Here is a 121,896-nt window from a genome sequence, read left to right as displayed (position 1 = left end):
ATGCCTCTTGTGCTGATGTATCCACAATTCTCTATGCTGGGCACTTGTCATGATGAGGCAATCAGAGATGGGGCAGTCATTTGTTTGGTTTATATTTCAATGTGGCCTTATAATCTGAACCAGTAATGAATTGAAACACAGCTCTTCTTTGAAATTCACCTCTTTGAATTTTGCAGTGCAGTCCCCCAACCAAAGTGTGCATATTAGGGTTGTTGTTTTTTAAAAAAGAAAAAAATGCATAGAGATTTATTTTCACTAATAAACCTATCTTCACTAAATTAAGCATTTTCACTATTATACTTATTTGCACTAATATGCATACAGAAGTGCATTCTAGGGGGGGGGGGATTGCCTGTGCATATACTCAGCAAAACTGTATAAAGAAATGTGCATTTTAGGAGAAATGCCTACAAAAAATTAAGTGCAATTTCCTGAGCAGGCTTTCCGAAAGAAAAAGGTTGGACCAAACTGGAAACTATGAGAAACTAAAATTGACAGATTAGCCCATCCTTAAGAGGAGATGGGGACTGGTGTCCTTTTTCGACAATGCACTTAAACATTCACTTAAAGTTAGTTACTGAATTGAAGCAGCCCACTGAGTGTTTTAAAACATCATTCACTGTTAACAGTTATTGGAGCAACAGAGTTGGGGCAAAGCAATGCTGTTCATCATTTATTCTTTCCATGAAGGCCAGATCCTTTTGAGCGATGACTGAAAGATTGTTACCTGTGAGAACTGTGCTACCCAGGGCCGAAGAAATGTCCATAGTCCTGTTGCTTCAGAACGCTGAAGTCTCCAGGAAACAGGCCAGCTTTGGACCCAGCAGTTCCAGCACTGGTCCTGCCCATGTAATGTCCCAGTTTGAAGCCATACTATGGTTACTGCTGATGAAAACACCATCAGTGGCTGTATCTGCTCCATACTTTCAACAGTCACAGTGGGGTCCTGAGTATCAGCAGAGTCATTCTCCCCCTCTTTTAGTTGAGTCTGGTGGAAGGACTGCTCCACAGGATCCTAACCCCCCACCAACTGGAGATTAGGATGGCTCTGTGTGTGCTGTGTTTTAAAGTAGATGTCAGCTTTCGGTAATTGATATTGTAAAAGGAAAGGAGATTCATATTTAGGAGATGTGTCACCATGGTTGATTTCTAATGGTGGCTGCGTCCATTACTTGCCATTGTTATTTATCCCAAAATATAGGAACGTGTTTATACTAATTTGATCCATTGTTCTCCCTTCAGATATTTTGGAATGAAGATTTAATGGCATTCTATATGTGAATCTTGTGTGTCTGTGTAGCAGCTAAAAAGCAGTCTTATTTGTCCATTTGCAGGAAAGTCTCTAGAGTAGTACCCAGTCCGTTGCAAAGTTTGTATTCCAAACTATATATGGACGCAAATTGGTTGCAAAGTTTGCATTCCAAACTATAAAGGTTTGCAGACAACTACCAAATTGTTAAGGGATGCTGCTTGTTTAATTTTTGTTCTATCTCTATTTTCTTTTTAAATAACGAATATGCATTGTTTGTGAAATTTCTTGATTTTGGAGTTCTCTGCTTCATTGTGTGGAATCAAATATATGTGTGAGGAATCTGAAGGTCTTTGGACAATTAATAAATCTGAAGCAAAGAAACTGCCTTGCTATTGTCCCAGAACACTTGTCCTTTGCTTCCTACTCCTGCCAATAGAGAAAAAAAATAATTTATTAAATTTAAAGGGAATGACCATTTCTTCATTGGCAAAGATTCTCTCTATCAACTTATTTCAACACACTCCTATATGAGGATATTGCCAAGAGGTTTTCAAGGGCATTTTTGGTGATGTCTACCATTTCCTTTTATTCCTACTGCCAACTCCAAATTTTAATTTTATTATTATTATTATTATTAATAATAATAATAATAATTTATTTGTATGCTGCCCATCTGACTGGGTTGCCACAGCCACTCTGGGCAGCTCCCAACAAAAAACAGTAAAAACACAACACAACATTGCACAGTGAAAACTTCCCTGAACAAGGCTGCCTTCAAATGTCTTTAAAAAATCACCTAGCTGAATATAATTATATAAATATGGTTATAAAATGATAATCGCATATGGAAAGACATATTGACACAGTTTGTGCATTCAAATACATGTTTGTGCGTTCAAGTATACATGCTTGCTTGCATGTATGTGCAAAAACAGCACTAAAATTTGCACATGCATTTCATCATAGCTTCTGCAGTGTGGGGGAAGCCAGAAGTAGAATGTGGAAATGCAAGGGGGAGAGAGAAGGTCTGAGACTAAACCTGCTTTGTCACCTGAGACTCATATCAGCCACTTTCACACCTTACCCCAAGCTACACATACATTACTTATTTCTTCAATACAACTATTTTGTATTACAATCGGAAAACTGCTTAGATGCAACAATAAAAGAGGATTCTTTCCCCCAACCCAGCAATGATAGTATTTCCAGGTTATCAGGACAAATTAATAAGGAAGACTTTCATAAGTAGTTTTTTGTCCACTTTCCAATCAGGTAGGGGAAGACCTGGAGGTACTTTTAGCATTTGTGGAACATCATATTGGTGGACTAAGATCATGGTCCTGAAATAACGTCAACACTGAAAGTATGCACTGTTTGGCATGAAGGTCAAAGAAGTCCCACTCCTAGTATAAAATCAATATTTTAACCATAACATTTAGAAATAAGAATCAGCCATGAAATTCAACCATGACATTATGGTGCAGGAAGAGCAACACCTGCATATATTATCTCCACTGTGATGGAACAAGCCTTGCAATTCTGCTGATGAGGCATTTAAAGAAAGTCCAGCTCTAAGGTAACTCTTCTAATTAGCTTCCCGCAGGCAGAGTGTTACAAGGCAATGCAGAATACTTTTAACTATTTCTCAGAAGTGCATGTGTGTGACCCATACCTTGTGGCAGATGAGGTACTTTAAGCATTGCTTTTTGATCTGTATGTCACTCTTCCCTACATAATTGTGTCTCTAGAGGAACTTTGGGGGGGGGGGGTGGAATGAAGATGCAGTGAAATATAATGATGATATCAGATAAAGAGAATACAGTTGCTTCAACCTTTCTATGCATGACAGATTTGTCTTGGTTCGTATAAAGCTTCTCAACTTTCCTCTAACCCTGTAGGTTAAACTTTTTCCCCCCTTCCAGAGGGTTCTGACAACTTCCTGTGAATTTTCTTCAGTACTCTGTGTGAGGATGTGATTTAGCCAAAGTTAAGCACTTGCAAGCCTGGCTGATTTAAGCAGGGGAAATCAGCATATTCTGATGACACTCAGGTCTCCTTCTCCTTTAGGTGAGGCAGTAGAAAAGCTGGATTGGCGTCTTGCCTTGATAATGGACTGGAGGAGAGCCAACAAACTGAAACGCAATCCACATTAGATTGAGGCATTGTTGGTGGGTGGTTCCCTAGACCAGATAGCTGGGAGGTTGCCTGCTCTTGGTGGGGTTCCACTTCTTCTGACGGAGCAGGTTCGTAGCTTGGGGATACTCCTGGATCCTTTGCTGTCACTGGAGTGCCTTCCATCAGCTTCAGCTGCTGGCCCAGCTGTGCCCTTATCTGGACAGGCATAGCCCAACTTCTGTCATCTATGCTTTGGTAACCTCAAGTTTAGATTACTGCGATGGGTTGCTTAGGATACAAGCTGCCTCTGAAGACAGTTCAGAAATTTCAGCTAGTGCAAAATTCAGTGGCCAGGTTGCTCACCAGGGCAAGACGGTTTGAGCATGTTACACCGATCCTAGTCTGACTGTACTGGCTACCAAGTAGTTTCCAGGCCCAATTCAAAGTGCTGGTTTTGACCGCTCAGGACTGCAATACCCGAAGGACCGCCACTCATATTGGGGAGCAAAGAAAGTGATCAGCAAGTAAGAAAATGCTCAGAAATGAGAGCAGCTGGGGGAAAGTGAAAGAGGAGAGTGGCTGATGGGGATGGATGGGTGTGTACACGAAAAAATGTGCTGAGCGTGAATGGGATGGTTGAATGGATCGGTGTGAATGGCCTTGCCCATCACTGTCTTTGGTCCTGACCTCTCCTGGCATGAAGCACTGAAATTATGACCCAAATTAGAATGTGGGCCTCTGACTGGAAAAAGTTCCCCACTTTGAACTAACCTTTGAAAGTTATTTAAAACCAGAACTTTGAGTTGAGTCCAGTAGCAATTCTGCTTGTTTCATTTTTCATGTTCTTAAAAAATAAAAAATAAAATCAAACACACTTCACTTAAATTGAGACAGGAACATTTTTTTGCAGGACAAAGCAGAAACCTCAGCAACGGGAAATATTTTTTCTTAGAACGGGTATTCAGCCACCAGCCAACCTCAAAAGGCAAGGTAAAAGGAGACTGAGTAGCTTAGGTTAAAGCACTTCCCTTTGACTATTTCAGTGCACACCAAGTCTCGCAACAGAAGCTAACAGACAGGAGAAAGCCCCCTGAGGCACTTAAACAGCATCCGAATCAGTGTCCAGAATGAAGATAAATACCACACAATTTAACATTAGCTTCTCTCCCCCCCAGCACCCCGGTCTCCTGCATCAAAACATTGCAGTACACAGTGCAATATAAGCGCTTAGCGTATCCCAGGGCATTTTCTTGCAATAAAATCATTATGGAAAGATCGACCTTAAAAGGACAATTGAAAGTCAGCAATAGGGTAAATTAAAAGGGTAAAAAATTAGCCTTGCACATAAATATACCAAGGGGGAGCCGGAGCGCCTCAGGCAGAGTGAACAAAATAGCATAGAATTAAAATAAGAAGGCCTTGCAGTCTTGGAATTTGAATAGATATATGAAACCAGCAGAGAATACTAGTACCTCGGCAAGCTTTTACAAATCCCGAAAAGTAGCTTTAAACAAATAAAAAGATCTTCAAGCAAACTTTTGTTAAAAGTAGCAATTTTATATATGTATCTATCTGAGATTTACAGCCCATGAAAAGGCTAATAGGAATAAGCTAATAGGACTTATTTATCTCATCTAAAACAGTCAATAGTCTTCTCTTCCTTGTTCCTGAAAAAGAAAATTTGGGGATGAAATGGCTGTAAATGAGTTCAACTGAGATGTTACAAATTTGTGTCCGGTTTTCTAAGAAGAGCTGCAACCAAAATGTTCAGCCATTGAAGAGAATGTAGGATTTCCTGCACAGATAGAGATGGAAGCTTCTTTCAATATTAGTTCTCTCTGTTTCTCATTTTTCTGTTCTTAATATAATATATACTATATAATAAGAGAATGCATTTTTGTATTCTCTTTTCACCAGTACCTTCATTTCATGCATACTTTCCCCTAAAATGTGCATTTTTGTAAATATTATTAGGTTGGAAAATTTCACTGCCAGAATTGGATGTGTGAGTTTCAAAGGTTAGCTCACGTGTGTTCGGGGCCGTTTGCCCCTAGCAAGCTTCCCACTTATGCATACTTGTGGAAATGGCATTGGGCCGGATCAACATAGCAAAGGAGGCCCCCATGGGAAGCCTGGCAGGGAGAGAGATTGGCCATGGCATGCCCTAAATGTGGATTAAGACTTCTGCATGGTTGATATCCTTCACCACAGACACCCAATGGCACCCTGTGTGCCTAGCTTGAACCACACCAGAGCTCAAGACAGGGTAATCCCCATGGGGTTGGGGCATTTTCCAACCCTCACAAGAAGAGCATACCATAAGCAAGGACTGTTGGAATTTGCAATGGAACCTTTGTCCTACTGCTATGCCAACCCTGCTTTCTATTGATTTCAAAAAGATTTGGCTTGATTTTTACCCAACGCTGCATCTTCTCTGATCATTTCACCACTGCCTCAAGACCCCAAATTGTCCCTGCCTGTGAGACGGCAGAGGAACCAACCCCCACGGCAGGTTGCCAGGAACCGATAAGACAAGGAAAAGTCCTTACCGTCTGCTTTTTATTCAACATTCACAGAGAGAGGCTTGGGAATGCAGACTTTAAACAATAGACCAGAATAATGGCGTTGTCCCGAGTGAGTTTCCACCCTCTCCATCTCTCCCACTTTTTCATGCATCATTGCTACAGGTGCTGAAAAGTGCCCTCTGCCTTTGAGCTCTTTGCTCTGCTACTTTCAAGGCTCGTCGGGTTCCGGGAGAGGAGGAGTCTGGAATGCTTTCTAAAGGCACTGTGTCCATTGGCTGTCTCTCCCCTGATGCTTCTTTTTCTTCCTCCTCTCCCATTATTTTCCTGCTTTCCCCCTCATCTGCCTCTGAGCTGTGATCTCCCTCAAACACCTGTTGTAATTCTGAACTTCTTCTTCTCTGGAAAGGTCAGGCTGGTGAGGTGGTCTCCACCATTCCTCCTCTGCCCAGTCGCTGACACCATCAGGGCAAAGCTTCCTTTAGAATGCTTCACAATCTTTTCCTTCTTTCTTTCTTTGCTTGCTCTTATCACTCTGAATGTAGGGACGTGGGTGGTGCTGTGGTCTAAACCACTGAGCCTCTTGAGCTTGCAGATCAGAAGGTTGGCAGTTCGAATCTCCACAACAGGGTGAGCTTCCGTTGCTCTGTCCCAGCTCCTGCCAACCTAGCACTTCGAAAGCATGCCAAAAAGTGCAAGTTGATAAATAGGTACCACTCCGTCAGGAAGGTAAACGGTGTTTCCGTGCGCTGCTCTGGTTTTCATGTTCCATTGCGCCAGAAGTGGCTTAGTGATGCTGGCCACATGACCTGGAAAAGCTGTCTGTGGACAAAGGCCGGCTCCCTCGGCCTGTAAAGCAAGATGACACCACAACCCCAGAGTCATCTGCGACTGGACTTAACTGTCAGGGGTCCTTTACCTTTTTATCACTCTGAATAATTTGGCATCCACAGCAAACTTGTCCATCTTACTACTCCAGCTCATTTATGAACAAATTAAACACACACAAACACACAAACATTTCCCAACAGGGATCCTGGAGGCAGAAGGTGAGTGGAGTGCAGCTGCTTTGCTAGTGTGCTGGTCCCGGGGGGCTACTGTGCGCCGTGGTCCGAGTCCAGTCCGAGGTCAAGGGTGTGGTATGGAGGCTGTCTGTCAAGGCTGAAGCAGGGTCCAAGGCAAGGAGTCGGCTGTGGTCAGGAACTCTGGAAGAAGAGCAAGACAGGGTGACGGCAGGAACAGGTTACCAACAATGTTGCTCCAGCAACCTGGGACTGGGCTGGCTGACTTTTATCTGCCCCGAGGCATAGGGTGGTCCCAGTCCACAGGTGACTCGCCTCTCCTGGCCTGGAGGCGAGTACTCCTCCTGCGAGAACTTAGTTCCCTCTGCCTCTTTGCCCTGAGCCTCTGTAGCTCATGACCCAGATGCAACCTCACCTCCTGACAGAGCTGGGAGAGGAGTACTTGCAGGCAATGGGTCCTCAATCACCTCCGGAGCCAGAGCAGATTCAGCTGGTGTCTGCTCCTGAGAATCCAGCACAGGTGAGGACCCTTCAGGCTCATGCCCCAGCCCTGACTCAGCCGGCCCTGGAGGCGGGGACTCCTGTGCAGGCTGGGATTCTTCAGGTTCAGCCTCTGAATCGGATTCCCAGGCCATCACAGCTAGCTTCCCAGTAGCTGAGTCACTGTGGCGTACTGGAAGGGCGGGTGGCAAGGTGTCGGGGAAGTTGGCGCAATGCAGATGCACTGGCAGCAACACAGGGTTGGCTCTGTTGGTTTCACCATGCTGACCTCTCCAATGCCTTGTCCCTCTCCCCTGTCCACCTTGATGTCAAGGCTTCAGGAAATCCTATCCCTCCCACAGTGGGATGCCAAGAAGTAGTTTATTCAATATTCACAGAGAGAGACGAAGGAAGGTGGTCTTTCTTAGATAATGGCATTGCTCCAAGTAAAGTCCTACCCCCTCAATTCCTCCATGTTACCCCTGCGCCGGCTGATCTGTGCTTTCTGCCTCTGAGCTTTCTGTTCTACTACTCTCAAGGCATGCCTGGTTCTGGAAGAGGGGTCAGGAATGCTTTCAAGGGACAATGAGTCTGTTAGCTGTCTCTCCCCTGGTGCTTCTTCTTCCTGCTGCTCTCCCAATATTTTCCAGCTTCTACCCTCTGAACTATGACCTTCTGCAAACCATTGTTCTTACTCTATACTGTCCATTCCTCCTCAGTCCAGCCCCTGACACTTGATAAACAGTAGCAGCCCACTTCCTGAGAAACTAACACAGTGGCTCCACCCCAAATGGTGAGCCACCTCTGCCTCAGGAACCTCACTTCTTGCATGCCTCCATTGTGAAAGCTGTCTATTTATTATTTTCTCTGCTTACTGACTGGGAAAGATTCTGGATAGGCACTTCTGGATAAATAAAATGGCACCGGAACAGATAACCAATGTGCTGAGTATACAAAGCAGCTTCATTTCTTCATGTGGTGGGGAGAATTGCTCTTGACACTTTGCTGCTTGAGAAATGTTTTTGAAATGAGCATAAACAGCAATTAATGCATATGTGGCCGAAAGGGAATCTCACCCCACCCAATCCTCAGGGAATTTAATTTTTTTTTATTTTAAGCTCTGATCTTTTTCATGTGACTAAACAGCAGGAATGCTAACTGCATAATACTTGGGGTCATTTTTGCTTGGAAATTAATTATGGTATATGAGTGTATAAACTCTGCTAAAATGTAGGCAAGTAATTTCTCTCAATTAAATGGAAGATTATTCAGGGACATGTGAAAACTTGGACCAATTTCTACATTCTATATTTTTGCAAGATACTGAGATACATTTAAAGTTTCACTATATTTGTTTCTCTAGCAGCAACAGTAGAGAGCTTTAACTTTGGAAAACTTACAGCGCATTGCAGAAGTCTTATAAAGCTAAACGCAAGCATATGTATTTCAAAGTTCACATAGCTCTAGGGTAATATGTTATGCAGTTCTATTTACTGCCATAAGATAGTAGTTTATTATGGGTGATTGCTTTTTTCATTTCGTTCAGTTGTTATGAAACAGAACGACAGCCATATAAACTTCCCATAAATCCTCACAATCTGTTTCTTAAGGGAATGTCTGAAGGGAGCGTCACTTACCCAGATGTAAGTGAAGGGGGGGCACACAAAAGAAGAGAACGTTTTGTGTGAGTGACTACTTGAGGAATGCTTTCACCACACAATGCAAAACTTGTGAATAGCAAATATAGACTTTAAACAATAGACCAGAAAGATGTGGAAGTAGAACAGTCGCAAAATGTTATTTTGTAAGAAAGGTAAACATTGCCGTCTTTATTTTTTTCTAGGCAGATAACATTTCCTGAATACAAAATCAATTCTGCCGAATTTCTGAGTTTTTGTTTTTTTTATGGGAAGCTAGAAGTCATTAGGATTCCACACTTCAGAATGCTGAATCTTTTGATAATACAATATGTTATATTGTATTGTATTTTGTATTTCAAACATTAGCTATTTTGCTGTAATTAAAGCTGCTCCTCCCACAATGACTTAGGGCATAAATTTGGTAAGGAAAGCACAGGAGATCTGCAGAAATAATGCAAGCTGTGTGGGAACTATCACAAACAGGAGTCACCTAGAACCCACCCCTACTTAATGGGAAGAGCAATCCAATCTCCCAATTCAACATACTGGAGGGGGCTTGGATAAGGCAGATGTGTCCCTCCCCCCAGTTCTGCAGGGGAAGATTCCACTTCTATGGAGGTTCTCACTTCATGCACTGAAAATGTGGACAGGAAGAAGTTGCTACCAGCACTATGTTAACGCTTGGCATCCGGTGTAAAGTGCTGAAACAGGGCATTTTGAAAGTGGAGAGGAGGCAGAACTGGGGTGGCCAAGCATCTGCTAGGTCATGGTAGCTCAGCATATGGCCCAAGAGCTGCATGTGGCTCTCAAGATATTTTTGGTGGCCCTCAACAACATTTGAACATTCCAGAAGGCATGCAAGGGCCCACAGCCCAGCTCACTAGCTGGCCATGTCGGGCTCACTAGTTCTGAGAGGAGGTATATGGTTCCCCAGCTGGAATGGGCTGGGAGCAGGTGTGGGTCACATGCATCATCAATCCCAGGAGGCATAGCATAAGAGGACAGCAGAGCTGAGGTGCTGTGTTTGTTCACTAGCCCATGTCGAAGGACCTTGACGTGGATAGTCAAGGACCTCCATGCGACTGTACTTTGGGCTTAAAGCTGGACTGCATCCTGACTTCAGACTTGGATTGACCCTGAACCTCATTTCCTGACCTTTGGCCTCTGGAGTTTGAATTTTGGACTTTGCTGGTGCTGATTGACCCTTGAATTTTGAACTTGGACTTGGCACAGTGACTGGTTATCAGGTTGGCCAGGATCAGGACATTCAGCAAGAATGGCTACAGTTGAAATAGTAATACATTACATCACATTATTTTGAGGAAGATTGTGATTAGGGGACTTGTGTGGCTGCTCTGCTACTGATGAACAACTTTGTCTCACTTTCTAAGTTTCTTTGTTTAAAACATACAGATGTGGACCAGACAGCCCTTCAGGTAAAGGACTCATTCAAACAGAACTGAAAGGAAACATGGCCACTCTAGTCTCAACCAGTTGTACCTTCTGGTGTTGTAGGAGGCCCCACCTGAGAAACCTTCCCCAAGCCCCAAGGCTTTTGGTATGTGAACCAGACATGCATCAAATCAGCTCCTTCCCCTGCTATCTGGCCCTTCAGCAACTGGATAAACCTACAGTGAAACACAGAATGGGTAGGTGGGTGCCATAACCAGAAGCCAAGATGCTAGCACGTATGCCAAACGTATGGTGGTTCTGACATTCGTATACAACCGACTCTGAACCTGAGCCACATTATCTTCCAACAAGGGCCTAAGGAGGCAGAGAATCCCTGGGATTTCCTTTTCAGATGCTTTCTGAAAACTCAGAAAAGACACTGCAGAAATAGAGTATTATTAAATTAATCAGCTTATACTTAATTTAATCATGCTAGTAAATTTTAACGTGTGTTTTATTGTGGGGAAAATTATTTGACTGCGTTCTTGGCAGCCAATATAATTAAAACTAAAAGTATATCATTGAGAGACAGCTCAGACCAGAGACGAGTGGTTCCTAAAATAAAACCAAGGGCATTTTGTTTCCACGTCTCATTGCAAATGCATTGGCAAATTTATAGTCACAGGCACACAAAAATGTTATACTCAGGACTTTAACTTCCTTTTAAAAAAAAAAAAAGCCCCATTAGTTCTGGTTTTTTAACTCAGAAGCTGGGAGATGGGAAAATAAAATTAGATTCCATCTTCTTCAAATTACCTATTGATTTAATGTGTCACATTATCAAAAGGAACTAAAAATAAAAGTGCATTGCAAAAATTACTGCACTGAGTACATAAGGGGAGGGAAAGCCTAGGCTGTTCCAAAAAGGGGTTCACAGCAACTCCGAACTGAAGTCACTGCTTCCAAATATTCCTTCTGTTCTGAGTTGATAAGGCACATCTACTAATTCATAAAAGTTTCTGTAGTCTTGCCTCCTCCTTCCCCTCTGTTTTTCTCCCCTGCAACTCCTCTTAATAGAATCTTTCATCACACACAGCAGCTGGAGGGACTTCTTCAAAACCCCAACATTTAAAAATTAGATTATATGCCAAAATCTTATTTCAGCATTGTTTTTCTTGCCAGAATTCCTGGGTCTTATACCAGCAGGAACACTTCAAGAAACGAATGGCCGTTGTAACAGGCAAATATGGCAAGAAAAACCCATGCTCATTTTTTTTAAAGCCCCCAAAAGAGATGTATAAAATAATTGCCCCAATCCAGCTAAGGAGATTTACAGGTTAAAAGCAGGCTTTTAGGAGCATATCATTCCTGGATTGAGAAGTATAGATATTCAGCAAATGGGCTTTGAGATACACTGCCAAATGTGCATCCAAGTAGAGATTGATCCTGAGGAAAATTCCAGTGGGCACCTCCTATTCACATTCTTGTACAATGAGTCACACGCCCATGCCATATTTGCAGATGACTAGATTCAGAGCCAACATTTGTGAAATCTATTATGGAATGCAAGAATAGCAGCAGCTGCATGCTTCGGCTGTTCTAAGTTTCACACTTCTGTAGCTTTATACAAAATGGCACCTGCTGAGAAAAAACACACACACATGGAATGCATGATGTATACCTGGACAAAAAAACTCAACAAAGTTTGTGTCCGGATTTTCACTTTTTGAAATGTGGCAACCCTAAGTGAGGGAGAGCTATGAATGTGCCAAATTTCAAACACAGTGGTACCTTGGGTTAAGTACTTAATTCGTTCCGAAGGTCCGTTCTTAACCTGAAGCACCACTTTAGCTAATGGGGCCTCTTGCTGCTGCCGCACTGCCAGAGCACAATTTCTGTTCTCATCCTGAAGCAAAGTAATTAACCCAAGGTACTATTTCTGGGTTAGCGGAGTCTAACCTGAAGCGTATGTAACCCAAGGTACCACTGTATATGCTGTAAAAATTGTCACAATTACAGCAATTAAATGGCCTCAGCCTAGTATACCTGAAGGAGCGTCTCCACCCCCATCATTTAAGGAACCACAGAAAGAGGGGGAAGGAAGACAAGTTTTGAAATGTCAAAATGATTGTAAACTTAGTGAAATGTATAAAATTAGTGAAATGTATAAACTTGAAAAGTAGAAATAAAAAAAAGAGAAACTCAAAAAGAAAGGAAGGGAGGAAGAAATGGGTGTGGATCAAATCACCAGATAATTCCTATAGCAATACTGTAATGCCCACATGCTTCATAAGGCAATACAAGCCCAGGATAATGTGTGGCATATTTGTTGGTCCCAAGCCCTCCATCCTCCCCATGTGGATTTGGGCTTCAAATATGAAAGGTTTACAACTTAGCTTACATTCACCCACACTTTCCCTCCATCTTTCAGACCCACTTCCTCTGCCTGGGACCAGCACATATGTCCCATGTTTCCTGGGCTTCTTGCATTGCCTTATGAAATGTTGACAGACACAATTTGTGACATCAACATTGCACATTATCAGCACTGATCACAAAGCATGTCTATTAAGACATCAGTCTGATCTTCCAGTTTCCTGGCTTTGTGGATTGTGATACAATACTGGAAAGCCTAACTCTGATCTTAAATTGGCTTTTTCTTCTTCTTCTTCTTCTTCTTCTTCTTCTTCTTCTTCTTCTTCTTCTTCTCCTCCTCCTCCTCCTCCTCCTCCTCCTCCTCCTCCTCCTCCTCCATTGAATTTAGTGGCCAACCCTATGCATACTCGGTTGGAAACAAGAGTCATTGAACACAGGCCCAGAAAACCTTAAAGGACTATTTTGAAGTAAACTTGAACACTACTGTGGAAAAAAGAGTAATCTGGGACGCAAGTAAAGCTGTTATGAGGGGGTTTCTGATACAACAGAATACTATTAAGAAAAGAGCACAGAACGAGAAAAAGGATAAGATCTTGGAGAAAATTAAGGATTGTGAGAAAAAGTTAAGATCGAAACCGAAGTCACAGGAAATTCTGAGAGAAATTAAGCTTTTTCAAGCACAATACTCCAAATTGTTAAATCAGGAAGTGGAGTGGAAAATCAAGTTAATGAAACAAAGATCATTTGAATCGGCAAATAAATGTGGGAAACTGCTAGCATGGCAGTTGAAAAAGAGACAAAAACTAAACACAGTGACTAATCTAGAGATGGAAGGGAGAAATATCCAGAATCCTGTGGAGATCAGAAAGTGTTTCCAGAGATACTTTAAGCAACTTTACACGCAAGGGCCACAAGATGAGACAGAGATAGACCAATTTTTGGGAAGGAATGGACTACCAAAATTGTCTCAAGAGAACAGGACAATCTTGAACCACAAAATAACACAACAAGAGATTGAAGGTGCCATTCAGAATATGCAATTGGGCAAATCTCCAGGGCCAGATGGGCTTACCTCCAAATATTATAAGATACTGAAAGATTATTTGATGCAGCCGTTAATGGAGGTTTGCAATGAGATTATGGAGGGGAAGAGGGCACCGGAATCGTGGAAAGAAGCTTTCATCACATTGATACCTAAATCAGAAACTGAAAAGACACAACTTAAGAACTACCGTCCCATCTCTCTCCTGAATGTGGATTACAAAATTTTTGCTGATATTTTGGCAGGTAGATTTAAAAAAGTTTTGAAGGAAGTAATTCACAAGGACCAGGCTGGTTTTCTCCCAGGTAGACATTTGTTTGATAACACTAGGAATATTATTGATATTTTGGAACTTTTACAAACAAATGTTAATACAAAAGCTGTGTTGATCTTTATAGATGCGGAGAAGGCCTTTGATAATATTTCTTGGAAGTTTATGAAGAAAAATCTTGAAGGGATGGGAGTGGGACGGGGGTTTGAAAATGGTATAGAGGCAATATATTCAGAGCAAAAAGCTAAATTGATAGTTAACAATGTGGTGACAGAAGAGTTCAAGATAGAGAAAGGAACACGACAAGGTTGCCCCATATCCCCTTTGTTATTTATTTCGGTCCTGGAGGTGCTCCTAAACATGATCAGAGGGGACCGGTTGGTTGAAGGGATTCAGGTCGGAGATAAACAGTACAAATTGAAAGCTTTTGCAGATGACTTGGTTTTGACATTGCAGAAGCCAGAATCTAGTACGAAAAGAGCTTTAGAATTGATTCATGAGTTTGGTCGGATGGCAGGATTTAAATTAAACAAGCAAAAGACAAAGGTTTTGGAAAAAAATTTGACAACTGAGGAAGTAGAAAGATTTCAGAAAGAGACAGATTTAACAGTTGTTAAGAAGGTAAAATACCTAGGGGTTAATATGACTGCTAAAAATTTGAATTTATTTAAGGACAACTATGAAAAGTGTTGGACAGAAATTAAAAAGGACTTAGAAAGTTGGTCAAGATTAAAACTTTCCTTGTTGGGTCGAATTGCTGTGATAAAGATGAATGTATTGCCAAGAATGTTGTTTTTGTTTCAGACCCTACAGATTGTGGACAGAGTGGAATGTTTTACAAAGTGGCAGAGAGATATTTCTAAATTTGTCTGGCAGGGCAAAAAGCCCCGAATAAAATTTAAAATTTTAACGGATGCAAAGGAAAGAGGGGGGTTTGCCCTGCCGGACTTAAGGTTATACTACGAAGCTGCGGCTTTCTGCTGGATGAAAGATTGGTTACTTTTAGAGAACACTGACGTCCTGGATCTGGAAGGGTTTAATAATGCTTTTGGATGGCATGCATACTTGTGGTACGACAAGGTAAAAATTCATAAGGCTTTCAAGAGCCATATTGTCAGGAAGGCCGTGTTTAAGGTCTGGGTAAAATACAAAGATTTATTAGAAAATAAGACCCCAAGGTGGTTGTCACCTATGGAAGCCAAGGCCCCGAAAAGACTCAATATGGAGGCCAATTGGCCGAAATATTGGGAAATACTAGAGAAGGAAGGAGTCACTTGGAGATTGCAGAGTTTTGAGAAATTAAAGGAGAAAGTGCAAAATTGGTTACACTATGCTCAGATTAGAGAGGTCTTTAAGCTAGACAAGAAAATAGGTTTCCAGGTGGAAAAATCGAAATTAGAAACTGAACTGTTAGAACCAAAAACTAAGGTACTCTCAAAAATGTATAACTTGTTGTTGAAATGGAATACGCAGGATGAAACTGTCAAATCAGCTATGATAAAATGGGCACAGGATATTGGGTACAACATTATGTTTGCTGACTGGGAAAAGTTATGGACCACCGGTGTGAGGTTCACGGCATGTAATGCCTTGAAAGAAAATATTATGAAAATGATATACAGGTGGTACATGACCCCAGTCAAGCTGGCAAAAATATATCACTTGCCTGATAATAAATGTTGGAAATGTAAGGAAACTGAAGGAACATTCTTTCACCTCTGGTGGACGTGCCCAAGGATCAAGGCCTTCTGGGAAGTGATTTACAATGAGTTAAAAAAGGTATTTAAGTATACCTTCCTTAAGAAACCAGAGGCCTTCCTTCTGGGCATTGTGGGCCAAGGGGTGTTAAAGAAAGACCAAATTTTTTTTATGTATGCAACAACAGCAGCAAGAATACTCATCGCAAAGTATTGGAAGACCCAAGATTTACCCACACTGGAAGAATGGCAGATGCAACTGATAGAATACATGGAGCTGGCTGAAATGACCGGCAGGATTCGAGACCTCGGAGAAGAGATGGTGGAAGAGGACTGGAAAAAATTTAAGGACTATCTACAAAAACATTATAAGTTGTATGAATGTTAGGAGAATGCACGATTGAATGAAACATGGCTGCAGTAATCTTATTGTAAGACATACGAAAATAAATGAAAAGGACGTAATTTGGAGTAACACTATTGGAAATTTATATAATAAGAATGGAAATAAGGCAACAAATTGCTGCATGTAACGATAAGATTGAGAACGCAGGGAAGGGAGATGTGAGGAAGTCTGAAGATTATGAAACTATGATTTGTGAACAATATTTATTTTAATCTGTACCTTTTGATCTTTTCTATTTTTTCTTTTCTTTATTCTAACTTTATTTTATATTCTTGTATGTTATATGGTGATGGTAATTTGTATGTTTGGTGTTTCTTAAAAAAAAAAAATTCCAATAAATATCTTATAAAAAAAAAAAGAGTCATTGAACACAATGGGCCGACTAAATGGAGGGACGGGTGGACAGAGGGAGCATTTTTTTCTTTTAGTTTCATGAAATGCAATCGGAGAAGGACAGATAATTGGAAACTTGACAATGCTAACCATCTATTTAGCAAAAGACATGGAGCAAGAGGCAGTATCCTTTCCCCAGGGCATTTTTAGAACAGCAGTCCATGCACTAAAGCCTTCTTCTGCACGGGAAATATCCTTACTAGAATACCTGAATTAGCCCAACTGCTTTCCAAGATAACCTCTCTATATGCAAATATTTTGTCATTACTACTTTCCGTGAAAGCGGCGTTCCTTGATATTTCTTCCATCAAAGCACAGAAGAGGAGAGCTGGGCTTCATAATTCTAACCATGTACTCTGAGATACTCACCATTTAATAACCACTGGATTTAAGGGGCTTTTGAGCATGCAGCTATTTGAAATGTTGCCGATGTTTACACGGAGAATAGTTTGTGAAAAGGTGATGTGAAAATTCATTGAGCATTGGAGAGTGGCGCTGAATAGCAATATGTTTGTTAGCACACATACAAAGACGTATGATGGAAACAAACACAAGCTATTAGTATTTGCATTGTATTAATTTTCTCCCCATAATGATATATAGGTATGTAAATCAGGATAGTCTCTCATGCTGATTTTGAGGTAAAAAGTAGTGCTTCTGTGTAAGTGATTTCCCCTTCCCTAAAAAAAATAAAAATGCTTATTTGGCCGAATAGTTATAATTTTATAGCACTACTTCCTTCTATTCCCCCTTTTAATGCATTTGTACTATATTCGTTCTAATTGCTAATTATTTATTTACTTATTTTACAGCTAATTTCACATAGCAAATAAGGTGATGTCACAACACAATGTGGTCAGCCGGTTTTAGCTACATTTTAATATCACTGAGGACAAATTCAAAGGCAGTGCTTACTGACTAGACAATTACTTTAGCAGCAATCTCACAGAACCTGCAAAAAAAGGAGAGTGCTTTTTTGAAGCTGTCAGAAGCGTTCATGAAAAACAATACATACTTTCAATCTTAAGAATAAACATGTCAAAACCTACCTCTTATTACCTAATGACTTTTTCCAATACTTGCAAAATGTGAATAGTGTTCAAAATCTAATTTTGTTAACAAAAACTCAATTTTGTTACTCTGTGTGTGTGTGTGTGTGTGTGTGTGTGCATGTTCAGTCTAAAACCCCTTTCCGAGAAATATAAGGATTGGATCACAATCCCACAAAATGGGCATGATCCAGCCAAAATGAAGAATCCAGTAAAAGTCAAATAAATTTCTCTCAGTTTAACAGACCTGAAATATGCTTACCTTTGGCTGGTTTGTGCTCATGTTGTGTACAGTTAAGGACATTTGAGCGCCAAAGAAGTCATCTTTTCACTGGGAAGAAAGAACATTTGTCCATTTAGAAGGAGAAGTTTCTCTTTCTTTGACGATACCTTTGCCAGCTTAAATGAGTAATCTATTTGTTCTTCCATTGTTGGAAGTAAATTCAATATGCATTTGAATGATTAAATGCTATAATGGGAGTAAACATAATTCATGCTGATCTTATTTACATACAAGTTTCAAACTAGTCTCAGGTCCAGGAGATAAAAGGGTTCCCATTAAAGATTTATTGAAGATTTAAACAAATGTGACTACCTTGAGGCCAGTCAGAAAATCTATTAAAACAATGCAAATTAAAAGATGGAAACACGCAGATTGAAAGGAATAGTTGAGAAGCAATTTAACTGCTAAAGAATATTTGTTGCATATTGGGTGTGGCAACAACTTCCCAAACCAATAGGATCCTAACAACAACAACAACAGCAACAACAATCTTTCCTCAGACACTGGGTTACAATATTTAAGTTCAAAAGGGCATAAGTGTACAGTTGGATTAAAAAAAATCATTAGTAAAGAAGGGGACAGAAAAAGAAAGAGATCCATTAATGCACCTTGGATTTCATCATTAATAATAACAGCTCCTTGTGATGTACAATGCAATTCTATATATGTCTTCTTAGAAGTAAGCCCTATTTTGTTCACTGCCAGGTAGTTGAGTATAGGACTGTAGAGTTAGTGACAGAGGAAGCGGAACAAAAGTAATAAATCATAATGAATTACAGGAAAAACCTGTGTGACCACAGAAATTGTATATGACTCAGTTACCCCCATTTCAATGTACGTATCAGAAGGGCAAAAACAGTGGAGGTGCCTCATTTTTATGCCTTACTGATGAGCTTCCAGTTGATGCCTTTTAGAAACAAAACACTGGATTAGCACCTTTGCTAATTGATTTGATTAGCACCAAAACTATCTTGAAGACCTTGGGTGGTGCGGCAGATATATTTGTCCATCCTACTTATGATAGCGTTGAATGAAATGATATGGAAAACTAATTCTGAGTGAAATGATACGGAAAACTTATTAAAGTGAATCTGTGAATAATAATGCCATTTTCATGTTATATTTCAATATTTAGTCCGATATATTTAGCAATAGATAATGTATGCTTTCATAGCTCAGGATAAAGAGCATGAGACTCTTAATCTCAGGGTTGTGGATTTGAGCTCCACATTGGGCAAAAATATCCCTGCATTGGAGGGAGTTGGACTAGGTGAGTCTCATGGTCCCTTCCAACTCTATGATTCTATGATTTGCATTCTGATACCTTCCTAATGCTGGAACATAGATGCTGAAATGATGTGGACAGCATTTGGGGACAAATTCATTTATGGCACGAGAAGTTCAAGTCTCATATCTGCATCTTTTTCTTCCCATGCACTTATTCATTGGATATACCATTGTATTACAATGGATGGAACTCACTGAAGTGAGTTAGGTTCCGGGGAATCAGTTGTGCAGCTGATCAGGAAGGTTCAGTAGTTCTTCAAAGTCCAATGAAACAGTGGAGACACACACACATATACCTCTGTGGGATATAATCCATTGGTACAGTCAAATGCAACTTTCCTTATTTGCTTAGAGTGGGCACATGCAGGGGGACATCCAGTCAGTGAAACTTCCTGTTCCACTGCTCTGGAGCTTTCTCCCCCTGCGTGTGATCTGGGAGATAGGCATGGCTCTGGCTGACTCCATAAAAGAGCTGATTCATGCAGCCATTTTCTCAGTTCGTTTTGATAATGCTATTGTCTTGTTGCTGTTCTTTTGCAGCCATTTTGTATTCTTAATGTAATTTTGCTGTCTGCTGGATCTCAGCCAGCAGCACATGAGTTCATTCTCCCTATGAGATGAACTTACAGTTTCTTTGTGTAACTACCAAGTAAAGTCTGCCTTTCAGGGATCAAATCGTGAACTGAAACATGAGTTAACTTTTTGTTACTTTACTCAGAAAGACTCTTGTGTCTTTATTCTTTTAGGAGGGATCAAAGGGGACACCAGGAATAAACTCAACTAAGAGAGTCAAACGAATCTGCAAACTAGCTTCCAGCTATATTGAGGGGAATATGCTCTGCTACATCACTTACTAGCGTGAGTGAAGGAAGAATATTCAGTATATCCTTTCCTCTATCCTTAACATTCCCACAACTGCAATGAATCAACAGGTAAGGAGGAAGGTTTAGATAGCAGACTTCAGCAAGGGCATGTAATTTTGCAGAGCCACGAGACAGAAATAGATTTATGTATGCACAAAGGATAGCCAGCTGCAGGGGCAGCACCTTAGAGACAGTGATCTCATCTTATTGTCTAGATACAGCCTGGGCAGGAAACAACTGGGAATTCAGCTCCTTAGCTTGGGATCACTTACTGCAGGAAAGAATTAGAAGTTCACACCTGTTTGGAGCACCATTTTCTACAAAAGGTAACATGGATTGTCTTCCTCCTGCAGCCCCTTCCTCTGGCACTCTTTTTCTTGCCAATAATGGGAGTCTATATCAAGAGAAATGACGCTCTGGGGTTGAAAATGAGTTCTATAGAAGAGCAGATGTCCAGTTCCTATCACCTCCATCTCCATTTGGCTCCTAATATCACAACCTTGCCAATACCTTGCTGTTGGGGCCACAGGGTCTTTCACCATCAGAGACAAACCAACCTGCTCTGGTACCTGGAGCGGAGCTCATCCCAGGGGGCATGGTGTGCCGCCCACAGGGGCCATGGTGCATGTCCTGGGGGCATGGCACCCCCCTTTGGAATGGCACCTGGAGCAGCCCATCCCCCACCCCCCTTGGAATGCCCCTGGTCCCCATCATTAGTAGTTTGAGTCTCATGTGTTACTAGAGTGTTTCAGTTTTGTTTTCTCTCCACTTCTCATTCATCCAGGCTCCAATCCGGTTTGCCACATTTCTGCATTGCTTTGTGAATTGTTTTAAGAAGTCAGCATACATGTTAGCATCTATAGACTTTACACTGTTCACATGAGTTGAGCTGTGCGAGAAGCGATTTGCATATATTGGAACCAATTCGTAGTATATGTATCAGTCTTCCTCCCAGTTACAGACAGAAGGTACCTATGCACAGGAGTTACTGCCTCTGTGGTTTCTCCCATGGTGGTCTAGGTCAGGGGTCTGCAACCCGCGGCTCCGGAGCAGCATGTGGCTCTTTTACACCTTTGCCGCGGCTCCGGGGCGGATACTAGCGAGGGGAGGAGGTGCACTCCCCACTGTGGTGGGCGCTGTACTGGCTGTGACGTCGCATAGGGGCGGTGCGTGCGTTAGTCACGCACCGTCCCAACGTCACCTTCCTGCCCGCCCGCCCGCTACATTGTAAGGGGCATGTACGCTGGTCACTGCATTGAAAGGGGGCATGTACGCTGGTCACTGTTTTGAAGGGGAGTGAAGAACACACACACACACAAAAAGGTAACTTGTTAATTTAACATTTATTTCTATGAGGAGGAGTAATTCTGAGGGGTCAAACAAAGAAATAATAAAAAAGTGACAAAAAAGTTATTTTTATAATGACGAGTTTTGCGGCTCCCAGTTTTTTTTCCTTCAGAACCGGGTCCAAGTGGCTCTTTTTGTCTTAAAGGTTGCAGACCCCTGATCTAGGTGTATATATATTAAAGCTTCCACTTGTGCAGTTCATTCTGATATCATGAAAGCAAGGAATTTTGGAGCTCCACCACTTGTGAGATATGCAAGCAACATGTCAAAATAAGTCACCAGGAAGATTTTGCTTATGAGTTGTATGCAACTTGGTGCTATGCTGGGTGTGTTTTCTTGTACAAATGAATATTCTCCCCTTCTCCTTCCCCAGGCTTAATCTGTGCTGGGGCTTCTCGCACCCTCCAGAATGCTAGTGCTGATCTTTGTGCTAGTGCAATTATTTAGTTGCATTCTGCCCTATATTTGGATTAGCAAATGTACCCATTTCACGTTCACGAGGTCCTCTTTGTGGTACTGGGTCTTCAACACTGAAAGTACAGTTTGGTGGGTGTGAGAGAGAGCCTTTTCAGCTGAGAGGTCCAAATTGTTAAATTGCCCTCAAAGGGAATTTCATCATTTGTCCCCACCTTTCAACTGCTTCTAAATGGGCTCTCAAGCCTGTTTTATTCATGCAGGCATTCACTATTGTTATTTTTGCTTAGAGCCTATAATGTTTTAGCTGCACACTGAGATGCTTTGTGATGTTGATGCTGCTATTATATTTGTGTTTTTCATGGTTATGATTGTATTATAATTTGCATTGTATTGTGCATTCTTTTGCTTTGAAAGCCACTGTTGTGTGCACTTGTCACAGAAAAGCAGGGTGAAAATGCTAGTATAAATAAAGAAAAACAACAGCAGAGACACTTGTGCAACTAAAGGTAGATGAAAAGGATGGTGTAAAATGCTAGAAAAGGTGCTAGTTATATTTTAATCAGCTTCAGCTTTTGGCCATGTTCATATCCTCTAACTCCAAACAATTGTTGTTGTTTAGTCGTTTAGTCGTGTCCGATTCTTTGTGATTCTTCGACCAGAGCATGTCAGGCACTTCTGTGTTCCACTGCCTCCCGCAGTTTGGTCAAACTCATGCTGGTAGCTTCGAGAACACTATCCAACCATCTCATCCTCTGTCGTCCCCTTCTCCTTGTGCCCTCCATCTTTCCCAACATCAGGGTCTTTTCCAGAGAGTTTTCTCTTCTCATGAGGTGGCTAAAGTATTGGAGCCTCAGCTTCAGGATCTGTCCTTCCAGTAAGCGCTGAGGGCTGATTTCCTTAAGAATGGATAGGTTCGATCTTCTTGCAGTCCATGGGACTCTCAAGAGTCTCCTCCAACACCATAATTCAAAAGCATCAATTATTCGGCGTTCAGCCTTCTTTATGGTTCAGCTCTCACTTCCATACATCACTATTGGGAAAACCATAGCTTTAACTATACGGACCTTTGTTGGCAAGGTGATGTCTCTGCTTTTTAAGATGCTGTCTAGGTTTGTCATTGCTTTTCTCCCAAGAAGCAGGCGTCTTTTAATTTCGTGGCTGCTGTCACCATCTGCAGTGATCATGGAGCCCAAGAAAGTAAAATCTCTCACTGCCTCCATTTCTTCCCCTTCTATTTGCTAGGAGGTGATGAGACCAGTGGTCATGATAGAATCATAGAATTGTAGAGTTGGAAAGGATGTTGAGGGTCATCTAGTCCTGCAATGCAGGAATCTCAACTAAAGCATCTATGACAGACGCTTAAAAACATCCAAAGAAGGAGAGTCCACCACCTTCCAAAGGAGTCCATTCCACTGAATTAAATTCTATTACATACTTTTCCTCTTGGTGTGTTAATGAGCAATCTATTTCCCCAAACCAATTTGTGCAACCCGGTGCCCTCTTTTTACAGAATAAAAACAACAAGACAGCACGGGAATATCCCCAGAGGACTAACACATGCATTCCCTTCATTGATTACATTGTACCGTATTGATAATTACATCGTGTTACATCACTTAGCAGAATGATAACATTAACAACAGAATGAGAATACATCATACACTGGATAAAAAGGCACCGAATCCAGTAATTAAGAGCAGGCCACTTTCTCAGAGGAAAAAATGCAATCAAACTTGATTACCTGACCAGCTTAATAATTCCAAAACTATGTACTATCTTTCAACCCAAAGATGTATCAGAAACTATGTTTCTGTTTCTCCCAGCAACATTGACTGTCAAAGTTACATGTTCTTAATGTGAACCCCCCAACGCACTGTATTTGCATATTTAGTGACAAATTAGAAAAGATATTGTGAGATCAAAGCTGTTGTCCATCCGCCCAACACATACATCTGGAGGGGATTAGAGCTGGTGGAATTTGTCTATCCTTTATCCTCTGTACTGTTTTGCTGAAATAGTGTCCCACACCCAAAACAATACAAATGGCAGATTCAATGAGTATTGGGGTTGGGGGAGTGGGTGGTATTGAGGAATGATCCAACGGCCCCATTCCCAGCACCATTCTTCCAACTCCACCCTTCCTGATAGTTGGATTTGCTTTAAATTTATAGATATATATGAAGCAGCTGATCATGTAAAATTAACAGCTGATCACACTGGCTGTTGTACTTTATCATGTCATGTTATATTCCAATAGCATGTGTTCAGCTATTGTAATGGATTCATTTGATGGATGAATCTGCCAGTTTTGGTTTCTCCAGGTTTCTCATTTTTTTTTTTCAGTCTTAAGTTCAGTCTGCTATGATTCCTTGCCAGTTTGTGCATTTTTTAAAGTCCTCACCCAAAACTGCATTTCAGTGGTACCTTGGTTCTCAAACTTAATCTGTTCTGGAAGTCTGTTCCAAAACCAAAGCGTTCCAAAACCAAAGCACACTTTCCCATAGAAAGTAATGCAGAATGGATTAATCTGCTCCAGACTTCTAAAAACAACCCCTAAAACAGCAATTTAACATGAATTTTACTATCTAACAAGACAATTGGTCCATAAAATGAAAGCAATAATCAATGTAGTGTGCTATAAAATAAATAAAACAGTATTGTAGATGATAAAAATTAAAATTATTATCATTTCTTACCTGCACTGATGATAGTCATTGTTTGGATGGAGGGCTTTTATCCATTTCCGCAGTCACACAATCAATCAATCAATCAGTAGTTGAACTAGGATCCACATAATCACAAAAACAAATTAACTGAAAAAGCCTCAAAACAAAAAATGCAAAATAAATAGCATAAACAAAAGCAGCAAATATAAGCTGCAAATATCACCTCAGAACTCTGCAGTCGGAAACGGAAGGCTTGAATTATAATGGGGGGGACGCAAATTAGCAGCGCAACAGAAAACACAGGGGGACTCAAAATGGAGCACGTTCGGCTTCCGAAAAAGTTCAAAAACCAGAACACCTACTTCTGGTTTTGCAGCGTTCGTGTTCAAGTTGTTCGTGAACTAAGCTGTTCGAAAACCAAGGTGCCACTGTATTATTGTACACATATTTTGACTGACGAACTTAACCACAAAATTGGGAGAAGTGTGAATTTTGAAGGATAGTTGTGTTTTGTCTCATGTTATTTTGGGTAGCTTCATATCGAAATGCAAACCAAACCAAACTTCTCTCTGATCCCATCCTCCTGTCCTTGGCTTGCCAATTGCAAAATTCCAAACCATTGCAAATACAAAAAAAAAAAAAAAAAGCCATCTGTGAGAATGTAGGGAAGTACCAGAACAACCCAAAGGTCTGTCTAGCATTTCACCACCATTCAAATAACACCCACCCAGCCAGATTTCTCCAGAAGCTCATCAGTAGTGTGTGATGAACCCCTATCCTTTCTGGTTTGTTACTGTGATGGCCTGGGAATCTGATTCAGAATCTGAACCGGAGGAGTCCCAGCCTGCACAGGAGTCCCCGCCTCCAGGGCCGGCTGAGCCGGGGCAGTGGCTTGAATCTGAAGGGCCTGCACCTGTGCCGGATCCTCAGGAGCAGACACCAGATGTATCCACTCTGGCTCCGGAGGTGATCGAGGACCCATTGCCTGCAGGTGCGCCTCTCCCAGCCCTGTCAGGGGAAGGTAAAGCTGCTCCTGGGTCCAGGAACCCTCCAGCCTCTCCTGAGCTGCAGAGGCTCAGGGCAGAGAGGCGGAGGGAACTGGGTTCTCTCAGGAGGAGTGCTCGCTTTAAGGCCAGAAGAGGCGGGTCACCTGTGGGCCGGGACCACCCCTGGCTTCAGAGGAGATAAAGGCCAGTCAGCCCAATCCCAGGTTGTGGGAGCAACGATGTTGGAAACCTGTTTCTGCCAGCACCCAGACCTGTTTTTCCAGAGTTCCCGACCACGCCCGGCTTCTTGCTTTAGACCCCGCTTCGCCCTTGGTGGACAGTCTCCAGACCCTCGGCCGAGGACCGGACTCTGACCACGCCTCACGGTACCCCCCCCCCCGGGACCAGCACAGTTACAAACATCTCATATACTCCATGCAAACTTGGAGCATCCAAGCAACTACCATGGATTATAGTAACTAGTAAATGGTAGACCAAATTTTCCTGGTTTTATCTAGCAGTTTTTAAAAAGTCACAAAACAGCTTTCGAAAGTGGATTCCATACATTCACTGTTTGTATGTATTTCCTTTGCATCAAATAAATTCAACATTGAGTTATGTCTGGTGGGAGAAATGTTCTCCTTTTCTTCCTCGCATTCAAGAGAAGCCATTGTTTTGTCTGTAGAACAGTAATTACACGAGTAGGTGACATTGTCTGTGCTTCAACCAGAAGAAGATGAAACTTTAAAAATTTCTAATTAAGCCCCAGGCCTACACAGTTTGGTAGAAATTAGAGGAGAGAGCCTTTTAACTAGTTCTGAAAGATGCTCTGAGTTTCTGAAGAGAACTCCGAAAGTAGGATAATGAGCTATCGGAATCTGAATTGGTACTTTTATAAATAAACTTTCCCATTTTGAAGAATACTTCCCAGCCTACTGTAATGTTGGAGAATTATAACACTCTTGTTTAAACTAGAGGAAAACTTATCAAAAGCTTTCTCACACTGAGAGGGAAATGACATTTTTTGTGTTATTAAAATGTAATGTATGCTAATAATTAGGTTTGAATTATTTAAAATCACAAAACAACTCATAGACCAAAGCCACAATGAAAATTCTGTAGGAATCAACATAAACAGCTTTGATTAGTCAAACAATCATGTGTTGTCAATACATTAATTAAATGCAATTTTTATAAGTGGATGCCCAGAAATGTGCCTTCTGTTTAAGCAGTATCAGCACAGTGTGTTAAATTAAGCATTTGCAGTGGGATGGAAAAAAAGGAGACAAAGACAGAGCTGATAGCTATGGCATTAAATGGCATTAAAAAGAAGACCATAGTTTATAAAAAGGACAGGGCATAGTACCCATGGCCATCTTAAGCATATCTGGTGCTGTGGTGCAAAGATCCCTCCGGCACCCCCCCCTTCCCAGAGTTCTCAACCTTTTTTAGGGCTGGAGGAGGCGGTCAGCAGCTGGAGGGCAGCTCCTCTGGCGGGGAAGAGGCGGAGACTGGACGCGGCACCTCCCGGCTTAGCTGGCTGCTTTGTGCTGCAGTGGCCACGGCAGGCAGCACACCGAGCAAGCAGGCTTGCGCCGAGTGAGTGAGGGTGTGTGTGCCGCTCCCGCCAAGTGTCGGCTCAGTTTTATTGCCTTTTAGCCTTCTGGTGCCCCACAGAATTTGGCGCCTGCAGCGTAAAGGGAAAAAACTGAGCCGGTGCTTGGTGGGAGCAGCGCATTCACCCTTGCTCACTCAGCATCCTCTTTCGGTGTTCCCCGGACTCTCGCCTGGTGCCCTCCAGAACTTGGCACCATGGCGCCCTGCACCACTAGTCTCTATGGGTAAGACGGGCCTGATAGTACCATAGATAATAAGATAATAAGACAGGTCTGGAGGGGTTGATCCCATCTTTAACACCTAAGGGAACTAGAAGCCCCCTTGGCATAACTCTATGAACCAAGGAGCTAACTAGGGGGAAGCAACTATTGTGTCATGCCTTTGGTATCATAGATCAGAGGTTTTCAACTAGTGCGCCATGGCACCCTGGGGTGTCTTGAATGATGGTCAAGGGTGCTGCAGGCAACACTGGCCTCTGTCCCTCTTTCATTCTCTCCTTCCTCTGATGCCTTTTCGTTTCTCAGCCTCCCATAGGCTTGCGCGGCTGCTTGTTACAACAGCCTTGGATACAACCTCCACAGGCGAATGGTGCCTCTGGGGCTGCCCAGAAGACTCCCAAGGAGAGGGGAGAGGAGACTAAGGGAACACTTCATAAGGGAAGGTGTTTGAAAAGGAGCAAGGGGCTGTTGGCTCTGCAAGCAAAGGGTGATATAACTCGGAGCACATTTCCCCACAGGGGAACCACAGAAGGCATGTAGTTGGTCAAGGGAGCCATGGACTCAAAAAGGTTGAAAGCCTCTGTCATAGATAGCAGTTCTATTATTGACTGCTTAGACTTCTGAATCCCCTGCCACCAGCCATCTTGGCTGTCAGGACACCTTCACATCAATTCATGAACTCTGAATGAGCACCAGTCACAGGATTAGTCTTGTATCTGTAGCCTTGCTTCTGGATCCAATTTGAATTGTTATTTGGGTCCAAATCAGGTTAAACTCAAAGTAATCAAATAATTAAATTTTGTTTCACACCCCCTAATTTCAGGTATTCTTAACCTGCTAAAATGAGCCAAATATATTTGTAAAATAGAGCATCAGATTACACCCAGTAAAATAGCTCTTACCAAGCAGTGTGACCCTAGCAAATGGTTTCCTCTACTACTGATCTCCAAGTCCCAAGGCATGCTTACTATTTGGCCATTTAAGGAGCTTTCCTGGAGAAAGCTCCATGCTTGACACAGGGAAAACCAGTGGGGACAATAAATTACACATGAGCACCCAATAAGAGTCATCAAGGTGAGGACCCCAATGCAAATTGTACACACAGAATCCCATTTGCAGCCCACACCATTTGATCCCAGCTCTTAGTCTGACACTTCTTCTTCTTCTTCTTCTTCTTCTTCTTCTTCTTCTTCTTCTTCTTCCTCCTCCTCCTCCTCCTCCTCCTCCTCCTCCTCCTCCTCCTCTTCTATCACTCGTAGCCAAGTAAGATTGTCTTCCATGAACATGGTTTTAACAATGAATCTGTAAGTGACTGTGGAGGCCAATTCTGGATCCACACATCCTTCCATAGTGGGGACATAGGTTTCTGGGCGGGAGTTGATCATGCTGAGGGTTTGCCAAATGTGTCTTCCTCTTACTACATTTCTCCCTTTCATCCTGAGTTCGAGTGTCTTCAAAGCCCATGACACCTTTGGTAAAGGCTGTTTTCCAATTGGAGCACTCGCAGGCCAGTGTTTCCCAGTTGTCAGTGTTTATACTACATTTTTTTTTAGATTTGCCTTGAGAGAGTCTTTGAACCTCTTTTGTTGACCACCAGCATTACGCTTTCCATTTTTAAGTTCGGAATAGAATGGTTGCTTTGGAAGACTATAATCAGGCATCCACACAACATGACCAGTCCAATGAAGTTGATGTTGAAGAATCATTGCTTCAACACTGGTGATCTTTGCTTCTTCCAGTACACTGGCATTAGTTCGCCTGTCTTCCCAAGTGATGCGTAAAAAAAATTCGGAGACACCTTTCATCAATTTTTTTGAGGAATTGGAGATGGTGTTTATAAGTGGTCCATGTTTAGTGGTTAGATGTTAAGTGGTTAGAGTCTGATACTCTAACCGCTACCCTACAATGGCCCTCAAACTGGTTTATGAAAATGAGTGAATGAATGGAAGAGATAATGAATGGATGAATGATGACTGAAGATGGGAAAGGAAAAGGGGTATCCCCATTCATTGCTTTTGGCATTGCCCCCACTACCCATTGTCAGCATTTGATCCCCTAACTAAAAGGTAAAGGTTAAGGACCCCTGGATGGTTAAGTCCAGTCGCAGACGACTCTGGGGTTGTGGCACTCATCTCTCTTTACAGGCCGAGGGAAACGGTGTTTGTCTGCAGACAGTTTTTCTGGGTCATGTGGCCAGCATGACTAAGCTGCTTCTGGCGCAACAGAACACTGAAACCAAAGCAGTGCACGGAAACGCTGTTTACCTTCCCGCCAGAGGGGTACCTATTTCTCTACTTGCACTTTTTGGCATGATTTCAAACTGCTAGGTTGGCAGGAGCTGGGACTGAGCGATGGGAGCTTATCCTGTCATGGGGATTCGAACCGCCAACCTTCTAATCGGCAAGCCCAAGAGGCACAGTGGTTTAGATCACAGTGCCACCCGCGTCCAGATCCTCTAACTACTAGCCACCAAAGGAATGTGGCTTTCAGTTTCAAAAAGAAATTGCTCACATCTGCCATAAGGGAAGCCTTCATGTATACAGCTGTATATGTGAAGGACTCCCATTCTGCAAATACCCACATCAATGAGCTATGGAATTTCAGGAAGTTCTAGCTGTTAGGTGCTTGCTAGTGCAGCCTACATGCCAGCTTACTTCTGAGTAGAGATTAAGCCGATGATGAATACTACAGGTTTTTTTATTTAATTTTTTCATATTCTTTTAGGTATTTGATTACCTGACATTCATGAACAGTTGAGCAACATGTTGCTTGTGGCATGGTGACAAATTGGCAAACTCTTGATGAATGCACTTGTTATTGAGAACCTCACTATTTAAAAATTAATCTGTAAAAGGTCCAAGATTAAACATCTGTTCATCCAACTCCTACCTCAGAGAATAAGGTTGAAGAGGGATAAGGAAGCAATCCCTTTCCATCTGTGGGTTTTTGTTTCGTTTTGTTTTGTTTTTGCAACGATAAGCTCCTATAATAGATTTCCTTTCTACAAAAGATTTGCATTTGTCGCTTTGGCGAGGAATAACATTTAATATGCTTGCAACAAATATTGAAGTGATGGAAATGCTCAGTCCAATCCTTCAGAAGCTGAATATGTTGCACGGCTGTTAAAGGAACAATCTAAATAAAGAACCATTAAGATGAAAGATTATCATTCCTGCTGTGGAAGAAGGAAATTCAGGTAGCTCAAGGCATGAAATGGGGAGTGAGGAATCCAGACTGAGATAGCAGAAGGAGTAATTAGCAACAGTTTGTGTAACAGAGGGGATATTATGTTGGTTTTTAATCCTTGCAGTTCCATGATATTCCTAAGAGAAGCTTCCCACATTTTGGTCAATACCTTTGACAATAGCTTTATCCCAACACTTTCAGATTTTAGGGGCACTCCTGCCAGGCATCAAAGGTGTGTGGAATTATCTGTCTTACTAGTACAATTATGGAACACTAATTTAGATTTTATATTATTACAGTGGTACCTCAGGTTACATACGTTTCAGGTTACATACGCTTCAGGTTACAGACTCCGCTAACCCAGAAATAGTGCTTCAGGTTAAGAACTTTGCTTCAGGATGAGAACAGAAATTGTACTCCAGCAGCACGGCAGCAGCAGGAGGCCCCAGTAGCTAAAGTGGTGCTTCAGGTTAAGAACAGTTTCAGGTTAAGTACAGACCTCCGGAACGAATTAAGTACTTAACCCGAGGTACCACTGTAATATGAAAGTTCCCCTCACAGTTGGTTTGGACACTCATACTGCAGACCTTTTCACAAAGGTACAAAAAGTGTACAAAAAGTGCATATTGGTTGATGCACAATCTAGGGAATAATTTCATAGGTGAAGTTGTGCCTCAGTTCCCCATCACTCCCTTTAAACCCAAATTCCGAGAACACAGAAGTGGATTGTTCCTTGAATTTCTTTCAAGGGAAAGAAACAACCAATAATTAAGGACTAATCTGCAACCACTCCAACAATATAAGTGGCCATATTAACTTACAGTTTGGTCCACAGTTGTGACTTGTTTATAAACCTGCTTTGCATAATTATAAGGATTAGTGTGCATAACGAGAGCAATGCAACAAACTGGATTTTGTGTGTACAAATTTTTTGATTACTTGGTTTGCCTAGGGCCGAGGGAGAGCTATGCTGTGTCTGCTGTAGCCCAGAGCAAGATAACCTCAAATAATAATTATTATAAATACATTGCTCACATAGAAGTTAGGAAATAGTGTGGGACTTGATAATCCTGTACATGTGTTATGTGGTGGCTGGAAAGCAAAACTGGAAGTTTAGAACATCATCTCTTTCTCTCCAATGCATTTTATTTCTCTGTAGGATTTTTAAATAGAAGTGGCTAAAAATGTGCCTGTGTGATAATTAGAATTATGCTGATTAGCTCAAAAGGATGAGTAATCTCATTTGCTTCCAGTGAGTGGAAGATAAACCACATAATATTTCTGCTGGCTCGAGTCCTGAACAGGCTTGTATGATTACCCAAAGTGTAGTTACACTAAAAAATAAAAAAGTGAGAGATTGTGAGCTAAACCGATCTCCATAATATGGAAAATGGTACAGCCAGAAACAACAACAACAAAGTTATTTTGCCAACTTGCATATTTGAAATATGAGCTTTGCAAGGAAAAATATTTGGGGCATACTGAACAGGATGTTTGTATTGGTCATTAAAACCATCATTAGAAGACCTGACTCTTCTGAGGTAAGATGTTTGACTACTAGGGATAAGGTCTTCTTGGCAGGGTTGCCTAAGGAACTCCCTTCTCTCTTCTTAGATCAGCTTACATCTGGGATAGGGAACCCGTGGCCCTTGAGATATTTCTGAACATAAACTTGCATCAGCCCCAGCCTGTATGGGCAATGGAGTTGGGAATTGCAGTCAGACAAACCTAGCCAATTTATCACCCATAGTGCTAACTTTAGTGCAACCAATTTATAGACTGTGGCAGCTTCATATGATTTGGGGGAAGTGTTTTATCTTAAATCCTCAAATTGCTGTTCAGCACTTCTGTGTTGTGGAGTTGTGGGCAGTAGTGGACAGTGTAATGGGATGGTATTGCTCACCTGATCTCCCATTGGTCACATTGTTGCTGGTTACCAGGAGGTAGAGAGGGAGGGGCAAGACAGCAGGGAGGTCACCATGGAGCAAATGAACCAATGGTGCATTGACTTTCCCCCTCCCCTGCTCTCCCTCTGAGTATAAGGAACAGGAACATGAGTGACCAGAGGTCAGGTGAACAGCGGGGCTACACCAGGCTGTCTACTACTGGCTATTGGGCCATAGCACTGTGTCCTTACCATGAGATGAAAATGATTTGCTTGGATATTGAAGGACACAGAACAGGAGAAAATACTGAGCCAGTATTCTGAAAAAAGTAGAGATGAGAACAGGCTATAATTTTGCTTGTTGACAAACAAGGAGAGAAATAATTATTAATGAGGGAGAAGATTCAAGCTCCACACACTTTTGGATAATGTAACATATGAGCTGTTGGAGAAGCTGCTGGGTTCTTACTTCCTAGGAATCTTGGAAGTCAAGAATCATCATTGGCTGGATTCAACCTGGGCCATAGCAGACCCAATGGGACTTCAGTTTGATCAGTAGCGACTGGTAGGGTGGAATGTGTGGGGCTCTGCTGCTCTTCTGGCTTCCCAACATCATGGGTTGCTGTCACTTACCAAAAGGGAGAGGAGAGGAGCAAGGCACAGGGAACATAGCATGGTGTGAACTGTGGGGGCAGGAGACCAGGTAGACTTCATCTCACTGCACTGAGCTTCCTGCACATTATGCCCCCTCCCTCTTGATAAGTAGCCTCAATCTTCAGAGCTGGGAAGCTGAGAATGCAAAAGAATCCCACCTGTGCTGCCTCACCAACTGCTACTGAACTAGGTTGTGACTAACAGGCTCCATTGAATTCAATGAGTATACTCTGCTTGAAGAATGTCTTAGTCCAAATGCATCCCAGTGCTTTGACTCAAGTTACAAGACTAAACATCAGGAAGAGCTTTCTGACAGTAAGATAATAATAATAATAATAATAATAATAATAATAATAATAATAATTTATTTATACCCTGCCCATCTGGCTGGGCTTCCCCAGCCACTCTGGGCGGCTTCCAAAAAAATATTAAAATACTGTAATACATCAAACATTAAAAGCTTCCCTAAACAGGGCTGCCTTCAGATGTCTTCTAAAAGTCTGGTAGTTGTTCTATTTGACATCTGGTGGGAGGGCGTTCCACAGGGAGGGCGCCACTACCGAGAAAGCCCTCTGCCTGGTTCCCTGTAACTTGGCTTCTCACAGTGAGTGAACCGCCAGAAGGCCCTCGGTGCTGGACCTCAGTGTCCGGGTAGAACAATGGGGGTGGAGACGCTCCATTAGATATACTGGACCAAGGCCGTTTAGGGCTTTAAAGGTCAGCACCAACACTTTGAATTGTGCTCGGAAACGTACTGGGGGCCAATGTAGGTCTTTCAAGACTGGTGTTATATGGTCTCGGTGGCCGCTCCCAGTCACCAGTCTGGCTGCCGCGTTCTGGATTAGTTGTAGTTTCCAGGTCACCTTCAAAGGTAGCCCCACGTAGAGCGCATTGCAGTAGTCCAAGTGGGAGATAACCAGAGCATGCACCACTCTGGCGAGGCAGTCTGCAGGCAGATAGGGTCTCAGCCTGTATACCAGATGGAGCTGGTAAACAATAAGAGCTGTTTAACAGTGGAATGGTCTCCCTCAGGAGACCGTGGGCTCTCTTTTTTGGGATGTTTTTAAGCAGAGGTTGGACGGCCATCTGTCATGGATGCTTTAGCCGAGATTCCTGCATTGCGGTGGTTTGGACTAGATGAGCCTTGGGGTCCCTTCCAACTCTCCAATTCTGTGATTCTGTACATGAGTCATTGCAACTCACAGCCTTATCTAGAGTTATATGTGGCAGATCAACACACCTCACAGATATCTTACCCAAATATCAGAGCAAAGGTTGTCATTATAAATAGTGAAGGACTGGAGCCATTCAGCCTGTCAAGAGTCAGACTTTGATGTAAAGGCCTACAATTTATACTTCAAAATATGCCTTTTCCAAGTCACTTTAAAATTTATGGGCTTATGTAATAGTGGGCTGGTTTAAAATGAATTTCTATTAATACCTGCCACCTTCATTCAAGGCTTTGTGTTAGGTCCTGAAAGCTGGAGTGCAGAAAGTGAAGTGGGTGTGCATATTGATGCCACCTTTGGTGGGAGGAATGATTTAATATTAAGTTTTCCTAATTATGAAAATACACCCACACACCTGTACAAAATTGCTTGGAACAAATCATTGCCTAAGGCCAAACTAGGAGTCCTACCTGGAGTGTGCAAATTATCTTTCTCCCTCACTCCCTTGGTAAAAGTGCCACAAAAGCCTCTTAAAAACAGACTACAGAAAGCAGATGTTTATCCTGGAGGTAAAAAATCCACATATTCCATAAATTCCGAGTATGAAAAACGTAAGGTAAATATTAATCAAGGCGGAACTCCCCACAGACTCTCACAATACACATGTCAGCTCAGGCTGCTAACACACCATACTTTTGAAGCATGTGACTTCCCCCAGCAAATCCTTGGAACCATATTTCATTAAGGGTGCTGGGAATTACAGCTCTGTGAGGAGTGAACTGCAGTTCGAAGGATTCTTTGGGAAAAGCCATGTGCTTTAAATGTGTGGTTTGTTCGAAGCCTGTGACTCAAGGGACTCCTGAGTGGCAGGCTGAGTCCTGATGTCAGTGCCTGACTCTGAAGCACCTCTGCTATTTTCACTGCTTGTCTTTCTGACGCAGCTGATCCCTTCTCTCCTTGCATCGGAGTCCTGCCTGCAAGTGCCTTTGATTTGATGCTCAAAAATGCATTCTTTGCCTTGAAAATAAGTGCATTGGAAAACAGCCAGTATAGTCTTCAGACCACTTTCCCCACACTTCCTTAAAAGAAAGCCCAACAACCTCAAATTATTTATTTGTAACTAAATTTATAACTTGGGAAGCCATTTTATTTTTATTTCTTTATTTCTTTTTTATTTTTTATTGATACACCAAAAGACAAGAAAAAACAAGAATACAAATGAAAATAGAGATAAACACAATATTAATTACAAGTTTATAAAGCAAAAAATGGTCTTTGGACTATAGACCCAACCTCCCTCCTATTCCCTGTTTCAGTTATATGTTACTTGTTGCCAGTACACACTTTTATCATAGATTGACTAATACTTAGTTTATCTCAGATCTCATATCTTTCTTAAAGCTACTACTGAATTTATTCAAATGCCATTTTTAATCAATCTCATTTATTTTTATTCAACAAGTTTTATATACCATTTAATCAACAAAACAATATGAAACTTTAATTAGAAAATACCTATAAAATTAAACGTTAAAAACAAATTGGTATATGATTGCTCAAAATATAATGAAATCAAGGGTTTTAAATTAAATGTGCATCATTTAGTTTCATGTTCAAAGGACATGTCTGAGTAGGCTTGTTTCAACAAAATGCTTTTAATAGGTAGCAAATAAAATACAGTGAAAATGCCTGCCTAATGTTAATGAGTGGCCACCACATTGAGTGGCTGATTCCTTACAAATACTGTACAAAACTGATATTATGTGGTGCATATAAAAGTCCCAGTTATGTGGTTTGAAGCAGTCAAGCAGGCACATAGGTAGAATAATAGAATTGTAGAGTTGGAAGGGACCCCAAGTTTCACCGAGTCCAAACTCCTGCAATGCAAGAATCTCCACTAGTGCATCCATGACCTCTGCCATCCAACCTCTGCTTAAAAATATGAACTCACCACCTCCCAAGTCCCGAGGGAGTCCATTCCACTGTCTAAACAGCTCTTACTGTCAGATAAGTTCTTCTTGATGTTTAGCCGGAATCTCCTTTCTTGTAACTTGAAGTCATTGGTAGGGTCCTACCCTCCAAGGCAGGAGAAAAGAAGCTTGCTCCATCTTCCATGTGACAGTTCTTTAGATATTTCAAGGTGGCTATCATATCTCCTCTTACTCTCTTCTTTCCCAGGCTAAACATATGAAACTCCTTCAACTGTTGCTCATAAGGCTGGGTTTCCAGACTCTTTATCATATTGGTAACCCTCACTTGTCTTCCCTCTCACTTATATAGATGGTTATATCTACTGTAAGTCACAAAGTTTATGATTCTGTATCTGTTGGTGAATAGGTTTTTGTGTGACAAACTTTCTCGTACGTGTTTGACTTAGAAGGAGCATTTGATGGCAAATAAGGCCACGGTATTCAAGGCGTCAGGAGTGTTCAAAGTGCAAAAGCAAGTGTCGGGAACTTTGGCTTTCCAAATGTTGCTGAACTACAACTCCCATGAGCCCCAGTAAGCATTGCCAGTGGCCAAGGGTTATAGGAGTTGTAGTTCAGCAAGCTCTGGTAGGCTAAAGATTCCCCACTAAAGCAATACGGACATATTATCATCTGCCCCTATCATGTAATTGTCATACATAACCTGTCTTTCAATGAACTCCAGAGATAAGCAATGCTTCCAATAGATTTCTGCTCTATTGAACTAATTTTAATTCATTCTAGGAAGAGCAGGCAAGAAAATAGAAGAGTTGGCTTGCTTCAGACACTCCAGATTCTGGTCTACTTACTATTTCTCCTTCTTTAGCAGGAAAAACACCTTCAACTCAGACACTAAACATTAATCAGCCTGAAGCAGTAGATTCAACCAACAGAGAAGGGATACAATTTTCCTGCCTCAAGCTCAAGTTTTCTGTATCAGTAGACAGGTAGATGGATATGAACACTTGTCCACAAGGGGTAAATATTCTTGACCTTTCACCTTAGGTGTAAACACACACACACACACACACACACACACACACACACACAAACACACCAGTTGGCACAGCTTAACTTTATTAAATACCACACATAATAGTGCAAGAGAAAATAAATACACAAAGTAGCATTCCAGAAAATAAATGCGATGTGTGTGCCTCTATGAAGTAACTAAGGGCAAAGAACTGAATATGGAATGAAGAGCTGAAGACATAAATAAAAGCAAGCTTAGCAATGTGGTCTATTTCAGTATGCACAGCAATCATATATAGGTCATAACAGATTCTGCATATAACCAAAAGATACATTTAAAATGAGGGCAACATTTTCTCTCACAAAAAGTTGCTGTAATTTTATTTTAGAGTTTATAAAATGTGCTGGTGGGGAGCATTTAGTAACAAAAGGTCCTTATAGCAACCTGGGGCAACATGCCATAGTCTCTAACTGGTCCCCAAATGCTGGGACTCTCCCAAAAACCCATATGCCACCACAGTTTCTCACATTGCCACACAGAGTCCAAAATTTACTCTTTAAAACATTGCACCAAAGAGCACCTATACCATTATAAATGGTGGGCAATAGCTCAGTGGGAGGGCACTGGGTTTGCATGCTGAACATCTGAGGTTCAATTTCCAGAATTTCCAAGTAGAAGAGGGGCCAGTCTGAAGACCTGGAAAGCTGTTATTAGTCAGTATAAATACAGACCTAGGTGGATCAAGGCTCTTCCTCTGTATACATCAGCTTCTTGTGTTCCTATGGTCAGCCAGCTCTTCTTGCCCTTCCAGCCCCTGCAGCCCATGCTCATTGTGAGATCCCTCAAAGCATCCTTCCATGGTGGCATTGATGGGGGCAAATGGTCCTTTCTGGAAATGCTGCCACAACCTGGAGCAACAGCAAAACAGTACTTAGTATTTTATTTCTTTTTAGAAGGAAAGGAAGGGAGACAAACATCTGCCACCAGCAGTTTGGAACGTATGTTTCCCAGCCAACCCCAACAATGAAGATGGTTTGTGATGGTGCAGAAACACTTGAGGCTTAGCTTTGTAAAATGGACACTTGTAACAAAAAAGGCTGGCCTTGCCCTTCAGTTTAGAAGTATGCATATCTGCCGAAAGCTTTCCTGGCGTTGCAACAGTATGCTCTTTGCAGAAACAAGGTTGTTCCAAATTCTATCTGGAAGCATTTTAAATTATCCTCATCCACTTGCCTTCTGAGGACTGTGCATAGGGTGGAATACCAAATCACCGGCAAATGAACTGAACTGTTAAACAAGTATTGTGTTTCCCTTGCATTTGTATTCCTCACTGCAAACAGGGGCTAAAATGTATTGCTCCCGTTTAAACGTATAAGCTTGGATCTCCTTGATGTCTTTCATAGCTGCTGCTTCTATACCAGAAGTGGCTTGCTGCGTGGGGTGCAGCAGCTGTACTTGCTTCCCAGAAGGTATGTTGCTGTTGCCTATTGGGATGGGAGCCATGAGGTGGTCAGCTTGGTGAAAGCATGCAAGGAGCTAATCGAGAGTCCCAAGTAGAAGTGGTCTCTTTGAAGGTATTGGCAGAGGCATAGCAACCTGGAGCAGCACCCGTCTCAGGGAGCGTGGCTTATGTCCCAGGGGGCATGGCACACGTCCCGGGGTGCCACCAATCGGGGGTCAGCATTTTGTCACCCCCCTTTGGAATGGTACCCGGGGCGACTGCCCCCCCTCGGAATGCCCCTGGTCAGAGGCAAGGATGAGGAACATGTGGCGCTCCAGATGTTGCTGGATGCAAACTCCCATCAGCTCTACTAGCCGGTATGGCCTGTGGTAAAGGAATTATGGGAGTTGTAGTCCAAAGCCATCTTTGGAAGGTTCTTCAACCCTGGTCTGTGGCAAAACAGCATTTGTAAGAGGCATCCTGAAGTGAAGCAGAGACCCTTGCAAGGTTTTGTGTTGGCCTGGCATTTCAGACATCCAAAAATGCTGCAGACAAGTGTCTTCAAAAGTACAACTAATGTCTCTAAGCATACCAGACTGGGGAAGAGAAGGGACAGCAAATTCCAGGGTGGGGAAAGGAGGGGAAGGAGAGCTCTGTTATGACTGACATGCCAAGCTTGTAATAAGAGGAAATGGTGTTGCTCTCCAATCCCAGTGCTTTGGGAGAAAGATGTTGTAATAAACTGCAGGGCACCTACAATGCAATTGAATGGAGGAGGTGTATTCATGTACATTTGCATTTATGTATGCCCCCTTCACATTAATGTCAAATGCATGGCTACTAGGGAAATGGTCAATAGACACAGTGGGATTCCCTCCCACATGGGTTTGCTAAAGGCATGGAGTTAACAGACCTATACACGAATTAACCTTCTAACACATTGCCCAATCTTTGAGCACTCTCTAGCTCTGATTTCCCCAATTCCAATAAGGGTCTAATTCTTACCATAATGTCAAGTGTCTTTTGAAAATGGGAAAATAATATTGACAAGTCATTGTTTTGACACTGAGAGTAGACTATATTGGAAAGAATAAATATTATTGACTCAACAGTGGCATTTTTATCCTTATATAGGGTGGTATATAAATTCTAATAATAATAATAATAATTTCAAGTAATTGTGTGGACGTTAAACCAGGAGTAGCTGACACAGTGCCTTCCAGATGTTCTTGGTCTACAACTCCTGTCATTCCTGACTATTAATCATGCTGGCTGAGGTTGATGGACATTATGGTCCAAAAACATATGGAGGGCAGCAAATTGGTTATCTCTGCTTTAAACTATCAAGGCTTAAAGAGGTCAGCCATTTTAGTTAGGAAAACTCTTTGCATTTTCTGAATCTAGAACAGAGATGGGATGCAGGCAACTAAACTTTCAAAAGAAGAGTAAGGTTTTGCCAGTTATGGGAAAGTTAAGGGCCTCTCTACTAGGACTGCCAGCTTTAAGATTAATCACAGTGATTAATCAGGAAAAAAATGTAGCAACGTTCTAAAAATTTGTCCTCAGTTAATTAGTGGGGCTGACAATAAGAGAAGATGCCAGGAGGTTGTCTCTTGAATAGTCTGTCACATTGTCAGCTGCAAAGAAACAGCAGTTTCTGGCTGCATTGCTAGGCTGATAGCTCATCAAGCCAAATGTTTAAACTGCCCTATCAGGGGCATGCAAGTGTGAAGGGCTTGGATGGCAGACCACAGCATGGATTTAACACGCCTTTCTTTCTGTTAAGCTTATTGTTTTACATTCTCAGCCATATCCAGGGCTGTTTTTCAACTGGAACTCACTGGAACTCGGTTCCGGCACCTCTCAGGTGGAAACCATTGCCATTCTAGGACAATGAGGGAGCGTTCATGGTGAAATCCGGCACCTCTTTTTTATTATTATTTAATAGAAAAATAGCACTGGTATCCATACTATTAAAAAAAAAGCAATCAAAAACCAACAATGTGGATAGCTATATTTCTGGCATACCCTTCTTTTATCTAGACTTTTTTAAATAAATAAATAAAACCTTCTTAATCAATAATTAAAGATATGTGATGCTCCCTCTAAGCGATGTGCACCACACATCTTTAGCGCTGAGTGCTTTGACACCCAACTGTGTCTCTCTGCGGGAATTGTCCTTTTCTGTCCCCTTTTTTGACTAATGTTATGCTCTGCAGAAATGATGCATGGTGATAATGGTAGCTAAATAATCAGCCGTCATTACTGCATGGAAACTGGGGGGTGGGGTGGAGACAGCAGAAGTATGCTTATCGCTATTGTTGCAAAACAATTAACAGTGCAACATAACCGGAAGAATAAGTCATCTTCTGGTTGTAAGAGAAAGCAGGATGTGTAAGCACGTGTCATGTGTGGTTCTGAGTACAGTGGTACCTCGGGTTACAGACGCTTCAGGTTACAGGCTCTGCTATCCCAGAAATAGTACCTCGGGTTAAGAATATTGTTTCAGGATAAGAACAGAAATCGTGCGGCGGCAGCAGGAGGCCCCATTACCTAAAGTGGTACCTCAGGTTAAGAACAGTTTCAGGTTAAGAACGGACCTCCAGAATGAATTAAGTTCTTAACCAGAGGTACCACTGTATTGTCCAGGAAGGTTTGCCTCTTCTATATAGGAGTTGGGCCACATGGTTCAACCGTAGTTCTTTTTTATAGTGGAAGGAGACAAGAGCTGTCTGGGCAGCTGAAAACTGGAGATTCACATGCATCCATGAACTGATCAGAGAGGTTCTGGGAGCCTGGTGGAGATGGGACAAAAGAGAGAGGACTTAGGCTGGATCCTAAGCTTGTTCACTTTGGTCACATGGCTTGGTATAAAACACAGTTTAAAGGCTTATTTTCTTTCTGCCAGGATTAGGCAGAGCAGCAGCAGCAGCAGCCCCATTGCTGGAATAGGTTTGAATCTGGTATAACCTTACGCTAGCTTGCTTTACTCCAGCTTCCGACACATAGGAGTCAGGTGTCAGGCTTCAGAGGATAGTAGGTTGCCAGGAATGGATAAGACAAGGAAGTTCCTACCAATGCTTTTATTCAATAGTCACAGAGAGAGGCTTAGAAATGCAGCCTCCAAGAGTAATTCTCCCTCTATCTCTCCCACTATATGTCATCCCTACAGTGGCTGATCAGTGCCTTCTGCTCTCCTGCTTTCAATACCCACTGGGTTCTGGGAGGAGGGGGTCTGGAATGCTTTCTAAAGACAGTGAGTCTGTCAGCTGTCTCTCTCCTGGTGCTTCTTCTTCTTCTTCCTCCTCCTCCTCTCCCATTATTCCTCCTCCTCCTCTCCCATTATTTCTCAGATTTCCCCCTCATCTGCTTCTGAGCTGTGATCTCTCTCAAACTCCTGTTGTAATTCTGAACTGTCTCCTTCTTTTATGGAAGGGTCAGGCTGGGGAGGTGGTCTCCACCATTCACCCACTGCCCAGTCCCTGCCATCAAGATTGCTGGCTAAATATTTAGCATGTGCCCCCACTTAAGAGAAATAGCTATGATCCAGGAGATCAGTTCCTAGAGAGCTGACTCAGAGTTGCAGAAGACTGGCTGGAGAAGGTGGTCACTATACTATGCAATCTCCCAGGCATCTTCAAAAATAATGGTGGTTAACTATTAATTTTGCTTCTAGTGAGTTTCTAAATGAGCAACTGAAGGCAACACAAGTAACTCATATAAATGTGTGTAGTATTGCCAGTTCATCTCAAGGTTGCATATGTTTTGTGCAATGTCACAGGCTTGGTGGCACCTCCATGTGGGGCTACCAGCATTTGCACCTTGTGACAAAAAAAAGTGTTGCCATGATTTCAAAGATTGCATCTGATGTGCCCACAGGATGCTTGTGACGTGTGTGGCACTGTGGTCTAAACCACTGAGCCTCTTGAGCTTGCTGATCAGAAGGTTGGTGGTTTGAATCCTTGCGATGGGGTGAGCTCCTGTTGCTTGGTCCCAGCTCCTGCCCACCTAGCAGTTCAAAAGCACACCAGTGCAAGTAGATAAATAGGTACCGCCTCAGTGGGAAGGCAAACAGCGTTTCCGTGCACTCTGGCTTTCATCTCGGTCCTCTGTGCACCAGAAGCGGTTTAGTCATGCTGGCCACATGACCCAGAAAGCTGTCTGTGGATAAACAGCAGCTCTCTCAGCCTGAAAGTGAGATGAGTGCCGCAACCCCATAGTCGCCTTTGACTGGATTTAACTGCCCAGCATTCCTTTACCTTTACCTTTTACCTGTGTATACAACCCCTACACCAGGAGTTGGAAACCTTTTACACTCTGAGCACTGCATTCTCTCTTGGACAACTTTCTGAGGGCCACATGCCAGTGGTGATCAGGGCCAGAGGCAAAGCAAGGGGTGCAACCCTTGCTTTGCACAGTAGGTTACATTCTAGCCATGTGAAGCCAAATGTTTCTACTCACACGCCTACATTCTCCATCCAGGGAAGCAGGAGGCATGATCACAGTGCAAGGACACATTTCATGCAAGGAACAGCACTTCAAGAGGGGGCCGAGTTAGGTTGATGATGAGTGTGTCATATGGGTACTGCCTGAGGAAAGTCCCAAAGGCCAGATAAAGAGGCCTGGTGGCACTTCAGTCATCCCCAGGCTTGAGGTTCTCCACTCCAAACCTAGGTTGCCTGAAATGGCACTATCAGGTGAGTGCTGCCCTCCACAAGGGCATCCCTCTGTGCATTGCCGGCATGCTCATTTGGGTATCACCTTAAGTGTGTGACGCAGCCCATACACTTCATGTAAGAGAAAAGAAGAAAAGAGAAGAGAAGGGGTGCCTGCAGTAAAGCTGCAGTCTCCTTGCATATGCTGCGAAGAGCATTTTGCGTCTCAAATCAGCTAGCTATTTCCTGATTAGGCGTGACAGCTCAGTTGCTGACATTCTTAATTAACTTGTGGGATAAAATATTTCCTCCAGGGGATAAGAAACAATTTAATCTCCCAAGACTGGGATTTATCTGGGACAGAGAAGTTTACTTACTCTCTTACCCTTCGAAAATGGCTGTGTCAAGTTATTTTTGGCTCGCACTCATTTGATTATCCATTACTACTATGAAAGTCGATGTGGGGAACCCCTGCGTTGCCAGGGGTTTATGAACTACAGCTCCCATCATCCATGGCTATTGGCCCTACTTGCTGGGACTGATGGGAATTATAGTCCAGGAAAATATGGAGGGCCAAAAGTTCCCCATGAGTGGACTCCCGTTCATTAAGAGGATGCTTTCAGCATTTCTAAGATGGTACAGAAGCATAATTGGGGTTATTGCTGACGTATGTAAACTCTAGGCCTTTTCTCAAGTACTGCGGCTAGCATTGAATTAGGAGATTTGAATCAGGACATTGCTAGTTTAAAACACATTCTCTAACTACAGCTATCACAAGCTATACTGTAATAGAATCATGCTGTTGGAAGAAAAACCATGGATCATCTAGTCTTGTGGTTCCCAATATGGGGCAGTTAGACCAAGTTAATGGCCTTTTAGGCTTCCTCCATGTGAATAGGAGTTCACTTTTTGAATAATAAGAATTATATGTCATGGTGTGGGGGGGTGGATCAGGATTTTAGAGATGCTTAGGTGGGGCATGGCCAAAAAGAGGTTGGGAACCACTGATCTAGTCCAACTCCCACAATGCAGAAATATACACCCGTACAGGGTTTGAACCCATGACCTTGGGGTTATCCGCGCCACTCTTTAACCAGCTGAGCTATCATTTTGACATACTGAACCAAACATTCTTTTGCCCAAAAATGCTGTTGTGCACTCCAAGGTTTGGCATACTTGTGATGTCATCCTTGCCTGGAACAGCCTGGTTCTACCACTTTTATTTTACCAAAGTTGGCTGAGTCAAAGAGGGTGTAAATTACATAAAGGGGGTGGGTGAGTGGATTTAGACTGAATGGCAAGCCCATTCATGTAACCTGGCAACCTGGTGCAAAACACTGTTTTAAACACTTGTCTTCCCTGTGTTTAAGCAGGAGAGGACAGAAGACCTGCATGCAAAGCAGATGGTCCAATCCTGCGCTATGGAGACTCCTACCTGCCTCGAAGGATGTGGTGATGGTCTCCCTTTGGAAATGGGGCTGCAGGAAGAAGGATGTGAAATACTGATGTGAAATCTGCAAAGAGAAGATGCAGCCCAGCTGCAAGCGGAACAGCAGGTGCCTCCAAGTACTGACAGAGGCACATCACCTCTCAGGAGGGGCCAGGTCTGGGGGGGGGGGGTGTGCCACGGTGACAAGGACCTGCCCTCCTTTGTGACAACTCTTGCTTTTCCCTTAAAAGTCACTGACTTGCATGTGGCTATCGTGGGTTAGTAGTGAGGCGAGTTGAGTAGCAGAGAGAGGAAGTGGTGGTGGTTGGAGACGATAAGGAGAGGTGTTCATTTGATTGTTCATTTGATTGTTATTTGATTTATTACTTTTATTTGATTCATTTGATTTTATTTATTTTTATTTTTTTTATTATTTTCCTTTTTTATTGTAACACTTTTATTTTCCTTTTTTATTTTTTGTTCTTTATTTTCATATATTTTTATTTTACATTTTTATTCTGTGCACATTTTGTATACATTTTGTATATTTATTTTGTTTATAGAGGAGTAGTTAGGGGTAAGTGTAGGGTTAGGGCGGGGGTCAGAGTTTGGCTTGGGTGGGCATTTTAGATAGTTGGCTAGTTTAGAGAGGAGGGTGGGAATTCTTCATGAATAATAATAATAATAATAATAATAATAATAATAAATTATTTATATCCCGCCCTCCCCAGCCAAAGCCGGGCTCAGAGCGGCTAACATCAAATGTATAACACATTAACATAAAATCAGATAATCAATTAAAATACATCCTCAAATCAGATCAGGATCAGAATAAAATCCAATCAGATGGCAACCCGCAGATTAGGGTTGGGGACCTTAAATGCTCACCAGGCCCAACTGTTTGTGCTGAACTTATATGGGCCTGTGAGAAAAAATGGGAGGCCACTTTCATGCAAGTTCTTATGGCCTGGCAGAACAGCTCCGCCTTGCAGGCCCTGTGGAAAGATGTCAAGTGAACAAAATGTGCAGACTGTAAGTAGGATTCCTTGGTCTCCTGGGGGTGCGGGGTGAGTCCTGGGGTCCCCTGAACAGCAATGGCTCTCTGGAAATTGACCCGGCCAGTCTTCTCCAGAGAGCTCAGCTCCTCCACACTCTTCCCCTGCCTCCCCCTTTTCTCTCCCATCTCATCATTTACATTTGATAGGACAGTCCTAGCCCACTTTCCTCCCAGGAGCTCAAGGTGGCCTTCATGGTTCTCCCTGCCACCAGTTGTTATCTTCACAGCAGCCCTGCAAAGTAGGCTGGGCTGGCTCAAGGTCCACCAGGGAGCTTCATGGCTGAATGGAGATTTGAACCCTGCTCTCCCATGTCTTCCCAGTCCAGCCCTCCAACCACTACACCTCTGCCTGGCTCCATTTTGCATCTCTCCAGCTGCCTACAACTGCCCTACGGCCTTCTTCCCTTTCCTGGGGGTCTCTCTGGCTCCAATGAAGACTTCACCCCCTTCCTCCTGTTCTGCTCCTCTTCTGGGACACCTTGATGCTTGGAGGACCCTCCTAGGGGTCTCCTCCCTCTCCAGGAAGGGCAGGGCTGTCCTCAGAAGACGAGGTAGAGCAGCCCTTTAACAGCTGGCAATGCTTCTCTTTCCTTTGGGCTGGAGCTCTTGAACCCATAGCACTTGGGGCCTCCTTTCTCTCTCTGCCAGCCATTCGTGCTCTGGGCGGCCTCTTTCCAGCTCTGGTGATGCCCTTTCATCAAAAAAATTCATTCATAAGAAATTCCCATCGCAAAAAAAAAGGTTTTAAGTGCTTAGGCTCACAAAGTTAAGTAAATAAACCAGAAAATAACACTGTATCTTGGAACTGTATCTTATTTTTCTTTCTTTTAATAATTTCCGGGGGGGGGGGGTGACAAGAAATTTTCCACACCGGGTACCACCTGTCCTTGCCACACCACTGGCTTCTTATGCATATTACTCCTTTAATACATAACAATAATATGTTCATTGGATATAGGCAGTGCTTTTTTGGGGGGGGGGGTGTACTTAAGGGTACACAATACCAGCACCTCTCCTCCACACACACAAAAAAGGTTAAAAGTGTGGCACTTATTGTAACAACTTCAAGGTGAGTACTGCCACCTTTTTTGTGTGTGTGTAACAGAAAAGCACTGAATATAGGGATTTATTTTCAATCCTCATTGCAGGGGGAAAAAGAAGAGAAAAGAAAAGAAAGTAAAAAAGAACTTGCAATCAATACACGCACAAACACACATCTGATAAAATTCTATTGTTGGATCAATGGCTGCACAAACGGTGGGAATTTCTCATTATTGAGAAAGTGCCACATCAATTGATTGAAACAATGGACCTTGCTAATCCTAAAGACTTCCTTCTAACATGGAAGCATTTTCTAGCCTGCAGATGCAAATACGTTCTTCAGCTTCACAGCCCTTGTTACTTGGGAGGTATTTTGAGTGCTACAAAGGCACACATTTCCTAAAGCAGAGTTCCCCAAACTTTGGTCTGTGAGCTTTACTCAGGTGGCCTGCGGCATACCCACATTAAATATTCATATCGACTTCTAATTGTATTCTTACTGCCCTTTTTATTTCTTATATTGTATTTTTTAAAATTACAATTTGTGTTTTATGGAATGTAAATTGTAACCCGAGAAAATGCAATGAGAGAAATAAAAGAAGCAATTAAAGCACAATTAAAAACCATTCCACTCCTAGCACAGCACATGACGATTGATGCAACAGGCGGGGGAATTATAGGGTCCTCTAAGGCCATCAGCAATTTTCAGGTTGTCCATGGGAACCACTGTCCTAAGAGGGGACAGGGAGTAGGTCTTTTCTCCCACTCAGATTTTTCAGAATGCTTATGAGGCATTCTCCTTAGTGGCTGATTGCAATAAGAGAGAGAGGGGAAGGAGTGTTTTCCTAGTTATGGTTATCCAATGAATAGAGTTCTGTCTGCATTGTTCTTCAGAAGAAGAAGAAGAAGAAGAGTTTGGATTTGATATCCCACTTTATCACTACCTGAAGGAGTCTCAAAGCGGCTAACATTCTCCTTTCTCTTCCTCCCCTACAACAAACACTCTGTGAGGTGAGTGGGGCTGAGAGGCTTCAAAGAAGTGTGACTGGCCCAAGGTCACCCAGCAGCTGCATGTGGAGGAGCAGAGACGCGAACCCGGTTCCCCAGATTACAAGACTACTGCTCTTAACCACTACACCACACTGGCTCTCGTGATCTGCATGACCATCTCGTGTGTTTAATGTGATAGTAGCTCAGATCTAAATGCATATGTGTAAAATGGGTGGAGAACCTAGCCCTTGAGTCATCCTGGGCCACACACCCTCCCAAGCCACAAGCACCAGCCCTCTTTTACAGTCTTGTTGATAGTGTTTTCTTTTGTCCTAATTGGAATTCATTTTCCATTATCAGAGGCATAGAGATGAACACAAAGCAAGCCTACTCAATAAAAGGTAAAAGTCCCCATCTTTGCCTATGACCCTGCCTACCACTGATATGTGGGCCCCTAGAAGGCTATCCTGAATAGAGTGTGGCCCCCCAGGCTGTAAGATGTGCCCCAGCTTGGTGCAAAAGAAGAAAAGTCTTTTCCTTTTCCTTTCTTCTTCCCTGCTTTTTAGCATAATATAACTAATCCACTTTATTCTCTACCAGTCTCCAAAATCCACATTAGTAGCCTCATTTCCATTGATCAAATAAGTGCAAATTCCTGTTTGGAATTCATCTAATGTGGCTGAATCCATTTAAGGCTTCTTTAATAGTGTTAAATAGATTTAGCAATTTGGATACGATCAGTGCTTTCTCCTAAATTACAGATTTCCCTCCCTTCTCACATTGTCCCAGATTTTCCTTTAATTCACATCCAGAGTGTTCTTTCCAATAATGCAGCATATGATTACTCTTTAATTAAAGTAAAATGAAAAATCCACTGTGAAGAAAATGGCCGGGACAAAATCTCACGTCTTTGTTCTGTACTATTTTTTTACAGTGAAGGAAATCAGCATTGCTTTGAAATGGGGGGAGGGGGGGGACAGCCTACATTTTGCATTTATCACATGGGGACAACTCAGACATATCTATATTACCTGGCCTCTGAAATGTATGTACCTGGTCACAACTGTTTTTCTTCCTCATCACAAGATACATTTCTACACCACTGTCACCCACTGCATGTAGGTTTTTGCCAGTGGACAGCAAAAGAGGTTTAAAGAAGCTCTCGAGGCAAATCTTTGAAAATGACAACTGGGAAACATTGGCCTGCAAGCGCTCCAGTTGGAGAATAGCCTCTACCAAAGGTGTCATGGACTTCGAAGAAGCACAAACTCAGGATGAAAGGGAGAATTGAGCTAAGAGGAAGGCACATTTGAAAAATCCTCACCGTGATCATCTCCTGCTCGGAAACCTATGTCCCCACTGTGGAAGGATGTGTGGATCCAGAATTGGCCTTCACAGTCACTTACGGACTCACTGTTAAAACCGTGTTTATGGAAAACAATCTTACTAGGCTACGAGTGATCGAGAAAAAAGAAAGAAGGAAGGAAGGAAGGAAGGAAGGAAGGAAGGAAGGAAGGAAGGAAGGAAGGAAGGAAAGAAAGAAAGAAAAAGAAAGAAAGAAAGAAAGAAAGAAAGAAAGAAAGAAAGAAAGATGTCTGCAGATGCTCCATGTAACCTGGAAGAATATATGTCACTATATGTTTTAGTATTGTGGCAGCCAGATTAGCAATATCTAAACATTGGATAACCTTTTTATTAAATGTTCAAATTTTAAAAATTATTTTAAGCAACGCTCAGAACAAATCTCTCATATCCATTGACTTTCCCTCCACCCCTCCATGGTGCTCTTTTCTTACTATATAAACCTGCTCTATTTCTTATATTTTACCCATTATATACATTGATTCTAACTTATTAAATGTTGCTATGCTTCAAATCCTACATACGTTTTGACATAACCATGATTCCCCCCCCCCAAAAAAAAAAATATCTAAACCTTGGAGGACTTCATCTGGGGACCTGATTCTTGAATGAACCTCTCAGATTTGGTCTTTGATGCAGAAGTTGGCATATAAAGTAGATGCAAGAAGAAAGAACTGCACAATAGATACATTTTGTTATGTTTGCCCATACTTCATTTCTTCTTGCTCTAGTTATCTCCTGCTTGGACTACTGCAATGTGCTCTACATTGGGCTACCTTTGAAGGTGACCAGGAAACTACAACTAATCCAGAATGCGGCAGCTAGACTGGTGACTGGGAGCGGCCGCCGAGACCATATAACACCGGTCCTGAAAGACCTACATTGGCTCCCAGTACGTTTCCGAGCACAATTCAAAGAGTTGGTGTTGACCTTTGAAGCCCTAAACGGCCTCGGCCCAGTATACCTGAAGGAACGTCTCCACACCCATCGTTCAGCCCTGACACTGAGGTCCAGCGCTGAGGGCCTTCTGGTGGTTCCCTCACTGCAATAAACAAAGCTACAGGGAACCAGACAGAGGGCCTTCTTGGTAGTGGCACCCACCCTGTGGAATGCCCTCCAATCAGATGTCAAAGAGACAAACAACTACCTGACATTTAGAAGAATCTGAAGGCAGCCCGGTTTAGGGAAGTTTTTAATGTGTGACATTTTAATGTATTTTTAATCTTTGTTGGAAGCTGCCCAGAGTGGCTGGGGAGGCCCAGCCAGATGGGCCAGCTACAAATAATAAATTATTATTATTATTATTAGTGATTATATGTGTGTGTATCAGTGACTAACAAAACATGCATTTAAAATTCCTATTGCAAATTGCTTCAGCATCTGCCGTCATCAGTTGCTCTGATAACAATGATGTCATTTCAAAGGTGGCAGTTATAGATCTTTGAGGACAGAATGCTCAGGAGACCTTCATTCTCTGAAGCTAAGCAATCCTGCTGCTCTCCCCTGTGTTGAAGCCATGCAGTGTTAATGTGTCTGGCATGTACATCTAAAGGTTCTCCCTTTCTGCTAACATTTTTGGATCTGTTGGCAGCTCCAGAGCAATTACTGCCGGGCTGCGGTTCTGAGAATTCAAATGTTTACCACCAGGCATATATTAGCCATATGCATGCTCCTAATAGTTAAATCTGTTTTTTTATTTTTAAGAGAGCTATTGTATGTCAGAAGAAAGCATGTTAAACCTACACCGGAAACCCATGGATGTAAAAATCCTGCACTCTCTCTGCACAACTGGGAGTACCGCTCCATATGACCATTTCCATTCACTTCAATAGAGGGACCGCTCTCCTGCAGGTTTTTGGTGAGTATTAGTTGACTGCTATGTGAATGCTTTACAGTGATGGGTGTCCACAGGAGGGGGCAATGGTTAAATGCTTGAGCCAACGCCGTACTTGCCTCATGAGGTTGTTATGAGGAGGATTAAGCAAAAGACCCAATTCCAGAGAATACAGGCATTGTTTTCCAAATGCAACAATGATATACAGCAACTAGGAACCCATGCTAACGATTTTCCAATCATGCTTTAGCTAAACATTCCTGAGGGGCTGTTCTGTTGTTCTCATTTATTTGTTTTACCCCATAATTGCCTTCCATCTTTGTCTGCTTAAGACAACGAGGAATAAAAAGGCACTCATAATTGAATTCAAGGAAGAAATGATACCATGCGGATTGATGCCAACCTTCCCCTGAGATAATAACATGGTGAACACAAGAATACAGCTGAACGATCATGTATTTTATTATGAGAAGCATCATTCAAAGCAACTGGGAAATTAGTAAGAATCACCACATTTCAGTATACTAACATGGTGGTGCAGTTCTATGAGTTATGCATAATAGTAATTTTGTGAAGAACATTGCAGAATTACAAAGCCTTTAAGGAGTAACAGATAACTTAAATGTGTCTAAGTAAAGGAGAATGATATTGGCTTCACTTTAAGGAGAAAGTGAAGCTCTTTATGGATATGATTAGTTGTTCTTGTGGTGCTGGAGGAGACTCTTGAGAGTCCAGTGGTCTGCAAGAAGATCAAACCTATCCATTCTTAAGGAAATCAGCCCTGAGTGCTCACTGGAAGGACAGATCATGAAGCTGAGACTCCAGTACTTTGGCCACCTCATGAGAAGAGAAGACTCCCTGGAAAAGACCCTGATGTTGAGAAAAATGGAGGGCCTAAGGAGAAGGGGACGACAGAGGATGAGATGGTTGGATAGTGTTTTCGAAGCTACCAGCATGAGTTTGACCAAACTGTGGGAGGCTGTGGAAGACAGGAGTGCCTGGCGTGCTCTGGTCCATGGGGTCACGAAGAGTTGGACATGACTAAATGACTAAGCAACAACAAAGTTGTTCTTGAACAAGGCATAGATTGAAGCATTTGTGTCTCACGGTACTGCATCAGTTATTACTGTTTAAGAGAAATGTTCAGCTGCACTTTAGTCCATCTTCACATGAAGAAGAAGAAGAAGAAGAAGAAGAAGAAGAAGAAGAAGAAGAAGAAGAAGAAGAAGAAGAATTCAAGTTATTTGGACAAATTGTAAACATTTCACAGAGATCTGAAAGTGTCTGTGTGAGAGCCTCAGCTGATTTGTAGGCTTGCCTGTATTAGGTCCTAATTTCCAGCAATTTTAGTTAAAGAATCTTGAATAGCAAGGTTGAAAAATGCATTTACTTGTGTTTCTGCTGCCAGTCAGACTTGAGAGTACAGTGGTACCTCAGGTTACATACGCTTCAGGTTACACACTCCACTAACCCAGAAATAGTGCTTCAGGTTAAGAACTTTGCTTCAGGATGAGAACAGAAATCGTGCTCTGGCGGCGCAGCAGCAGCAGGAGGCCCCATTAGCTAAAGTGGTGCTTCAGGTTAAGAATAGTTTCAGGTTAAGTACGGACCTCCGGAACGAATTAAGTACTTAACTCAAGGTACCACTGTACTGAGGTGGATGGACCAATGTTGTGACTTGGTTTCAAGTAGATTCAGATGTTCATGAACCTCTGTGTAGGCTATATCACTGCAGATGGGAGCTCATGGCACTGAATGCTCTACCCTTCAAAAAAAAAAAAACTACGTCCTGCTCAGCTGGCCACAGGGACACTGCAAGGAGTTGACAAACTGAGTTTTATCATTCCCCTGCAGAACTCACTTCACCATTGACCCCATTCAATAAATGCCATGTTTGCCTTTTCATGCTTCCTTGAGGGCTCAAAGATAGAAATCCCCTGCTTTGTTACTCATCTCAGCTGACTCCATGATGGGAAATAGTGGACAGTGAGTTTTTCAGGATGGTAGTCTGGGCGAAGGGTCTGCATATTGCTCATGGTGCATGGATGAAATAAATGGGAAACCCCAAACAACTCAGTGACACCTCAGTACCTCAACAGTTTCTGCTGATATACTGTGTCAAACAAAGGGAGAAACTTGTTAGGTTGATGAATGAGCAAACACTGGACCTAGGACCATCTGTCTACTTTGTACTTTACCACTAGGGAATAGTCCTACAGTAGGCCTCTTTAGTTTGGATATGGCTATATTGCTATTCTCTTTGGAGGTTGAAACACAGGATGAAGTAGAAGGTAGTGTTCCACAGGCCAAGCACCCAAGACGCAACAGACAATTCATTAGTCTACCTCCCATCTGCTGCTGTGGCTGTGGGTTTAGGGAGTGACTTTGCATAGTGAGAATTTAGGGCTTTTGACCTGCTGCTCACATTTCTGTTTGGCATCCTTGGCAAAAACACCCACTGACTTCCATCGCAGCTATAAGGCAGCTTGTGGTGCTGGCCTATGAGCTTTTTATTGTGATATATGCCATCCTTAATCATCAAGCTGACATCTTGTTCCTCCACACAGGGGGCACTAAACAGAGCAGAGTTTAGTAGGAGCTTTGGATCCATAGCAGAATCTGAACCATGATTTTGGAAACTCCATAAGATCTCCACACTTTCTTCTTACCCAATGGACGTGAAGCTTGATGTATGCTGTTCTTGTAATGGTAGTCCTTTGTACTCTGTCTGGAGTGTTAGCTATTTGCATGCTGTCTGTGTTTCTGCTGCTAGGGGACATGAGCTCCTACCTGCAGAAGTCCCTGAGGTCTGTGGTTTGTCCATTGCTGTTTGCCCTCCTACCCATTCCACCGTGGTCGCCTGCACTGGAAAAGAGGCACCTTCTTGTACTGTACATTGTATATACATGGAGGTTCAGGACACAATAACAATGCTATGCATTGATTGGCGTCTCCCATACATGTCCAATATAGAAGGCATCACCAACTGGTGTTGGTGTGTCTGTCAGGGTTGCTGTTAGCCCCTTGTTTCTGTAACTGTTGTGGTGCTTCTGACTTCGATCATGATTCCATTATGCCAGGATTCCATTCAGAGCCATGGTTCCTGACGTAGACTGTTGTTTATCTGTTGTTTAAAATAAATTGTAACTTAGAAATAACAACAGTAGTCACTTACAAACAACCCAGTTCTCACAAAATATCCAACGGTTTGGGAAAGCATATAATAAAGATTGTCTCCAAAACTTCAGCTAAACTATTTCAAGTAATTAATCACTGGTACTTATTTTTCATTATGTACTCAAAGTTTGATATACCTTTAAACAAGTTTTTTTTATAGACTGCTAGCTTCCCTACTGTTGCAATTTCCCACATCTTCAGGAGCTATTCATCTTTGGCCAGTGAGCTATTTGCTGAGTGTTTTGAAAAAACAAGTCTAGCAATCAGATTACATATTACTTCCTGATTACTTTTTGATGCACATATAAACTAATATGTCGAGACTACTTTCTACACTTTTGAGATATCAAAGCTGTGAAGGTTGAACATTACTGAATAATCCAAGTGCCCAATTCAGAATGCCAAAGATTTTTCAAAATATAGCAACTGTAATTCCAATTTCTTTGGAGCTGTAACAACACCGAGGCTATGTTTTGTAGCATCTTTTGATCAAATCCCACTGGGACTTACTTTTGTGTAGACACATACAGGATTGTGCTGTGATTCTCTTTTCAACAGTGGCAGCAATGAAGCCTGTGCAAAACAGTAAAATGATAAACATGGATCAGGGCCTATCTCCACCATTGTTGTTCCTCACCGAAACCATTGAAAATCATTCCCACTCATTGATGTCCCTTCTACCCATTCATACAGATCTTAGTTGGGCTTTAGCTGTGCACATCCATGATTTGTAGTACGCTGCTGGGATCACATTCTGGGTCTACCTCTCCTGTCTTGGAAAGGACTTTACCATCGCCCCTTGGACCTTTCTTGCTACCATGGAAAACGAGACCCCACAACATACCACCTCTCTCTCCAAATGCTTCTCTGAGAGCCTTTCACTTGTCTTGTTATTCCCTGCAGCTGGTTTCCCTACTTCACACCACTTCTGATACACATACCTGCCACTTTCCACAAAACAGCTGGGGCTTTGGCGATGAGGACTGCTGTTTAAAGTCTTTCATTACATGTAAAATCTTGCCAGTATCAAATTGGCAGCACAAAGCTCTTTGGAGATGGCAATTTGACAGGGTTTCTATAATTCCTGGGGACCTCCCTGCTCAAGCTAGAGACCCGCTGGATCTTGCTCATCCTGGTGCGTCTTGCCATAAATTGCTCCCTAAGCATACTTAGGAATTGTGCTGCCTGTCTATTGCTGATGCATGAACCTGCCTCCACATTTTGTGCTGTAATCTTCTTCGGAAAGAAAGAAAGAAAGAAAGAAAGAAAGAAAGAAAGAAAGAAAGAAAGAAAGAAAGAAGGAAGGAAGGAAGGAAGGAAGGAAGAGTCTGGGTAGCTGGGGGTATAACCCCCTTTCTGTACCCTATTTTCAGTTACCTATATGAAAGTGCTGTCTGCAGCACCCCTCTAATCATTTCATAAGTTCATGAGTGAACCAGTCTCTAGTTTTGGGGTGGCAATATTTTTTCCCCCTCTTTCCACTATAAAAAAGGAACTGCACTTAAGCTTTGTGGTCCAGTTCATATATGGGAGAGGCAAATCTTCCTTGCCATTACTCAGGACCACATATGGCAAATATGGCTACACATCACATTTCCTATTCTAACCAGGTAAAGGTAAAGGGACCCCTGACCGTTAAGTCCAGTTGCGGATGACTCTGGGGTTGTGGCACTCATCTCGCTTTACTGGCCAAGGGAGCCGGTGTTTGTCTGCAGACAGCTTCCGGGTCATGTGGCCAGCATGACATAACCTGCTTCTGGCGGACCAGAGCAGCACACGGAAACGCCGTTTACCTTCCCACCGGAGTGGTACCTATTTATCTACTTGCACTTTGATGTGCTTTCGAACTGTTAGGTTGGCAGGAGCTGGGACCCAACAACGGGAGCTTGCCCCGTTGCAGGGATTTGAACCACTGACCTTCTGATTGGCAAGCCCTAGGCTCAGTGGTTTAGACCACAGCACCACCCACCAGAGGGTGGCCAATTTCCCCGGCTATGTTACAGTGTCAAGTATATTTCACAACACTAATAGCAATAAGTATGCTTCTACTATGTTTCCCCCCAGTATCCATGCAGTGTTGAAGGCTGATTATTTAGCGACCATTATCACCGTGCATCATTTCTATGGCAAACAACATTAATCAAAGGAGAGACAGAAGAGGACAACTCCCATAGAGAGACACAGTTGGGCGTCAAAGCTCTCAGTGCTAAAGATGTGTGGTGTCCATAGCTTAGAGAGAGCATCTCATATCTTTAATTATTGATTAATAAAACTCGATTAACGAAAATAAGTCTAGGTAAAAAGAAGGTATGCCAGAAATATAACTATCTGCATTGGGGGGGGGGGTCTTTTTTAATTGGAAATGGCTGAGAATGTAAAACAAAAGGCTTAGCAGAAAGAAAGGTATTTGAAATCTATGACAAATGTTGTTTTACAATCAAGACAGGATTGAGAATTGATCCATGGTTTCAACAAATCACATTCCTTTCACAACCCAGCAGTCTTCAATGTGCATACAGAGCAGGCTTTAACAACCTGTGCTTTGGACTACAACTCCCATAAACTCTAGCAGTAGAATGAAAAGGTAAAGGTAAAGGACCCCTGGACGGTTAAGTCCAGTCAAAGGTGACTATGGGGTTGCAGCGCTCATCTTGCTTTCAGGCCAAGGAAGCTGGCGTTTGTCCACAGACAGCTTTTCGGGTCCTGTGGCCAGCATGACTAAACTGCTTCTGGCACAATGGAACAATGTGACGGAAACCAGAGTGCACAGAAATGTGGTTTACCTTCCCGCCACAGCGCTACCTATTTAACTACTTGCACTGGCATGCCTTCGAACTGCTAGGTAGGCAGGAGCTGGGACAGAGCAACATGAGCTCACCCCATCATGGAGATTTGAACTGCTGACCTTCTGAAGGCAAGCCCAAGAGGCTCAGTGGTTTAGACCACAGCGCCACCCGCATCCTAGCCCCAGCAGTATTGCAGGTTTGTGAAGGGAAGGCTGACCTAAGAGACAGTATGTTTGAATATACCTCTCCCACAAAAGCTCCCTGGGTGGGTAAGCTTAGCACATCCAGAGCAAGGCTTCTCATTGACTTGAGCTATATAAGAATGATTAATGCTAAGATGCTATGTGTGCATCTTACGTAGTGATACTCCTGCCCTTCTGCTTCAGTGAAAACATGTGGTCTGCATCCAGTACATAGACTTTTCAGAGGAATTTTTTAAAGCATCCATCAGTTTTGAAAACCAAGAAAATAAAGGTAAGGGGAGGGCTTTGTGGCAATATATAGTCTCTGCCTAAGCTTCAGCTTATTTGGGTCAGAGAGCTTTGGTGTGTTTTGTCAAACAAGCTCAGATATGACACAGCTCCCTTGTTCCCAAAGCTTTGAAGCATCCCTGGGTTTACCCATAGCTCTCTGAAGCCTTAGAAGATCACCCATTGGGGGCTTTTGCATGGCTCAGTCTGAGCTGTGATTAATGTCCAAGACTTGTTCAAGAAACATGGAATTTTCTGAGGGGCAGTTAATAAAGCAGTGTGTTAAGGTTGCCAGCACTATAAGCTGGGACAGATCTTTTCATTATTACTTTGGGAGAGGGTTAAACTTTTTCTTTCGGAGTTTTCTGAGAAAGCTCATGAATACCAAGCCAGAAATAAATTAAATGGGCGTGAGGGAGAGATGCAGTACTATGAGGATTCTACAAGGCGACCTTCTCCAATGGGGGCTCAGATATTTGTATTGTGGAATAAGGGACAACTGTGACTTACAAGTAATTGAATACTGCTCAAAGTTACACAGGTTTCTATAGAAGCTTTGGGTTTCATAAAGCAGAAAAATTAAGTGCCAACTGGGATGGGGAGGGGAATTCAGTTTGCATTCTAATGGAAACCTTTGCATTCTGAAACAATATGCAAACTGAAACCCAGCTTTCCTTCCAAAATTCACACTTCTGCAATTCTTCCAAAAATGTGTACAAAATGTATGTCTCAACAGAAAGTATGCATAAAAATGCATATATCTTTGAAACCAACACATAGCTTTTTATTGGGGAAGTTGCTTGAAAAAGGTAAATATTAAGCAAAATTACATACCAAAGTGTACTTAGAATGCTGGCAAATTTTCATGAGCGTTTCCTAAAAAATAATAATTAATAAGTGATACATAAATATTGCAAACTGAACCAAGGCTGAAAAACTGAGGAAAAACCACATCTGCTTGATTCCTCCATCCTTGTTTCCAGCACTGCTGAACTGGTCCCTACAACTGCACTAAGCTTTAAAGGAGCAATCCTATGCACACTGGCATAAAGCAAGCCAGGATAAATTAAACCTGTGTAAAATTGCACCAGATCTAAATCCCACTCAACAGTGGGGCTGCTGCTGGTCTATCTAAGCCTGGCAGAGAGAAAAGCAGCCTTTAAAATAGTGTTTTAACCTGGGTTGCCAAGCTGAACAGGTTCAGAATCCTGCCTCTGGTCCTGCCATGCTTCCAGAATGCCCCCTTTGTGGGGAGTTACACTGGGCTTGGTGAGACCAAGGAGCTATCACTGCCGCTTTTTTTTTTGTGCCCTAAAAAAAGCTCAACATCTTTGGCCTGCGCGCTGGGCAGATCTTTGCACCCCACCGGCGCATATGCTAAAGATAGCCCTGGCTGCCCATCCCAATGGATCTTGCTCCCTTAAGTCTCATTCTTGACTTTTCCATCCTCACAGTATAGGAAAGAGTGTGCTTCCTTCCACTATGCAGAGAACATGTAATGGGAAATCGGGTCCTCCCTTAAAGAGGGCACATATTACGGTGAGACCTGGAAACCGACACCCTGTGTTGTGGGTGGGTACGATTGGTCAGCCACAACACCCGATTGGTAGGTCCCTCGTAGCTGGGTGCAATCTGGCCAATGGGACACAGTCAAAACGGTTTGAGGGACCTATTTATACTCATGCATGTGACCCAGAGCTTCCTCTTTTGGCTCATGCATTGGAACACCCGCCCACCTCTCCCTACTTTTAGGGCTTTGCGCTTGACCTTGCTATGCCGTCGTGTGTCATCTGTCGTTGGGACAGGGGCACGGCAGGAATTTTCCCCACTTGGCTGATTGGCTGTTGCCATTTGGGTTTCACCTGCCGCGTAGCAAATCTTCACAACTCGTAAGGTTGTGGATAGGCTCTGGTTCAGATGATAGGGATGGGAGAACGCTCTCGCTATCCCTATGTGAAGGGTATTCCGTTAAAGGAATCCAGGTTTGGTCAACCCCTGTGAGGGGGTTGTGCCCATGCCTGGGTCCTGGGAACATTTGGGTGGTGGAGATAGCCTGTTCCCGGCTTTCCGCTTATCCGGGTGTTCACCCTTGGCTGACCTATGCTGGTGCCCTGGGTCAGCGCTACCTGCATGGCAGGGAGCTAGTCGAACCAGAGCCTATGCAACCATTCACTTTCTGTAATCAATAAAGTTGTGGCCTAAATGCTGCCAAAAACCAAAACCAAAATTTGAGTCAAGTGTGAATTTATTTAGGGGGGAGGTTTCTGGGTCTGAACACGCAAAAGCCTTTCATTGTTGGCAGGTCAGGCAGAGGGAGAGAATCTTGTAAACCAGATCCCTGCATGACTGATCCTGATTTTACTAGGACATCACTGATATCCCAGCAGCTGTCCTGGCTTTTTACGTCAATCTGTGATGTCCTGCTTCCTCCGCAGGGTCCCCACCAAGGCCTGGAGGCCTGCCACAGTCACTGACGTGCTTCAGGAAGCTGGGCCTCACTTCCAGAAGTGCACTTTCTCTTCTCTCCCAATCTGAGCACTCAGCAGAGGCCTTTCGGAGATGGTGGGACTTCTGGTGGAGGCAGTGGGTAGGGGGATGAGTTGCAAGGTTGCACAGGGTAGTGGTGGCGGTGGCAGACCTGAGCGGGGGGGGGGGGCAGCTGCAAGGATTTTGGTTAGAATAAGTTGGAGGGTGTGGCGATCACACAGGGTCCCCAGACGTTTAATGGTCCCTGTGCCACCACTGTGCTCGCTTCCCCACTGCCACCAACCAGTTACTCTCTGGTAAAACACTGAGTCCAGTCAGCTGTCAAAAGTGAACCAAAAAAACCCCAAGTTTGTTTTAAAAACATTAACAAGTTTATGGTTTCTCAGATAATAGTTCTGTCAGTATCTTAACTTTAGTTTCTTTACTGGCCTATACCTTCCTAATCCCTTCCGACTGATTATCTCAACTGTTTGACTGACTCCTCTTAACAAATTCTCTCACTCTCTCACACCAGACTAGCACAACCAACAGACTGTCTTCTCAACAACTCTAACTAACTAAAAAAACCTCTGTGCTTAAACCTTATACCCAGTTAACTCTGCCCCCTGGGTTCCCATTCGTTAGTCATTTTACAATTGGTTAACCCTTTCCCTATGAACCCAGTATGATGTCACACACATAGGAGGGCAAACTCCACAGAGGGTTTGCCCTTGATGGCAAAAGTATGAAGCTGAAAAGCAAAAGGAAAGAAAAAAGGCACCAGTTAAATGGAGAAAAGGAGTGAGATGGAATCTGAAGGGTGTGCTTTTTCAGTAAGCCTGGGGCAGAGGGACTGCATTTTGCTATGGTCAGTAAAACTTTGTGCACATTTGAGAATTAATATCCCCCCTTTCCCTCTTTAAATGTATGAAGGAGGTTGCAAGACTCTGAAATTCAACAACTCTTGTTATATATAGCAATAGCAGCAGAAAATATGATTAATAGGCGGCCTGATTTCTGAGCAGTAGAAGAAAGGTAGAGTGTGATTGTAATGAAGAAAAAATGATACACGTCACACAACCCAACTTCCTAAAATGCTTCCAAACTCCAAACCATTCCGGATGCTCAAATTCAGAACACAGAGGGGAATTTCTCTGGTCAGGCATGTTTAAACAGTGAATCAGACAGCCAAGGGTTTATTGATCTGGCATGGATTTTACCAAAAGGGGTCAAACCTGAAATACTGTAGGTTAAATATTGTGGGGGTTGTTTCTCTTTTGTGAAAACATATTTGGCTTCAGGCAAACATGGTAGCTCTACACTTTGTGTTTGAAAACACAGTTTGTGTGACACTAATAAAGGGAGGCTATGACTCAGACACCTTATTTATGCTACAACATGCTAGAAATATAATTCAAAGAGTCTCCTCACCTGGCAATAGCTATATATGTGCACTGAAGAATTTTGTGGTATTGTCTGAAAGAACATGTTATATATCAAATAAAGCGAAGACCCTGATACTTTAGAATTTTCTCCTCTCCCCACCCCACCCCCAAGCAGGCAGTGGGTAACATTTCAATTGTGCCTCTACTTACCTTTACCCTGTATGGGATGACAGTGACTTCTTTATCATAGAATTGTAGATTTGGAATTAATATAAAATTGCGTAGTTGGAAGGGACCACCAGGGTCATCTAGTCCAACTCCCTGCAACGCAGGAATCTTTTGCCCCAGGTGGGGCTCAAATCCACACTCAAAATAGTCAGTCTTGGCTTTTTATTTGCATTGAATGTTATTTAAGCTAAAGCTTTCGATTTATTGCCATCTGTCTTTGAAAGCTAATCCTACACTTTCAAATGTTATCAAAAAGGATCTCTGCTGTTTTGTTTTTTTAAAAAAGACTGGAGTTCTGATTTTTTAATTTCATATTTTTTTGCTCACTTTGACTCATCTCTTTGAACATAAAATTGCAAGGGTGAAGTAATCTAACAATTTTATGTGCATTTTAAACAAGTTGGTGGGGAGTATCACAGTACTTTTGGAATATAGAATGTGAAACTTCTTTTTTTAAAAGTACTGTGGTAAACATTTTATTTCAGTGGTTTTATTTTGAATTGTGTTTTAAGATGCTCTAAGTATTTCACATGTATTGGTTCTGTGTTAGCTTTGCATCAGGTTGCAAAGATAGGGCATTTTTAGCTGTACATTTCCCCCATCCTTCTTATTCTCATAGATCATAATGATCTTGCAACAGTTCAAAGAGATACTTAGCATGCATTGCTGTTTACCCATATTTCTCAGATGTTTCAGAAATGGGAGACCTGGAATGGAATCAGCTGTTATGAAGGATCTGAAAATCAAATCCATGTGGCACAGATCTAAAATGCAGAGCAGATCACTATGGATGTCTGTGTTGCTAGTGTCTTCAAATCCTGAATGGAATTTGGATCTCATGTACTTTGCATTATCTTAACTTACGATGGGCTTGTTTTACAGCAGCTTCTTGTGTATACAATTTAACAGGAATGTTAAAATCGCCTTACTTTTAGAATACATGACAACTTTAATCAGAGCAGCTAAAGGCATACAACTGCAACACACACACACACATTCTTATTACAAAATCTAAACTGTCAGTACAATAAATGTAGATATATTTTGGATGGACAAAACAGTAGTCAAAAGCGAACTTTTAAAATTGCTTAAACTCAACCAGTGATGTCACCCCCCCCCCCCCAGGGATGACACCCGGGGCAGACCACACACACTGCACCCCCCCTTCCTATGCCAGTGAACTCAGCTATTCTTCATAACTTCCCTGAAATCTGGTTAGATCATACCTCTCATTCCAAATTCCATCGGTTGCAAGATCACAATCAATACATAATTAGAATGAATTGTGTTTGTTTTTAGTGCCTTGGGTGGCACTATTATTGCCACTGTTATTTTATTCACCACTTAATACCAAAATAGGATTCCATTTTGGTAACAGCACATCCGAGGCATCCCTTGCTACCCCCATCAAGGAGCTGTATCTGCACACACACCCAAAATATATATATATCAATTTACAGCAATAGCCACATTAGAAATTACCACCTTTTACATGCCTCAAATACTTGAAGCATCCAGAGTGAAGGCAAGGCAAGGAGGAAGGGTGAACAAATTTGCATGCCTTTGTGCCACAGTGTGAGAAGGATGAGAAGCTTCTCCTGTGTTTGATCTCTCCATAACAGCAGCATTGTGTCACCACAGACATATGCATCAGACGCTCCATAGTCTGATTTTTGCACCCAACTGGGCATGCACCCTTGCCGGGGGCAAGATTCACCAACCCCTAGGGACGCCTCTGCACCACATGCTTCTAGATCTTCCTGTTTATCATTATTATTGGTTTTCCATCTGACAAGGCTTATCGCTGGCTATTCCATTGGTGATAGGTTTTTGGGGGGTGTTTTTTTAAGCCCTTTATTAGAAAAGTTGCCATTGTATATAATTGACCTCCAATAGTAGCAAGGGTCAGTTCATTAGGGGAAACTGGTCGCAAGTCTTCTATGAACATTCTGTTCTCATACTGCCCATTAGCAGTTGCTAATGTATATTAATGATTGAATGTGCATTAATGAGCCATTGATTTTTTTTTTAAAAAAAGAATTAAACAGCGCTCTTAAATTATATCAAGGGAAATGGTCTGTTAGTATGATGCAAATTAATGCTTACTACTTCCCCCCAAAGAGAGAAAAGAAAGTGAAACATTAAGACCAGGCTGTTTGGTATCTTTCAGAGCCCTACCCTGGCAAGAGGCACAGAGAGAAAGAAAGAAAGAAAGAAAGAAGGAAAGAAAGAAAGAAAGAAAGAGACATCAAAAGTGCAATGTCACCATCTCAATGTGCTATCAGACTGAGCAGAAGCTAACTGCAGCTTTGATCATATTGCCGCCTCAGCCTTAAACTTAGTGCAGAATAAGGGAGAAGGGGATGATGCTGTCAGAAATTCCTTTTAATCTTTGAAAGAAGAAAGGAAAGAAACTGTAACTGCAGCAGTAGTAAATCAAAGTTAGACTCCCAGATAAGAACTGTTAGCTGATAGATTCAGAATTATTAAGTGAATTGTAAGATAGGATGGGGTGTTGTACATTTTCTTCATGTATGTCAAACCGGCAGTGTAATGTTCTTAACATTAATATATTTTTAAACCATGCAATAAGGTTCAGTGGGGCATTCCGTGGTAATTGAGCATAGGATAGCAGCCTTAATTATCTGTCTTTGTTTCTTGGTTCCTGTATGATAATAAATAAAACAAATGAATGTGATCCAAAAAGTTTAGTGGCACTCAGAATCACCCCTGAGCATTATTTCCTAAGAAATAAGTTTAACTGATTTTAATGGAATTTACTTCCAAGTTAGCACACAGAGGATCCCGGTGTAACGCTGCGGCCTTCAGGTAGCTTAACCCAGTTGATTTCTATTGACTTTAACTGAACTCAGAACTATTTAGCATGGACGTTTCCAGTGGTTTGTTTGTTTTTTTGTCAGGCACAATAACCTCGTAATAAGGAAATGTAATCATCATGGTTCATTCTGCCTGTCTTAGACTTTCAAAAAGGAGAGTCATCCAAAGCCCTTAACCTGGTCAGGCCAATATAAGCAGCAGTAACTGTCCTGTTCCAAGTACACCCTCATGCAGGAAACTCGTATGTAACTAGGGATGCATGCATTTGTCCATTTTGGCTCTCTAAAGGAGCAAGCTAACACAAGGGAAGGTAGCAAAAGTTATACTGGTATGCCAAATCCAAACTCCATTCAGGAGTGGGGCTACAGCTGACTGAGCCAGTCAAAGCCTGGCAGAAGGAAAATAAGCCTTTAAATTGTTTGACTTACAGTACATCTTTTGCGCTCTGAGGTCCCCAAGCCTCGGCCCCCAAGTAAATAATTTCACATTTACACTTATTTTTGGTTTAAGTTATTGGGCAAAATTTAGGCCACAATATTGGTTACAACAAAGTGAGTGGTATTGGCTTAGGCATTGGCAACTGACTATAACTGACTCCTACCTCTCTGGCAGGTAGTCTGGAAGGGTAAACAAACAAGGGAGCCACATCGATGAAGACCAACCGAAGCTCACCCCGGGGTTCCTGTGGTCCTGGCATGGCCCTAGCCCCTCAAGTGGACTTCGGATGAGATCTAGGACCCCCAGATTCCTTTACCAGAATACCCTATTCATGGAGGGGCAGGGTGATGGCCGCACCTCCCCTCCCACACACCTCGCTAAGCCAGTGCCTAACTGCCAAAACTTACAAAGTTGTGACAATTGCTAAGGGCGTAGGCGAAACCCGGGCCCTGTTCCAAAACAGGCGACCAACTAACATCTGAAGCAAAGCCAATGCAGCAACCTATAAATAGGGATGGGAGGACAGGGTGTTCAGCAGCGTGAAGCAAGTGTCTTGGCCACATCACGCTGCCGCTTTTAAAGGCCCCCCCAATCATACCACCTGCCTCAGATTGGCTCAAACGGCCTGGTGTGATTGTGGGGCCATAATGACAGGCCTGGGACATGCCCAACACCTACCACCTAGCGAGGGGGCGTGTGTGTCAGGGGCCTGAGAGCAACTAGGACCCTCATGAAGGAGGATCCCCTTTGCCAGCTTAATTTACATTGGGTTGCCACATCGTGTGACCAAGATGAAGGAGCTTAGGTTCCAGCCTAAGTCTCCAGCACCACCACTTTCTGGTCCCCCTGTCATACCTGTGGAACACATTGAGCTTGGCTCAGCGTGTTGGGTTCTGGCTGGGAATGGGGGAGAGATGCTGAACATTTTGTGGCTGAGTCAGGGGTGAAGGACGCGGTTTGGGACGCGGTTTGGGTTTGGGACGCGGGTGGTGCTGTGGGTTAAACCACAGAGTCTAGGACTTGCCGATCAGAAGGTCGGTGGTTCGAATCCCTGCGATGGGGTGAGCTCCCGTTGCTCAATCCCTGCTCATGCCAACCTAGCAGTTCGAAAGCATGCCAAGTGCAAGTAGATAAATAGGTACCGCTCCGGCGGGAAGGTAAACGGCGTTTCCGTGCCCTGCTCTGGTTTGCCAGAAGCGGCTTAGTCATGCTGGCCACATGACCCTGAAGCTGTACTCCAGCTCCCTCGGCCAATAAAGTGAGATGAGCGCCGCAACCCCAGAGTCGGTCACGACTAGACCTAATGGTCAGGGGTCCCTTTACCTTTACCTTTACAGGGGTCATAGAATCATAGAATCATAGAGTTGGAAGAGACCACAAGGGCCATCGAGTCCAACCCCCTGCCAAGCAGGAAACACCATCAGAGCACCCCTGACATATGGTTGTCAAGCCTCTGCTTAAAGACCTCCAAAGAAGGAGAAGGAGTTAAGACAGCATAGCCTGGGTTCACCAGATAAGAAACTGGCTGACAAGTCCTCAGCAAAACTTTCTCTCGGTGTAATCGAACTTACATGGTTGAGAGAATAAAATGGGTAGCCCACATCTGCTACCTGAACACATTGAAAGGAAGGGTGGCATGCAAATGGTTTTAACCAAGCAAATGGATCAATTATTCATTTAAAAACAATAGATTTTGCTAATTAAAAACCTTTCGAAAGTTGACTGAGAAATCCATTATAAAGCTAATATAGTCTGAGGAAATGGTTTCTACAGCTATCCCAGAGTGATTAACTGGACACATTCTTATCTGTCACTTAAAAGGAGACTTGGCAATCACAGTGTCTGATTTTGACTCTTTATGAAAAGAATAAAATATAACATATGGTTTGTTTATTTCTCTTTCTCTTGGTAGTTGAGAAGGCAGATGCTTAATGGCAAGACTTTGAGAAAGAGCCTTTCTAAAAGTCGCTTTTAGAGTTATCTGTCAATTTGATTTGAGAACGTAAGATGGCCATTCTTCTTAGTATGAAGCCCAATATTATGATAGAATGAATGCAATTTCTGACATAAGCATTTACATCATTACCTCGGCTTCTTCATAGCTATAGCATATTAGTCAACCAGAAGTCTTGGGAAGATAAATCACTGTCAGCATAGGAGGGAGATGTGATTTATATTCCACTTCCATGTATTTATTTAGAATGGAACTATGAGATTAAACAAAAAGCTAAATTGGCTGTTGACTCAACAAGGGGGAAAAATGAACACTTGTAAATAAATTGTGCTTCACAGACCAGTACTTGGGACATTAAATGTAAGCTCTGCCCCTTTCTCTCCAGCAACTAAGTGCCAAACAGCATGTAGAAAATAAATTACGAGGGGGGGAGGGAATCACAATTTGCTAATGTTCTCCAAAGGGCTGTGCCAAGTTATGAATAGAGGTTATAATTCTTGTGGCTTGATTTGGCAATAATATGGGAAGTGATGTTTTGCTTAAGATGCAGTCTGATAAAAATGTTGACTGGGTTGCTCTGTTGTTTTTGTTTTTAAATGCATCCTGTTTTCAAAAACACGGGACTGCTATCATATTTCTGGGAATATTCAGTCATTCATCTGTGTATGCAAGAAAAAATTGTTTACTAGGGCCATGTGTTAGAAGCTCTATGCCAGACCTTCCCAGTCATGCAGCAAAACACAGTTCATCAGAATTTCCTGTTTCTACCTCCTGGCTATGTATGTAAGAACCAGGAAATTGCCAAGTACCAAGTAGGTTAGTGAAATGGGTTTTCCTTGTTGATCAAATGGTGTATGGGGTAGCTCTTTGGTAATCATATCATTTTCAATTAATAAATATATTTTTATAGAGGTATAATCTAGAATTCCCAAGCTCTTTCTGAGTCGGCCCTGAAAAACTCAGACACACCTAATAAATCATGACAATAACATCACATAGCCTGGTAAAAGCCTGGAATACATAGAACTCAGTTTCCTCCTGTACTGGATTCTAGATACAAATAATTTACTAAGACAACTGAAGCTATTCAGCTCCATAGTCAAATTAACAAAGCTGTTGTTAGGGAGGAAAAATATAATCTGTGGTTATCATGATCTTTCTCCCCAGGAGCAGAGACAGCTTCAGGCTTAAGAACATAAACAGGATCAGACCAGTGGCTCACCTACAGTAGTCCAGCATCCTGTTTTCACAGGGGCCAACCAGGTGCTTATGGGAAGCCCACAAACAGAAACTGAGGTCCAGTATTCCTGTGGTTTCCAGCATGTAGTATTCAGAAGCTTACTGCCTCTGTCAGTGGATGCTTGATGTAGTGTTCTGTTCTGAGCCATATTCTATTCCAGTGCTTTCTCTAAATACAGAATTCCATGGTGGCACCATTGCAGAATTGCTTGCTCACTGTGAACTGTCCAGGGTGCTGAATGACCCTTTTTCTCTCTCCAGTGATTGATTCGTGATCCTGAATGGGACCTGCAACTCTTATCTCTGCATGGCAGGCTTGCATTTAGAGTGCGAACCTGTGCACTTACTTGTGAGTAAGGCACACTGAACTTTCATTTTTGATAGGCTTGGTGTGTTGGACAGGCAAGCTGGTAAATAGCCTATTTTTATTTGAGGGACCAAACCTGGAGAGAAATTGGATTAATCCTGGAGCCTTTGGTGGACACAGGTTATATCATTTCCAAAAAAAAAAACAAAAAAACCAACCATGCCAAGTACAATACAACACAGGGTACAGGTTTTTTGCCTGATGTGACATTCCATACAATTTGCTGTTTATTAGGACTTGAGCTAGGGAGAGCAAAATACTCTAGGTAGGCAAAATCTATTAGATGTACTGCAGCAGCTACCCCCTGTCAATGAGATTGTGCTGCTCAACTGGTGGAGACCATTTGTAGCTAATAAGACTCAGTGCATCAAATTGTGTTAAGAGTATGATATGATAAGTCAAATACACCACCAGTGTATCAAACACCTAGCAGACCAAAAAGAAAAACGTAGGTGTTCGTATTGGGGTGAACCTTAAATTCTACAGCTAAGTCAAGACTGAGAGAAAGGAAGGGGGAAAGAGTTAAGGAAACACAAAACCGAGAAAGTAATAGCTAATATCAGTAGCTATTAGCTGTGGTGGCTAAATGAAACATCTCTTTTCAGAGGCAGCATAGCATACAGCCCAACTAAACCTGCGGGGTGGGGTGGCAAGAGGTGGAGAGGGGGCTTAATCTGTTCCCTTCATGCTGTTTCTTTCTCTCCACATAGCTTGCTGAAGGCAATTTGTAGTAGAAAAGCAGCATGAGGAGAGCACGTTAAGTCCCGCTTTCCCCTCTCCACGTCAGTCTTCATTTTAGTTTGCAGTGTTCAGTTGTGCATTTCGAAAAACAAAACCCACCAAAGTCAGGGTTCAGATCCCTGCGGCTAAGCTTCATGTATAGCCTGACCTTCAGGGTCAATTGCTCAAGAACATCGGATTGGGTCTCATTTTCATGCCCTGTTTCACCTTCCAGAATTCACCTGTATGCAGCTAGATGCAGAAAGGTGGACCTTTGACCCGATCCATCAGGGCTCTTCTTTTGTTCCCAAGCTCTTATTCAGGGTTTGATAAGGGGCTTAAGGGATGAAATAATCTAGCCACAACTAAATTGTGACGTTACTGCCTTCTTGTGAGAACCTATGTTTCCCCATAGCATTGTGAAGCACTGGTGGCTTGCCAAATAATCTCTTGATTTGCTATCAGTTCATTCATGTATCTTTAAACATCACACCCTTGTTGTTCAACAGAATGGGGCACCTCGTGCCTTGCTTACATTATTCAAATAATAAAAACATTGCTGCTTTGCTTTCTTCAGTAGTCCTTCTTCCACAAACATTTTAAATGGCTATAACAAGAAACTATTGCCAATTCACCTGAAAGAAGCCTTGAGAGCCTATGATTGTGGGTAAACAGGTTAAACGTATCCAATCTAATGAATTAATTATCTAGAATAACTGGAAGAGTACAGGGTGGAGCTGATAAACAGCCTAGTTTCTCCCTCTTTCCCATTGGATGATGACATTGTCACTTTCTCTTTTTTTCTTTTTAATCTTTTTTGCATTTAAAAAAAATTACAAAGAAAGCATATATTAAACACTACACCCAAATATTCAAAACTAAAAAGAAAAAAATACAAAACCAAATATATATATAATGGGGAGGGGGGAGATTTTTTTTAAAAAATGAAAAAATGATGAAGTACACCAAATTATTCAAAGGATACAAACATTGATTTGATTATTCTATATGGCAAGTTACCAGAAAGAGATTGCATTTGTACTCCTTTTTTCTTTCTTTCTTTCTTTCTTTCTTTCTTTCTTTCTTTCTTTCCAGTCACTTTCTTTCTGTTCCGGAGAACTAGTCTAAATCCCTTCTATGTTGCTTAACTTCCCTCTATCTCTTTGCAATTTCAATACTTTCCTTAAGTAACAAGAATTCTGTATTCATTTATTAAAATCAGTTTTCCCCATATCACTGTGAAATTAATATAAGCACAACCAAGTATTATTTTTGGAACCATATTTTATCAGGTAGTTTTTGAAGCAATCCCATTCTTTTTTTACCTTTTTTACCTCCTGAGTGGTTTCTTATTAGGTCAGTCATTTTGGCTAGTTCGGGTTCCTTGCACAACTTTAATTGCCACTCATCTTTTGTTGGTATTAACTCACTTTTCCAAAATTTCGCTATTAGCATTCTGGCCGCTGTTGTCACATAGAGAAACACTCTTTTATTTTCGTTGACACTGTCGCTTTCTTTGCCCAGCTAAACAAACTCTCCTCTATTTTTCCAGGTGAGGAAGATATGGCAAAGGAGATCATCATCTGAGGCCATTCTTCATGCGCCTCCTCCATGGGAGGTCCAGAGGGTGACAACACAAGAACGGGCTTTTCTGAAGTGGCTCCCTGTTTGTGGAATGCTCTCCCCAGGGAAGTTCGCCTGGCGCCTTCATTATACGGCTTTAGGTGCCAGGCAAAAATGTAGTTCAAATTGTAATAGTAATAATAATCCTGCTCTAGAGTAAATACTTAGTGGATTGTAGCAAAACAAAACAAACAAAACACCAACCTCAATATTTTATTCATTCTCATTTTTGAATGAGCCCAATACACTAATTCATTTTTCTAAAAGTGCCAGGCCCGACAAAGCTGATTTGTGAATGTGTTGCTATTTTACAAATAACCAAATTAAGCTTCTTAATTATAATTAAAACAGAATCACATAGATGCTTATTAATTTCAAGTGAACCGTATTTAAATATTGCAAACGATAAGGGCAATGTTTTGTAAATGTTTCAGTTTCCTTTTATGGTTTTTAACAGGAGATGCATTTTAATATTTTCTACTTGAAACAGCTATTTAATTCTTTTAAATAAATGTTTACTATAAATATATTTGGAGTTGAAATATGCATTCTGCTATTCAAGACCCATCAGCTACTCTTCAGAAATATCTCAACATTCTCATGGCATCAATTATGTTCCCTTACATTATCATATTGCAGTAATAGTGCATTCAATTCAGTGAATAGCATGGAAACAATCCGTTAGTTCTACTGCAGGCTACACCATATGCACTACTTATTCTGTACCTTAACAAATAGATACACTTCATAAAATGTCCATATTATATATGGAATCCTTGCAACAGCACTGTTTGCATGGCTGGTGATAGTGATATGCATCACAAATCCAATAACAGTAGACACAAATTCAAATGTCAGTTAATAAGGCAGTGTAGGCTCTCAGTATCTTCTACCTAGAGTTCCTTGAAGAAATATTGAAATTTATTTTAATTGCCTTGTCACTTGTTTTTCCAAGAGGATATTGGAAGTATTTATGCCTTTCCTGCAAACAAATGTCCTTAAACAGTTTGAAAAATAATACTCCCACTGTTTAGATGCAGCCTCTGCTCCCTCTGATGCACCATTGCCAGCACACACACAAAAAGGACCTGAGATGCAAAAATTAAGCGCTAAATTATGGTTATACAGTGGTGCCCCGCAAGACGAATGCCTCGCAAGACAAAAAACTCGCTAGACGAAAGAGTTTTCTGTTTTTTGAGTCGTTCCGCAAGACGAATTTCCCTATGGGCTTGCTTCGCAAGAAGAATTGTCTTGCGAGTTCTTGCGAGTTTGTTTCCTTTTTCTTAAAGCCGCTAAGCCGTTAATAGCCACTAAGCCGCTAATAGCCGTGCTTCGCAAGACGAAGAAACCGCAAGACGAAAAGACTCGCGGAATGGATTAATTTCGTCTTGCGAGGCACCACTGTATTTATTAAATGTAGCGAAATCAGAATATCTGGAAAACCAATAAACCAGATTTAATCAAATCATGGAAGTCTGGTCAGGTGAGTATATGTAATAAGGAAATATATAATCCCTCCCATCTCCTGAGCATGTTTACAGTTGCAAACCTGTGGCCATGGGATCAAGGTTTGGGGAAAAATTCTGTCTCCTTGCTACATGAATCTTGTGTATATGAACCTAGCATTGCCCCTCGGTATTAGGGACTGGGCAGAGGAGGAATGGTGGAGACCGCCTCCCCATCCTGACCCTTCCAGCAAGGAGGACCATTTAGATTTATGGTCTTGAGGGAAATTTGTGGTTTGAGGGAGGTAGCAGCTCAGAGGCAGATGAAGGAAAACCTGGAAAATCATGGGAGAGCCAGAACAACACCCAGCTGATACGTTGTGATTAGAAAGCATTCCAGACCCTCCATCTCCCAGAACCCAGAGAGCCTTAAAAGTAGAAGAGCAAAGAGCTCAAAGACAGAGGGCATGTAGCAGCACCCATAGAGGAGATGATGAGATTGGCGAATGAGGAAGTGGGAGAGACAGGGGTGGAGATTCACTCGGGACAATACCATTATCCAAGAGGCTGTGGTATGTAAAAATGCAGTCAAGTACAACATTCCTACAGTGGACATATTAGGGGATGTTTTGTACCACTCAGGAGAAGACTTTCTGTTTCCTCCTGAGCTGGGACAGACTTCCACTATATGTGACTTGAAGAGGGTGTGGTCCGTTGCACCAGCATGGAGGAGCACACGGCCTCCATGCTCTGATCAGTGTGTGTTTTCCATTTTGTATGTTGCTGTGTGTTTGGAGAAGTGACTGCTTAGTCGCAGTCACTTGGGACCAACTTATTTATGGAATACTTCAAGTTGTTATGTAAGCTAAGCCTGCCTTCAGGAATATGCATGTGAAACCAAATGAATCTGTGAGTAAGCTACTTTTATCTTAACGTTAATCATATTCTTCTGTTTATTCTTTTTAAGAGGGATTAGAAGGGATTTTACCAGGAAGGAATCTTTAATAGTAAGACTCAGATGAGTCAGCAACAAGGTGATTGTTGCGTAATTTAAAAGGGGGGATGTTTGGAACTCTGCTAGAATATGGAACTTGCTAGCGCAAGTTACGAAGGATTTGATTAAATAATATATCCTCTCCTGCCTCTCTAATCATCCCCACAGAGGCTGGGTTATATAGCCACTCTCTGTAAAGATTGAAATAAAAATGGAGGGTAAGAAACTTTTCCTTGTCTTTATACGTTCCTGGGCAACCAACTGGGAGCCGCTGACAGCATCCTGACACTGGGTGAACATTGGATAGCATCAGTACTTTTTTTCTGGGGGGACACAGGGGTATGCATACACCTAAACATTTTGTGAATCTTTGTACTTTTGTCCATATACTGTATCTATTTTTCCGAATTGAACTATAAAATGGTGAATTTCTTGAGTCAAAATGGAGTACCCCTAAACATTTTTTTAAAGAAAAAATCACTGGATAGCATAGTCTAAAGGACACCCGCAAGGGTACCCTAAGCCAATGGCAATGAGAGGTGACTAAAGAACATTCCTCACCTTTAACTCAATAGTGCCTCAGGTGTTCAACAACCCATTTCTTAAAATTCCCTCCTCAAATGGCCAAATAACAAATACCCACATATACCACTCTTCTAAACCAATTAGAATCACCCAGCAGTGCGAAGCAGATGAAAAAGAAGAATTCCAAAGGCCAGTCAGGGATTCCTTGCAAACTTCCAATCAGTCAACTAGCAAACCCCACATAGTGAGGGGAGAGTGCTGCAGGAAGAAAGAAGAGCTGGGGGCAGGAAGAGCTGGCTTCAGAAGGCTGACACCACTCCTTCTTATTTGTCTAGCCAGCCTCATATGTCTCTAGGGAGCTCCTCCCCTTGGAGTAACCACTTGACTCTTCTCTGTAAGAGGAATGTGCATGGCACAATTTGAGAGTGGGAGTTGCACTTTTGTCGTGCTGTGCTCTGGAAATGTCTAAACTTTAAAACACTGTTGAGTTAGCAGCCTCACTGAACCTACCATGCACGTTCAAGTACACATGCACGTTCAAGTACACATAGAAAACTCCTCTTTGAGGAGGGGGGGAAACAAGTAGTTTCATCCCATACACAAACAGCAAAATTTGGCATTGTGTGATAGGAGTTACTTGGGTGGGAAAGGTTCATGCCTCCTTGGTGGGGGGGGGGGACTAGTTTATAAATAAAATTTGAAATGGGTCTACTTATTTCACAAAAGTTATTTTTGCTTCCTTGGTATCACAGCAGCTCGTGGCTTCCACAACATGTCAACATGAGGGCAATTTCCTTGTACATAGATAAATTTCTAATAGTGGATGATGATGATGATGATTTTCTTAAATTGCAAACTGCTTTGCAACTGCTTTGTATGTGCATTATTTATTTGATACATCTGAATCATAATTAGATCTTTAACAACCATGACTCAAGTTTCTTGGAGCAGGGTGAGGATTTCACAGTGCAAGCGGAGCCTTTCTGCCTTGCCAAAAGGGGACTTGGGATGCATGCTGCAGCAAACTGTTTTGATTTCGTTCCAGCCCAAGCCATATTTACACGGTTCTGTCAATTTGTTAATATTGTTTGTGCCACAAGACAATCACTCTTGATTTCCAGATACGTGCAATTTTCGCTGCGGCTGCGATAATAAAAATTGTGTAATTTGGACAGTGTTCTCAAGCTGTTCTTCTCTTTCCTCCTTCCAGTTATTGAATGAGATCTCTGTGCTGTCTTGGAATGGCAGAACAGCAAAGCTTAAACTAGAATATACCGCTGCCATAACCAGGTTGTAAGGCAGAGGATTGTAGCCAGTGTTAGCTTCCATTTCAATGTACACCCATTGAAATTAATAGGCAAGACTATGTCATTGATCCCAGATGCTTCCTATTTAGCCGTTTAACAAAGAACCCAAAGAAGTACCAGAAAAAAGTCATTTTGTAACCATCTGTGAACAGTGTGAATTATGCTTTTGAAGGAAATGTTTTGAGATACTATCCATGATCTTGGAGCCTGTTCTGGAAAAACATGAACTCAAACTTGCTAAACAAACTTGAATTCCTGAATGGTGAGAGTAGCCAGAGATATAAGCTCAAAAGGAAACAGAGAAAGGGGTGTTGATATAGAGACCAAGGGAGCAATCCTATACACAAGAAGCTGGCATAAAGTAAAGGTAAAGGGACCCCTGACCATTAGGTCCAGTCATGCCTGACTCTGGGGTTGTGGCGCTCAGCTTGCTTTATTGGCCGAGGGAGCCGGCGTACAGCTTCCAGGTCATGTGGCCAGCATGACTAAGCCGCTTCTGGCAAACCAGAGCAGCGCATGGAAACGCCGTTTACCTTCCCGCCGGAGCAGTACCTATTTATCTACTTGCACTTTGACGTGCTTTCGAACTGCTAGGTTGGCAGAGCAGGGACTGAGCAACAGGAGCTCACTCCGTCGCAGGGATTCAAACCGCCGACCTTCTGATCGGCAAGTCCTAGGCTCTGTTTTACTGTGGGTTTAACCCACAGCACCACCCGCATCCCTAGGCATAAAGTAAGATGGTGTAAATTAAACAGGAATAAAATTACACCAGATCCAAACTCCATTCAGTAATGGGGCTAACTGCTAGCTGAGCCAGCCTAAGCCTGGTAGAGGGAAATAAGCCTTTAAAATTGTGTCTGGGTTAATGTATGTCTAGTTGCCAGGTTACATGACCAGAAAAGACTTAGAAGCCAGCTTCAGTCCAACCTCTCTGGTAGTGCCCCCATGTCTCCAGAATGTCCCCTTTCAGGGCTTTAAAAAGGTAAAGGACCCCTGACAGTTAAGTCCAGTCACGAACGACTCTGGGGTCGCGGCACTCATCTCACTTTACTGGCTGAGGGAGCCGACGTTTATCTGCAGACAGTTTTTCCGGGTGATGTGGCCAGCATGACTAAGCCACTTCTGGCAAAGCCAGAGCAGCGAACGGAAATGCTGTTTACCTTCCCGCTGGAGCGGTACCTATTTATCTACTTGCACTTTGATGTGTTTTCGAACTGCTAGGTTGGCAGGAGCTGGGACCAAACAACAGGAGCTCACCCCGTCATGGGGATTTGAACCACCCACCTTCCAATTGGCAAGCCCTAGGCTCAGTGGTTTAGACCACAGCGCCACCCACGTCCCTGAGGGCTTTCAGGGCTTTGGCTAGGTTAAAATTCACCGGGCTTGATGCATGCAGCTGGGTCCTGGCTGAGCTGGCATGGGGAGAGATATCCTGGTGTATATTTGGCTGAGCATGGCAAGAGGCTGTTAATTCTTCATAGGCCAAATGAGTCAGGAACCTCCTAATCCAGTCAGAGTTCTGCTGAATCTGAACTTGCATATACTGGTTAATTTTGCTTTAGAATTGCTCTCTGAGATAATAATAATAATAATAATAATAATAATAATAATAATAAATTTTATTTATATCCCGCCCTCCCCAGCCGAAGCCGGGCTCAGGGCGGCTAACAACACTAAAATAGTGCAACATTATAAAAACATCAAAGAATTAATTAAAATCAAAATTGATGGCAACCATAAACTAAAGTATTGTAAAGATTGCCAAAGGAGGGAGTCAGGCTGCGCCCTGACCAAAGGCCTGGTGGAACAGCTCTGTCTTGCAGGCCCTGCGGAAAGATGTCAAGTCCTGGAGGGCCCTTGTCTCTTGTGACAGAGCGTTCCACCAGGTTGGAGCCGCAGCCGAAAAAGCCCTGGCTCTAGTTGAGGCCAGCCTAACCTCTCTGAGGCCTGGGACCTTCAAGATGTTTTTATTTGAAGACCGTAAGTTCCTCTATGGGGCATACCAGGAGAGGCGGTCCCGTAGATACGAGGGTCCTAGGCCGTATAGGGCTTTGAAGGTTAAAACCAGCACCTTAAACCTGATCCTGTACTCCACCGGGAGCCAGTGCAGCTGGTATAGCACCGGATGAATGTGATCCCGCAGCGAAGACCCCGTAAGGAGTCTCGCTGCGGCATTCTGCACCCGCTGGAGTTTCTGGGTCAGTCTCAGGGGCAGCCCCACGTAGAGCGAGTTACAATAATCCAGTCTGGAGGTGACCGTCGCGTGGATCACAGTGGCTAGGTCAGGGCGAGAGAGGTAAGGAGCCAACTGCTTAGCTTGGCGGAGATGAAAAAATGCCGCCTTTGTTATAGCTGCAATCTGCGCCTCCATGGAGAGGGAGGTATCGAAGATTACACCCAAACTCTTAACGGACGGTGCTGGCACTAATTGCACCCCCGCAAGAGATGGGAGTTGCTCCCTCAATCCCATATCGTCCCGTCCCAGCCAGAGGACCTCTGTCTTCGAAGGATTTAACTTCAACCGGCTCCCACGTAACCATCCAGCCACAGCCTCCAAGCATCTGATCAGTGTGTCTGGGGCCGAGTCAGGATGGCCATCCATCAGCAGATAGAGTTGGGTGTCATCAGCATACTGATGGCAGCCCAGCCCAAAACTCCGGACAAGCTGGGCGAGGGGGCGCATAAAGATGTTAAAAAGCATCGGGGAGAGTATCGCACCCTGGGGCACTCCACACACCAAGGAGTGGCGGGATGACAGTTCCCCCCCCAAGCGCCACCCTCTGTCCCCGACCAGAGAGAAACGAGCGCAGCCATTGAAGGACTGTGCCCTGGATCCCCACGTCGGCAAGGCGGTGGTCCAGGAGTTCGTGATCGACCATGTCGAAGGCTGCTGACAGGTCTAGAAGAATCAGCAGCCCCGACCCGCCTCGATCCAGCTGCCTGCGGAGATCATCTGTTAGGGCGACCAGAGCCGTCTCGGTCCCATGACCAGCGCGGAAGCCGGACTGGAATGGATCCAGAGTCGATGTTTCATCCAGAAACCTACCAAGCTGTTCAGCAACCGCTCTCTCAATCACCTTACCCAGGAATGGAAGATTCGAAACTGGGCGGTAATTGGATAGATCTAAGGGATCTAATGATGTTTTCTTTAAGAGCGGACGCACCACTGCCTCCTTCAGTTCCCCTGGGAATGTCCCGGTGCCAAGGGACAGATTGATGATATCCCCCAGGGGGGCCCGCACCTCGTCTGGACACGCTCTAATCAGCCAAGACGGGCACGGGTCGAGAGGACAAGTGGTGGGCTTTCCAGCTCGGAGGAGTCTGTCCACATCGGCTGGGGATATCCGGTCAAAGTGGTCCAATACTGGACCCGAGGACAGTCGAGGGGCCTCCAGTTCCTTTATTGTATCCAAATTGGCAGGGAGGTCATGGCGGAGCGACAGGACCTTCTCCGCAAAAAAGCTCGCAAATGCCTCACAGCTGTGTGTCAAATTATTATTTAAATTTGGCTGTCCTTCGAGGGACGTTAAAGACCGAATTACACTAAATAATTGTGCCGGGCGAGAGCTAGCGGATGCAATGGAGGCCGAGAAGTAGGACTTCTTAGCGGCCTTCACTGCCATCTCGTAGGTTTTCATAAAAACTCTATAAGATGTTCTTGAGGCTCCGTCACGGGCACCCCGCCATACTCGCTCTAGCCGTCTGAGGTCCCGCTTCATTTTCCGGAGCTCCTCAGTAAACCAGGGAGCCCGGTTTCTGCGGGGTCGCAGAGGGCACTTAGGTGCGATCTCATTGATGGCTGCCAGGAGCTGGGTATTCCAGCCCTCAACAAGCTCAGTCAATGAGTCGCCAGGGGGAGAAAGGTCCCGCAAGGCTTGACGGAACCTATCAGGGTCCATCAGCCTCCGCGGGCGAGCCCAAATCGGCTCGCCACCTAAGCAGGGTGGGGGTGGAACATCAATCCTGGCTTTCAGAGCATAGTGATCAGACCATGGCACCTTGATCGAAGGAAACATGATCACATCTATACCGACACCAAAGATCAAATCCAGCGTGTGGCCTGCTTGATGGGATGGGAAGTGGGGGGGATGGGATGGGAAGTGGGGGGATCACAGATTTATTTATTTATTTTTTGCATTGATATTATGATTGGGACAAAGAGGAGGGGAATTAAGCAATTAATTAAGTATATTTAAATAGAATCTTACCTTTGCATCTATTTTTACTTATTTTGCCTGTTCTAATCACTCCTGTTCTTTTCTTTTTTCTTTGTCAAAGTAGGGCTCTGTTCTGGTATGGCTCATTTGAAACTAGTTGCCTTCTTGTCCCTGGGAAAGTTGAGTCTTGTAACACTGCTGGGAATCCCAAATTCTAAGGAAAGGCTGTTACTCAGGTAAGGCCTTTCAATCTCTGACATTAATCAGGCAGGGGATTAAAGGACTTCTTACCCATTAATTTCAAATACCTATCTTTTTATAGTAAGTAGAATAAGGATAAAAATAATTGGCTTCTCCCCCCTCCGTTAAATGCAGATCATGCTAGTAGGACCAAAGCAGTGTTGTGGACAAGAGTTTTGGGGAGCAGAAATGGGAAATTTATGTTCAGGTGCCATCAAACCACATGATGTCGTCGGGCAAATCAATACACTGCAACTGAACCTAATTATGAAGACAAAGGGGATGTGAGTTGTAAATTTTGTACATGGAAAGCTGTCACTGAAGCAATCAATACACTTGCCATTTAACAGATTCTATTTATTTATTTTTTAAAATGGGGGGTTTCAGCCCACACTTACAAAACAAAATAAAATAAGTGTAAGCTACACAAGGCTGTGATGGCTTCGGGTCAACAGATAATAATTAGTCCCAGAATTATTGTTTCCAGAGTTGGGAATATCTGTAAGGGAATACAGTATTTGGATTTGTGCGTGAGAGAGATCTGAAGTTTATATTATAGGGTTTTTGGTTGAGTGAAAATTCACTTAAAGCAAAAATTCAAGGTGCATTTTGTAATCCTTTTGGGAGCAAACCATATGAGAATTTTCACAGCATTTCACAATAGGGTTTTTGTTTTTTGGGCTTGTTTTTTTGATCCTGCAAAGTTGTGTAGAAACCAAACTTAAAATGGGTGGAGGGATTCGACTGACAGAGTTGACAGATTTATCCACACAGATGTCTTCAGTTAACCAGACTCTTATGTACTTTCAGTTGTCTGCAGTATGTTTCATTGTGGGCTTAGAGCCATCACCAAAATGTCTCCTAAAGCTACATCCAAAGTTAATTTGAGGTACGTATTCAGAAGGAATGCTTGATGAATTTGGTGAGAGGGCAAAATAATGTTGCTATGGATGGGGTGGTGGATCTGTGCATCCCTAGACAGTCAGCAGATCATGCATGAAATAAATTTGAAATAAATTTGGATCTTTGGCTGAACATCTGATAAATTGTGACAAAAAAAAGTTTAAAAGGCTATGGAATTACTCAGGGAGGTTTCACACACTTCTGCATGTGAACTATCCACTACAAAACAGGCTTATTTTCTTTAGTTTGGCACTTTGTGTGTGCACACATCTCTGAATTTTAATAATGGGTTCATTAACTGTTCATTAAGCATAAACAAGAAAAGGCAAAGAAGCAGAATGTCCAATTGTGATTTTGTGGATACAGCATTAATGTCAGATACTATAATACCATCTTAGTGTGCATGATGTAAACATATTGTTTCCCCTCTGAAACAGCTTTCTTCCCATTTTTTGTGTCCGCTGAACACATAAATCAAACTTTGCAGCTTATCCATGCCAATATTTAATTATTTTGTGCCTTTGTAGTCTTTAATCTGCTTAATCACATATTATTGGTAAATTGATAGGAAATGAACATATTGAAAATGTAGAATAGAAATCAGATCTAGTAATGGAATCTTGTACTTATCACTCAAATGTCAAAAGCCATCTTGCTTGTCATTTAAGTAGTGTATGACAAGTGGAAGGAATTCAGGAATGACATCTGTCATTTGGTTGAGCCATCTGGATCTGTTTTACCAATGCAGAAACTCCAATACATTTCTTGTGATGTACAACAGCAGGCCTAGATAATACATATGTTGCTGGACTGCTATACAGAGAGAGATTCAGATCCTATATCTGAATGTTGGGGGTGGTGGTGAATTCGCTGTAGTATATGCTTTAACATGCTTAACTAGGAACTGAGAGATCAGGGTTGAAAGCCTCTCTTGGGCATAAAACTCACTGGGTGAACTTGGGCTTTTCAATCATACATGTCTTTAGGCATGAGGTGAAAACATTCCTCTTTACTCAAGCCTATCACTATTAAGCAATCTATGGCCTGTGAAAGTGTGGGAGAGAGGACTGTTATTTTTTTTCTATTTTTTTCAATTAATTCTCCAGAATTTTTTTTTAAGAAACAAACAAACAAACAAACAAACAAACATCTCAACCGCAATTAAACCAAACTTCATAACATTGTTAAGTGACTTCCTCGTATCCCCCTGGTTGAATTTCAGTGTATATCATTTTAACGGTTTTCCAAAACCTAAATTCTTAAAAAAATTAACTTAATCACTTAACATCTTTCTTTCTTTACAATTCAGCTTTAAACATGTTGGTTCATCACATTACATATTTAAATCCTAAGTATACCTGCTGCTTTCCAATTAAGTTAATTTGACATATTTAACTAGTCTTTACATTTTGTCCATTCTTCCTGGTAATCCTCCTCCTTCTGGTTGCGGACTCTTCCAGTCAGGTCGGCTAGCTCCGAAAAGTCCATCATCTTCATCTGCCAAGAAGTACTGTTGGTACTTCTTGTGTTTTCCAGTTCTTAGCTAGTAAAATTCGAGCAGCAGTTGTGGCATACAAAAATAATATTTTTATGTAAACTGCAGGGTGACCAAGACCGATTCAGTCCCAAGGGGGTTCTGAACCCAGTCTGAAATAAGTCTGGGTTATCAGTTCCCTCCAGGAATACTTATGGTTGCATCTTTATAGAAGACAGAGGTGGCATTCATGAAATAAATTATCAAACTTCTCAAGGGAGAATGCAGAAGATTATTGCATTCCATCACTGTGACACAGGTTACACTAGGCGACAATAATGTGTCCAAGATAGCTTCTTTCTGAATGAGGATTTGAATTCAGATCCACCTGAGTCCAAAGTCGAACACTCTGCCATTATACCATACAAACTGTGGAATGTGAGATGGTGAATGGAATTCTGTACCTCAGGAGGTATGCTTTGAGCATGCATATTTAAATACCCATAGCCTTTCAGTTGTAAAACAAACCTAAACTGGATTACCTCATAAACTGAAATATTATGTGGTTTTAGGCATTTTCCATCTGCCTATTTGAAGCCTTCAAAATGATTCTTCTTATCTCATTTTCCTTGATATAGATCTAGATAGCAGAGGTGTTGTATTAACTGAATTGCTTGTACAGATTTCTAAGCCACTCTGAAATCATAGTTTTGTTTACTCTATTCCACTATCTTAGAGATTTCCGGAGACTATGTTTCCTGGGAACCACTCAGGAAAAATTCAGCGGCAATATCTTTGTATCTGCTAGATTCACCATGAACCAATTGTCTGAGATGGAAGGAAAATGAATCAGGATGGAAGGAAGACAAGAATGGAAGAGATCAAAAGGTCAGGGGATACTTTTCAATTGAAGTCAGACATGTCCGGAATAGGATATTGCAACTCTAAATTAAAATTGCTGAGTAAACCTTATCATTTTTTTATGATGTGACTAATTGTGTTGGGGTTTTTTTTTTTTTTTTTTGAAGACAACTAATCCATGTGCTTTGCTGCCCCAGTTTGAATTGAGGCAAAAGGAATCAATTAATAAGGTGAAAATCCCTTTAGTTACTGATATGTTTGAAAGCTTTTAGCAATATTGCATTAACCTTGACTTTCAATCTATGCTTTCCTGACACCAGTCTCCTCGAACTGACTTTTAATCAAAGGGGAGGGAAGTTATGCTGCCTAAACCAACAAGAAGAGGCTCATAATCATAGCAATGGTATATCAAGGTGGATTTTCAGAGCACAGTGCACACTTTTTACTAATTAAGTATTAAAAGACTATTAAATATTAATTACAATTAAAAGCTTGGCTGCACTAGCAGCCATTTTTAAGCAATATGTATATCTAGGCAAAACTGGATATGGGCCATATTCAGTCTACACAAGCAAGGGGATGGAAGAAGCTGCCATATCTAGAGCAAAAAATTCAAATTGTGCAATATTGCATTGAATTCTTCAATTATTATTTTTAAAAATGATACTACAATTACAATACAAAACAAGAGTACATAAAATAAATCAGATTTCACCCATGGACACATCTGCAAATTGAAGAAACTTTTGTGAACACCACACAAAGAAACTTAACAGATTGCGACATATTATATGGGTTATGATAGAGTGCTTCTTACAAACCTACTTTCTTCAAGGGAAGATAGCCCTGTGGCAATAAAGGCCTCTAACGGGACATGTCAACAGTGTCACGGGACAAAGGTTCTTAAGAGCAGAAGAAGCAGTAAGGCCTACATGGTCTACACAACCATTCAAGCCTAAGTCTACTAACTGTTAACTGTTAACAGCAAACTGCTAAGTCACTGTGACTTGTGACTCATCTTGGGTGATGACTCATTCTCCCTATAAAAAGTAGCCAGCCTGAGTTAGTGCCTGTGTGTCTCATCCAGTGTGTGTGTTGTGTTGTTGCAGACAGAGTGGCTCCAGGACTCTAGTAAACCAGTAACTAAGACTACAGTGATACCTCAGGTTGCATACGCTTCAGGTTACAGACTCCGCTAACCAATAAATAGTGCTTCAGGTTAAGAACTTTGCTTCAGCATGAGAACAGAAATCGTGTTCCGGCAGCGTGGCAGCAGCAGGAGGCCCCGTTAGCTAAAGTGGTGCTTCAGGTTAAGAACAGTTTCAGGTTAAGTACGGACCTCCGGAACGAATTAAGTACTTAACCCGAGGTACCACTGTATGCCTCTGTGAAGAGTCAGATAGCTGCTATGAGCTCTCTTTGTATGCTCTTTGACTAAGCTGTTTATGAACAAGTTTATTTTCTTCAGTAAAGTTTTATTAAGTTTATGAAGAAGACTCTGCTTGATTAATTTACCGCTACGCAGTAAGCAGCCCCTGATACACCTCATTCCTTGTATTTTCAAATCATGGAGTGAATGGCAATGCTTATGTAGCCAAAATGGCAGCAGATTGAGAGAAAAAATCTACCCCAGGTTTGCATAAGTAAAGAAATGGTAAAAACGAAACAAAAACCCACATATCCCAAACCCAAAGGAAGCCAACTCTTCCTTCTCCCTGCTGCTAAAAAACAAAACAAAACAAAAATCAAAACTGTGTATGTGTATGACTAAGTCACCCAGGTTTGCTACTATAAAAATCTGTTGGAATCAGAGCTCACATGGCAGACCTCCAAAATCCATTAGGCAGGCACCTGGTGGAGTGAGTTAGTAGATCTTGATATATGTGGGTTGGGGAAAACATTAGACTAATTAATTAATCCATGCAACACCAACAAATTATTGTTCTTTTATCAGATAAGCATGTTTGCTACCAGCACATTCATACACAGAACCAGAGTGTTAGAAGAATCAAAAGGCCATTGGACCTGCAATCCTATGCCCAATGACCTGGGAGGAAACCCCATGAAACTCAATAACTTACTTCTGAGCAGACATGCATAGGTTTACACTACTGATCACATCTCATCATATGAGATATGGGTTTGTAAACTGGTTTGTTGAGGGAGAGGGGAAAGTGGATGGATGAAATATTTCCCTTGTCTATTCACTGTTAGGTTTATAGGCCGACACTTTCCACTGAACTGAGTGGTGTGAAATAACACAATGATAACATAATTAATTAGGTAAAAATCTACGACAGCAGTCAGCAAGATGAATAGCATAGGTTTTGTCAAAGGCTGAACTGTAGAGGAAGGGAAACAGTGTTACATGGGTCCAAATGGAAATGGCTGCCATCTTACATCCCAACTCTTGAGTGCACTCAAGACTACATTGCACAGATGCAACAATAAGAGCATCTTTTGCTACTTTGCCATTGGCATACATTACAACCCCCACCCCACCCCCAAAACCACACAGTCTGTTGGCCAGAAATAAAAGAGGCCTTCAGGAAAAAACTAAACACATGTGTAAAGAAACTATGGGCTTGGGAGCCACAGCAGTGTGCCTGCTTCCCATGCCATGAAGGCCACCTAGCGGGAGCCCATGGTACAGTTTATGAAATGGGCAATGTTTGAATATCAAAGAATGGCAGTCAGGGACTACATTTGTGTGGCTTGGAGCTTCTGATGTGTCGATTGCAGCATGGGGAGAAGCCACAATCCAGTGGCTCCTTCCCATGTTGTGAAGGCATACCCTCCAACATTTCTCCGATGAAAATAGGGACATCCTATTCCATAATGATAATTTTATTCTTTATACCCCACACATCTTACTGGGTTGCCCCAGTTCCTCTGGGCAGCTTCCAACATATATAAAAAACATAATGCAACATTAAACAAAACACCTTCCCTATACAGGATTGCCTTCAGACAGCTCGGGAGTCAAATAACTCCATACCTTCCAACATTTCTCCAATGAAAATAAGGAAAAGCGGAACATTCTGGGATCAAATCAGAAAGTGGGATGGCTTCCCTAAATCAGGGACATCCATTGAAAATAGGGACACTTGGAGGGTCTGTGAAGGGTTCCAGAGATGGGTGGTGGTGATAGGCATGCCCACCTTAAATAGCATTTTTGTTCAATACAGGACAGAATCCTCACTGGGATAGAACACGGAATACAAAAGCAGTCATATTACAACCGATGTGATTATGTTGCAACACTTAAACGAGGCGAGCGCTGTGCTCAATAAATCCAATATGCTGCAGCTTTTCTTTTCATTTAAATATTGTATAGACCATTAAAAATGAGAGGGCAGGAAATTAAGAAAATGAGGCTGACGGGGAGAGCTGAACTTTGATCTTGCAAAGGTAGGGATTTATTTTTTGCTTTCTTTGCCAGCCCTACGTCCTGCAACTCAGCAGCTTGTCTGCTTTCTCAATCAGCACTTCTCTGATAACTGCTTTAAAGTGTATGTTTGCTGCACATTCTTTCCCCACGGGACTGGGAGTTCAGAGGGGAAATTCAACCTAAAGAGACTGGGCAAAGCAGCTAAAATGAAAACAATGTGACAAATAGGCAGCAAGCAATTGTCTAACACTGAACTGTATGTTTGCGCACACAGAGCAAAGTGTTGATTAGGCCTACCCTAACTCAGATTTCAAGAATCAGAAGGCATTTATTTGTTATACTGGTAGATGCATTTATATGTTTTATACAAACACGTGCACACACACACACACACACACACACAATGCACACAAACACACAATTTATCCCCTAGCTTTTCTCCAAGGAGGTTAAGATAGCACACATTGGTCTCCCCCTCCCCATTTTATCCTCACAATAATCAAGGTCACCACATGAGCTTAATGGCAGACCCTCCAAGTATCCCTATTTTCCAGGGACAGTCCTAGATTTACAGAAGCCATTGTGGTTTCTAATTTGATCCCGGACTGTCCCATTTTTCCTTAGGACATCCCTATTTTCATGAGATAAATGTTGGAGGGTATGGAGTTATGCGACCCCTAAGCCAAAGAGATAAATAAGTATACAACCTTTAGAAGACATCTAAAAGCAGCCCTGTATAGGGAAGTGGTTTTTTTTTTTTTAATGTTTAATGTTTTATTATGTTTTTATATGTGTTGGAAGCCGCCCAGAGTGGCTGGGGCAACCCAGTCAAATGGGCAGGATTTAAATAATAAAATTATTATTATTATTATTATTGAATAAGACGTCTCTCTTTACAATGGAGAAATGTTGGAGGGTATGTAATGGCCAAGTTAAGATAGACTGACAATAGAAGATAGGTAGTGTTTCAAGAGTGTACATGGACTCACATGTGTGTAGCTAGCGCTCATGAATGTTCATAAATACGGTGGACGCTTGGGTTGCGAACATGATCCATGTGGGATGCACATTTGCAATGCGCAACCCGCAGCGTCCGCAACCCGCAGCGTTGCGTCTGCGCACACGCAGGTTGCGATTTAGCGCTTCTGCGCATGCGTGGCCACAAAAACCCAGAAGGAACCCATTCTGGTACTTCCGGGATTCGGAGGTCCACAACCCGAAAAAACGCAGCCTGAAGCGTCTGTAACCCGAGGTATGACGGTACACTGCTGAGATGTTTAGGATATTTTGCTGGAGTTATGGTGTGTGCTTTTTAGGGATGTGTGCTAACCCTTAGCCATATGCCCACAAGAAGCTCTCACAGAAAGAAATGAAGACATTTTGGTTTATTATATGAAATAGGAGTGACATAATATATAAAAATGCTGCTTCAGGCAGCAAAGTTGCGATCTAAACGGGCAGCAAATTTTACAATACATACGCATCTTGATTAAAGGGTAAAATATTCCCTATTTTAGCCATCCACCTGAATCAAAGAGAAAGAGGGAGGCGGGGACGCATTTATTTGACCTGCACCGGAAGCAGGGTCGAGCCCCAAACCAGCTAGGGAGACAGTTTGCTGTAGTTTTTCGCACCTCCACTAACCAAATCAAGGGGGAAGAACTCTCCGGAGACAAACTGAGTGGGAATATATCCGCCTACACACCCGTGAGTAGCAACAGATGGAAGCTTTCAAACCCTTCATTTGCACTATCAAAAGCTACCCTAAAACCACTTTTCAAATCCTCTACCCTGATAGAATTCAAAAGAAGCCCACTGTGTTGATTGTTCCCATTATAAATATATTTTTAAAAGATCTCTGGAATGTTTTCATAGCAGGGGCAATTTACCATGGACGTGGTTTTTTTTTTTTGTAGACCACCTACCTTTTTTTATTCATGATAACTTAACTAACACCCTTCTGCGGCTTTACAATATTCCCAAAACAATGGTAGAAATTGCTTGCGTGGAGAGACAGAGAAAAAAAGGAAAATGTAAAGAAAGCATCTAATATGCTTTTCTCTGCATTATGAAGCCATTTAGTTGCAGGAAATAGGAAGGAACAGCAGTAATCGAAAAACTCTCTACAGACCAGTAGCAAATGCTCTGTGAATTAATGCTTAGGAGCCAATACATGGGCTATTTGTCTCCTTCTTAGGAAGAGGTTTACTGGAATAATTGAGGTTAAAATTGTGTGTGTGTGTGTGTGTATGCCAGGGTCCATTACAGTATGTGTGTGTGTGTATTTATATATATGCAAATGACCAAATGCTACAGCTGTCCATTAGCACTGGCTAAATTGCAAGAAGTGAATTCCTGTGGGTGAAAATTGTTTTTCATGTTGGACCGAAATAGCTTGTCGACACTGACCACATCCAACAAATTCCAGAATTTGCTTATTATTTAAGCACGAAACCTCACATAGTATCCAAAAATGTTCATGCCGTTCATGTAGCAAAACAGCTAACAATGCACGGGTAGCTAGGCATGGACTAATAATTTTAAATATCAATAAAGAATGGAAAGCAGGTTCCCATGTTTGATGTTCAGGGACAACAACTATAAGTGAACTTGTGCAGGGCTGGTCTGCCCGTGAGGTGAAGCCGGGGTCACATTTTGCTGTGGTGGCGGCTTCCAGGGAGTAATGTTTTTAATTAGTTTTTATTAAAGTTTTACAAAAAAGACTTTAATTTTAAAAATAAAATAAAGGAGCAAAATGTTAACAATAAAGGTGTGCTGTTTGACATTAAAGTTACCTACATCTTGATTAATTTTTGCTGTTGTGTGTGTGTGTGTGTGTGTGTGTGTATAGTATTACCTGGTAGGCAGGGGAGAGACTATGAAGAAATTTCCCCACTTGACAGTCAAAGTAGATGGATTTGTTTCATTGCATTGCATTTTGGAAAATGATATAGAGCATCTGAGAGGATTCTATTTATATGTGTGTGTGAATGATATTCATTGACAGAATTAATTTGCCACAAGTGTCAAGTGCGAAAATTTATAAATGTTGCTGTAAATGTCAGAAACTTGGTGAATGTTGACATTTGCAAATAATTCTTAAGAGTTTAGGAGGCCAGTGGGGGAAGTCAGAAACGGCCATTGGACGGGAAGCTTCCAGCTCATGAAGCTTGGGGGGGGGGGGATCTAAATTTTACTTTTGCAAAGGAGTTGGGCATAAATTAAGAACACGGAAGACCTCAAGAGATTTTCTTCACAAGACAATAGGAGACAGGCTGCTTCTGAATTACTCAGTAAATTACGTATTTCCAATTAACCTGGTAGAACTGATGATTTGTTCTACTTGGATCTACCTCAATTTATAGCTGTAATTTGGTGCTGTTGAAAGAGACCAGCAGGTGGAAACATGTCTGCAGCTGTGCTATTTTTGCACAAACATTTTTGTGTGGGGTGGAAGCTGGGCACTGACAATTTCCTATGTATTCTCATGTAGGTTGACAGATGTGTGTTTTATTACCAATGCACAATGGGAGTTGTGTTTCATCAATTCAGGAATGGCGTAGTTTTTGAAGGATTAAATATCTTTCAACATTATAGTTCATATATTTGATATTAATGGATGGTCTTCATACGATGTGTGGTGATCGTGATTAAGTCCATTTTGTGTAGTTTTGTATACTCTCGAGTATATTACTGGGAAAGGAAGACATTCCCCATGGCAATAGGTATGCCGTCTGAATATACGTAAGCTCCTATTTTGTTGTTGTTGTTACTCAGATAAAATTCTGACATCATTCCAAAGCCTGGTGTGAGTGTATTCACAGGTCATAGAACTGTAGAATTGGAAGGGAGCATCCCCTTTCAATGTAAGAATCTTTGGTTCAGTTTGGGACTTGAACCCACAACCTTGAGATTAAGAGTCTCATGCGCCCGGGTTCGCGTCTCCGTTCCTCCACATGCAGCTGCTGGGTGACCTTGGGCCAGTCACACTTCTTTGAAGTCTTTCAGCCCCACTCACCTCACAGAGTGTTTGTTGTGGGGGAGGAAGGGAAAGGAGAATGTTAGCCATTTTGAGACTCCTTCGGGTGGTGATAAAGTGGGATATCAAATCCAAACTCTTCTTCTTCTTCTTGTCGACTGAGCTATCTGTCCACCTGAGTAAATCAGCCATCCATTTCAAGTAAACCATTACTAGGTGTTACTATTTTTAAATAGTTTATAAAAAATGGTTTATAAAATAATCCCACATCCAGTAGTACCTCAGTTTAAGAATTTAATCCATTCCGGAAGTCGGTTCTTAAACCGAAACCGTTCTTAAACTGAGGCATGCTTTCCCTAATGAGACCTCCCATCGCTGGCACCCTTCCACCGTTAGGATTCCATTCTTAGACCGAGGTAAAGTTCTAAAACCAAGACACTATTTCCGGTTTTGCAGAGTTTGTAAACCAAATCGTTCTTAAACCGGACTGTTTGTAAACCGAAGTACCACTGTACTAAGGTATGAAAAATTCTAGCAATTGGATATATATATACACACACACATACATATACATATATATGCATATGCTTCTGTTGCTATTAGTAGAAGAGCCTTTCAATAATATTTATAGTGTGTGTGTCAGTGAAAATGATGGTTATGGTTTTTAGCAATTGAGGTGAGCATTTCATAAGCATTTTGTGGCTTCCATATACTGTAGCTAGAAGAGACTCCTTGCATTTGAGAAATTGAGCTGTGTTTGTACAACACAGTGGTACCTCAGGTTATAGACGCTTCAGCTTACAGAAGCTTCAGGTTACAGACTCCGCTAACCCAGAAATAGTACCTCGGGTTAAAAACTTTGTTTCAGGATTAGAACAGAAATTGCAGTGGCAGTGGCACGGTGGCAGCAGGAGGCCCCATTAGCTAAAGTTGTACCTCAGGTTAAGAACAGTTTCAGGTTAAGAACGGACCTCCAGAACGAATTAAGTTCTTAACCCGAGGTACCACTGTACTCAGATATCTAGCCAGCCACCATGAAGCCTCTTGAAGGTTGGGTCAATTTTTCTGTTATGATGCAGTAAATAATGAGGGCTATTTTAAAGAAAAACACTTTGAGAGCATTCCTATGCACACAAAAAATGGTGTAAAGCAAAGTCCAATATAAATTAAGCCAGAGTAAAGGATACCAGATGTGTTCAGGAGTGGGCTATTGCTGTCGGAGGTGGCCTAAGTCTGGCAGAGGGACAAGAAGCCTTTAAAATAGTGTTTGACTTACACAAACCTTTTTGCCAGCTGAATTTATGCTTGGATGCCTGGTCACATGATGAAGCTGAATGGGTTTAGGATTCAACCAAAGTCTTCCCTCTCTAGTCCTAGCCCAACCCTGACTCTGGAACACCTTTTTTCAGGGCTTACACTGTTTGGGTCCTGTCTGACCAACATGGAAGAGTTATGCTGCCATTTCACTGTCTGAGCTGAGGGTGAGGTAGTTAAAACGGCATAGACTGGCTACACCGGAAACCTAAAACGAATGGCACCATTTTTACAGAAGCACAGTTCATCTATCCATAAAACAGCGAGAACAACTTTAGTTTTAGATACAAATGTGTTATAGGAATGCAAAGCATCGTTGCCTGCTTTGAGTTGTTTGCCTTATCCTTAATCCAGGGTTACAGCACTCATTTTTGCAAGTAAAAATGTATGGATGTTGAAGACTTGCTACCCTACTGTGCAGCAGATGGGAACATAAAATCTTTATTGAATAAAAATACATCACTATGCATATTTTATGTGTTGATTTCTTGGCACTCCTTGCTAATAGTAATAAGAGATGAGAAATGCAAGCTTTTGCCACTTGCCTACATGAGTCAATTTGACGTGTTTATCATAGAATAGTAGAATTTCAGATTTGGAAGGGATACCAAGGGTCATCTAGTCCAACCCCCTGCTATGCAGGAATTTGTTCCAGCATCCTCTTTCCAGGTAAGCCAGGGCTGGATCTAGACACATCAAAAGAACGTTTCAGGAAAACACGTTGTAAAGCTTGTAATGCGAAATCATGTTGCTGAAGGATAGAACTCTACAGCGCCACCTGGTGTCACAAACTAATGCAGCTGAGTCCCAGGTGGCTCTGGGACATTTCTAAGGCACTCCAATGTCTGATTCAGAGGCATACCGGACCTGCCCAAAGCTGGCAATGGGTAGCTCAAGAGTTCCCCAATAATGCTACATAAGGTAATGGGTAATGGGACCCCTGACCATTAGGTCCAGTCGTGACCAACTCTGGGGTTGCAGTGCTCATCTCGCTTTATTGGCCAAGGGAGCCGGTGTACAGCTTCCGGGTCATGTGGCCAGCATGACTAAGCCGCTTCTGGCGAACCAGAGCAGTGCACGGAAACGCCGTTTACCTTCCCGCCGGAGTGGTACCTATTTATCTACTTGCACTTTGACGTGCTTTCGAACTGCTACGTTGGCAGGAGCCGGGACCAAGCAACGGAAGCTCACCCCATCGCGGGGATTCGAACCGCTGACCTTCTGATTGGCAAGTCATAGGCTCTGTGGTTTAACCCACAGCGCCACCCCAAAAAACATTTGGCTAAACACTTTCCTGCCTGGACTAACAGCCAATCACTCAATCAATCAGAAAACACACCACTCCAGAACAAGAAAACTCCCAGCAGTATGGAATAGGCAAAAAGAAGAGTCCTTGAGCCAATTTGGGGCTCCCCCAAAATTCCTACGCAGCTCCCCAAAACAAGTGAATAGCAAAGCTGATACTTGGTTGGTGCAAAAAGTGGATCAAAGTGAGGCACCCTGTAATAAACTACAGCTAACTCCCACACAGGATTGGCCTATTAGGACCCGTCTGTCATTGCCCACTCCTCTCCTGAGTAATAGTACTGAGTCTTCTTTTTTCAGTGAGACCAGGGTGTGGCAAAGTTGCCCCCATTAAGCTGGATATAATAGCACTGTGCAATAAGAGTGGGACAGAACCAAAGGAATCCTATCAAGGTTTTTATTCATCCATGCATAATACTTTGACCTCACGGCTGCATTCTCGTAAAACTCTTTCTACTCCTCCTCCTTAGATATTCATAAAAAAGAGGAAGGTTGGTCTAAAATTTATGGGACCACAAGGGAGTGTCTGCTGTGAGTGAATAATAAGAACTTTACTACGGATAGCAAGATGTAATAAAAATATAAGATCCTGAATTCATTAAGACCCTTGTAGTTAAAATTACTCAACAAGGTTAAGGGCTTTAACAAAGATTTCACGAGGGAAAGTAAGGCGAGTACGAAACCAAGCCCATAAGTAAACTGAAGGAAGAAAACAAAATCAATGATGATTTTAAAATGGATGAGCTGCTCAACTGCTTTATGAAATCAATATTTAACAAGAACAAAAAAAAAAAAATAAAGGAAAGAAAAGGGGTATGTAGAATTACAAAGTAATAAAGACCTTGTCAATATTGATGTTGATGAAAAGCTGGTAAGGGGATACAGTGGTTGTAAAAACAATGCTATACAAATCACCACAGCCTGGATATGATCTGTGACACGAAAAGGAATTGTATCTTGTATGTTGCCCAACTGTTAGTAGTAGATTGCAAAATGCCACCATCCATGTCTTGGGCTAGAACCATAAATTACTGGAGGAAAAATCAGCATGGATGGTTCTCTTTGTCACATGCAGTGATTAAAATGATAATTGTGATCTCCATGCTAAATTGAGAATATAACTGTTTTGCATTAGACAAGCTATTCAGATCATGGGCTTAAGAGTGGAATTTCAATTTGCCTAGGGACGCGGGTGGCGCTGTGGGTTAAACCACAGAGCCTAGGACTTGCCGATCAGAAGGTTGGCGGTTCGAATCCCCGCGACGGGGTGGGCTCCCATTACTCGGTCCCTGCTCCTGCCAACCTAGCAGTTCGAAAGCACATCAAAGGGCAAGTAGATAAATAGGTACCACTCCGGTGGGAAGGTAAACAGCGTTTCCATGTGTCGCTCTGGTTCACCAGAAGCGGCTTAGTCATGCTGGCCACATGACCAGCTGTATGCCGGTTCCCTCGGCCAATAAAGCAAGATGAGTGCCGCAATCCCAGAGTTGGCCACGACTGGACCTAATGGTCAGGGGTCCCTTTACCTTTACTTTACTGATTTTAAGTAGATATGGTAGAATACAAGAAACTCCTTTATACCGAGTCAGATCATTTGTCCATCTAGCTCAATGGGCCAGAGTCTGGGTTGCCTCATCCCTTGTGGGCTATTTTGACAGGTTTGCAGAGCTCATCTACCTGGCAACCACTGTTTTGTCAGGAGGCCTATTTTTTCCTTCTAAGCTGAATTAGAAAGGAAGTCCAAGCCTAGCAAACCAGTGCTTGAAGTTACTGCCAATCAGCTTTCTGCAGAGGACTTCTTTATCATACCAGATGCCATAGAACATTAAATAAAATATTAAGTATCAGTTTTCTGCGCACTGTAAGTGACATCAAAGACGACGTCACCAAAATTCACTGGAATGAATGCCACATTTCAAAATGTATTATATGTATGCCTTACATCCTGACATGTATGGAATCAGTCTTCAGTTGCCTAATCTCAATAAAGATCAATGAATTAGCACGTGCCAGCCCAAGTTAGGCATGCTTAAGTGCCATTGATTTTCAGTGGCTGAAATCAATTTGTTAACTTTGGCTGGGTTGTTCCTAATATTTGTATTCCTTGGTACTTACTTGCTGTAATCTCAGATATAGCAAAACTGAAATAAAGTTAAGATCTGATACCATGGAGGGAAAGGATATAGAAATATATAACTTCTGGTTTTATATCGGCTCTGCCTTGAAGTCTCATGGAGAGATTTTTGCTTGACCTGTTACTTGCAGTCTTTTATCTAGGGGTTGGACCTGGGACATTCTACACACAAATCTTGTTCTCTGTAGCTTAGTTTCAGCAGGAATTGCTATTTTGGTTGAGAGAGAGAGAGAGAGAGAGAGAGAGAGAGAGAGAGAGAGAGAGATTTCAATAAACCAAAATAGGTTAGGTTGTGAGGATTTTGTATATACAAAATCCTCACAACCTAACAAAGGTAGGCATATTTGTTACAAAGGGAAACAGATAAAAACTAAGATCTCCAAAGTAATAGTTTTCTCAAGGTGTTTTATCTATATGGAAAAAAATGCTAATCTTCTACTGATCTCACACTGTTGTTTTTTAAAAGATTTTGGTGGGCACGTCTTAGTGTCATTTTACATCTATAATTCAGGGTCAGGGGACAGCCACCCGTATATATGCATGTTTGCCCCTCAATAAGAATTACAGCCAAGCTCTTTTCAGGTGTTCTCATCTTCTACATGAGTGGAATCATAGGTGAGAAACTGGAAATAGGTCCATTAGGTCCACCCTTTTACCCACAAAGAGGCAGATGTCTTCAGTGGGTAGCCTACTTTACTCATGACCTCTACAAGCACAATTCAAAACCTTGGAAGACTTAGAAAGGCACCCGACTTGAGAGGTTGACCAGGATGGTGAAGGAGAGTGGAGCCAGTGTGCTAGTCCCTTATTTCCTGCATTGTGAGCGTGTTCAGATCTCGACTTGAGTGATTACTCACATGTGTGAAACACCAACAATAAGCGCTTCTATTTTTATTTTTTATTTTTGCAGATCAATTTCCTCACGGGTAAAACCACCCACTTCACAACAATAAAGTGCTGCAGCCAGACGTGCAGGCTTTGTTTAGCAGACCTGTTACTGCTATTTATGAAGGTCGTAGGGGTGAAAAACTCTCACTCATACCATTCTCCAATATCGTACCACGATTATGTGATGAAACCCTTGGATGTGAGCAGTCTGGTAACTAAGCATATTAAGGCCACAAGATGTGATGATGACCGCCAGCTTAAATGGCTTTAAAAGAGAATTAGGCAAATTCATGGAGTATAAGGTTATATTAATGGCTATGAGCTCAGAATCAGAGACAAGCATACCACTGAACGTCAGTTGCTTGGGAATAAAAATGAGAGACAGAGATTGTGCAGCTTGTGGGCTTCCGAGAAACATCTAGCTTGCCACTGGATGTTAGACTAGTTCGGCTCTTGGTCTGAACAAGCAGGGCACTTTTTACGGCCATCTTTCTGAACACCAACCTGCCCATCTCATTACAACCAACACTCAAGTTTTTGAACACAGCATATATTGCTCCATAATGAGTTCCTTACTATTTATTGTGACACATTGTCAGTGGAGTCAAAACAATGAATGCAAACTTTATACCTTCATCCCAAGTGGCTACACAGATGAGCACCTGACAATGTGAAAACATTATTATGATTTTTTGAAGGGCAAAGTAATTGAATGCTCATTAGTCATCTGCAGGGATATAACAATGTGAAGTGCTCAAGTAATTAATGTTATGACTTAACTTATAACACAAAGCCATGGTTCAAATTTATCGTCATTTTATTACCATATTAACACCTCCATATTGTTCTGAGTGATTATTTAAATTAATTCAGGGTCCTTTTCCAGCTAACTACTGTATGCATATAATTTGTCCCATGAGTCCAGTAATAGTTGCTGTAATTCACAAAAGATACATGCCTTGGAGGGGGACAGTGTTCCCCTTCTTTGAAATGAAGACTTTGTCACTTTCTTCATTAAGTCTTGGAAGATTTGGAATAAAAAAAAAATACATATTATATATTTTAGTATAATGTATTAAACATAAGTCTTCTTCCTTCAACTGGGGAACATGAGTGCCATTAATGAATATGAGTCATGGAAATACACCCTTGTGTGTATTTGTTACAGCAAATGTCCAAAATCTGGTGAAGGAAATATTCACATATTAATGTTGACTATTCAGAAATAATTTTGTGAATCCGTGGTATATATCCTCTCTTCTTAGAAATATGTCGGTGAATGTGGACAATCACATTTTGGAGATTGTCAGCATTCATTGGGGTAAATCATATTTTGTTTGGTGGGGGACTGCCCACTTTGCTGTGGGTTGTCATTATTTGTATGTGAGCATCTATGTTCACCAATCACTACAATACACATATTCCAGAAATGCTATGGAACAGGGTGGTTCAACTTTTCATACCAAGTGGGCAACAAGAATACAACACAGAACTCACAGGCAACACACTGCCTTGCTGCGCAGGTGGGGAGCAAGGCCAATATTTGGTACACACCTGCGCTCAGCTCTCACACTGCTCTCCCAAAACTATGGAATGCTTCACCTGGAGTCTTTCCACCTCCTTCCCAAAGTGGAGAAAGCACTAACTAGGCATTGGACCACCTTGCTTCAGAAGATTCATTTGAGCTGAACGATTTCTGAAAGCTTTCTTGTATCCTCAGATTATCTGCTGGGGAGAAATACACTAACACTGGCCCAAGGAGTGTCACAACACCCTGAATCATCTTTCCTACAAGTTTCATAATAACTATTGGGTGATGAAATGGCACTCCTTCCACCACCCCAAGCATCTTTGTTGCTTACGTCCTTGTGCAGAAAGCACCACCTGCTTCTGATTTAATCTAACAGTGTATTTTAACCTTTTTTTGAACTGCAGTCTTGGGCACCTCTGTGATCAATTTGTTTTAAAGTTTGGATTGCTATCTTAATTAAAATATTATCCATCTGGCTTCCAGGGGCAGGTTAATTGCTTCTGCAGCACTTCGAAGCAGGCAGGTTAACAGCTCCTTGAACCACTGAGATGAATGCTGTACCACGCAAGAGACCAAAGAGCACACAAGCGGCATGAGATTTGGATTTTTATGGATGCTGTCTAGGCTTACTTATTTGGAACATGGGTTAGTGGGACTTCTGAGTACACAGGATTAGGTTTTAAGCAATACCCCTTCTTTCACCCCAAGCTCGCTTTTTCTGATCCATGAAGACAAACTGTCCCCTCCTTTTCAAGGAATTGTATGAATCAGGAGACCCTAGGTCATCAATGACTGCTGGCATAGTAGAAGAAAGGGAGCATACCAGTGCTTCAAATATGTGGTTAGCGTGAGCTGAATGATGATGAGAATGCCTGAACTGGACCCCTATAAACAGAATAAGACAAGCTGTATCTCAAAGCGATCTGCGAAATATAAGGAACAGTAAATCTGAAAGCTTGACTTCTAGGAAATGGACTGCCTAGAACAATGCACAAGAATGGTTAGTATTATCTGTTTATTTTCATTTAAGTGCTGGTTATTATTATTTCTTGCTTATTATTTATTTAATTTATACCCGGAGGTCTCACATTTGGCCATGTCTTTAGGAACTGATGAAGTAATAAGAATAAGAATAAGAATAAGAATAAGAATATTTATACCCCACCCATCTGGCTGGGCTTCTCCAGCCACTCTGGGTGGCTCCCAACAAAATATTAAAATACAGTAATGCATCAAACATTAAAAGCTTCCTGTCAGGGAACTGACATCGGAGCTAGAGGCGGAGGGAAGGCTCTCAAATGATGCTGGAGAAGGGCCCAGCAGGGAGAGAGGCAGCTCAGCAGATGGGGAAGCAAATCAGCGCAACACCAGGGATAAAGGGGGGCAGATGGGGGAATCGGTGAGAGGGCTCCAGGACTCTTCACCGGACACCAGCGGGGAGAGCACGGGTCCTCCGCTACCCACGCCCTCCCTGCGCAGAAGACTTCCGCGCAGGGAGAGTAGGAGGAGACTTGGCGTCAAACAACTTTTATGTTGGAAAAGGTTTAAGAAACGCCCACTGACGGATTCTGCCAGTGACTGAGGCAGCCACGAAGTGAAGGGCTGTCCAGACAGAAAGGTTTAACAAGGCAACATAGCCAGGAGAGGCGGCAACGTACGCACGAGCAACCCATACTCATTACACTTCCTGTTATGTACTGAGTTGAATAGGATCCAAACTGTAGCAGTCTGATTGGTCCTAGAACAATAGGATCCAAAAGGCAGCAGTCTGATTGGTCCTAGAACAATAGGATTCAGAATGCAGCAGTCTGATTGGTCCTAGAACAATGCAGCAGTATGATTGGTTGGCAGGAACCACCCAATCCTGCTCCAGATAGAAGTGAATCCACAACCTGATTGGCTTACAGTAGAATTCCAGAATTAGCCAATCATGTGCAGCCCATTGTGTAAATAATGTATATAAAGCAGACACTGTGAGGGGACATTTATTCATTCCTCCTCACCACTATGAGCTGAATAAAGAGCATGAAATCACTTTGCGACTCTGAGTATATTTCACTGGCGACGAGGATGGGATCCCGCTGAGCTGACTGCCACACACAGCACCGCAGCACCGCCAACTGCCGCACCGCTGCCTCGCACCGTGTATCCAGGCTTCAGCTCCGGGGCACAAGGAACTCAGAATGGCAGCCAACAGCAGCTTCTCGCCATTCAACCCAGCATCTGGAGACTGGGAAGCGTACGCCTCCCGTTTCACCTTCCTCCTAGAAGCCAAAGGGGTCACCGACGAAGAAGACGCCAAGAAGAGGGCGATATTCTTCAGCGTCTGCGGAGAGGAGACGTTTGAAATCGCCCGGGCTCTCCTTGCGCCTGAAGACGTCGCTACTGTTCCATACAAAACAATAATGGAACAGCTGAAGGGGCACTTTTCGCCGCAGCCCTCAGTGGTGGCTCGTCGAAATGCCTTCTACGCAAAGCGGCAAGCCCCTGGGGAAACCATAACTGGGTTTGTGACCTCTCTCCGCCAAGCCGCCCGGTTCTGCAACTTCTCAGAGCTGGAGAACATGCTTCATGACCGCCTCGTCGGTGGCCTGAAGGATGAGAAGCTGCAACGACGCCTCTACGCTAAGAAGGACCTAACGTTCCAGGTCGCTCTGGAGGAGGCCCTGGCAACAGAAGCTGCCGAGAGGTCGACCCAAGAGGCACGGCCGAGCCTGCCATCCCAACCGAGGGTCCACCATGAAGACCTCACCGACGACTCAGGATCCGACAGGGAGGAGGTGCACCGAGTACAGCAGCGCACTCAAGCAGCGCACAGACCACAGCTGCCTCGACGAGAAGGAGGGAACTGCGCAAGCTGCGGGGAGAGTCACGAGAGGAGGACCTGCCGTTTCCGCAACGCAGAGTGCAGGCAGTGCAGAAAATCGGGACACATCGCCCGGGTGTGTCGGGCTCGGCCCACCCGACACCAGGCATCAGATGACCAATCCAAGAGCCCCAGGTCCCGGGGCCCAACGCACCAAGGCAACTCGACGGAGCTCACGGACTTCCAGGTATACCAGTTGCCCCACCCCAACGTAGAGAAAATTTATGTAGAGGTACAGATAGAGGGGGCCCCATGCCGCATGGAGCTTGACACGGGTTCAACTCTATCCATAATCTCGGCAAGGACCTTAAGGAAACTGTGTCCCACTGGGGGTCCCAAACTCAGGCCGGCCCCATTCACCCTCCGGGACTTCCAGAAACGTAAGGTCCCCACAATGGGGGTGGGGACCTTCAGGGTGCAATACCGAGGGCGGACGCGGCAACTGGACTTGCTTGTGGTCAAGGGCCCCTACATTAGCTTACTGGGATTGGCATGGTTTGGACCACTGGGGCTAGCTGTCACCGGGGTGAACCACACTAGCTTACAAGTGGACGTGGACGCCATATGCAAGGAATTTCCAGGGGTTTTCGATGGGAAATTGGGACAGTATACGGGCCCCCCCATTGCGCTACAGCTTGACCCCGCAGTACGACCGGTCAGGCTCAAGGCCCGCCGGGTCCCGTTCGCCTTGAAACCCCGTATAGACGAGGAATTGGACCGACTCGTAGAGCAAGGAGTGCTGGAGCCGGTGCCTAATGCTCCCTGGGAAACCCCAATCGTCACACCCGTCAAGCCTAATGGTTCGGTCCGCATCTGCGCAGACTACAAATGTACCATAAACAAGGCCCTCACGGCCCACGCATACCCAGTGCCAGTGGTCAGCCATGTCCTTGCCACCCTGGCTGGGTCGAAAATTTTTGGCAAGCTGGACTTGGCCCAAGCATATCAACAGCTGCCAGTAGATGAGGCCACAGCAGAGGCACAGACGATTGTGACGCACAGAGGAGCGTTCAGGGTAAAGCGGCTGCAATTCGGTGTCAGCGTGGCACCAGGCATATTCCAGAATATAATGGACTCTCTCCTTAAAGGGATTCCTGGCGTCACCCCCTTCTTCGATGATGTGTTGATTGCCGGCCCCACACCAGAGGAGTTTGAGGACCGCCTCCGCACCGTTCTGCACCGTTTCCAGACGGCGGGTCTCAAGGTGAAGCGGGAAAAATGTCTACTAGGAGTGCCTCAGGTGGACTTTCTGGGATTTATGGTGGACGCAGAAGGGGTCCACCCGACTGGGGACAAGGTACGGGCCATTTGTGATGCCCCAGCGCCCAAGAGCAAGACTGAACTTCAGGCCTTCTTGGGACTATTGAACTTTTACCATTCCTTCCTTCCCCACAAGGCGGCGGTAGCGGAGCCCCTACACAGACTCCTGGACAAGCGGGCCCCTTGGGTGTGGGGCCAGCGCCAGGAGGCCGCATTCCAGGCAGTCAAGGACTTGCTTGTCTCAAACTCGGTCTTGGCACACTTCGACGAGAGGCTGCCGGTGGTGCTAGCATGCGACGCCTCACCCTATGGCATTGGAGCTGTCCTGGGGCACCAACTCCCGGATGGAAGAGAGGTACCGGTGGCGTACTTTTCCCAGACACTCAACACAACCGAGCGGAACTACTCGCAAATCGACAAGGAGGGTCTGGCAATCGTAAAGGGAGTAAAAAAATTCCATGATTTCTTGTACGGGCGGCCCTTCACCGTGGTGACTGACCACAAGCCGTTGCTTGGCTTGTTTGCCCCCGAAAAGCAGACCCCCCAAGTGCTGTCTCCTCGCGTCCTCAGGTGGTCAATTTTCCTTGCCAGCTACCAGTATGCACTGATTCACCGACCTGGGAAGGCGATGGGCCATGCGGACGCCCTCAGCAGGCTACCACTACCGGAAACAGGCCCTGACCCAGCACCTGCACAAGAGGTTATGAGCCTGGAGCTGCTTCCCGACCGCCCCATTCAGGCACAAGAAGTTGCACACCATTCCAAGAAAGATAGGGTCATCTCCCGGGTCCTGGACTGGGTGTGGAGGGGATGGCCCAGCAGCAGCCCCGGGCCAGAATTCGCCGGCTACACAACCCGCAAACATGAACTGTCGGCCCACAAGGGGTGCCTGTTATGGGGAAGCAGAGTCGTTGTTCCCCAGCCCCTCTGCAAAAGGGTCCTCACAGCCCTACACGAGACACATCCAGGGGTAGTAAGAATGAAGGCCCTTGCCAGGAGTTATGTGTGGTGGCCGGGGATCGATGGAGAGATAGAGGCCTGGGTCAAACACTGCCAGGCCTGCCAAGAATCCCGCCCAGATCCCCCAAGGGCCCCAGTCCAGTCCTGGGAGTCCGCCCGAGCACCATGGTCACGCCTGCATGTGGATTTCGCTGGCCCCTTTCAGGGGAAAACATTCTTCATAGTGGTGGACTCCTACACCAAATGGCTGGAAGTCGCACTGGTACCGTCCACTTCCACGTCCGCAGCCATCCGGGTACTACGCAGGCTGTTTGCAACCCACGGGCTCCCTGACACTCTCGTCTCAGACAACGGGACTGCATTTACGTCAGGAGAATTCCAAACCTTCACAGCGCAGAACGCCATCCGCCACATCCGTTCGGCGCCGTTCCACCCTGCCACCAATGGCCAAGCAGAACGCATGGTGCGGACCACCAAGGACACCCTTCGCCGCATGACGCAAGGGGACTGGGAGTACCGCCTTGCCACATTCCTTCTAGCACAGCACAGCACCCCCAGCTCAACGACTGGCCGGAGCCCCGCTGAACTACTAATGGGTCGGCGCCTTGCAATCAGATTGGACCGCCTTCACCCCGATAGAGCTCAGGATGAGGTAGTGGTGGGGGAAGGCAGGAACCCCCGGACCTTTGAGGCCCAGGACCCAGTGTACGCAAAGAATTTTGGGGCAGGCCCAGCATGGGTACCCGCCACAATCACCAGGGTCACTGGCCCCGTGTCGTACGAGGTGCTAACGGATGGGGGGCAATGCTGGCGCCGCCACTGCGACCAGATACGGCGACGATTCCCGGGAGAAAACCAGGAGGAGGACAGGTCAGAGGAGTCCCAAGGGAACAGCGGGGCAGTGAGGCCCATAGAGCAGGAGGGGCCAGCAGGAGAGGCAGAATCAGTAAATACAGAGAGGACCCGTGAGGCCGAAAGGACACCGGAACCAGAACCACGACTGAGCGAGCCGGTTGCACCAGACCAAACAGCCGCATCACAGCCAGCATCCTTGGAACACGAGCCAGAACCCGGAGCCCGGACCAGGGAACACCCCAGGCCACAACGCACACGTAGGCCGCCGGCATACCTTGAGGACTATGAATGCGACCTCCCGGGCAGGACTGGAACTTAGAGGGGAGGGGTGTTATGTACTGAGTTGAATAGGATCCAAACTGTAGCAGTCTGATTGGTCCTAGAACAATAGGATCCAAAAGGCAGCAGTCTGATTGGTCCTAGAACAATAGGATTCAGAATGCAGCAGTCTGATTGGTCCTAGAACAATGCAGCAGTATGATTGGTTGGCAGGAACCACCCAATCCTGCTCCAGATAGAAGTGAATCCACAACCTGATTGGCTTACAGTAGAATTCCAGAATTAGCCAATCATGTGCAGCCCATTGTGTAAATAATGTATATAAAGCAGACACTGTGAGGGGACATTTATTCATTCCTCCTCACCACTATGAGCTGAATAAAGAGCATGAAATCACTTTGCGACTCTGAGTATATTTCACTTCCCTAAACAGGGCTGCCTTCAGATGTTTTCTAAAAATCTGGTAGTTGTTGTTCTCTTTGACATCTTGTGGGAGGGTGTTCCACAGGGTGGGTGCCACTACCGAGAAGGCCCTCTGCCTGGTTCCCTGTAACTTGGCTTCTCGCAGTGAGGGAACTGCCAGAAGGCCCTCAGCACTGGACCTCAGTGTCCAGATAGAACAATGGGGGTAGAGATGCTCCTTCAGATATGAAGGAGCAAAGGAAACAATATGAAGTTGGAAAAAGAGAGAGATAGTTCCACCTACTTGTAGCAAGTAACAGAAGTGCCTGGTGTGCTCTGGTCCATGGGGTCATGAAGAGTCGGACACGACTAAACGACTAAACAACAACAACAACTTGTAGCAATGGTTTCCAAACTTTCTGTCTTCTTGGATCTTTTCCACATTGACTAAACTTCTAAGGAGCTTCAGCGGATTCTAGGGCACACATATTCACTTGACCTCACAACTACAGTGGTACCTCAGGTTAAGTACTTAATTCATTCCGGAGGTCCGTTCTTAACCTGAAACTGTTCTTGACCTGAAGCACCACTTTAGCTAATGGGGCCTCCTGCTGCTGCTGCGCCACCGGAGCGCGATTTCTGCTCTTATCCTGAAGCAAAGTTCTTAACCCGAGGTAATATTTTTGGGTTAGCAGAGTATGTAACCTGAAGTTTCTGTAACCTGAAGCGTATGTAACCTGAGGTACCACTGTACCTTGCATTCACAGAATGTATTGTGGAACACGTGCTACTGCAGGTGCACTTTGTAGGTTGTCTCATGGATATTGTACTGTGGTCTCGAATACAATTCATCTCCCAAATTCTCTCCACCAAGGAGCTGTACACAACCCTGTTAATAAACCATTTTGTTTCAACAAAGTCTTAGCTCTTTAACAGGATTCACAGATAACACACATGAGAAAAATGGTAATAGATGACAAGGTAACTACTCCAGAAGCTTATCGGATGCTCCTCAGGGAAAATATCAGTAATATCAGATAAGCTACCTTGGAACTGAAACACAAGATTTGAGATCCACTGTTCTATTGTTTTTAATTGTCCTATTCATATAGGTTACATTGGGAAATGTGCCATAGGCAGACCTTTTGACTGTACCCTCCATCAGGGTCCAAAACCTGTCAACGAAAGCTATGGCATGTACAGCTTAATACACATGCAAATCTAACATGAGCACAAGTTGAATATATGTAGTCTCTTTCACCCTGTGAACATCTGGATTGGATGCAGGACCATTGGGACTAATCCCATCATCTTCCCTGTCCACATATTTATTCCATCATATGTTATTCCATTAGGGGACATGGGTGGCACTGTGGGTTAAACCACAGAGCCTAGGACTTGCTGATCAGAAGGTCGGCGGTTCGAATCCCCACGACGGGGTGAGCTCCCGTTGCTCGGTCCCTGCTCCTGCCAACCTAGCAGTTTGAAAGCATGTCAAAGTGCAAGTAGATAAATAGGTACCGCTCCGGCGGGAAGGTAAACAGCATTTCTGTGTGCTGCTCTGGTTCGCCAGAAGCGGCTTAGTCATGCTGGCCAAATGACCCGGAAGCTGTACGCTGGCTCCCTCGGCCAATAAAGCGAGATGAGCGCCGCAACCCCAGAGTCGGTCATGACTGGACCTAATGATCAGGGGTCCCTTTACCTTTACCTTTTATGTTATTCCATTAGGCTCAAAGCTGTGTAGGGAAGAGAAGCTAGCTTCATCAAGCTTCTCCCTCCAGCAACTGCCACCTCACAGCAACCATACCATCAAGGTGCAACAGAGAAGGGAAGCAGGGCAACTCTATCAGCTCAGCCAAGATCAGCGAGTTTTTGTTTCTCATTTTGTTTCCATTTCAGTATGTTATAGGAACTTTATAACCAAGTGTCTGAATCTGAATCCCCCCCCCCAATCTTCCTGCCCAATCCCCTCTCCTATTATGACTCCCTTTTTAATATGCAAGTCTGATGGCAGAGTCTGCCTTACTATTGATCTTTCGAAGGCACTTTGGAAGTCTTCTTTTCCAGTTGAAGGCTAGGATAAAAATGCTTTAAATAAATAAGGGATTTGTCTGAATAGTGCTGCAGTTAGTTAATATGAAAGAAGACCATATTGAGCACCAAGATGTTCCCAATTTCAACCTGCACAGATGGGAACGGTAAGTGCCTTAAAATCTCACTTGCAATATACTGCCTCAAGTCGACATTACTATTGGATGTCATGGTGTCCTTCAGCGCTCCAGATAAAATAGGAATGACACAAAGTTATTCACTGAATGCTTGCATTTTATATGCTACTCTATAAGTAGTACTATTATAATTTATCAGAGCTGCTATAAGAGCAACTATAAATTCACAATGAATTGCACGGGATATTTTCTACTCACTGTAAGGCAGATGGCAGTGCAGAACTAGAAGGCAAGGGTGATGATTACCGGCTCAAGTAGCTCATGAGTCATAAAGTTAACCTTTCTCTCAAAAAACTATCTTGACTCCATTGATGTTATGATTTCTCATTTGTCTCATTTGATGAATAACTTAAAGAGTTACAGACCTTGCTTACTTCTCTGACTCATTTGTCCCTAGTGCATTGAGGGGAAACCTTAGGCTTACGTAAACAACCAAAGAAGACTAACTCTGAGTGCATGCACTATAACTTTTGAAGCAGCAATTAATCAACCATTCAAAAAGTAGACAGTGTAAGGATGTACAGTTCCTTCACTTGGGATCCGGCAAATACTCTGCTTAGCCAGAAGAGCTTGCAGCTGAATCCCATTCTTCACCTTTATATCCTGCTGCAGACTGAACTGACAGAGTTACCAGGGGCCACAAGAATCGAGATAAGCATTGACTGGCTTCACAGTCTTCCCCACATTGTGACTTAATGTATCTCTCTCTCTCTCTCTCTCTCTCTCTCTCTCTCTCTCTCTCTCACACACACACACACACACACCATGATTCGTGATATATTGCCAAAATTCAAAATTATGAAATTGATATCACAATATGGACTTCAAACCAGTTTTGGATGATATAGCAATATATCACCCAACCCTATTCTCCAACCTGGCTTAGCTAAAGATATGCTGCTCTCAGTTGCTCATCCCAGCTAAGCTGAAGCTGGTTGAATTGAGCAGCAGCTGCCCACTGTTGAATGGAGTTTGGATCTGGTGTAATTTTCTGCTAGTTTAGCTTGTCATGGCTTGCTGTACACCAGCCTCTTGTGCATAGGATTGCTCCCTAAAAGAAGAAGAAGAAGAAGAGTTTGGATTTGATATCCCACTTTATCACTACCGAAGGAGTCTCAAAGTGGCTAACATTCTCCTTTCCCTTCCTCCCCCACAACAAACACTCTGTGAGGTGAGTGGGGCTGAGAGACTTCAAAGAAGTATGACTGGCCCAAGGTCACCCAGCAGCTGCATGTGGAGGAGCGGAGACGCGAACCCGGTCCCCCAGATTACTAGTCTATCGCTCTTAACCACTACACCACACTGGCACCAAAAGGCCTGGGGAGGGGGGGGGAAACAGTATTTGGCAGTGAATTTGCTGCCCCGGATTTGCTGCCAGGTGAGCCTCTCTGCAAAAAGCATTCTACATACATGGAACCAACACTGAAAATGCCTTCTTTATCATAACCACCTACCCCACCACACTTGGTGATGACACTCAAAGTGCCTCCAAAAATACGTCAGGGTATAAAGGCTTACTGTGCTAATTTACCAGCATTTGGGCCATGGTAGAAGTGATGGGGGAGCCACAGTTACACAAACTTGCTGCTCCGTTGTTTCACCCCAGCCTGTACTTCCAAACCCTCTAAACATACAGGACTTCACTGTGAATTTTAACTAACAGCCTTAAGTTACGCTCCTCAAATGCTTATATTGCTGCTTGGCAGAAGTAAGGTTTAGTATGAGAACTGTTTTACTTCAAGAAAAGAAAAAGAAAAGAAAAGAAAAAAGATTGATGAGCTTGGCCTCAATTTCCCCATGAAAATTCACAAGGTTTACAGTAGGTCATTGCATTTTCTGTGCAGAGTTAGTGATAGCAAAGAAGTGGTATCTTTGTAAAAGGTTTTGATATCAAGCTATATCTGTCAGCAGTTAAGACTTGAGTGTATTGATTCATCTGGGAGAGACAGAATGCCTGTGTACATTTCTTTGATGGTGAATTAAGTTATAACCATGTTGTTTCTGCACAGAGGGAGAAGAAAGGGACAGAGAGAGAGCATCAGACAATATGAATCGTGGAATTTGGAAGTTTTATAGAGCAGGGAAGGGGAGGAAGAAAAGGTTGAAGAGTACCAGCTGAAAATGTGTGGCAAAGTGATACTTAGCGTTCTGCTTCAGTGAGCAGTGTGTTTATTTCAGTTAGAAAATCTGTCTAGATAAAAGAAAAATTTCATAAAAGGGCTCGCTTTTCTTCCTGCCCTCCTTTTAGATCTCGTACAACGTGTAGCACTGACCTTTGTAGAGCCAGATGTATTGAGCAGCAATTTTGGTGTCTTACGTTTTTATAACCCATCCTTCGTAGGTCTCAGGACTTCCAGGTTTCGGTAGACTTTTCAAATCAGCAGTGAGTCTTCTAAAAATGTATCCCTAGCTGATTGAGGATATAATAGATACACAGATTATGCTGTATATGGATGGGGGACTAATTCTATTGAATTTATATTTAATGGCAAATCAACCCAATTTGCACTAACTGAAACAATAGATGAACTGCAACACAGCCACCCTTCCAAGGTCACACTTCTCTGAAATTTTGTTGTACAGTACTCTGGGCAAGTACCGCACCAAAAAATGCATGTACTGGGATAAAGCCTGCCCAAAATGCATATTAGTGAAAATTACAACATACAGAAATGCATTATATTAGGGGAAATACAAATATTAGGGAAATACGTTTTGCAAACATTAGTATATTAGTTAAAATTGCTTACAAAAATTGCACTAAAATGCTGATAAATTTTCATGAGGACTTTAAATATACATACATACATATACATACATACATACATACATACATACAGTCATACCTTGGAAGTTGAATGGAATCTGTTCCGGAAGTCCATTCAACTTCTGAAACATTCAGAAACCAAGGCACAGCTTCCGATTGGTTTCTGATTGTGTGCTGAAAACAATAGCAGAAGCTGCCCTGGACAATCAGCTTCCAAAAAAAGTTCAAAAACCGGAACACTCACTTCCGGTTTTCGATTGTTCGGGAGCCAGAACGTTCGACTCCCAAGGTGTTTGGGAGTCAAGGTACGATATCACAAACCAATGTAGAGAACTGAATTTAAGATTGGAAAAAATAGAAACAGAGAAACAAAAAATGAGAGATTCACTCATCCCTTCTGCTATTAAGATTGTTTTTCCGTGACTAAAAAGCCCCATCTGACAGGGAGGAATTTATATCATATTTTAGGTGATAGCACCAATCATCTATTTGTAAAGCTGGAAAAATGCAATTTAGGCCCCTTCTTCCCTGATCTGCTCCCAGACAAGTGATTGTTGTTCTTTCTGATTATCTGAATAGTGCTGGCTGCTGTATGGGACTTTTAAGACCTGGGAACCACTTGCCATACCTGTCAAGCGTCACTTATTTGGAGGGACAGTCCCTTATTCCAGCCATGTCCCGCTCCTGTCCCTTATTGATGGATGTCCCTTAAATGCCCCTTAAATGATGTCCCTTAAATTTCAAAGGAAGCAGCTCCTCTCCCTCCCTCCCTGCCATCCAGGGAGGAGGGAGGCTCCAACTGTGTTGCTTGGCTGTGTTGCTCACCCAATAAGAAGTCTAAGAACGACTGGGGGGGTGGAGCTTGCATGCCTTGTGCTGATCAAATCGGCTGCATTGCCTGGGGACTCGCCTTTGCTCAGCGCTTCCCAGTGGAGAGGTGATGGTGGTTTTCCTTGAGGCTTTGTTTGGCTGCTGGCTGGGCTTTCTGCCTTTGGCTCAGAGGGGCTCAGAAGTTGAACATACCTGTGCTGAGTGCTTGGATCGGAATCGGATTGATACGTCATCGATGGCCCACTCACCCTTGCCGGTGAAAAGGTCTGTCTGGAGCGGGGGCACATGGTGGGGGGAAAGGAAAAGAGATCTTCTGGGAGGGGGGGCTTTTGAATTTGTTTTGGAGGCTCCTTCGATTGACTTATGGGGGGAAAGAAAGGAGCTGGTTGACTAAAATGGTGGGTGACTGGCGATCTTGTGGCGAGGGGGGGAGGCTGTGTGTGTGTGGCTAGTTAATGCAAGCTGAGGGGTTTTTTGAATGCTGGACGCCATTTTGTTGCACGTGTTGCTGCAAACTTTGCAGTGTAAAGCCAAGCCGGGGAGCCATCTTAAGTTGAGGCTGCATAGGCCTTGTGGTGCATGTGATTCAGATTCTATTCAGTTGAACCTCTGGTTACAAAGTTGGTTGGACAGTGTTCTTGAAGCTACCAGCATGAGTTTGACCAAACTGTGGGAGGCGGTGGAAGACAGGAGTGCCTGGAACAGGAGAGGCTGCAGGTCCCTTATTTTGGCTGCTGATCCCTTATTTTCAAGGCTGCTGGTCCCTTATTTTCAAATCTGTAAGTTGACAGCTATGCCACTTGCAGAGCAGCTAGCTACTATAAAATCATATGTAATTGGATTATGGCCAATGTGTTCTTCAGAATTATGACTCAAAGATACATTACAACAAATGTAATGCTGGAATATCTGAATTCAACGTTTTCTAATCTCACTTGTTTTCACTAATATTATCAGGAAGAGGACCATGAAATTGTTTTATAAAGTGCAGTAGCAGTGATAAAAGAGAAGAGAGATGGATATAGTAACAACAAATGAAGGCACAACCCATGGTTGCATTTGATCCATGACTTGCAGAGATGAAGAATCTTGGAGACAATTCAAAAAGAAACCCCTGCTTCTTCTTATTCATAAACAGTAAATCAGTTATTATGCATCTGAGCAAATAACAAAGCATTTTCAATTCACATCCCCTGGAAAATGTTCTATGGATAAACTATAACTGTTGCAGATTTGTTCTCCTTAGCCATGTCGGTAAGATGGTTACACTTAATGGTTATAATCTATCAAATGCACCATATCTACGATGCATTTATTTCAATATATATACTCCAGAACACAAGACTTAACATTTAAACAAATAGCTTCTGCTTAAATAGATGGAAATAGATCTGAACCATCTTACACCCAGGCAGGAGCAGCTTACCTAGTAGGCTGGTGCCACACTATTGCCCTTCCAACAGTAGGGGTGGGGCAGGGGAGGGCAGCTGCGGGGTTAGGGCTGTGCAGTGGCAGAATTAATCCAGAGTTCCTATCATGTGCCACACAGTTCAGACCTCATTGCTACCCTGCCCCATGCATGCACCACCCTGGTAAACAGCAGCATGGTGGGGCAATAACACCGGCACATTTGTGCTTCTGTTTCATCTCAAATATCTGAAAGACCATAATAGTGGAATGGATGAAGTGAATCTTGTTTTTATCTAGCGCACAGATGAATAACAACAACAGAACCGGGCTCAGGGCGGCTAACACCAACAAAATTACAATAAAACTTAATAGGAATGAAAAAAAACAAACAAAAAACAGTTAACTAAAATACAATTTAAAATGTAGCCTCATTTTAATAGTAGCCCATATGTTGCCTTATGTTGCCTAAGTATAGATCTGCCCTCTCATTTAAATTATCAGGACAGACTCTATATATAAGACTACTGTATACACCTATACACTTTCACGTCTTATGTAAAAAATATGTAATTTCTATTAGATGAAAATGTTATTAACAAAAATTAGACTTTCTTCTTCTTCGTCTTCTTAATTTAGTAAATTCTTTACTTTCTGAATCTTTTTTTCTATCTTTCTCTTTTAAATTGTTCTTTCTTTCTTCCTTCCTTCCTTTCTTTCTTTCTCCCTCCTTCTCTATTTCTCTCCTCACCTTTCCATGTTTTTATTGCATCTATGTAAAAGTCTTGGTTTGGCTAAAAAATGGGGAAATAGAACAAGTTTTGTATTTTTCTCTATAAACTTAATACTATTCATTAAAAAAACAAAACCTTGTAATTAGGGATAGCCAGGAATGGAGGGATCTTCTTTCAATGAATTGTGGACTCTGCCAGCTGTCATACTTCTTTGTTTCTTGCCCACCCTGCCTTGTCACTCAGCTTTTAAAAGGCAAAGGAATGTGAAATGACCCTGCCAGTGAAAAACAGCCACCAGTATAATTCAATAAGCCCTGTGTGGTACAACAGAATCATGCGTGAACTTAGGGGTAAGCCCCAGCGTGGCATTACTAGGATTTCAGATGGACCCTAGCACGAAACAGAGAGGGAACACTAAACATTTACAATAGGACTAGGGCCCTTATGTAGCTTAAAGGATCATATTGCAAAGTAATTTCCCCCTCAAATTTTCTTGCCATTGAAATATCTAAAATTAAACCAAATTATGTAGGAGCCAATGCAGCTAATCTTTCCTTTCAGCTGCAATACATTAAGAAGGATTTCTTCTTAAAAACAATGTTTGATTCAGTCCGGGGACATCTACAGAAACACTCATTTATTTAATTGTACTATAATTCTAGCTTCTTGAAATTGCATGAGTAAGAGTGTTTAGAATATAATTGGCTTGAAACTATAGAAATGTACTGTATTTTCAAAAAGATTTTATGGACCTATCTAACTTTAAAAAAAGAAGAAGAAGGAATGAAGACAATTTGATCAGAAATGAACAACTAAACATATTGTGTGTCTAAGTAGAAATCTTTATGCATGGCACTACATCCATAACACACATGCTGTGTTAAAAATATAATAGCGATACATATACTCGAATCTCCAAATGAGCAACGGACACCAACAGAGAGGCAGGTGTACAAACAATTTCAAATATCAAACTACAGGACCAGAACCAGACACTTTTGGAAGAAAGTGATTTTCTAGATGCGTTTCAATTGGGGTTTAGGCCCCAGAATTGGAGTTTTGGCACAGAAACTGCTTTGGTTGCCCTCTGTGATGACCATTGTTGGGACAAAGACAGGGTAAATGTGTCCTCCTTAATTCTCCTTGTCCTCTCAGTGCACTTTTGTAACATTGACCAATGTATCCTTCTGGAGCAGCTGTCTGAGTTGGGTGTAGGCAGCAGTGCTTTGCAGCGGTTCTGATCCTGCTTTGAATTTTGTTTCCAGAGGGTGATGCTTGGGGACCATTCTTCAGCCCTGTGGATCCTTCAATGTGAAATTCTTCAGGGTTTGATTTTATCCCCCACACTGTTCAAGATCTACATGAAAACACTGGAGACTTGGTGTACAATGATATGCTGATATATGCTGATAGGTAAAAAAGGTAAAGGACCCCTGGATGGTTAAGTCCAGTCAAAGGCAACCATGGCATTGTGGTGCTTTCTGGCCAAGGGAGCCAGTGTTTTGTCCTCAGACAGCTTTCCAGGTCCTGTGGCCAGCAGGACTAAACCACTTCTGGCACAATGGAACACCATGACGGAAGCCAGAGTACACAGAAACACCGTTTACCGTTTACCTTCCCGCCACAGCGGTATCTGTTTATCTACTTGCACTGGCATGCTTTTGATCTGCTAGGTTGGCAGGAGCTGGGGCAGAGCAACAAGAGCTCACTCTATCATGAGGATTTGAACCACCAACCTTCCTATCAGCAAGCCCAAGAGGCTCAGTGGTTTTGACCACAGCGTCACCCGAGTCCCAATATGCTGATGGCATATAGCTGTACTTCTCTTTAAGTTGTGCAAGACAACTGTCTTGTTTTGGTAATGGATTGGATGAGAGCCAATAAATTGAATCTCAACCAGATAAGACTGAGACAAAATAAATGAGTTTTTCTGTAGATGTCACCGGACTGAATCAAACATTGTTTTTAGACCAGAAGAATGAGACCAGATGCATGAGAGGTGGTTTGATCTTGAAGGGGTTACACACCTTCTGAGGGAGCAGGTACATAGATTTGGGTTGCTTCTAGATCCACGGCTGTCACTTGAGGCTCAAATGGCCTTGGTGGCATAAAGTGCCTCAGCCAATGGCCATTTGTTAAGGATCATGGAAGCCGTAGTCCAGCAACATCTGCAAGGCCACACTACTCTTAGCAGTGCTCTCTGTTGCTTGGGTTCCAAACTCATGTGGACCTTCCTGCTTCCTAAGAGAAATGCCAGGTCTACCTGTACAGCTATGAAGTATGGTTAACACCTTAGGATTTCTGAAACATTATAAAAGTATTCCTCATTCTTAAATATATTTTTTTTTTAAATATTTTTTATTGCTTTTTTTCCAAATAGAAATACAAAGTCAGATATACAAAGAAATAACAGAAAAGAAAAAGAAAAAAAAGAAAATCATCTTTTCAAAGCATTTTTCCATAACCAACCGGACTTCCCCACGTCTCCCTCACCGTGCGTTCTTTACAATAAAATTTTTCAGCAAATTATAACCTTATTTCGTGCATTCTTTTGTTCTTTCAAATACTTGTGGTTTACGTTTAAAATACTTATTGTCAATTTACCCTAATAACATATATAATGTTCTTTTAAACATTAGTCCTTTCATTAATATAGCTTAGTTTCCCATACCTTAATCTTATTGCTGGAGCTGAATTTCCCTAATCATGCGAATTCTTAACATTCATATAACTTATAAAATTTTTGTAAATAATCTTTAAATTTTTTCCAATCCTCCTCTATTGCTTCTTCTCCCAAATCTCGGATCCTGGCAGTCAACTCGGCCAATTCCATGTAATCCATCAATTGCATCTGCCACTCTTCCAGTGTGGGTAAATCTTGAGTCTTCCAGTATTTTGCGATAAGAATCCTTGCTGCTGTAGTTGCATACATAAAAAAGGTTCTATCCTTCTTTAACACCTTCTGGCCGACAATGCCCAGTAGGAAGGCCTCTGGTTTCTTGGGGAAGGTGTACTTAAACACCTTTTTTAACTCGTTATAGATCCTTTCCCAGAAGGCCTTCACTTTTGGGCAAGTCCACCAGAGGTGAAAGAATGTCCCTTCAGCCTCCTTACATTTCCAACATTTATTATCAGACAAATGATATATCTTAGCCAACTTGACTGGGGTCATGTACCACCTATATATCATCTTCATAATATTCTCTTTCAAGGCATTACATGCCGTGAATTTCACACCAGTGGTCCATAACCTTTCCCAGTCCTCAAACATAATGTTGTACCCAATGTCCCGAGCCCATTTTATCATTGCTGATTTAACTATCTCATCCTGAGTGTTCCATTTAAGCAGCAAGTTATACACTCTCGAAAGTACCTTGGTCTTTGGTTCCAACAATTCTGTCTCTAGTTTCGATTTTTCCACCTGGAAACCTATTTTTTTGTCCAACTTAAAAACCTCTTGAATTTGAGCGTAGTGAAGCCAATTTTGCACCTTATTCTTTAATTTTTCATAACTCTGCAGTCTCCAAGTTTCTCCTACTTTTTCTATAATTTCCCCATATTTCGGCCAACCAACCTCCATATTAGGTTTTTTCCGGGCCTTGGCCTCTGCTGGTGAAAGCCACCTCGGAGTCTTACCTTCTAATAAGTCCTTGTATTTTGTCCAGACCATAAATATTGATTTTCTAACAATATGATTTTTGAACATTTTATGAACCTTTACCTTGTCGTACCACAAATATGCATGCCAACCAAAAGCATTATCAAACCCTTCCAGATCTAGGACATCAGTGTTCTCAAGTAATAACCAATCTTTCATCCAGCAGAAGGCCGCAGCTTCATAATATAATCTCAGGTCCAGCAGGGCAAACCCCCCTCTTTCTTTCGAATCAGTTAATATTTTAAACTTTATCCGGGGCTTTTTGCCCTGCCAAACAAACTTGGATCCTCATTCTTAAATATAAAACACAATCTATTTTTAAAAACATATTAAGTTATGAGGAGTATTTGTGGAAGAATAGATCCTATTTTCCCCAGTACTGTTTCCTGCTCCGTGGTGTTGGGATTACATCACTTTCCTATATTAGCCATAAAGCAGAAATGAGCTTTCTTGACCCCAGATTTTCAGATATCACTCGGTGACATCTCAAATGCAATGATTCTCAGCAAACATGTCATTTTGCACATTGGGCTGTCAATCAAGTGTTGAATAATCAAATTATGAGAAAGCAAGTGGTGTGTGCGAACCAGGCTTCTTGCAAGGATTTCCCCCCATTTCTCGCCTTCACTCTACCCTGAATATTTTTCCACTGCTGATGCTATTTTTATCTGCATTGTTTTGACCTCTCCCGATATCCTAATTTAGTTTATTTTATACAGTGTCAGCTTAACTAGGAGAAATTCTAAAATTAATTCTGTAGCATGTGCAGATTGCTGCAGCTTTCAGCTGTTCCATTTCATTTCCATCTCTCTCTCTCCCTCCACCCTGTCTATTGCCATTGTGAATGGGTGCACAATATGCACTGATAAAACAATGTTGTTGTAATTATGACACATGCGATTGCATCAAAACAATTTCTGCTTGATGTTGTGCACACATGTGCTTCGGCAGAGTGGTTAAACACCATATGCAAAGATGCTCCTGTATGTATATTCACATCAGGAATGCTTTGGGATGTTTTTCCTTAATTTTATTTTTGCAATGATTTATTTAGCAACATGGAGCGGTAAGGAAGGCACAGAGGAACTGAAGGGGCTCAAAGCTGTAACAAACGACACCCGACACCTCTGTTGTGCTCTTTATAAATTTTTAAAAAACTTTTTTTTAATGCGACAACTGAAAAATTCTAATGCATCAGATGAGAATTGGGGATGTATCCTTATCCAGTCTCAATAATAATAATAATAATAATAATAATAATAATAATTTATTTATTTATACTCTGCCCTCCCTGACCAGGGCTGGGCTCAGGGCAGCTAACACCAAATATGAATTACAATAAAACATAATAGGAAGAAACAATAGCAACAACAAACAAACAGTTAATTAAAATACGGCTTAAAATACAGCTTAAAATGCAGCCTCATTTTAGTAGTAGCCCATAAATCAGGACCATAAAGGGAGGAAACATCAGATATTCACCCGAGCCAGCTATTCATGCCGGTCCTACATGGGCCAGCAAAAAAGCCAAGAGAAAATTTATATACTAAATCCCATATAAGGGGTCAGAGTGTGTCTAAGCCGAAGGCCAGGCGGAACAGCTCTGTCTTGCAAGCCCTGCGGAAATATGTCAAACCCCGCAGGACCCTGGTCTCTTGTGACAGAGCGTTCCACCACATCGGGGGCAGTGCTGAAAAGCCCCTGGCCCTAGTTGAAACCAATTTAACCTCCTTGAGGCTTGGGACCTCCAAAGTGTTGATATTTATGGACCTTAAGGTCCTCTGCAGGGCATACCAGGAGAGGCGGTCCCATAGGTACGAGGGTCCTTTAAAGGTCAAAACCAGCACCTTAAACCTGGCTCTGTACTCCTATTCATACTTATGAAGGAGAAAATCATATTGAACTCAGTGGAAGTTTCTTCCAAGTGAGCATTCCTTCCAAGCTGCATGTGAAATAGAGGACAAAGTGCATTGACCATTCTATTTTTATGTCCTTCGGTTAACATTTTAAAAGGAATTTGGTGATGCACCACTTCTAAGTACAGAAACAGCTTTCTCCTTTCTAATCCCCCCCCCAAAAAGAGGTTCCTTTTCCAAACGTTTAATGGACCCATGCAAAAAATGGAGAATAACCCAGGCACGCTCCCTTCTCTGCACATCCAGGTATTGTGTTCAAATTGACCTTTAATTGCACTGAAGTGCAAAGAATGAAGGACAATTTCATGGGTTCTTTAAACAGTAAAATTGTGTGGGGGTTTTTGTTATTATTTTCAACCCAGGAAAAAAAAAAGTTTCTCTTTCTGTATATTTTTCAGCCCTGACCTCATCTTTAGTAGTCAGTGAAGTGAAAATAGCTATCAGTGAGTAAGAAGAAAGAAATACCGCACGGTGGAAGGAAAATTTAAATAGTCTGTAGCCTTCACATTGTATCTCGAACAATTTCAAGCAATAGCAGGAATCTATCATATAAACCAATGTTATCCAAATACCCAAACAGAATGTGACATATCTTCGCAAAAGGTGAAGTTTTCTGTGTTGGATTTCATGACCCTTCATCTCAAAACATACAGAATGCCTTTGAAATGTCTGATACGGTTTGTAGTTCATTACTTTTTTGTTGTTGGTTTTAAGGGCATTTCCTTGTTATTGGAAGGAAATCTGAGGGCCCTACTGTGGCTGATTCCCGGCTGACCCCCCCCCCCCCCCACTTTTTATTGACATTCTAAACAAATACAGTGGTACCTCTGGTTACGAACTTAATTCATTCCAGACATCCGTTCTTAACATGAAACTGTTATTAACCTGAGGTAGGTACCACTTTAGCTTATGGGGCCTCCCGGCGTGCGATTTCTGTTCTTAATTTGAGGTAAAGTTCTTAACCCGAGGTACTACTTCCGGGTTAGCGGAGTCTGTAACCCAAAGTGTTTGTAAGTGTAACCTGAGGTACCACTGTATATTTTATAACCTTTTCTGATTTAGGGAGCAATCCAAACCCAATATTTGCTGGGATGAATGGAGTTTGGAGTGGCTTGTTCATCCCAGCTCAGTCAGAGATACCCCAGGGTAAGTCCTCAGCCACTCCAGTCAGGGTAAGGTAAAGGTAAAGGTACCCCTGACCGTTAGGTCCAGTCGCAGACGACTCTGGGGTTGGAGCGCTCATCTCACTTTATAGGCTGAGGAATCCAGCGTTTCTCCGCAGACAGCTTCCAGGTCATGTGGCCAGCATGACTAAGCCACTTCTGGCGAACCAGAGCAGCACACGGAAACACAGTTTACCTCCCCGCTGGAGTGGTACCTATTTATCTACTTGAATCATAGAATCATAGAGTTGGAAGAGACCACAAGGGCCATCGAGTCCAACCCCCTGCCAAGCAGCAAACACCATCAGAGCACTCCTGACATATGGTTGTCAAGCCTCTGCTTAAAGACCTCCAAAGAAGGAGACTCCACCACACTCCTTGGCAGCAAATTCCACTGTCGAACAGCTCTTACTGTCAGGAAGTTCTTCCTAATGTTTAGGCAGAATCTTCTTTCTTGTAGTTTGGATCCATTGCTCCGTGTCCGCTTCTCTGGAGCAGCAGAAAACAACCTTTCTCCCTCCTCTATGTGACATCCTTTGATATATTTGAACATGGCTATCATATCACCCCTTAACCTCCTCTTCTCCAGGCTAAACATGCCCAGCTCCCTTAGCCGTTCCTCATAAGGCATCGTTTCCAGGCCTTTGACCATTTTGGTTGCCCTCCTCTGGACACCTTCCAGTTTGTCAGTGTCCTTCTTGAACTGTGGTGCCCAGAACTGGACACAGTACTCCAGGTGAGGTCTGACCAGAGCAGAATACAGTGGCACTATTACTTCCCTTGATCTAGATGCTATACTCCTATTGATGCAGCCCAGAATTGCATTGGCTTTTTTAGCTGCCGCGTCACACTGTTGGCTCATGTCAAGTTTGTGGTCAACCAAGACTCCTAGATCCTTTTCACATGTACTGCTTTCAAGCACTTTACTTGCACTTGACGTACTTTTGAACTGCTAGATGGGCAGGAGCTGGGACCGAACAATGGGAGCTCACCCTGTTGCGCGGATTCAAACTGCTGACCTTCCGATTGGCAAGACCTAGGCTCTGTGGTTTAGACCACAGTGCCACCCTCGTCCCTTTCAGCCAGGGTAAGTTCCCCAAAAGGGGCATTCTGCTGAAGCGATGTGGGCAAGGGATATAATAGGGTGAGATTTATTTCTCTTCCATGCCCCTCACTTTCAGTTTGGTCATATGACCTAGCAACCCAAAAGAATTCACCGGCAAAAATGGTGTTGTATGATAAATTACTCCTGAACAGAGTTTGGAATAGGAGTAAATTACACTGGAATGATTTGTCTTGTCATAAATCACACTGGCTTTCTATAGTTTGGATTGGTTTCTTTTCACTGTCGTGCAACATGCATAAGTCGGTTGTAAATTCTGTTCCGTCAAATTATAATTCAGTTTAAAACTGCTGAGTGGTTTAGCCAGTGCTGGACAGCTCCACACACATAACAGGAACAAACTCATAGTGAGATCATCACAGGCTGCTTCGGACTTTAGGGTTGCTATGCAACCGGAATTTCCTGGACATAGCTAGTATTCAGCCCTTGTAAACAACGTCCAGGCGGAAATCACTTAAATGTCTAGGAAAATCCAGACATTTTTAATTTCATTAAAAATAGCTCAACAACTTTGGGCAAAACTGAAAAAAGCTCAACCTATTTTGTGTCCAGATTTTCACTTTTTGAAATATGGCAACCCTAAGATAACTTTCTTCTTTAAGCTTCTGGTACCTTCTTTCCCCATGATGCTTGAAACTGGACTCATGGAGAGTTGCTATCTGTACATATGCTAAGAAGAGAGACAGGAATCCGTGCCATGGAGGACATATTGCAGGGATGCAGAACCTTGGGCTCTCCAGGTTCTGTGAGACTCCTGCTTCCAAGATCCCTCATCACTGGACATGCTGGCTGGGGCTGATGGGAGTTGCAGTCCAGCAACATTTATAAGGCCACATGTCCCTTCCCCTTAACATGATTGATAATACTTGGGGGAAAGTAGAAAGACTATGGTGGATAATGGGTGCTTCAAGTCAGAGACACTAAGAACCAGGTATTACGCTGGACAAAATATCTATCTTGAATTTGCTCCCCACACCACGAACCTACCAATCCATTAGCAGCTCCTGATTTCCTTCAGCAGCTGCTGGTACCCCAGCATTCTGGAAAGATAGATTAGTGACACCTGCATTTGGGCTTTTGTTTAATTTGTATCCAAGCCAGTCTCTTCAAGTAGTACTCGGCGACTGCATCTAGCCCAGGATTGACGTTCCCCACTGCTGCCCTGGAGCAATGCTACTTTGGCAGACATGTGACAAATCAAAATGGTCAAAGGTGCCATCTTTGGAGCCAGGGCACCCACAAATTTTAATTGAAGGTGCTGCCCGCCCCCCAAATGTTCTATGCAGCGGCGTGCACACATCATGTGGCGTGCCAACATCACAGGCACACACCACATTGACGTGGTGCAACCCCAGCCCCCCCCCCCCCGTTGCGGGAGCAAGGCAACGTGCCTGAAAATGGAGGATAGCTAGGGTGTGGTGAAGGGCAAACAAAGCTGCAATTTTACAGGAAGTTACAAGTTCAGGGTGGCCTCCAAATTGGTAACTTCCTGGTTGGATGGCTGAAATATGACTCTGTGGTTGTTCCAAAAGCTGCAGCAAGTGCAAAATGCAGTGGGTTGACTGCTTACTAATGTCACCATGATACAGTAGTGATGGAATAATTGCACTGGTGGCCAAGCTGCTGATAGTAGTGTACAAAGCTGAATACAAGTAGGGACCAGGATAGCTACAATCTTTTCTCATGGTTTATAAAACCAGTTGATCACTGATTTCTGTGGGGATGATTAGGGAGGGAGGAGAGGATATATTATTTAATGATATCTTTCCTAACTTGAGCTAGCAAGTTCCATATTCTAGCAGAGTTCCAAACATCCCCCTTTCTAAATTACACAGCGGTTAGCTTGTTGCTGGCTCGCCTGAACCTCACTGCTTATGATTCCTGGTAAGATCCCTTCTAATCCCTCTTAAAAAGAATAGACACGAGAATCTGATTAAACTTAATATAAAAGTAGTTTACTCACAGATTCATTCAGGTTCACAGATAGATCCCTGAAGGCAGGCTTAGGTTAAATAACTATATATCTACATGAACTGTCCCATAAGGGAATTAGTTCCAAGTGGCTGTCACTTCTCCTAACACACAGGAGCACAAAATGGAGAACACACAGAACAGATAATGGAGGCCATGTGCTCCTCTACCAAGAACAGGCCACACCCATTTTGAGTCACATGCAGTGGAAGTCTGTCCCTGCTCAGGAGGAAACAGAAAGTTTTCTCCTGAGTGGTAGAAAACATCACCTAACATGTCCACTGTAGGAGTGTTGTACTTGACTGCTATAAGTTTTACATCCCACAATTTCTGCACCAGAGGACCGTCTTATC

The 121,896-nt window shown here is 42.9% G+C and overlaps 2 long non-coding RNA genes across 4 annotated transcripts; one reads left to right on the top strand and one right to left on the bottom strand.

The window, feature by feature from the left end:
• Positions 1 to 1,471: 1,471 nt before the first annotated feature.
• LOC308475886 lies at positions 1,472 to 44,848 on the bottom strand. 3 transcript variants are annotated; one of them, XR_013985479.1, is made up of 6 exons: positions 44,707 to 44,848; positions 37,907 to 38,083; positions 32,665 to 32,732; positions 24,551 to 24,635; positions 17,920 to 17,988; positions 1,472 to 1,678 (listed from the first exon to the last, which is right to left on the bottom strand). It is a non-coding gene; the product is annotated as an uncharacterized lncRNA (long non-coding RNA). The 3 variants fall into 3 exon arrangements; XR_013985480.1 differs by lacking the exon at positions 24,551 to 24,635; XR_013985481.1 differs by lacking the exons at positions 1,472 to 1,678; positions 24,551 to 24,635 and adding an exon at positions 17,468 to 17,560.
• Positions 44,849 to 50,396: 5,548 nt separating this feature from the next.
• LOC308475871 lies at positions 50,397 to 64,213 on the top strand. Its single transcript, XR_013985456.1, has 2 exons — positions 50,397 to 51,008; positions 63,667 to 64,213. It is a non-coding gene; the product is annotated as an uncharacterized lncRNA (long non-coding RNA).
• Positions 64,214 to 121,896: the final 57,683 nt, after the last annotated feature.

The sequence above is a fragment of the Podarcis pityusensis genome (genome assembly GCF_964106645.2).
Source record: "Podarcis pityusensis genome assembly, chromosome: 4".
Lineage (NCBI taxonomy): Eukaryota > Metazoa > Chordata > Lepidosauria > Squamata > Lacertidae > Podarcis > Podarcis pityusensis.
Note: the sequence above shows the minus strand (reverse complement) of the source record. Positions and strands in the feature narration are given on the sequence as shown.